Source organism: Syngnathoides biaculeatus, chromosome 7 (assembly GCF_019802595.1).
Source record: "Syngnathoides biaculeatus isolate LvHL_M chromosome 7, ASM1980259v1, whole genome shotgun sequence".
NCBI lineage: Eukaryota > Metazoa > Chordata > Actinopteri > Syngnathiformes > Syngnathidae > Syngnathoides > Syngnathoides biaculeatus.
Window position 1 is genome coordinate 20,117,511 of NC_084646.1, and position 121,896 is coordinate 20,239,406.

Genomic DNA, 121,896 nt, shown 5'->3' on the forward strand with positions numbered 1-121,896 from the left:
CTTCTTGTAGGCTGAAATGCTAACGTTCTTAAGCGGACAGATGGATGCGCCTGGCTCAGCCAATCTTTTTCTGCAGTCTAATCGGTAAACAGATTGAATATTGTTTCTCTTCTAACTATGAGTCGCACGCTTTTGTTTCCTTCATTGTTTCTGGCATGCTTCACATACAGAAGAGTTTGCTTTTGAAAATTTGACTTCTGAATTGGGCCGCGGAGACTTCGTGTGCGGTCATGTGACTGTGTGCCTCCGTCTGATTGGTGAAATGAAGTGAAACGAGATAACGTTGGATAGGTAAGAAGAGTGGTGACAGCGGCATGAGTGAAATTTGTCCCAAAAGTTCCAGCAAATTGTAAATGGAGTAAATGTAACATGCTGCGTCTAACTTCTGCTCACATAGTTAACATTTACGATTGTCGTGCCTGACAATTTTCCGAGCAGATAGGAAAGGTGAAAACAAAAAAACAAACAAAAAACATTACTCCTATCACACCGCACAGAAGACATCTGATAATTGGACCTTTGCTCGGAAGGGTGTGAAAATGCTCAAATTCAGCCCAACTGAGATATGCGTTAACCCCGGTTTAGTCAATGGAAGACGGTGAAGAATATTCTGTTTTTGTGGGAATGTTGGCTATTGCTCACACAACACACAACTCAAGTCGGCGGGCAAAAACCACCATGGGGCAAAGGCAGTGTGTTTTTCCAACACAAAGCGGACTGCTGCCTCAGCTCCTGTCACAACTCCGCCGGCCTGGGTGACGCTCCCTTTTCTGAGCACCGTGACCACTGTGGTAATTACGTGAAGAAGGAAAAAAAATAAAGGGAAGAGGGGGGCCAGCATTCTGGCAGTGTCACAGAGGCTGTGTTTGTGTGGGGTGCCCAATTCCCTGATTCCAGGGTGGATGTGAAGGGATTTAGCACTACGAAAATTCCCCCGTGCCTCATTCTCGCCTGTCACTCGTCCACGGCTCACCCCACCCACTCCTTGATCTGCCCTTGCCTCCCAACAGGGGAGGAGAAAGGGGGTGGAAGGGGAGCGACGTGCTGGAGGTCAACGCAAGTATGCGGCCAGGCCTCCCTGACTGGGAAAGGTCAGTAGGTCGGGGCGGGCGGATGTTGTCATGACTGCTGATGCTGTAACGACAGCAAAGTGGTACAGTTTGAGGTCACATTCAAAATCGAATCGTGTGTGTGTGCGAAGATTTCATTGTCTGCCAGTGGCGGAGCAGTAAGCTCCCTGGAGACGGCCAGTTTGCTGGCGTCATCGGCGCTAACGAGGAGCACGCTGTTGCTGTTTCCACAGGGCTTGCCAAAACAGCTCCCACACAGGGGCCCATTGCACATTTCGCTCAAGGTGTGGGACCCAGCATAGGCCCTGAGCAACAGAGAAAAATGATGTTTGGATTGTGTGTGTGGACAAGATGCGGCCGCATCTGTGAATCCCCATGCCCTTCTTCCTACTCCATCCAATCAGCCCGCCTGAAGGTGGGGGGCCACCAGCCCCGCCAGGCAGGGGGTTATGGGAGATGTGGTCTGACTACAGGAGTCGATGTGATTGAGGTCTCACTTGAAGCAAACACACAGCTATTTTGACAGATGCTCGGGCTGAGGTCTGCAATTACCCAGGACATAAACACAGTGAGCAGATGCCAGGCTGGAGCTCTGAAAGGCCCAGGGAAGACTAAACGGCACACGGCGACGTTGCGGAGGCCGCTGCGGGTTTGGCAGGGACCAAAGATGAGGGAGCCAAGATGACCAGAGCGGAACACTGAATGCGAGGGAGCGTCCGAGGAACACACCTACCATGACGTTTGACTGGATCGTCTTGTGCAAGAGTCTGAGGTCATCGCTTGGGTTATTTTAATTTGTTTCCAGAGCACTCATTTTGACACAGCAAAAAAAGAACAACAGTAGAGCAGTAGTACACATACAGTTAGCTGGATTGCCACACACACACTCACACAAAATAAAAAATTGAAGGAATGCTGCAATTTATTTTTCTAGATTTTACATCACTTTGATACCTGCAGACAGTGTGGCAACCATATTTAAAACTTAAAGACCACATTGATCAAATTAAAAACCTTTAAGGGCTCAAAAAACAGTACAATATTCACCCAAGACAGACAAATACTCATATTCACACCTATGGACGATTTAGAGTCTTCAATGAAACCAAGGCCTGCCCCACTGGCTCCATCTATCCATCCATTCATCAGCTGCCTGCCTTTGTGTGTGCACATGTATATGTGAGTACAGCACAAAGGTAGATGAGGACGTGCTAAAACAGTTGGAGAGGGAAGGGCCTAACATGCAAGTTTTTGGAATATAGTAGGAAGTATAGTAGAGAAATCGATGCAAGCAAAAGAAGAATAAAAACAATCTCCGAAAAGAGTTCACCGTGCTGCTTTCTGTCGTATCTACAGTCATGCATACTGTATTTTACATCTGCAGCCAATTCGTGAAATTAATTTTGATGTAATTGATATTTTATTGTTTTGCTATATTGTACATAACTGGCGAGCACCTTGTTATGATGCAGTCAGTTTCTGTTTCTGAGACTATCCATTCTGTGGTAGTGTCCAAAAAAAAAAAAAAAAAAAAAAGCCAATGAAAAAACAGTCTAATCTTTTAATTTTTTTGGACTTTTGAGTCATACTTCTCTCAGAAAATTCGGGTTGTTCAACAACATTTGATCCTTGCGACGTCCACATAAGTCGGAACAACATAATCTTGATCGATGCAAACAAAGCAACATGTTTCTTTTTTGTCCACAGGAGGACTTACCTTTCTCCCTCTTTAACACCCACCGTCTCACTCGCCCCCCTCCTCCTATCCTGGGAGAGGAAGCTGGACTGGCGCTAAAACAATTCCCCATTTCAAGCGTGCTGAATCAAAGCGCAACCATGGAGACAATGCGGCGGCTGCCACTGTTATTTACTGTAAAGAAGTGGGGGCCCCATTGTGAGCAAAGTGCTCTTTGGAGACCTCAAATTTAGCGTATTTGAATGGAACACGCTGTGAATGCACGTCCGACTACATAAAGCTTTTGGACCGGCAGCCACAGTGTCGCCCTTTGCACTAAAAGAGTGCAGAAGAGATCATATTTACCCACCATTCAGACTGCTTTATGTGCGCCCATCAGCCACATCCTATTCGGATAAATCAAGGACACGGGGAGCGGCCGGCACACTGGAGCGTATTTTCCACAGTCAATTAACAGCAGGGCCCGACCTAAGCCTGGGAAAGCAAATAACGCGGATTAGGCTTCTTCAAAGGACGGGCCATGAGAAAGATGGAAGCAGGAGGAGCAGACAAAGGTGGGGGTTAGCACCGCATACATAGCTTATCTGTTATGACACTAAGATACACAACGGAAAACGTGGATGATGCATTCAACAACCGCGCAAGTGAGGTGTGGGCCTCAGGTGGATCAGGAAGGAGGACGATAACATGTTGAGGCATTGACAGGATAACGCGTACCGTGCGCACGCACGTGGAAACAGCTTATCTGCAGTTTGAGTGCGCAAAAAGTTCAACTGAGGATGTCTGTGTCTCATTAAAACCGTCGGTGTCCCTCTGCAGCAGACAAACATGGATAACTGGCAAGCCTGGTTCCCCCCAAAATGTGAAGGAATCTGGATTGCAACACACATGTACAACACTGGGTCGGGCAGCACACGCCGCACGTGACCTCCAACCGCAACCATAATAACAGTCAATTGGGATAATTTCGAAGACATGAGGCAGTTTAGATTGTCATGAGAGATGCACCCCCACCCCTCCCCACACACATACATTATACAGTACATTGAGTGCAGTGCTTCACGACACACTGAGGGTGTTTGTGTTTGTTTAGCGTAGTATTTACAAATAGGCATGAGGAGTTGAGAGAGGCTGAATGCTGAAAATTGCCAGAAAGAATTGATAACTACAGTGGTAACTCTACTTATGAACGTCTCTAGTAATGAAAAGTTCAGGTTACCAAATGACTTCCGGAATGATTTAATTTTGCAAGTCGAGGTTCCACTGTATATTGCGTATATTCGGAAGAAAGCAGAGCATTGCAGTCCCATGGCAATGCAAAAAAAACGCTCTCCCACTCCCATAAATCTGTAAAATTTTATGAGGGATGAGATCAGATTGGATGCCAAACACAGTGGTGCCTCAACTTGTGAGGTTTCCAAAGTACAAGCTGTTGTTTGGACAACTTTTTGCTTTTGCTTTGACTTGTGAGTAAAAATTTAGATGTGACTGCTGTATGATGCCAGCGCTACTCACTTCATAAGAAGCAACAGCTTGGAAGATAGTTGGCAAATCTTCAAAAAAGATGGTTCAAGCCATGTAAGGCCACTCCCACTTGAAGTTTGCTAAGTAAAAAAAAAAAGACTCTAAAACAACCACAAAATGTAATGCCAAAACATCAGAAATGCCATAAATGGGCTAATGACTATTAGTGCCACCTACATATTATAACACCTTATCTGTCCCATGCCATTAATTTTTATAAATTTATTTTTCTAAATCTTTGATGTCCTTTTATCAGGTTTGCGACATCATTTATATCCTAAATGCCCAGGATGTCCTTTTTTGAAGCTATTCCAGGTGGTCTTTTCCATGTTTTTCATGAATAAGTGACATGTAAATAAGCTTTCCTCTGATCATCTTCATCTTCGCTAATTTAAATAAAAAAAACAACAAACAACTTGGCTCTGATTGGTCCATATCACGGTATCTACTAGCATCTAGAAGCTTGGAGCAGCTAAGCATTCATAGCGAATGTCGGGTTCTTCGATGTTTTACCATTAACGGGAAGTGCGATTCCCCAAGCATTGGACTGTTAGCCAATTTATAGTGGGTAGAATAAAATAAATAAATAAATAAATATATAAATAAAGGCAAAAACTTTTGAAGGCCGTTCATGACCTGAACGGCGACGTGGGTTAAAATAAAGGAGAGGAGAATATTTGGTCTTCATCCGCTCCTATTCATTGGAATTGAATCTGCTGTGACCATCTTCGCTGGCAACTGGTGAAAATGACAGCAAGCCATCTAGCACAGTTATTAACAATTAAAAATTACAAATATGGTAAAGCATATTTGTTATTTATCAACCATACATGTATGGTTGTAATCTACTTGCTTAAAACCTGGAAATCACATGTTGCTTTTTAGCCAAGTCGAGTGGGTGTGTCCCAACAACAAAGCAGGCAGGTACTTGAATATTAATTGGCGTACTTACATGTATGGCACATGGACGGCGATTTTAAACCTTGTCATCTACAAGCGTTTTTGGTCTGTTGCGGTCAACTGACAAACTGCAAAGGTTTTTCATTTGTGCTTGTGTGGCTAATGTAATTATACTGGCCAGAGTGGTCGCGTCGCACACACCAGAAGGAGCCGCAATGAAGTAATCATGATGCACTAGCTGTTTAAGTCTTTACAGTCTATATAATTACTTTATTATTGTTTTCAGAGTGTCAAATTTTTCAGTGACGTCTTCTTTATTTAAAAAGCATTACTTGTTTTTTTTTTTTTTTTTTAGGGGGGCGGTGTTACAGATTTATGGCCTTTGCATTCATTTCAATGGGGAAAGACGCTTTGCAATGTTTTAAGTTATGAGTGTAATCACAAAAGGAATAAAAACCCGCATCTGCACGTACCACTCGACATACTTTATGGTGACTTCCTGTGATGACCACAATAAATTCCATTTCTGGTTATCTTTTTGTCTTTGTCATCTGTGGGACAATAAATACAAAGGCTATAATACTTGGAGTTAATACTTTATTATTATTATTTTTTTAACATAACCTTCCTTTATTTTCAGAACTTTTTGTTTGAACTCACGCTCCTTCTTTTTTGTAGTGTTTCTCCTCATTAGGCAAGCTAACTGTTGCCTATCTCATCTGAAATTGTTCTATTTAAAAATTTTTTTTTTTGCTTTCCATTGTAGCCCAAACTCCTTTGAACAAGACCTTTCAACTGTGGGGCAGAAAACCACAAGGACGTTCTGTGCTGCCTTGAACACTTCAGAAGGGCAAATCGAGTCCAGTACACAGAGACACAACATTTTCTTCTGAAAACTGAGCTCATATAAATAATAACCCCCCAAAAAAAGAAAACATCTTGGGACACAAAACAACATTAGTGTGGACGCTTGTCTCTCAGCATTCATAAAATGACGTCCTCCGCTTTTCATCTTTCACAGCATTTCCCCTCTCTGCTTACCATCATTTCCCAAAAGCAGCCCTCCCCAAATTGGAGCGCACACGCATGAAAACAGCAGGCCTAAACACACACGCGCGAAAACACTTACACATGCAGGCACAGCGTACTTTTCCTAAGGTGGTTTTGGCTGTAAGATGATACCTCATCTTGGAGCATTTCACACATGCCTTCCCGGACAGTTCCCACACTCCCGGCTGCCTCAGCCTGTCTGACCTTTGTCAAGCCCGCCACCCCCTGCACCCCCCAGCCCACTCGTGTGCTGCCCTCCCTTCCCACTTCTCCCGGGGTCTGCGGTTTGGACAGCTGTGGCCAAGCTGGCTGATCAGCGTGAGGAAAACATCCGCCACACATGGCAGGCTGCGCTGGGATCTTCTCGGCTTGTACTCGCTGGCTGGCTGGCTCCGTCTCACCCTTTTGAACATTCATCATTCTTTTATTTGCGCATCCGCGTCTGATGCACTGCACCACAACACTTACAAGGAAACCAAACCAAATGTAATTAGTTGAAAAAGCAACACATTTTCCTGTGTCTGCATTACTTGACAAAAACACAAGACAATGTATCCTGGCAGGCGTACTGGAATTGTTTGAGATAAACTGTATAACAGACATGTATCTCCAAAGTAGTCAGCGTGATCAGGGTCTAATCATAAAGTTGTAAGCAGTTTTCAATATGTAGTTACGGCTCTTTTTTTTAGGATACGCTTCTGCTTGACTTTCAAACCACCATCAACGTGATGTTTGTCAAACAATTTCTGAATACTGTATATTTCCATGAATTGGAGACATGTCAACTTTTTCCTTTATGCTTGTGCCTGAACAATATTTGTTTTGTCCTGTTATGAATAAGATTTTGGCCACGAATTGTGAAAAATCAAAGCTTTGCTTGCGTCCCACTTGTACAAAGTGAAGGTCCACAATTGACGCTTGCTTTCATCTCCCAAATCATTTTTACTCATGTAAAGCCCTTCTCGCACCTTGACTAAAGTGATTGCTCCACTGACGTACATATGGAAGGTTTGGATTAAAATCACCAATTTTAGAATTTTTCCCTGGAGCCAGTTCACTGCGGTAGGGAAGCGATTAATAATGTCTTGCTCGACAGGATATCTCTGATGTTTTTGCTCCTTTCCAAAATTTTACTTGAGGCTGCTTTTGTATCCAGTGGAAGGATATGTATTTGACTACTTCAGTGACTGTGTAGTATTTATGATATTTGCACCTCCATCCCTCTCCAAAAGAAATAGCTGATTTAAAAATTAAATGGGGACATATGAATGGAGTTTGCAAGGATTTTCTTTATGTACTATGGCTTCCCAAGATCATTAAAAAATAAATTGTCAATAAACTGGTCATAAATTGTCATTAAATGATGAGACTAATCCAGTCCGCTTCAAATAATACCATACAAACAATTATGGTTTTATCTTTTTACTGGACACTCAGTGTGGAAAGTCACTTGGAATCCAATAAATGCGGTGAGATTGGAGGCATTTCTAAAAGCTGCCTTACTTTAGTAAAAGCCGCAACTGAGTTTTCTAATCTCAACAAGCATTGCTTCTCTTAGAACAAACACACACTTTCACAATAACTACTATTAATTAATTAATTAACATGGACCTGGAAAGGCTCACAAAAATATCACCAAAAGCCAGCCCATCGAAAAACAAAGACAAAGTTGTCTCCTGGGGAATGTTGAGCTCTGTTACTAACCTCCCTAGGAATGGACGTCCTGTAAAAATGACTCCAAGAGCACAGCGCAGAATGCTCAAAGAGGTGAAAAAAAAATCCTTGAATGCCAACTAAAAACAAATCTCTGGCACATGCTCATATCTCTTTTTACAAGCCTACAAGAGATTAAAAAAAAAAAGAAAAACATGAATGGATGCCTTTGGAGGACATCATAGAAAAAGATGCAGTTTTCAAAAAAACATTACAACAGGTTTGCAAAAGAGTGCCTGGATGACCCGTAGCACTACTGGGTCAACTATTTTGTGGAAACAGGGGAAAGATGAGTTGTTTGGAAGGAACACAGTGTTATTTGTGGAGAGAAAAAAAAAAGCCACAGCACACCGCCATCAAAAACTTCTCCCAACTGTGAAGGATGCTCGAGGGGCTTTCATGGTTTGGGACTGCTTTTCTTCCTCTTTCTTCCCCTGCACGCACTGCTATTATCCTCAAGAGAAAAAGAATTTCCCACATTTATCAAAATATTTTGTTGGAGAACTTAAGACTGATCAGCCAAAAGGACAAAAGCATATCGACTCAGAGTCCTAAATTAAATTTGATAAGATATGCTACAGGGTTAGGCTTACCCTAACCCTAACCCTACAGACTTCAAGGGGGCTCCAAGAGTATTGTTGGAATGAAAATGTTTTGGGGGATGCTCCAAAATTCTATTCGGTTTGGTAGAAACTACAAATTTAATCTCATATTATTATTATTATTATTATTATTATTGCATGTATTCCAGTGAAATGCACTTTTTTTCTTATATTATTTTCAATGTGGAGCTAACTTACCTGTACACGAGGACTGGTGAAAATGTGATTTATGCCCTTTCAGTATTTCTATTACTTTTTCTTTTATGTTATACTGATTATGAGGTTTTTGTTTCACACTGCACACAAGCAAAGCTCACAAATGCCCCTCGGTTCCAAAGCCCAAGTCCTCACAAGTGAGATACTGCCACCCTGAATTCTGATTCCCGAGTCCTGAAGACTCATGGCCTGGCAATAAAATAAGTTAAATTTCAGAGCAAAGGTCTTGCTATTTTTTTTTTTTTTTTTTTTTTTTGCAGCGCCGTCCTAATCGCCTGCAGCACAGCTCCAATTTAAGGTACATAAACAGGCCCGGTCACACCCAAGGAAACACACATCCACATAGTGCGCGCTCTTTACAGCCCCTTTATCAGCATCAGCACCACCAACATACTCGGCCTCCACACGTGAGATTGATTTGATTTTGGACTTTTTCCAAAGTTTATCTGCTTTTTCTTTTTTTTTCTTTTTTTACAGACTCAGACACACACATACACAATTATAGGATGTGAGCATGACCTAAGGCAGCGGACGACATGAGAGTGAGGAAACATCCAAATGCAGCCGCCAAGATGACTCACACAGTGCATCGAATGAATGTGTGTCTATATATGTTCAGGTCTCCAGCAGCAGGCATACAAAAGCAGACATGCCGTTTTTTTTTTTTTTTTTTTTTTTTATCCGAGTCCTCCTTTGAGTCCCCTCTGATTGTTTCTTCTCTTTCGGATATACAGTAAACACTATGATGTCTTTCCTTTAGTTTCCTCACCTTGGCTTCTTTACACCCTATGAAAAATGGAGTGTGATCAAAAGACAATAGAAAATGGAGGATTACCCCCCTGGATGGAGTGAAGAAAACTGTACTGTTAAACACACACACACACACACACACACACACACACACACACACACACACACACACACACACACACACACACAATCTTGATGGTGTTGCTGACATCTTGCATCACATTTCTATGCTGTATGAGACGGGATTATCTTAGGAAAGCAAAGTCTTGGCAGGGCAGTCACAGCCTCACCTGAGAATTGTAGGATTGTGTCTGTGTGTTTGAATTCAGCATTGTCTCAAGCACACAAACTGCAAGACAGCTCAACTACAAAAAGCTTTGGCAAATCCCGACAAAGCTGTAGATTTTGTCACTTGGATTCAAGTCTTCTGCTGCAGAGCACTTCAGTGTATCAGGACTTGACTTGGGGAACTGCAGACGACAACAATGCTACGACATTTGTTCTTCGTTTATCCCTTTGACTCGTCATGGGTGCACACATTTTTACAAGTGCAGCCCACAAGGGCAACATTTAAGTCTCCTACAATTCTTTTAGTAGTGATAATAGAGTTGTATTGCTCATGTGTGGTTCAGTTGGTTTGAGGAAGAGGGTTCTGGACCTGCCCCATATGTCTTGAGATAGCTTCAGTTAAGATTTGGCGCAATAAAAATAAATATGATTTGACTTGTTGTGTGGTTTCAAGTCTCACTACAGACGAGCTGTGATCAGTTTGTTGGTTGAGACCAAGTAAAAAAAAAAAAAAAAAGCTGCACACAATGCGAATTTGCTTGGTATTCAAAAATGCATTTTTTATGAGTCACACTGCATTCTGCAAAGTAAAAAAAAATGACATCTTAACTGAACTGCATTAGTAAATTACGAACATTTATTATATATTTTGCTTTCGTAGCATCAGAGATGGTGGCACCCATATTTATTGTAATTGATAAATAATCGGCGCTGCTCTATTTATATATTTTGTTGGGATTATTGAACATGTTTACACAGAGATTTCAGCAGACATCGGGCAACTTTTCGTTACATGCTCCTGTAATACATACCTCGATAAATAGTTAGATGCTCCACTTTGATTTAAGATAATTGTATTGTCACGTGTATGTATGGTTGTACAGTATTAGCATGCTATTATTAGCAGTAGCAAGGTTTGAATTAACTTCTTAACAGATGAAATTTACAAACAGACAGAAATACTAGATGGATAATCTATTAATCTTGTGAGGTTGCTTAAATAGCCACTAAAGTGTTGCTGTAAAAGAGGCCACTTCTCAAAACAAAATAATGTATTTGTGTCTGTGTGTGTGAAATGTAATGATACAGTGTCATCAAATTGCACTTTGAATACTCATCGACTGAAATTAAGACGCACGTACCGATCTGGAGCTTTCCGCTGGGATTTAAAGTATTCTTGAACATGTTTGGCCTACTTGAGCTCAATTGAAGCAAACATCACCAGAGTTCACCTTCAAGTGGACCAGGACCACCTTCAGAAGCAACTTAACTGAGCTCCTTTGTGTTTTGAACCAAATTAGGAGGAAAGTCACATCAGAGTTAGTTTTAACGCAACTGATTCCAAACATGTCCAAAAATATAATAATCATCATCATCATAATGCTGAATGAATAATGATGAGGATGAATGAAGATGAATTAATCATTAATCTCCAAGGGATCTTGCTTGTATTTCTATATACTGTAGATGAGGTGGTATATGAATAACTAGCGACCAGTCCAGGGTGTTCCTGGTCTTTTGGCCAAAGTCAGGGATGTGATCCTGGTACCTGTGACCCTAAAGTTGTCTTGAAAATGAACGGGGGGCTGTTACTCTCAGTGGGCTTTCTAAAACGAGGTGATCGACAAACTTTGCACAATGAGTCATATTAGCCACAGACAACCCAGGATCTCATGGGGTATAACAGTACGCTCTGTTGGGAGTGGACACCTTTTTAGTAAAAACCCATTTTTCCCAAGAAAACTTAAAAAAAAAATCCAATAAAATTCCTAAACAGCAGCACCCAAGTTGTCTTTGTACGACAAGTCGCTGAGTCTCTTGTTCATCTCACTGATTTCACCGGTTTAGTGAGATAAAGACATATGGGGAATGGTGGTGTTTGTTGACACAGTAATAACTCCCAAGTTTGTTACTTAAATGCATTAAGTTGATAAGAGCACCATGTGAACACAAAAATAATTCAATAAATGACTCATTTAGGGGATCGTTTGTCGTTTTGATATTTGGTTGTGTTGGGGTTGTCTTGTTTCTCTTTGAGCTGTTTGCTTTTTAGGGAGTTATTCCCCGTGTTTCTTTGCTACTTTGAACCTTGATTTTCTGGACTGGTTTTGATTCAATTACATACCTTGTTTGTTTAAAAAAAAAAAGCATCCTTGACGCGATTACAGCATGTGAGCAAACATCCTGACCTCTGATGTCACAAATGTTATTCAGGATGAAAATGGACACAGCAACCTACTGTAGAAAATCTTTGCAGAAGAGTGAAAGATGCAATAATTGATAGTGTACTTATACGCTTACCTCCTTTCCTCGTGTAGTATATCAGATATCCTCGACAAGGACACAAAGAATCGAATAATTCTATCACCAACTCTGTGGATGATGTGATGGTGTGATTACAATCAAGCATCATTAAAGAATGGATCCTTTTTTCTGTGCATATAAATCATTATACATTGTTTTGAGGGGAGAGGGGCATGGAAGAGTTGCTGATCTTAAGAAGTGCACACCCACGTTTGCGCTGCTTCCCCACCATACACACGTGCACACTCCTACACCAACTCTCAGTCGCCTCCTTTTCGGCCTCCTCCTCCTGCTCCTCTTCCTCCTCCACACTACTTCCAACTACTCGTCTCCCATGAGGAGCTCTTGCTCTGAGCCTCTGGTAAAATCTCGCAAAAAAAGACAAAATAAAGCAATTGCTCAGCCCAGTGATGGAAAAAGAACACACACACACACAAAGCACCCAAGAAGAAACACAGCAGGAAAAAAAGCGTTATGTTTAACAACGAGCGTTTTCTCTCTCGCTCTTGAGCTTTTGGTCCAGGCCCACAGTGTCCCTGGATGCCAGATTCTTTCATCACTTGGCAGCCTGGCTCTACTGTTCACTTCTACCTCCTGGCTTTAGGCAAGCGAAGCACCGCTTGCACTCCACATGGAAAACATGAAAAAACAAAGCAGAAAGGAGGGCTGAGACAAAGAGTGTGAGGTAGGCTTTCATGCAAAAACCACCTCTGGACTTGTCCGTGGTCTCTTCACTGTGCGCCCTCCTACTCCTCATGTTCTGGGTGTGCTTTAGCTCCACAAGTAAACCACTTGTTGTTATATAAGCTTCGGCTGTGGATGGCTTCCAGTGGTGATCTCTTTAACCAAAACAAGAGATCTGATCCAGAGAGAAAGAAACCTCTCATATTTTCTCATTTTTGTGTTAGTCTCTCTGATAACATACTCAAAATAGCAGAACAGCAACAACAACTAATAATAATAATATTAAGTTTCATGGCTTTTGGGCAATAGTCAGATTTGAAATGCTGAACGTCAGAAGGCTACCTGAAACCACGAATGTGAGGTTGAATGAATTACTGAGAGTACTCAGTTAATCTGGGAAGCATGTTTTTGGAATGTGGGACAAAGCCGGAGTACAAAGAAAACCGGGGCAAGCACGGGGACTACATGGAAAGTCGACAGATTAGCCCAGTGCTGGAAGTCAAACCCCAAACCTCAGAATTATGAGGTAAGTGTGGCAACCACAAGCCCGCAGTGTTGTAAACAAAGTTAAAACACCTCTATTCCATTTAGAATAACTTGTTTAAGTGTTCAGTAGCAATAAAAGAGTAAATTCGGTAGAAGGCAAATGAGATCACAACCTCCTGCAAGGCAAACAAACTGCACCAACTGTGCTGAACAATCTTTAATACTCACACTGCTGAGCTTGAACACAGGGTCCCACGGGGCTTTATAAAGGACCCCCACCATATGCATTCTTTTCCTGTGGATATGCCACTATGACCAAGACACTTGGGCATATCATACAGGGCTTGAGAGGAAGACTGATGCATCTCGTCATTAAAGGTTGGTTGATTTCTCGCATGGCGAGATCCATGTTCCTACTGTAAGGGCCCAGCAGGAATCCCCTGGCACCCATGCTACGACTTCTGGGAGCAAAGACATCTGGTGGATGACATCTTCCTCCCACTATCTGGCCAAGTAGTAAGACACACAGATGCCTGCCTATACAGGCATTCCGTCAAGTATTGTATGTGCTGAGAATGCAGTTATGGATCACACACTTAAACATCCAGACAAAAACAAAATTTTGAAGCAAAATGGCTGAAATGTGGTCCCATGGGAGCCTGCCCACTGCCCACAGCTCCTGCTGAGTCTGCCCAGTGGGCGCTCCGCTGTTAGCTGCTCAGCGGGGTGTCAAGGAGATGCAGTCCTCGAGACTATAGGCCAAAGGGGGGAGTGCCAACCATGAAGTCCTTGCACCTCGTACAGGCCAGAAAAAGTGAACATTTGTCAGGCCTGGGACATATGATCTTAGACATGCACGATTGTGTTCATCTCTTTGCAAAAATTGTTCCCATGGTCTCAAACCAAAAGGTCCTGAGAATTAGTTTCAGACAGCTTAATCATCGGCGGGATCGCTAAAGTGCCATGACTAAAAATTGACAGAGTAAATTTTATGTCGGCGAGTAATTGCTGACCCAAATGTGTCATTTGTGGTAGGAGTTACAGTTAATGCACTTGCACAAAATAGGCACCTGCTTCTCATACCTAAAGTTCCGAAACATTTTAGCACAACTAACTAAAAACGACAACTGACCAACCAGTGTGAGAACGATGGATACATTTGTCAAGGCCCACCTATCATTACCTCCGTAGAAGTCAACTGTACACACATACCTACAAAACAGTCAACAACTGTGATGATCAATGTAGGCAAAATGTCTTTGGTGTTAAAACCTTCTTGTTATCCATGATGCCGACACTGGAGCTGAGAACCGAGCAAAGATTGATGAGCCATCGCATTGTGGCTGCAGTTACCTGCCACAGCTCAGAGAGGACAAAAGCTCTGGGCCGACCCAGAACTAACTTAATTCTTGTCGTCCGCCCCTTTGCAAGGTATGGGAAACATGGCCTGGAGAGAACAGTTTGAGAGATGAGAGAAGTGGAATGTGAATAGAGCCCAATAGAGAAAAAGGGCTGAAAGGAAAAGGAAATCTGTCAATGGGAAGGGGGCAGGAGAGGCTGAATGCACCACTGCGTTGTCTACAGTGTTGATATTTGCCTCAATGGTTTCTTCTAAAGTGACCACTTTAAGCCGGCCCGACACACTAAATTTAGCCTTTGTGCGCGGGGAGGCCCCGAGCTATCGTGATACAAGGTGAGGAGGCACTGGGGGCAGATGGAACCTGCTTGTCACCTCAATGGTCTCCTTTTTACCCCCCTGCATGGCCTCCATGGCCTGATCCGCCCATCGCAACTATTCACGCAATGCTCCAGTGGGAACGTTCGGGGACCCCGCGCTTTGGGACGGCGCAATATAATGAGCCCTTCTGGATGCCTTGAATGTGCCACCATTGTTCTTTGCAGAGCCATTAAACCACCTCCTGGGCAAACAAGAGCGTCCCTCTTCCTTTATGAAGCCGAATAAGGCAACAAAGAGAGGAGTCAGTGAGACACAGAGGAGCCGCCCTTTGTTTGGTGTCCTTTTTGCTGCTCCTCAATGCCTGGGATGGAAAGGGGAGGATACTGTTGGTCTTTAGCTTTGCTCATATCGCCACAATCCCTTGTTTGGCCAAAGTGGAGATGTGAACTTAATTGACTTAAGTGGCCCCAGTGCACCGCATAACCAATAACCTGGATGAAACACAGAGAAGGTATTGTGCCCCTTCAAGGGTTTTTCCCTGTCGTGACCGAAGATGCTGAGGACCTGCACGGAAAAGGTCAACACCGGCTAATGAAAGCCAGAGGAATTTGAACAGTTATTGAAATAGCATCATTGGGTGACAGTGAACACAATTGTAGAAAGATAGGGCTCAGTGGATGATGAGTACACTCTTTGGCACTGAATGGGAACCACAGTGGTACCTTGATTTTGGACTTAGAAGTATGAGCGTCTGATACGCTGCTGCTCAAGTGAAATGAAAAAATAACAAAAACAAATGTGCTGCGGACAACACACTTGCTGATGCACTTTTGGCCATTTAATGAACGGGACAGTCAAACACCAATACAAAATAACACTTGCAAGGAGCTGCTCGAGACCACCACTCACACCGAGACTCTCACAGGCCTAATAACCGGGCAACTTGTTTCAAGTTCCCAAAATCACCCACTGGGCCACACCCCTTAAAGGCACACATCTGAAACAACTATTAATGGATGGACCACAAGCAGGAGCATCATTCTTAGCTAGACTTAGAACAGATAGACTGCAACATCAAATTCTCAAAATTAATTATTTTCCACAAGTCTTAAAACGCCTTGAATACTTCAAGAAGACAATAGTTACATTCACCTTCAAGGGTTGGTGGAGAAGTTTAGAAGTTACAGGATCTCAAGTAGTTCCCAGAATAGTCTCCCCAATCTGGTACAATCCGAATTTTGAAATTAACAACATAGCCCTTTATCTCAGCACATAGGAGCAACATGGAATCACAGAGCTAGCGCTGCTAGTAAGAAAGCTAAGCCCCCTTCATCACGAGCAATGTGTTTGGAGGAAAAAAAACAGCAGGAGGAAGAGTACGTCCGCAAAGTCACGCACCATGTGACACCCCCTGGTGACCCTAAACACCTTGCAAACCCCAGTGAGGACGGTTCGACAAAGAGACAAAAGAAGCAGAGAAAGGATTGCAGGATCTGGGACCGGGTTGTTGAGGATAGTCTGATGGAGTTTTCCCGCGAAAACGAACTGCTGCTTTCTAGATCTTCCATAGTAGGTGCTCTCTACTGTAGCTTAATTTTAAATGGACCTTGCTTTTACAAAGCATCGGTTTATATACCCATATGCATGGAAGTTCGGGAAATGCTCGGATGACGCTCAATGGACACCAAACGACGTTTGTTTCACTTTGGTTACACGCTGTGTGCGCTAGGGGATTGTTCAGTGGGCGTTGACAGGTTGCCAGTGAGTCGTTCACTGCAAAGCAAACGATTAAGTAACAACCAAGTCAAGCCAGAGTTACGACTGACTAACGATAGGCAAACGCGTGCAACGCTCGGCGAACCTGAGTAAAACGTTCCACGGATGTTCTTGAACATTCTGTAGCGTTTAAAATTAAACATTGATGAGCGCTGGCCATGCAAATAAGTCTAAAGTATGGGGAATAAAATACATAAATGAATGGGGTAGGGGTGAACAAAAAATAAAATCTGTATGTAATTTATTTCTGCTGATATTTTTAAACCAATATATACTATGATGAGATTTATCCAGATTGATATTAATAGATGTTTATTTTTACAGTTTAATATGATTTTCTTTGACCAGTAATGATTGTGAATATTTGGGAGGTCAATTCTGATTGGGTTCCCAAATATGCACAATCTCGGGGAAAGTGGAAACCCGCAGTCTAAAATATGAGTTTCTGTGCAACCGAAAACCAAAATCATTGGTGTACATTATGGTGGGGGTCAGTGGAACCCCCCTGTAACCCCTCGGCACTCCTTCCTCCTCTCTGTTCCTTGCATCCCGCCGCGGTTGCCTCCTCCTGTTCTCGTGGGGAGGCAAGTGTTCCCCTGTGGGCTATGCCTCCTGCTGTAGGGTTTCCTCCCTGCTTAGTATGGGGGTGGGAATCCACCTCCCACATTCTGGGGTGGGAGCCAGTGTAGGTTAAGGGGTGTGGGTGTCGGACAGGGTTTCAGTAAGTCAGTGCTGTTTCCCGGTACAGAAACCCCTGCCCCTCCACTTTGCCTGCCCCTCAAGATTTTAATGCATTACACACAGTCATGCCCTTACTTTTAATACACTGCATACACCCATCTCTGGAGGATGGGTGGTCTTGGGTGGAGTGGCGGCATGGTGGGGTTGGTTGCTGTCCCCCCCACCCCCAATGCTTACTGGTCTCTCTTGATTTTAATCTACCACACTACTGGGGGAGCGCTGATACACAGGGTAAAGCCTTAAAGCACCAGTGAGGAACTACCCTCATGGCAGTGCTGCTGTGGCTGGGTCCCTCAGGCTGGATGGCCTCTTGGTGTTGGGGCTCCCCTCTCATGGCCCATGGCTGCTCCCTGGGTTCCCCCTGGCCTTAATGTCCCTTGTCGGGTGCCACTGTCCCCCTCCTTTCTATCAAACATGGGACACTACCTCACCCTCGGGCTGGGAATGGCGCGGTGGGGTTGTCTTGCTCTCCTGGGTGTGGGGTTTGTGGCACGTGGGTTGATTATGGGGGGACGGGGGGAGTTGTTGGTTGTCTGGGTTAGGTTTATCTTGTCCTTCCCTCACAGAGTGTAGCACTACTTCCCCATACAACACTCATACCTAATGTATCATTTACTGTATATAATTATATATAATTTGCTTTCCTCATCTTGTTTACAGTCACTCACATTTGAAAAATGTACGGGTGTGGTCAGTCAGGCCTGCAGATATAAAGTTATGAGTATGGTCCACCAGTCATGCCCTCAGATATAAAGTTGCGGAAGTGTGTTCCGTTTGTAAATATGAGTGTACCCCTTTAAGAGCGGAGGGGGCCGGTATCAGGTAAACTAGGATGTAGAAGTAGGCTGAGCAGCAGCTCGTTGTTAGAGACCGTGTGCTTCCGTGGGAAAAAAAAAAAAAAAGACGTCAGGCTGTGGTTCAATGCGCTGGATCGTTTTCATGTGCGCTGAGAGTGTGCAACCAGTGTGCAGTGGTGCAGCTTAGAGGGAACATTGGTCAAGACTACACAAAATAAGCGACGTCTTTCATTGTCTATGTATTTCTAGTTGTAACAAATTTTACGCATGTGATTTTTCGTGCTTGACTGTGCAAATTTGCGAGTGTGATGGCGCGCGGGCGCTTATGCGCCCATCAAATCACGGTGACTGTGTTTAGCTAATGCCTTGCCTTTTGTTTTCCCTTTAGAAACCTTGTTCTGTTTGACTGATCGAGTCTGATTTTCAATAAATATCCATTCTAATACGGACTGAGAAACCACCGCGGCAGGTTAAAAATTCCACTGTGACATAGTAAAAGTGCTGTGGCAGAAAAAGGATACTTATTCTCCTTTCTATTCAACTTAACAGCAGAACAGGAATAAGAAATGAAAACATCAACAACAAAAAACCCGACTACATTTGGCACAGTTATTACACATGATTTATTGTCATCCATTTTCCCTACCGCTTATCCTCACTATAGATTCACAGTTGATCTTTATATTCTGTATTATGTTTTGCCGTCCAATGTTCCCTCATCATATTCCAGATTTTTTTGTCACCTATAATTCACCATATTGCACAATTTTAGGGTAGGCTGTAATTTTTGGGGTGATATAATAAACATTTTCTCACTTAACACAAAATTAAAAATAAAATAATTTGACAAGAAATAAAATCCACAGTGTACAAAAATATTTTGTTTTGCTGTATCTAAAATATCTGGCAGTAACTTTCCAGATTTTACTTATCGTGAGGGTGGCACAGAACCTAAAGTTTGCAACAAATGAAGGATTACAGTATTATGTTTTTGACAGTAGTGTTATTTTTCTCCATTGAAAACCTAAAAAAATTGAGGTGCTTTTCTGGAGGCTGGAATAAATACTTGGCAATTCAATTCATTTCAATGGGCAAATTCGATTTGCCATACAACTAAGTTACAATGTGCTCACAGAAGTAATTACTGGATTAAACTTGTAAGTCAAGGCAGTGTATGAACAATACAACATTTAAATTACTTCACTGAAACCGGCTGAGCAAATTCCATGAAAACCTTGTGGTTTTACATCAATTGAGAGGGAATTAAAAACACATTGACAGACGGTGACTAAAAGTTGTTTGGGTGCCTGGAGGCTGCAAAGCAAAAAGTCCTCAAATCTGCATCAAACAGGCATCAGGAGAGGCCAGGCCGATTGATTGAGGGGTTAGGGAGAGGAGTCATCACCTTCTTGTGCGCTGCCAATGGCCACCGTGTCATCCATCTTGTCATCTAATCAAGTTATCCTATCAACAAATCTCCCGGCGGGGCCACAGCGGCTGACACTGCCCAGAAAGAAACTCTGAGGGGGATAACAAATTTTTCAGCAGCAGGACACTGAGAGAAAGGCACTGGCCTGCCAGGCGCCAATGAAAGGTATTTGCAGCCTTCGGTCAAGCTCCCCTCTGGGGGTAACACTCACGCTGGGCACCACGCTGAGGGGCCTTATTCGTCTTGGCTTCCAGTTATGTGGGCAACGCTATTCTGCTACCCGGTGGCCTGACAAGCCACCCGCTGAGAAAAGCGCTGAAGAGAAAAAGCTGGAAACTATTGAACGTGGAGACTTGCTACAATATCTTGATGGGTTATAAAGTACTCTGGCTACAAAGTGTCATCAAAACGTCTTTAGTTCTTAAATGTTAATGCATACCTAGATTCGGCTACTTCACCCAAAAAAGACAAGGGGAGCAACACATCAAAATTAAAACAGTTATACATGCGACGCTATATTCTAAAAGTCCAATTGTATGCTAGTGGAGAATTCTCGCTCCCACGATGGTGAGTAGCGTGTGGAGAGCAAAACTCAGCAGGAGTGAGTGGGAGAAAAGGGGGCTTGCTGGCTTGGTCCAACAGTTGACCTGCCACTCCACCGCTACCTGCTGCTCGGCCACAAAGGGAGCCCCCCTTGGCGAGGCGCGTCGGCAAGAAAAGCCAGAATGACGGAGCTTCGGCTCAACAGAGCGCTGGACCCTCGCCTATCCTCCATGACCACTCTGTCAATCCATGAATACTTTTTGCGCCGCGGGAAGCCACTTTTCTTTTATCTCTCTAATAGCCCCCCTGTTCTCCCATCTTTGCCGCGCACCCTCGCCACATTCACAGGAAGCCTTCTTCTCCCTCCCTTCTTCTTTATTAGGCCAAATGATGAGCGAGGCTCCCCAAGCATTGCAAATTGATTATGGCCCTAAATATTTATTACGTGACAGCAGGAGGTCTGCGTGGCGGCGAAGTGAAAGAGAGTGAAGCGTGCTGAGGGGAGGAATGCGGGCTCATCCTCATCATTATGATCACACACTTGTGTCACGGCGACACGCAAACACACGTGTGAGCTAAAATTAGGACATGCCATGAAGATAACTCACTCGGGACTGGAAGGAATGGAGATTTGCTTCCATCACGGTGGCATTAACAACCAATTTGGTCATTTTCATGCTCAGACTTCAATGAGCATCACATGTGGCTTACAAATAAGAGCTGAGAGATTGTGTAACTAACTAAAGTTTTAAACTCACACAGCTGATTGATAGCTTTTGCTGTAAATACTTCAGTATATATTTTAATCATCTTTAAATCGCCACATTATGTTTCAAAGGCTCCATTGTAATTGTACTGTAAAAATGGAAAGTATGTATCAGTTTGTACTGCTGGCTCATAGAGACATAAAAATTAAGATTTCTTTTTATTTATTTTTACTGCGACTGTGTGTATGGATTGTACAGGTTATGTCTTCTGTTGTCTGTGTGGAGTACCCCAGGACCAAATCCAAACCTCTAACAGCCCAGAAACTGTTTTTGTAGGTCTAGGAGATTAACTTCTGTGCCTCCTTCATAAACTATGGCTGTTATTTTTTAGGACTTTGATCTGACGTACTGCATCCAGGTGAGGAAAAAAAAAAGCAAAACAAAAACAATGGATTCCGTGATGCTAGTTGACTTTCAGGTTGTTCTTATTTCAAAACAAATGCTCCCATTTACAAAAAAAAAATGCAAGCTAATTTGCTCCTGGTCCCAAAAATTGCCCGTTATAAAACATGTAGTAATAGTTCAGTTACTATTTTAACGTTAACGTTCGTAACTGCCATAAAGATGTAATGGGAACTTAAGCGTGGTCTGCTAAAAATCAAATTAAAATAAGAATAACTTGAGAAACAGCGCCTGCCTCTCTGTTCTTTCTCCATCTGTTCTCTCCTTTCCCTTGACAATTTGCTGAGGAAAGCAGATTCCTCACACATCCCAGAGGAGAGCGATGTAAAGTGACAAGATGCTGTTGGTGGTGGTGGGGTTGGGGACTTTCACCTAAGAGCTCAATCAAAGTTGGCATGAGCCAGACCTGGCCCAAGATGCTCTTGTTGCTCTGCTAATAGGCCGCATCAGCAGAAAGACAAAAGCAACTTGTTAATTATTAGACTCCAAAACAGGCTGCAGTGAATGGGGACGTCTAGAAGGAGTCATTGTACACTGATAGAGAAGTTACCCGTTAGTTGAGGTTCACATGCAGTCCAATGTCTGGCTACGGAATAATTAACCAGAGACAGCTATTTATCTTGACCCGAAGACAAAAGCGCCTGAGCCATCATTGATAGTAATGTCCACTCTGAGGACCAGGATCCACAGCTGTGGCACCGAACTCAACACGTGGTAGTTTAACCACAATGCATCAATTTTACTGGCTACACTGATGGATGAGGAAAGTGATTGAATGCCAAAACATCAAACTGGGCGGAAACTCTTTAACTTTTGCTAACAATGCCGTTTCTTCCTCTTAAAAAAGGACAAAATAGCATCTCCAAAAAGTCACTGATTGTGTATAGTGGTTTGCTCATGTGTAACGTACGTGTGCATGCTTGTTTGGATACTGTCTATACAATATGTGGCCTGGATTGCCTATTCAACTAACCCTTTTGCCTAAGGTCAGCTCGCATAAGGTTCTGCTCCCATCAACCTTGAACAGGATCAATTGTATCAAAAATGGATGAATGATATTGAATTTACGTGCAAATTCAAAGTGTCGTTCGGGTGCAAAATAAATCAATCTACAGGGTCTACAGTGGAGACTAATGAAGGAAAACTTTGATGTCATTAAATGATCCCAAGTGTACTGTTGAACTCTGCTTGAGTGATGTGGAAAACAGCAGTTGATGTTTTTTTAAATACAGTACTGTAGTTGGAGAAAGGCTTACTGCCACGCTACCCTGAGAACACCCGATCTCGGAAGCTAACCGGGTTTTGCCCTGGTCAGTACTTGGATCGGAGAACGCCGGGGAATACCAGATTCTGTAAGCTTCTCTGCCCGGCTAAAATGCAGAGGGGTTGCGTCAAGAAGGGCATCCAACGTAAAAACTGTCAAACAAATATGAGCGATCATCTGAGGTGACATTCTGTGGTGACCCCTAACCGGACAAGCCGAAAGGAGAAGAAGAAGAAGAAGAAGTACCGTTTCCATCTTTAATCTAACTTGTTAAAGACTTTTATCTATGTCGATTAAAAACCTCACCCAAAATTAAGTATATGATTAATGATTACTAAAAGGGCATGTTTTGGGGTTTGGTGAGACCCTGTATAAGACTTTAAACTTCATCATGTGAAGCGTTTAAAGGAAGCATGGCAGCATACATTCATATAAAATGTTTTTCATTGCAAAGAAAATGTACTAAGCGTAGGATTTTTGATAGCAAATGTAAGCTGAAAGGGGATGCAGGTAAAAATGGAGGCTGCAGACAGACACTTAAACATAATCAAAGTGTGACTTTCATTGCCCGCGCAGATTTTGGCGACCACAAGCTTGGCTATTTCGATGACGGTTACATTTGAAATTACACATGGATTTAATTATTGTAAAACAACATATGTATAGTTCCATCCATTTTCTTTGCCGTTTATCCTCACGAGGGTCGCGGGGAGTGCTGGAGCCTATCCCAGGTGTCAACGGGCAAGAGGCGGGGTACACCCTGAACTGGTTGTCGGCCAATCGCAGGACACATCGAGACAAACAGCCGCACTCACAATCCCACCTAGGGGCAATTTAGAGTGTCCAATTAATGTTGCATGTTTTTGGGATGTGGGAGGAAACCGGAGTGCCCGGAGGAAACCCATGCAGGCACGGGGAGAACATGCAAACTGCACACAGGTGGGGGCGGGATTGAATCAGGGACCTCAGAACTGCGAGGCCAACGCTTTACCAGCTGGATCACCGTGCCGCCCCATATGTATAGTTGGAAAGATTGAATGAAAGAAACCCTCAAAGTGTTTTTTTTTTTCGTTTTTCTTTGCATATTTGCGTCCCCAGATGCCAACACAGGATCATTCCAATCATGTTAAAAAAAATGTGATGATGACACTAGAATGTACAGAACTAGGAAAGTGACTTTCCGGCTGCTGAGCACAATTGTTAGAGTTCACAAAAAAGGAAAATATCCATCAAATTCAATAATGCTTGATCTTGTTAGGGTTACATGTGAGCTGGAACCCAGAGATGACTTGAGGTGAGAGGTGGGGGTACACCTTGGAATGGTCACCAGTCAATCACAGAGCCCTTACAGGCAATCAACGAGTCACATTAATATCCGTGCATTTTAGAGTCTTCAATAAACCTAATAATAACAAAATGATGAACCATCTCGTTATTATTTTGTTTTGAGAGCTAAAATTTGATTTATGAGGAAGCTTAAACAAGTGAAGTGAAAATGATGGCACGGGTAAGGTACGGCAATGACTTGGCATATGGGCAAGGAGAGCCACAGTTGCCGATGTACTTTCAGCTGTTTTTTCAACAGGACAAAAACTGAAACTCACTAATACAGAATGAGAACACTCGCTAGGAGCTGCTGTAAGCAAAAAAAATCTCGTGACTTGAATCAACTTCCTGACATCACTTATGAGGCCAAACCCCTTACAGGCACATTCAAAACAAATACTACAATGTGTTTCTTTCGGCTTGTCCCTTTCAGGGTGACCACAGATATGTTTGGCACAATTTTTTTTTATACCAGATGCCCTTCCGGACACAACCCTTCTCAGGGAGTGGAGGCCCCAGTGGGATGCAAACCCACAACCCCTGGTTTACAAAACCAGTGCTCTAACCACTGAGCTACGGGGCCTCTAAAACAAATACTACAATACATACACTAATTTATAAACCAGTTTTAAATTCTTTGCTTTGTCTTTTATTGTGTTTTATTCAAGTTAGGGCTATTCCTAACTAAAAATATGGGACAAAATATGAACTGATTAACAGCAGTTAAATTATTCCCATTTCCATATATATATATAGATATAGATACACACACACACACACACACACACAACTGTACTGCATTAGTAAATACAATATGGACGAATGGGATCAGCCTACAGCACAAAGGGTTTGAAAGTGTGAAGGTTAAAATCTGCAGGAGGCAGTTACAAGGGAAAGGCGCAAGGGGGCTGGGGGGGGGGGTAAGAGGTTAGGTGGCGGGGGGGCTGTCATTATGTGGCAAACCCCTGGCACACACGCCACCTCCACTTTCCACGCCACTCACTCCCAAGGCTGGGCTCCCCCCAATGCCGCTGCCCTCCTCCCTGTGCCGCTTTGTGTGCCCGCATAATCTCCCGGCAAAGGAGGCGACGCAGGTGGTCCCATCACCCCCCGCCCCAACCCTCCTCCCAGGAATCCATCATCTTTCTTTTCTTTCCCTGCCTGCAACCTCTCCCTCCTCAACACAAAAAAAGACACCTCCCTGGCAGAGATAAACCTATTTTAGGCATGATGGAGGGGAAACCTTAACCCCGCCAACCCTTTACTTCTTGCCTCATCTTTCCTCGGCTCCTCCATCCTCTCTTGGGAAGGGATGTGCTGGCTTTCTAGCATCATCACTGTCTGAGAATGTCCGTGTGTGTGTGTGTGTATGTGCTTGTGTGTGCTGACAGATTTGAGCAGGTTCTACCTCTTGAGTTCTCCAGTGAACCCTATCGACCTTTTCCTCAAGGGACACTGGGGGTCAAAGGTGACATTAAGGGACGGTTTAAGTGGTGGTAATGTTGTTAACCCCAGAAAATGGGAGATGCAAGATTCTTCCAAGCAGGTGAAACCAGGTCAGAATACGCATTACTATAAAAGTACTGTAACTTTGAACAGCCTAAGGAAATCCTGCCCTATTTTATTCCTAAATATAAAAAGGTGGTTTTGGTGGTGTCTGTGATTGGCAAGCAACCTCTTCAGTGTATCCCGCATCCTGAGATAGATATTTCAAATGTAATGACATTGGCGTAGGAGTTTATATTTTTAAAATTCATTTTAACAATGCCAGCAGACATTGGGCAAAAGATAGGAACAAACACACACTAACTCAACAGCAGCAGATACCACAAACAATGTCTGACATCTCATCATGGTCTCCAGCCAAGAGCAAGACACATACAGACCAACTATTTAGGCTCACATTCACACCAACGTGCTAAACCAGGGGTGCTCAATGCGTCGATCGCGAGGCAGTTTCGGCCGAGGAAAAAAAAAAAAAAGACATCAGCCGTATTTTTTTTTTTAACTTTAGCTCAAACAACAACAGGACAGGAAAACACGCTGTCATTGAGTTCCCCCCTATTTTAAGCTCTCGATTAAGAAATCTTAACAAACATGAGTACGGATGCTCCAGTAAAGAGACAAAAATGAATCACTTTCATACAGAATGGGAGGCGGAGAACTTTTTAACAATCTCATTTTCGAAGTGCGTTTGCCTCATCTACCAGTAGAGTGAAATGTGTCGCACCATTTTCGAACTGTTATTGGAAAATATGACCCCGGCATTCCGCCGAAAAGCAAGCTGAGAATGAGAAAAGTGAACGAACTAAAATCCCAATTTGCCGCACAGCAGTCACTTTTCACAATACAGTTCAGCAGGGAAAGCCGCCACCAAAGCATCGTTCCACATTCGTCACATCGCTAATAACAAGAAGTCCTTCCAAGACGAGAAAAGAGCCATAGCTGACTCCTTGTTCCGATTTTTTAAAAATTAAGCGGAAATATTATCTTCAATAAAATCTCTGTAGCTGTAACGGCGCTGTGAAGCCATGTCTTATGTCTGGACGGACATCAGAGATTATTTCTCAGTGCAGTTGGACGAATCCACTGACGTGAGTGACACAACCAAGGTGTGCATTTTCATTTGTATCGTGTTTAGTGATCATCAACGTGAACTCAGATAGTTACAAAAATGTGAATTATGTCGCGTAATATTGGCTCATGCAGTAATCCAAGGCACACAGACATACATTTACACATAAAGAATCCTCAATCTACTTTAAAAGAAACATGTTTTGCATTTTTGTCGTGGGTAGATCTTTGTGATCAGGTCATTCTATTTCATCATTGGTCATTCTAAAAAAAAAAGAAAACCTCACCCCCCACTAGTCAATCGCGAGATGCTGGATGCTTGAGAAGTAGATCTTGGGGTAAAAAAAAGTCTGGCACCCCTGTGCTAAACAATAAATGAGATGGTGACGCTGCCACTTGTTGATTGCATTGAAAACTGATTGGTTTGAGAACCAAAGTTGTAAACAAGTTATTAGTGAGTGTACAAAAAGTACAAGTATACAAGAGAAAGCCCATTTCCCATGCAGGGCAACAGTGAGCTCTACAAGATGTAGATGCAGCAAGAGAAAACAGGAAAACAGAAGAGAGAAGAATTGACAAGACAAGTAAAGAAAAGAAGGAATGAATAAAAGAAAAAAGTAAAGCAAAAACAGATAAGGCTTCCTCCAAAGCCCATAAAGCAGAGAGAATATTCCTGCAATGTTGTACTTTTGTGAACATTTTGTTGTTTAAATATACATTTAATAGGCTTTTGTGTTCATTTTACAGCAAACCGACTGGGAGTGACAAGTAAACAGCTTGAAGCTTGAGTACGCTCAGCCTCTTATTTGGAGATCTCCGCCAGTCTGTTCTACGAGCGTCTCCCTCCCATCTCTTGAGAGTGAGCGTGGGAATGCTGGACTTTGAAAGTCCAATCTTATTATGTTTTAATACATTCACAATGAGTTTAAATTGTGTGGGGGGTGTAAAACTACATATAAAAACCCATTTAGTATGGTCTTAAAAAAACACAAGTGGATCAGTATCATATATGAATTGTGTATAGTTTTACATTGAAAGTTTCCAGGATAAAGTTGCAATTATAAATTTTGTGAAAAATTTTAATTTTATGAGCTTCTGTCAGGAATATGAGGCAGGAACCCTTATCACTCAATGGGAACAAACTAAAATACTGTAATTCCCACATGCAGCCCCCTCCGCTACAAAGCAATTACATCGGGAAAATTGCTGGGTATTCCCGCCAAGCCGTTGGCATCAAAGGTGTGATGTGAGGCCAGGGGCAAAATGGAAGTCATTATGGCTAATTAGCTGCTGCCCTTTAAAGCGGCAGGACCTGCCTGCTGCCGGGGGTCTCGGTACGTGTCGGTGAATTGCCACTGATGGCTGTAATGCAAAAGCAGGAGCTGGTAAAGAGGAGGTGGAGGTGAATTTCAAATCAACTGGAAAGTGTGTGTCCACTTTCTTTGAAAGAATGCTTCCTGCAAATAATGGAGGAAGTGAGTCAGGGGAATAAATTGGAAGGTGGGGGTCCTCGGAAGATGGGAGTGATGGGGGCTGCACGTCATGAAAGGGGTTCTGTCTTCTACCGCCACATGGGCATTCTTCAAGCTCGCCCAAGTAGAACCCTGACACGCACACACACACACACACACACACACACACACATACACAAACGCTGTTGAATAACCTTCACTCAGACATGCGTACAGCCCACATCGGCAGCATCAGCAAACATCTGAATGCCTGCTTATTGCAGGATTTGCTAACCTCATCTCCCCCTCACTCGTCTGTCATCGCTCTCCTCTGGTTACGACATACCTACGACACGTACGCATGGGCAGATGCATGCGCGGACGCACACACAAAAAGACACACAAAAAGATAAGGATATGACACACACACACACTCACTGAGTTTAACACTTTGAACCCAGCATGTTAGTCTGCAGATATTGTGGTTGAATCATCTCCATGCACTTTCTCTTACCATCCCACCATTGTTCATTTTCTGTCTGCAGCTTGCAGTGACGCACTGAAGCAACATTTCCAGTAAACTCCATTAACAAATTTGGCATGTGTCACCGTGATGACGCAGCAACAATGAAAACCAAGTAAACCTAAGAAAGAAACCATCAAAGGAGGGCATCTGAGCACTGATGTTGTCAAATCCAGTCAACAAGCTGCTTTGCACTCATTTTATTTACATCATAGCCAAAGTCACGAGCAGTCTGAAAGCCTTTGACAACTCAGGTTTCTTAATCAATGTTATCCAAAATGAATAAGTCCCTGAATATCCCCCCGCTGTTGGGAAGGCAACACGAGCATTCAGCCAGTGGCCATGGTGGTATCTTTCCATTTAAGCTATGGTGTCACCAATAACCTGGTTTATAAAACACCCAGTCTCTCTCTCTCCATCTATCCAACCATCCATCGATTTTCTTTGCTGCTTATCCCCACGCGTGTCGCGGGGAGTGCTCGAGCCTATCCCAGCTGTCAACGGGCAGGAGGCGGGTTACACCCTGAATCTGTTGCCAGCCCATCGCAGGGCACATAGAGACAAACAGCCACTCTCACAATCACACCTAGGGGCAACTTAGAGTGTCCAATTAATGGTGCATGTTTTTAGGATGTGGGAGATAACCGGAATGCCCAGAGAAAACCCACGCAGGCACAGGGAGAACATGCAAACTCCACACAGGCAAGGCTGGGATCGAACCTGGGTCTTCAGAACTGTGAGGCCAACGGTTTACCAGGTGAGGCAGTGTGCCCATCCGTCTCCCCACAGTAAAAATGTAATGAAATCTAAATTTTTCATGAATGACCCTGTAATTTGATGACTTTTTTCAGTAACTATACCAGACTACAGTTACATGAAAAAAAAAATCAGAATAAGTACTGCTATGCCAGTACATGTATGTGTACCGCTGGTTGGGAAACACTGGCATAAAGCAAGGGCCAAGACAAAATACTTGAATGAGTTGCTGTCAAAGAATCCGAGCGCCCTGATCTCAAGCCCACAGAACACCTTCAGGCTGAGAGATTATAATCTTGCCAGAAGAGTGCAACCTATTACACCAGAAAAAACGGGACCAAATCCAATTTTTTTCCTCTTCATGCTGTGGAATGCCTGGATGTTCCAATATTTTGTCAGTACAGGGGATCCTCGGTAAACAACAGTTTACAGCAATTGTAACCCAAACCTCTATGTACAGTCAGTTGGAATGTGACTTGGTTAATCACTGACCAACGCAATTGCAATCATAAAGTCACAACTGCAGTAATCAAAATACTAGTAGCCCATAAATATGAACCAACCCAATGAAAAGCAGTAAGCATGTATTGTTTAATATAGGGACAGATGGTTAATGGATCACATCGGTCCAAGTTTGGTGGTACTGCCTTGCACACTAGCCCTGCATTGTCATCTCCCATTGTCTCTCATTTCTTACTTGTGTGGCCCTTCTGCACAGTTCAAAAGTACTGTTGATAAAATCCAACAATTCGTGTAGTCACGTGTGCCGTTGCTATACTGTGATTGTTTTCTGCTGGTGTTTGCTCAGCTTATCCCAACAGACTTTGGCCAAAAGGTGGACTGTCATTAAAAAAAATAATAATCATTTGAGAAAGTAGAAAAACACATACCCTATTAGTTTGGTGTTCCCAGACAAATAATTTCTGTGTGCTTGATTTGCTGGGCTGGAGTTTGACTTGGGGAGGGGGATGGAGGTCGGGCATCTTTTCCCACATCTTGCAGATAAACAGAGCAAACAAACCTCTGGTCTCTATCAGTGAAATCTAAAACCCTCTGTCTGATTTCCCGTCTGGGAGTGAGGCAATGCAGCAACGCAGCAAAGACCACCTGTTCTTGTTTTCTACTTGTGCTCGCTTTTGTCATGGCTGTCTTTCAAACCATTACAGGCCGGGGGCAAAACCTTATCTTTTCTAATTTCACTCTTGGTGCCCGGTACATTTTTCTTTTTCACAGGGTGACTGATGTGTCTCTCTTTGTGTGAGGGAATTTCAAGTACTATGGTAAAGGTCATCAAGGTCTTGCAGTTGCACGGCGTTCTGCTGCATCTGAACGATATTGGGAGAGTATTTTTCAGAAAACAAAAGCAGAGTTTCACGAGGGGCTCCTCATTCAAATGATCTGGCTGATAGAGACCGTTAGCGAAGAATTTGGGGGTTTTAATGAGACAGTGAAAGAGACTCCTTATACATATAGAACCCACAAACAGCCATAAAAAGTCTTCTCCTTTATGAAGTAACATGGTTACGTTTTATTACTCTGCGGTGCTAAGGCAACGAGGGAGTGAGGACGCATCTTTTGTTGGGGCGACGGCTGCAGCAGACAATGATGGAGGCATGAGGGGAACGGGAAGGGCCTTACAGTAGAAGCTCTCGGAAGTCGAGGTTGAGTGTGCGTCTGTCTGACGCTTTGTCCTTGCGTCAGAGTGTGTCCATTTTGGTGACAGACAGGACTGTGGGAAAAGTGCCTTTACAAACGGCGCCTATTGTCTTGCCTCCATTGATTTGCGGTGTGGCTCATTCCCTGGTAGGTGATGGAAAGAAGCATAGATGAAACAAATTCAATTCTCTGCAGCATTGTAACTCACCGACATGAATCACTTCTGATTAGCCTCAAGCGCGCAAGGCCAAGCCGTCAAAAAAGCTGCACGGTCGCGCACAAGCGAAACCGGCACCGGCCTCAGCTTTTCCCTCTCGGGTCTCACGACAAGAGGCGTTCATACACCTCTGCCGGGCCATAATGATTTCTGACTATAATTCAAGCAGGGAGCGAAACCCTCACGCTATCCGAGGGCTTTCCATAAAATATTTTAATCAAATCGGGCCCCTGGGGCTCCTCAAAGGGAGCTTTAACACAAATTGAATATCACTGATGGCTTCGGAGGAAGGGTCATTCGAAAAGAGGGAGGCCCTAACCCTGTTAGTCACACAGGTTGCCACTCAATGACGCCGCATATTTCCAGTCACTGTCAATTACTGTGACGTCGTGTGTGGAGGGTCAGCCACAGGCACGGCTTTGGGAGGGGTGAGACCGTTCTACAACTGCTAGTGTGTAAAAATAAAAGATGCCACACGTTCGTCACAATCACGCCTACTGGATGACTTAAAGACACAGTTTCATGTCCATTTACACATGATTGTTTTCACTGCAAACTGTTGAAAATAGCCTCATTTGGGTGTTCCGGAAAGTTTGAGAGAGCAAAAGAGTTAAGGTTTCCATCCAATCATTTAAAGCAGTAGTATGTAAACGCAGTGGACAGCCGGATGCTGTTGAAATGTTTAATTTCGACATGCATGTGTGGGTCCCAGTCAAAACAGCTTCATGTACATGTTATCATTAAGCTTATAGACATTTGCTTAGCATATAGTTTGATTGAACATTTTGGTGCTTACACGAAACTTAAATTATCCTTTGTTTTATGTCACTTCATCCAGGAGTGGCAAACTGCTTGACACAAGCACACTTCGCCCCTTATTTGGAAGATTGTGCATGCAAGAGAGAGAGAAAACAGGCGTTAAGGTTTTAAGTGTTTAAGGTGTCTTTCAATACATGTACATTTGCTTAACCATCCAACCAATAATAATCATAATATAATTATAATAACGATGGTCATCATGAAGCAATCTGAATCACGGCAGACATAAATTGATATACTTGGAGTAATTTTGCTTGAAGGATGGAATTAAAGATTCCATTGTTACTGATGGCCCAAAAAAAAAAAAAAGAAAGAAAAAGAAAAAAGTGAAATAATTGACCACACAGGAGAGAAGTGTTGTTCTGCGTTCTCTACCCACACTTGCTGGCTTGCTTAAAGCCTTGGAGCTAATTTTATTGGGCCCATATCTCAGGAAAACAAGACACTTGCCTATTGGCTCGCAAGCACAAAATGCACAAACACGTTTCTGACGCAAACCGCAGCTGCAACAAGAGGGTTTTGTGGGAGTGTATGCGAACACAGACCACAAAGGTGAGGCAACAGAGAGCCATGAGGTGGGAGGCATAAAACAGAAACAGGATGGTGCGAAGCCACACTCGAGCTTTTGGTGAATGCTAAATGAGATGGACAGAGTACATTGTATAGTTTGCAGCTTGCTTTTTTTACACAGTGGTTGTATCTCTGCGACCAGATCCACTGTGGCTGTAAGACCTTAAAGAGGATTAAGCGCAGGTCTACGCCACATTTGAGAATGCTTTTGCTCAAATGGACCCGAGGGAGGTGCGATAATTTCGTTTGGAGTCTCGAGTGATGCAACAAATGTTGGCTGTCAACCGCAAAGCCACCAAAGTAAAACAAAGTATGCACACGAACGGGAGGATTTTTGAATGAAACTGACCATTGGGGTACAATGGTACTATTGAGAAGTCTTTCAAAACAACATTCACCGCAGGGAAAAATGTATATTTGGAATATTTGTTCCATGGCTGAAAGCGTTGCCATCATTAAACCTTGTTTTAATCGCCAGACAATGTTTGAAGAACATTAATATTAACATTTTACTATCATGTTTGAGCAGAAGTAACAGTGCTTGTACTCTTCATGAGTACAAGGCTGACATCACGCATCACAAGAGTTCAATGTTAAAGTGCCACTGACACCTAACACATGATATTTAGCATGTTGTTAACCCGACCAATAAATAAATCGGCCAGAATGGAATCATCTGTTGGTTCACAGCACGTCAGAAGTCTGCGTATATTGATTTTTTCATCTATCGACTGTTTTGGGTTGAAGAAGAAGCCGGAAGTGCCATATTTTGTCAGCTGCGGAGTCGAGTGCATTTACCTCTTGTACAGGCAAGAAAGTAGCTGTTTTTTCTGAGTGTTAGCCAAAATGCCGGCACGTCGTGTTGGTGGATTTTGCTCGAATACTCGGGAGGATGGATTCACTCTTCACACGTTTCCAAAAGACCCGATTCGTCGTAAAAAATGTATTGCACAGGTGCAAAGAATGAGAGCTTTGTGTTTTCCAAATGACAGGTGGGTGTGTATAGAGCTATTTAAAAAAAATAGTTGGGGGTTATTAATTTGTCTCACAGTTTATAGCATATGTTACATGTGAATTTAGGCTATATCCCCTTGGTCAAACCGGAAACATATAACTGGTGTCTGGGCACCCCTGGAGTACTTACTTCGCCCACCATGGGTCCTCCTGAATACGCTATATACACGAGACTTGTAAAAGAGTTGGGAAATTGATTATAGGCCTGTCATTTTGAATATTTCATCAGGGTCCTCGTCAGTATGTCGGGGAATCTGTTGTTAGTTAGAAGTGATCCGAATATCATCAAAATATGGCTTGAAAGGATAGGGTAATATGGCCCCGGTCACTTCACTCGATTATGAAATGTTCTCTTCTTCGAAAAGAGCTTCCGTGTCAAAAGGGGCATTGGAAAAAAACTGAAAATCTCTCTTGTTCGTCTCCCATAGCAGGTGGCACAGCGTCTTCTCAATGGAGACTGTCCCAGTGTGAGATCTGGTGATAACGTTGCAGGCAATATGGCTGCCACTGGGATGTCGAGGGAGACTTCCGCAACTTTGTGCATGAATAACACCCTCTACGCTCATCTTTTCCCCCTCGTATAGACATTGAAGTGAATAATACTATATGTAGTTTTATAACAATATCTATTTTAAAATGTATATCGGGATGTCAGTGGCACTTTAAATATAAAGTATAAGTTCCACTCCTGATAAAATGCAAGCATGTCAGTCTTTGTATGTACTGGAACCAAGCAAAGTGTCTGTCTCGTATTGTAATGCAATATGTGTTCCTTGTGCAGGGGGCAATATCGAGTCACTGAAGACTTCAACAGGATAAGAGTCATACTGTAACTCAAAAAAGATTAGCATTTTTTGTCACTTATCTTCAAACTATCTTTATGGCCTGACAGTAGAATACCATTAAAATGCTGTTTTGTAAAACTCTAACGAGTGTGGCACCATCTCAAGGATCCAAATACCTTTTTGTTTTTAAGGAGCACCTTTCTAATTTTGAGCAACAACTGTTTGCAAGGTTAATCCCATAGAGGGTTTTATGGGGTTCAGAGTGGGCAGACCCCAGCTGCCAGGACCCTCCTTTGCTTTAGGTCTCTGTGATTAATCCATGTAAAACGAACCAAATGAAAGCGTCAATTTTCACACGTAGTTGTTTTCATTCATCAACTGTGAATGAAATCATGACGCTTGTGGTCATTGTTGTGGAAATGTGCGTGAGTGAGCAATCGATTATGTTTGACTGGACCATCTGAAAAAAATCCCATCATTTTTTACTTTCACCCCTGCCCCCTTTCACGTTCACGTTCCCTATATATAGCTTAGCGGGTGTCACAAGAACCTATTGTGCACTAGCCCACCTCCCAACAAAAATATTTTTCTTTAGATGATATTGACTAAAATGTTATATACAATAAAGTCTTACCTGTTTCAGCGGCATATAAGAGTGTGCACAGGCCCCAGCAACAAGGTGTATTGCTAAAAAAAAAAATCATGGCATGTCTTGGTATGTATCCAGTTAATAGCAATCATAGTAAATTTCTAGAAAACATACAGCTCAAAATATCACATGCAAAACAAAAGGGTGTCAGAATAGCATGTTTATTCTTCTTGTCCAACCATAATCTGTATCACCCTATCCTGGCAAGATTGATCCTGATTGTGTGTTTTTGACCAACTAGAACAAACATCTTCCAAAATTTAATAAAATGAGACTTCTTTTTTTTTTTTTTTTTTAAGTAAAAGGAGAGTATAGTACAGATATTCGCTTGAAACTTGAATTCATAAAATAATCATCTTGATTCAAATACTGTACTGTACTTCTTATGCTGTTTGTGTGTGTGGTCGACATTACACCTTTAAACGCCACTATTGTGATTTTACAAATCAGTTGTTGATTTACTGACATCACTGGCTACTTTCCAGCTCATTTCAAAAAGATGAATGCCAAACATCAAATCCTTGTGATCTATTCATGAGTTAAAAAAAAAAAAAAATCCCTTCCCTTTCCCTTCCCTTCCCTTCATCTCTGAGGGGCCCGTGGAGGAAAATAAAAGCAGCCACGCGAGAGCAGGCCTCGTAGATCATACATCCAAACACGCTATGTTGAATGTGTTGCTCCCCTAGGCCAGGATAATTGATCTCAGCCCTGCGTGTATGTGCAAACAAACACGCTGGAAATAAAATTACTGTCAAGGAAGCCAGGAGAGTACATGTGACCTCTGCAGACCCAACACATATGTGCAAGGGTCCACATTCACCACACACTGGAAAAATAGCATCCATCTATCCATTCATTTTCTTTACCACTTATCCTCATAAGGGTCACGGGCGTGCTGGAGGCTAGCCCAGCGAGAGGCAGGGTACACCCTGAACTGGTCGCCATCCAGCTGCATGTTACCACGAAACGAACAACCATTCACACCTTTGGGCAATTTAGTGACTTCAAAAATCCTACCGTATGTTTTTTTTGAGAGCAGTACAAAACAGTACTTTGCTCTACACCACAATGAGTGTTTAATTGTTTGACAGTGGTTAACTTCCTTGTGACAGAAGGTTAACAAATTAGTCAGACACATCTGCAACATAGTTCACCCAACCAAAATGTTACTTAAACAGTGCTGTGAGCAAACATGTTACGATGATAACGGTTAGAACCTGGAACATCTTAGATTATTTCTATTTCCAATACTTCCATTGAGAAGATTCAGAATTTCCAACCAGCCTGAGATCAATTCCAGACAATTACTGTAAATAAAAATTTATACTTGGGGGTAAGATGCAGCGTACACCCTTGGGTTGTCGCAAGTCAACCAGAGGTGGGTTTGTTTCAAATAATTTATACAGTTGTACAAAAAGAGACAGAATACCCTTGACAAATGGCATAAAGCTTGTTTGAAAAGCTACATTCTGGTTGCCTTGTGTCGTTTGATACATTGAACTTTAACACCTGTAAACTAATTCGATAAATGTAGTCACGTTTCCCAATTAATACAAGATGTACTAGCTGATCAACTCTTGTCACTGAAGTTATATGTGCTTCGCTGTTCCACTGGGAACACAACCAGGGTGATGACCCGCAGCACCTCATCGGGAAAATACAAAACACCAGTGCAACAAATACGAAGAGGGTTTATCTGATGAGCAAAAATGCTGCTTAAACGTAAGAGTAGTAATAGAGGATGTTCGCTCCTGAGGTGGGAAGAGAAGCCAAACATTGTACTCAAGAAAGAATACTGTTATTTGAATATGATACGACTCAAGTAAAAGTAAAAAAAAAAAAAAAAAAAAATCCTCCTAAAAATTACAGTACAGTATAAATACAAAGTACAATAATTAATTACTGAGTTAATTGTAATGAACTAGCTTGAACAATCAAATACACAAAATAAAATGCTAATTCTGCGTGCTTGTGTATGCACATTTAAAACTATGACGGAAAAAAAATCTGCAAACAAGTGTTTCCTCTAGTTATAAGTGAGCTGAAACATCCATGTTCGGGCAGACAATGCCAGACAAACACCACAACATATGAAATCCGTTGTTTTTGTTCATCTCAATATAAATGACTGCCTTCATGGTTTCGGAGGATCTTCCCAACATGGCCGCATCCTAGGCACGACGATCAGCCGATCATCTTCTTCTTCTTTTAGCTTGTCCTGTCTTATCTAATGTTAATACCTGTGAGGTCATGTGACTTTCTTGTGTGATTAATGAGCAAACATCGTGAAAGTGGAAGTCTAAATCATCTTGTCTCGCTCACAAAATACAGCAGTTGATAAACAGTTGTGGGTTTTTTTTTTTTTTTGGTGAATTGTCATGGAGTAAAAGTGCCGTTACATCTTAACAGCAGAAGTGTCGGCTATGTTTTTCCTGGTGTGAAGTCCTGTGATTTGTCCAGGGCGCACGAGCGGAACAGAACATATCAATTCGCCTCAGAGTAATATTGACAATTACATGTGTGAATGTGTGTGTGTGTGTGTGTGTATGGGTTGGGGGGGGGGGGGGTTAGTATGTAAGTTGTATGGAAGTACATGATGACGGCGAACACCGCTGCCCTGCAGGATTCCTCGGATTGGTACACGTCACGGAAATGGCCTACGGTATTTTGAGTCCAAAGAACGCCGATTTTCGCCCAATGGCTACTGATTTGGATGTATGTAAATCAGTGCATGAACATAAAATCAAATAAAAATAATATACGGGAGTTGACACACACCTCCCACCATTTCAAATTATAACTGCCCAGAGCGACACCTTAAGGGGTAGTGTTGATTTTTCCGCATCCACTGCAAAAAAAAAAAAAAAAAACATCTGTAGCTGTCTTAACAGCTGGATGACAACGTTTTCTGGGGAGGGGGGTCCTGTAAAGTAACATTTGGACTCATTCTGATTGGCTCGCAAGGCCTACTTGCGCGGTCATCTGGTTGCCTTGTGTCGTTTAATTGGTGAATTGGAGTCAAGTGACAGCAGTGATCTGTTTGATTGGCGCAACGCCGTCCTATGCAAAAGTGGAGGATGGAATCTAAAAATAGACCAGCACCTAAAAGAATGACTGAATAAAATTAGCGAACAGCATGTCGATCATTGGAACGGATTAATATTATTGCTCCTTCTTCAAGCTCCATTTAAATTCAAAGGTACACTGCAATTAAAGTACTGTGACAAGTTTTTTTGTGGCAAATGTTACGTGCGTAAATGTAACTGAGTAAATGTAGCGTATTACTACCTACTTCTGGTTGACGGTGGATTGGGCAAAAAAGACCTTTAAAAAGAAGAACGAGAGTCTGATTCACAAGTGAGCGCTTTGTGCCATGAAAACGGGCCCAACTCTTTGGATGCTAGGGTGGTGAGAACTTCATTTATTTGTTGTGAAGGTCTAGGAGGGGAGGTGACCCTCCCACTCAATTGGCCCTGGGTTGCAGGCTAACTGGGGGACAGGTCATACAAAGGCGTTGTGTGATGGGATCATCACTGTCACAACTCAGAGTTGGGGGTTATGCCAACTGGTAAATGACAGCTTGGTATTATTGCCATGTCCTGATCTGCTCAAGTTGGCACGACTCCATCAACATGTTTACGTACCGCTAACCTGGGGGGGTAGCATTTTGCAGACTTCTTGTTTAGGCGCCTGACTATAAAGACAACAATCTGTGGATGTCACATGACCACCTACGCCCAAGTACTTGAATGTGAGGGGCTGTGCTGGTGAGAAAAGCAGTGGATTTACATAGCCGTGTGCGACTTCAAACGAGGTGGCTGACATTTGAATGGGCTTCTGGCGGTGGGAGCCTCTGCTGGGGTTTTTGTCGCCTTGCAGGGTGAGCCAAGGAAAGTGGGCAAGCCGACTTGTGGGATTGGAGTAGAGACAGCTTGGCCTGTTTACTGGCTCTACAGGTTACCATAGGAGCGTCGCACAAACAGTGCATGAGCGCGGTTGTGAGACAAAGGAAGAGTGCGTGTGTGTGTGTGTGTGTGTCTGCGTGTGTGTGTGTATGTGAGACGGAGTAGTGGGAAAAAGACACATATGGCCAATGAGTCACTGGGACCGCTGCTAAGAGAGGAAGGACAGTATTCTTAGCGTCATTAATGAACTTTTTGTGGAACCCAGCATTTATCTCAAAGGCACTATGGCACGATACTTGTTATGTAAATTGTGATCAATCCATTGATCTGGACAATTTTGGACATCGTTGTGGCAACAGTTTGGGGAAGGCCATTTTTGTTCCAGCACGATTTAGTCCAAGTCCTGATCGCAAGGCCCGTCAAGGTACAACTTGGTTGAGGGAGGTGTGGAGGAATGTGGGAATACAGTACTTCCCTCAAACCCTTCATACACCTTTGGGATGAAGTAGGCCCACGATTGTAAGCCAGCAGGCCCTCTCACCCAACCAATACACACAAATTCCAAACTCCAGAATCACAACAGAAAGTCTTCTCACACGACGTGATAAACCTAATTGTCCATAATTTTGAAAAACTAAAACCTACATACTGTGGAAGAGTACATAATAAAGGGGCAGACATTGTGGAAGTGTGGTTGAGATTGTAGTGTGTGGCTGCGCCCTGGGTTCAAGTCCATTGATTTACAAAGGCTCATGATATCGGGACTGGGTTATATCAATCAGTTTCGTATAGCCCTGCTAGGGATGTGTCCACCCTGTACTGCTCTCCAGGTGATCGCAAGGCACATATACAGCCGACCGAGCACATTCATACTAAATACCTGGATAGACGTCCAAAATAGTTTTGAGAATGTGGGAGGAAGCATAAGAAAATACACAAAAGCACAAGGAAATTATGCAAACGGGTAGATGTAAGATCTGAACCCAGAACCTCAGAATTGTGAGGCATGCAATTAAGGTGCCATGGGTTTGGTATGGCTCATAATGAAAACTAATGCATTTCAGAACCACAGTTCTAAAGAACACGCTCATAACTTTAAAGCTGTGACCAAAGTTAGCCTGTAATAACTAATTGCCGAATCTATAACTTTGAGACAAATTTGGGCCCATTTGATAAAGGTCTCGAAATAAAATGTCACTGACTTTGTAATTAGTTTACCTGTACATGTCAAGCTAAAGCTAAAAAAAATAAATACCCATAAGAATTCCTCGACGGCTGAGGCTAAACATCGTAGCACATCCAAGCATAACAGTGTCAACATGACTAGGAATAAATGTTAGTGTAGCACGCGAGGAGGTTGAAGGGGAAAACCCTTTGCTCCTGAGAAGGAACACCTGCATGAGTGACTTTGTGTTTGCTCTGGGGAGGGGGGCTTTTGCAAGCGACCGTGTAAGCGCGCATGCGGGGGTCAGACGTGACGCTAATGTAAACTCGGCTCACGCTCCTAACTTTCCGCTGCTTGACGGACGTGGGCCCGGATCGAAAGCGTACACGCACGCTGATCCACCTCCGCCCACGCGGCTCTGGTTCCTCTCTCCCTATTCCCTCCGCTCCTCGTGCCGGCCGGCTGGCCGGCGAGCCGCGTCGGCGGCCTCGGTGGCGCTCGCCCTCCCCTTGAGTCTATTCTGGGCTCAGGGCCCGGCGCGGAGGCAGCCAGTCAGTCAGGCGGTGCGGTGGACGGCTGAGGGGTTGATGCGTGTGTCAGAGAGGCGCTCTCCCACATTCCCCTGGCGGCTGGCAGCAGGCCGGGCCTTGCGGATGGGGTGGGGGGGGTTCGCCTCTTTCTCACGACCTCTCAGGTTCCTGCGCTCATCTGGGAGCTATTCATTTCCTGCCAGAAAACAGCCTTCCTCTGCAACTGCACGAGGAGGGAGGGGGTGAAGGGGGGAGGGGGCTTGTCTTCGAAATGAGTCCAGGGCTTGGTACAGCAAGCCCAGGGCTTAAATCATAAAGCTCTCGCTTGTCTGGGCCGCAATCAAAGACAGCCGCGATGACGGGCCAATAGAGAGAGGGAGCGAGAGAGGGAGTCTAGCCATGATTTAGAGAGAGCGAGAGGGCGAGAGAGAGGGACGACCATATGGTAGCACTTAGCAGCCAAAGAGGAAGTAGAGGAGTTTTCTTCCCCTCTCCCTTCCCTCCCTTGCACGCACGCGGAGTGTGGGAAAAGTTAATGGACACGCATGGTGGCTAACACTCCCCCCCACACACCCGGTCGTGTTGTGACATGTGTGCGGTCAGCGCGGCAGCTCGGCCACCGCGCCGGGTAATTGGAGAGGCTCGTAAAGCTGTTCTGCGGAGGGGAAGGAATCATGAAGATGTTGGGAGAGGCGGGCGGGAGGGTTCAGCAGCTGGGTGTTGTCCGGGTCACACCACGTGCCTCCCAGACGTCCTGTTTCCAGCTGTGACCCCGAGGCTCATGGGGCAGGAAGCCCGACGCTGCGTTCAAGCGCAGCTGTGCTGCTGTGGGAACGCTTTGGGATGCGTGTGTGCGTGTCAGTGTTTGTGCGGCGATGGTCTCGCGCAAGCGAGGCCCCCCGCCCGTGTGCTAGGCCTTTCCTTGAACTCCCCTCTGATCCCTCACACACACAGTTAACTCCCCACTGCCTTCCTCATTGTGCCCTTTGGCCAGGCACGTCCTCGAATGCAGCACAAGACACCAGCGCACACACAGATGGCTACAATCAAACAGGGATGCATGCACCCCCCCCCCCCCCCGCGCGCCAAAGGTGTGATGGAAATTCAAAATGATGGCACTCATCCACACTTTGTGCCTCGTAGCACGTTGATAATTGCAAACACCTGCACGTTTCACACACACAGCCTTCAAAGGAGAAGGGCCACACTGGTGATAGTTGGTGGTGGGGGGGGCACACCTGGGCAAAGAAGAGCGCTACCACATGCCTCAGTGGCTGGATGTTAAACATGAACCCCCCTGGCATCACACAGCATCCACACGCTGCACTACGCCAAGAACGGCTTGCTCAGAGGATATCCGTAGTAATGTAATATAATTCTTCTGTCTGCCTTCACATTTGTGTGAATTACAGTGGAGCTTCCCAAAAATTGCTACAATTTGGCATTTCGTCTTTTCTACAGCAATGCACCACTTAAGTTCGTGATTCACTTAATAAAGCATCAAAAGTATCGGGACACATCTCTCTCTCTCTCTCAACCACCCACTTGGGGGACATTGTTGCGATTTCAGAGTCCCAGGACCTTTGACCATTGTGGCTCACTGCAGACGGGCTTGATTGGGTTCTTCCACGCCAAAGTGATCCAAGTACGCCCTCGTGTACCTTTCCTTTGAGCACTTTCTGGAACAGAAAAGAAAGGACCTTCCCTAAACGTTTCCCACAAATTTGGAAGCATACGACTGTCCAAAATCATTAATAACGTTCAACAAGGAATAATGAGTTTAGCCCAGCTCATAATGGACAAATTGATGACAAGTATTTTTTCTCCATATAGTCTATTCAGTGGAGATTTGAAAAGTCTTGGAACACGATGAGCTCTTTCTGTGTTACTTTGAAAAATTTCCGCAAATATTTAGACTCACTTACATGATTAGCTAATAAAACTCCATCAATGAAATGAAAATAATGATGTCATGACAGCAAAATGTTTGCATATCAGGCCACAGGCCAAACTTTTCAGCCTTTACATTAAGCATGCTTTAACCACTGAAAAGCCATTTATTTCTTTTCTGTTTTCATGTCTTCATTAGGATTGCGGATAACCTGGAGCCTATCCCAGCTGACTGGGCCGTAGGCGGGCCACACCCTGGACGGGTCGCCAGCCAGTCCAGCACATTTAGGCATACAACCATTCCCAGTCACATTCAGACTTATGGACAGACGATGTATTCCCCGAACTTAAGATGCCTAACATGCATGTTTTTGGAATGTTGGAGGCAGCCAGCGTACCCGGAGAAAACCCACACAAGCACAGGAAGAAATTGCCACCTCCAATTTATGTGCTAGAGCCGAGATTCAAACCCCGAACCTCAGAACTGTGAGGCATGTGATCAGCACTAAACAACGTTCTGCTGCTCTTTTAACAACACTGCAATTAAATGATACAAATTTGCCATTCATGGAAGTTACAGCACACCCTAATTACAACGAATACAACGTTTACGGGCAGACACATGAAGCTCACAGAGAACGTGAATCCACCGCACCATGAGCTTGTTGCAATGCGCCGTTACGTTGCTAGATGGCGTGCGCGACCACTGAAAGACACTTCAGGAGTGAAACTGGCCGACAGTCAACAGTCACAAAAATGCTCTGATGTGCTCAAAACACTTCTTTGGATGCCCCAAAAAGTTGATCTACTGCAGGATATTATTTTTGTGTCAACATCCGTTAGGTTCGTAAGCAAAATGTCACTCCATGAGTGCTTAAATTGTTTGTCATGAAACATGTTCTTTTATTTCAGGTCCACTTTTCTCAGGTATCTAACCCATATCCGTCGGTTACAAATGAGCTATTATTATGATTGTTGAAGTGTGAATAAAAACCAAGTTTCCAAAACAAATGCGTGTCTTCATGTAGTAACAAATTTATTTGTCTTCCAAAACGAAGAACGGCATAAGCGCAATAAACATCTTTGGTTTCAAAAAGTAGGAAAGACAACTGAAGTTGTTTTTCTTTTTTTTTTTTTTAAATGCAGTGAACGGACTTCCACAATACAAATCTCATTTCAATATGAACTTTACTCGCTTTGTTAGCTGTACAAATATAGTGCATACTCTTTTCCGTTTGACAATTAAAAAAAAAACCAAAACTTTTCTATCATGGAGAAACAAAGAGAAGACGTGTGAGAGTCTTTCTGCTCCTTGGCGGCGTTCACCATGGCCGCCACACCGAGTCTGTGTTTCCCGACGGGGCTCCGGGAGAGACGGCAGCCGGCACCGGAACCGGCGTCCCGGGGCTGTTGGCGTACACGGGAATGACGGGGCCGTTGGAGGCGAACGCCGCGTTGGGGATGAGGAAGGCAAACTGTCCGTCCGTGGCAGGCACAATCTGGAAGCCGCCGTACACTTTGGTGGCGTCCGAGCTGGGTAAAGTGGCCGGAGAGGGGGCTCCCTTGCACGGTACGCCGCTCATGGGCAGCACCTGCGGGGACGAGCCGGGTATTTGCACCATGGGCTGGGCGAACGACGGATGCGTCGGCCCGGGCGCGGGGGGCATCGGGTGCTGGCTCGGGTAGTTCATAGCGTTGATCTGCGTCATGCAGCTGGCGAGGTGTCCGAGGAGCCGCGTTCGGACCTCCGTGTTGACGCCCTCGCAGGTGGACAGGAAACGGGTCACTTCGTTCATGCACTCGCTGAAGCCGGCGCGGTACTTGCCCAGCACGGTGGGGTCGGTGTTGAGGGCGGCTGCGCAGGAAAAAAAAAAAAAAAAAAAGAAAAAGAAGGCGGCGGTGGCGGCCATTCATATGAGCATTCCGACGCAGACGATTTGCGTTCCCGCATCCGCCCGGAAAGGCCACTCACCGGTCATCTGCGCTCTCTGGAGGTTCCGCAGATGTTTCACTGTCATTTCCAGGATGTCTGCCTTCTCCAGCTTGGAGTGTCTGGAGCTCTGCACGGGAGAGAAACGCACAGCATCGCAGGGTGAGGAGGCAAAAAAAAAAAAACACCGCCAGATTTTTTTGGGGGGACTTCCAGGCGAGAGGAGAGCACTTACATCTTTCTTGAGGGCATCCAAGATGAGAGTTTTAAGCTGGCCCAAGCTCTCGTTGATTCGGGCTCTTCTCCGCTTCTCCATAATTGGCTTGGAAGACTGATCAAGGAAATAGCGCGTGAGGTGTTACGCAACATCAAAGTGTGCGTAAAAGGCGCACTAAATCTAGACGTGGGTCCGATTGATGAACTCACCTTTCTGTGCTCCGAGGCTGTTTTGGGCTTATCGGGAGTCGAGTTCATGCTTGCCGGGGTGGCAGCGACCGGGGAGGAGGACGATTTTTCCATCATGTCGGCAGGCATCTTAAAGGCGAGCTCAATTATCCCCAAAAGCGCTGCAAAATACGGTCCGCCGGTGCGAGGAAGAAGTGGTGTCAGGAAGGGAAAAAAGAAAAAAAAAAAACAAGTCCCGCGTCACAGCACCAAGTTAGAATCCGAGAAGGCGACGTGCGGCTGCAAGTGTGGGTCTGCGTGTGTCGGCGCGTCTGCGTGTGGCGTGTATTTATATCTTGCCCCGCACGCGAACGGCTCGTGTGAAACTTCCCAAACTTTCTTTCCCACACTAACTTCCCACCAATCAGGGCGAGGCGCACGCGGCCCGGGGGAGGACGGCTCGTGGTCGGCGCCCTCCCATTGGCTGCGTGGCGGCCCGCAGCTGGCGGCCAATGGCGCGCCGCCCGGACTGAGGGCGCAGCCGGGAAGCTGCCTTCCAGTCTTCAATCATCACACGGCGGGCGGGCGGCGGGCACCCGCACCGGGAGCAGGCGCGATCGAGCCACCCTTTAGCTCCCGGAGCGGCAGGATAAACAATTACGGCGTGCGCACACACGCGCACGTACACGAGGAACAAACCCGCTGCGCGTGACATTACAACACACGGTAAACTTGAGGTTGAGTTCATTTTTAAAAATGTTCAATGAGAGGTTATCAAATATTACATGACATTGCAACACAGTAAACTTGAGGTTGGGTTCATTTTTAAAAATGTTGAATCAGGGGTTATCAAATATTTCACATCGACGTTGTTCCCACCAACATTTAAAAGTAGCCATTTGTCCGGTTTACCCAAACTCAACACGACCAAATAATTGAAACAGCAACCGTCACAAGTGATCGCACTAACTATGCAAAAATTCAAGACGCCAGTGAAAACTGTGTGCCCCCCAATACACACACACACACATATATATATATATATATATATATATATATATATATATATATAAATATAGTTACCATAACAACAATAACATATCGTTTAGCCAAATCAAATTGGGCAAGAAATGTGGTCTATGCTTGATGGTCAATAAAATAACTTAGAACAGAGTGACCGTCTGTGACCTGTGGGGGGTGTCTGTTCATTTTGTGCTCGTGCACGAGACGGTGACCCAAACAGAAAGATGTGTCGCTGCTGGACAAACAACAATCTGAAAACTCCCAAAATGAAAGTGATGCTTCATTCGGTTGCGGAAGTCAACTGGCAAACACGTGAGATAAAAGTAAAATCAGCAGGTCTGCACAAGCTCGTCTTTCTTCTTCCGAGCACGAGTGGAATGCAATCAATTGTCTGCGCGCCGTACAGATGTTTGACATTTAATCATGCGTGGAGTCGTGCATGTGGAGCACGTGCCAGGCTGTTTTTACGAGCACTGTGCGTGGAGATTTGGCCGCCGGGCTGTCGACGACGAGGTGAAGGGAGGAGGGGGAACAAGGTGGGAGGGGAACGGGGGGGGGGATGTGCGGTGCCTGGCTGAGGCAGCGGCGGCGGCGGTGGTTTACATTAGAGGGGAAGGTAAATAGCAGCTGCTGTTTTAAAAGCCTGGGAAAACCACGCCTCCCGAGCGAGCTGGACCCGGGCTTCCTTATCGGAATGCGAGCCAGAGCAAGCCGAGAGATTTGTTGCTCGCAGATGCCGCCTTCCTCCCCGCCTGTGGCCGCCACACAGCCAGCCGTCAACGCCGCCCAATAATTCTCATCGCTTATCTTTATGGCGGCTGGAAGAAGCCGAGCGCTCCTAATCGCCCCGCGTACGTCTCCGATGAAAAGAAAAAATGAGAAAAAAAAAAAAACAACACAAAGTAAGACTGCTCTCCGCACTCCCTTCCTCCGCACACCTCCAGCCGCCGCAAAGACCGCGACGCGTGGCGCGCCTCTTGCCGGCTTGCCGCCTCCGTCCGCTGGGCGTCGCCGACGGCCTCTCGAGTTGATCGGCAGGCGCTCACGGCTGCTGCTGCTGCTGCTGCGGCTGCTTCTCCCAAAAGGGGGGAGGGAGAGACAAACGACAGCGTCGCCCCTCCGCAGACATTCACAGAGCTAATTATCTCTGCTTGTTCTGCCACCGCAAATATTTCACGAGCAAGGAGTCGAGACCTTTAAAAGCAGGAGTCGCGCTATTCCTCTTGCGTGACTTTTGATTCCGGGACACTGAACAAAGTTATCGAATGGACACTTGAATGTGATTCGAACATGTTCGTGGACACCAGTTCCCCAAACTTGCGTTCTTACTCAAAGTGTCCGTCCTAAAGTGTCTTTAAAACCGACATCACAGTCGAGGTGGTAGTTGACAATCTTCTCCTGTGTAGGATTTACGCCCCCCCCCCCCAAAAAAAAAACGAATCTTGGTGGGTTTATTCAAAACTCCAATATAATAATTGTCCATATAGATGCAAGTGTGAATGCTTCCCATCTATAAGGTCCTGCAAAACATTCACTGGGCTGGGCTCCAACTCCCCCCAAACCTTAAAATATAAAATGGAAAAATAGTTCTGCCCATCCCAAACGCTTTAAACACATTTTACCTTATTAAAACACACTTTAAAGTATTCGTTTGTGCTTATCTAATTGTCAAGAAATGGTAGACAATCGTACAACAACATTTTGAGGGAGCGTGAAAAAAAAAAAATTCTCCCTCACATAGTCGTCCAAAAAAGAGAGAAAGCATGTTTGGTTCAAAGTGTTTGTCACTCCCAGTTGAAGTTTACTGAAAAACTGATACAGTAAACAAAAGAAAATTAAACATTGTATATTTGAACACCAAAATGTTCAACCAAACCATGTAAATTAATCCAAGGGAAGTCCACTATCTTAATGTTAATAAACAATGCGAAAGAACTAAAATGGTCGAACAGAAGTTAGCATAGATGTTACACATGCTATACTTTACCACACACACAGAACAGAAATTGATACAAATAGTGGATACCAAAATTCTAAACTCAAATGTTTATAACGAGAAACTTTGCAAATAATATTCCATGACAGAGTGGGTGTGCTGCTAATCAAGTGGAATCTAATTGGTTAACACTGGGTTGACTTCTTGGAACATCCTCTCGTCCCTCTTCTAGAATAGGGGAACCATTAGCCCTGTCTACCAATTCAGAGGCATTGTCGTCCTGAATGTCCATGCGATGTTGCAGAGGCGTGTCGACCATGACAATCCCACAACATCCAGAGCCTTTAGAAACTCTCGGAGAATCTCATCAACCCCAGGGGGCTTGCCACGGAGGAGCTATTTAACCACCTCGGTGACCTCAACCTTAGAATTTGGAGATCCCAGACCCTGGTTCCTCATGAGATTCTAGGAGGTCTTCGAAGTATTCTCCCCACCAATTCACATCATCGCCCCATCTCCAATATTGATGGTGATACGCCAGATGGTGGACCAGAATTTCCTCAAAGCCATCCGAAAGTCATTCTCCATACCCTCACCGAACTCCCCCTATGGTCGAGTTTTTGCCTCAGCAATAGAGGTGCAGAAAACGGTCTACTCAGACTCAATGTCCCCTGCTTCCTCCAGGACATGAATAAAATTCTGAGTTGAAACTCCGGCAGACAGGGGACCTTCACAAGATATTTAGGCCTGCCACATCGGATCAGCATCTTCCTTTACTATCGATTTCCACCTTACCAAAAACAACACCTTCCCATTAACATGCCACCAGGTGGGGATCAGTTGACAGCTCCACGGTTTTCTTCATATAAGTGTCCAAGACGTGGTCGCAAGTTCGATGACACGACTACATACTCAATCGTCGAACTGCGGCCAATGGTGTCCCGGTGCCAAGTGCACGTAAGGACACCCTTATGATCCAGCACGGCGTTAAGGAAAATTCGTGATGATCACAGAAGTCCAACAACAGAACACAGTTTGGGTTCTGATCAGGCGGGTTGTTCCTCCCAGTCAAGCCTTTCTAGATCTCATTGTCAAGATCCATGTGTGCATTGAAGTCCCCCAACGGAATGATCGAGTCCCCGGTGGAGCTCTCACCAGCACGCCCTCCAGGTTCTCCAAAATGCGTGGGAACTCTGGACCGTTTTACAGTGCATAGGTCCAAACAACAGTCAGGACGCACACCCCCACCCGAATGTAGAGGGAGGCTACATTCTTGTCCATCGAGGTGAACCCCAATGTATAGGCGCCGAGCCGTGGGTTAGTAAGTATACACACTCCTGCTTGGTGTCTCTCAGCATGGGCAACAGAGTGGAAAAGAGTCCAACCTCTCTTGCGAGAACTAGTACCAGAGACCAAGCTGTGTGTGTAGAGTTGAGCCCTAGACTGTGAGCTTTTGTTGCTGGGGACCAGACTGCCAAGGTCCATGCAGTCAGGCGCTGCCCAACTTACACTGCACCAGACCCCTATGGCCCCTCCCACACAGATAGTGATCCCATGGGAAGGGGGACCCACGTTACCCTTCCGGGCTGTGCCCGGCCTGGTCCATTTCACACTTTGTATAGCTTAAAGGGAAACTAAACCCACCGTCAAAATGTTGTTTGAACATTTTCTTTACCAGCTGTGGTTTCTCTGGTGTTTACTCCCAAAAACGTTTTAAACACTGCTGTTGTGTTGTGGGGTCATCTTTTTTTTTTTCTTGCAAAAGTGCAAATTAGTGAGGATGTGATGTGTTCATGAATTCCACCCTGCTTTATTTACTAAGAAATCCATAGTACATATTTTGCAATGAATAAATACTTTTTCAATTTCATTCCACAGACAAAAGCTACATAATACACCATGATCATAAATGTCATGATGGACATTTATTTACCAAGCAGTGAGCTTGGTCTGTATTCCTTTTCGTGGATCATTTTCATGTCAATAATTTGAAGTATGTTTTAATCTAAGTTTCCTCTGAAGACGACTGCATGTGATTCATCTCAGGCTTGATTGAGTAAATCCAATCACGCTCTATTATCTGTCAGCTGATCCAGGGAGATGGCAAGCTGTATTACACGGCAGCTTGCTACTGTAGCCATCTTCATCTGCAGCTGATAATGATTTCACACAACATGGAGATCCTCTTAAATTGATTAATGATTCTGTTTGATGTGAATGCAACATTAATGAGATTATTGTGTTTTGACTAGTCCGGGGACATGCGATGCATTTTTACTTGGAAAAAAATGTCAGTGTTTAGGTTGGGTTCAAATCCTGGCCCCGCCTGTGTAGAGTTTGCATGTTCTCCCCGTGCCTGTGCGGGTTTTCTCTGGCCACTCCGGTTTCCTCCCACATCCCCCCAAAACATGGATTCATTGGCGACTCTAAATTGCCCTCAAGTGTGATTGTGATGTGACTGTTGTTCTGGCAACCAGGTCATGGTGAAACCCGCCTCCTGCCCGATGACAGCTGGGATAAGCACCGGCACTCTTGCGATCCTTCTGAGGATAAGCAGCTCAGAAAATGGATGGATTTGTGTCACTGCCCGAAATGCATATTTTTGCTATGGTACTTGAGCGATTCCAACTATAGGAGACAAACATTTCTGCTAATAAAGATGATTCTGTACAAATGTGGGCCACGCCATGAGGGAAATTCGCTATCTACTGGGGCACCGACTACTCCCATTTTGTTTGGTTAAAAGCAATTGTCCCTATCTGACATGTAGTTTATACTTGAAAGGAGACATTATCTGATTGCGGGATGTTGTGTCATTGTGTGAAAGTATGCATCAGTATCCCCAGGGTTCTGTTGGATTCTGTGTAAAAGGTAATGGCAAATAAATCTTAGGTCTTCTGCTATAAATTTGATGCCATCATTTTATGGAATTTTTGTGAAAAAAGAGGCTCCTGAAAAGACCACATGCCACGCACGTCTCATACAGAAGTCTTACGTACAGGTGTCCGGAGCAGCTGTAAATCCAACATATCTTTCATGCACAACAATGCTGTCTCTGTCAAACAGATCACCAGCAGGTCTCATTGTTCGGAGACTGCACACCTGCACAAAGGCTGAGCAAGGCCCCCAAAACAAGTGAAGCCATGTGGATCAGACAGAGCGTGCGTTCTGGGACACTCTCTGCCTGAATGAGTTTCTCACGCTCATGTTGCAAAAAAGGTCTCTGGCGGTGAACTACGTCAGCCCCGCCCCCTTCTGAGGTTTTTCAGCCTGCACCTGGCTGCTGTCTGTCCCTTAAAGTGTTACCTGTTACCACCGGATGACTCCTCCATCATATGAAAACTGTGGGAACCACACGTGCTATTAGAAGACACCTGTCAGTAGAGAGGGCAAGGAAATGTGTTAACTAAACTAGATCACTTATCACTGTTTGCATTAATGACAAAAAAATGAACCAAATTCTATATAGTCTATTCTCAGATGGGTGCATAGACAGGAAATATTCAAAACTTGTTGACAAGGCCGAGCCTCCCGCTGGCTTGTCGCAGCAGTGTGACTCATGTCCGCCGCGAAAGTGGGCGTCTATCACCGCTGCGCGGAGGTGGATAAGGCGGGGAGGTGGTTTGGCCATGATTCGCATGTCATCTATATATGGTTCGAAACAATAGAAACAATACAACAATATTGCCCCGGACACTTCATTCGTTGTGAGATGTTTTCTTAGAAAAGAGCTTCCGTGTACTACAGTAGGTGGCACAGCGTGTTTTCAATGGCGAATGTCCGGGGTGACGTCACAGACAGTAGATGCAGCCAATATGGCGACCACTTGGATGTCGAATGAAACTTCCGCAACTTTGTGCATGGATTATGTGCTCTCCGCTCATATTTATCTTTTCATGTGGACATTCAAGTGAATAATCTTATATGTATTTTTAATTTTGATATCTATTTTAGAATGTTTATAGGGATGACAATAGACCTTTTAAAGTGCTACTGATGGCCAAATATACATAAAAAAAAAACTACATATAATATTCACTTCAATGTCTATATGGAAAAAAAAATGAGCGGAGAGCATGTCATAATTGTGCAAAGTTGCTTAAGTCTCACTCGACATCCCAGTGACGGCCATATTGTCTGTAAAATCATTTGCAGATGTCACACGAGGACAGTCGCTATTGAAAATAAGCTGTCCACCCTGCTATGGGAGACGAACAAGAGAGATTTTCTGATTTCTCCGATGCCCCTTCTGTTTGTCTCATTGTTTTGTGTTGTATTGTGCGTGACTAAATTGCCTTAAATGCAATATAAGTGCTTTGTTATATGTTGCCGGTTTAACCAAGGGGATTTATTCTAAATTATCACATAACATGCTATAAACTGTGAGACAAATTAGTCTCCCACAACTATTATTTTTTTAATAGCTCTATACACACCTACCTGTCATTTAGAACCCACAAAGCTCTCGTCCTTTTCCTTCTCCTTTTGGCTAACACGCTGAAAAAACTGGTAATTTCTCGCCAGTAGAATAGGTATAAACCAATATAAACACTCGACCCCGCTACTGCAAAAAACATTACTTCCTTGTTTCTTTCTTCTGGTGGGAGATAGAAAAAAACGATACACGGCAACATTGTGACTTGCTGTGAAAAAATTTATTATTAAAATTATTTTTGGTTAAAAAAAATACTACATTTTATGTTTTAGGTGTCAGTGGCGCTTTAAAATGTAGTTTTTAAATCGTGTCTTTATTAAAGGGAAAAGAAAACAAAGATACATGGCACTGTGTGAAAACATAATTGTCCCCTTATTAAATCATTAACTGTGGCTAAACAATCTTTATTCTGAAAGCTGAGTTCACTTCCACTGAACACACGCCAAGCATATTATCTCTAGAACCTTTCAATCAAAAAAATCACTTAAATAGAAACTGTCTCACAAAATGAATTTCGAGAAAAGATCTTAAAAACCTGTAACAAAATGCCAAAAACCAAAGCAATTGAAGATATGATGAAAAATAAATTAATTAGCATCTCTCTACAAAGGGCTAGAATGCCATTGCTAAAGGTTTAGGACTCAAACAAACGACAGCGAGAGTCATTATCCCCAAATAGAGAAAACATGGTACAGTGGGGTACTCTCCCAAGAGTAGCTGGCTAACAAAAACTACCTCAAGAGCACAGCGACGACTCAAAGAGGTCAGAAAAGACCCCACAGTAATACCCAAAGAAGTGCAAGGCCACCCTTGGTTCAGTTAAGGTCAGTGTTCATGACTCAACAATAGAAGAGAAACTAGGCAAAGACATCACCCATGGCAGAGTTCAAAGGGGAAACCCACTGCCGAGCCAAAAGAACATGGGCTTTTTTTACTTTGGCAAAACAAATAAAAATAAACAACACCCCCTCCCCCCATCTATAATTCCCAAGACTTTTGAGGTCATATTTATGGACTGAGGAAACGGAGTTAAACTTTTTGGAATGTGTGCATCTTTTCACATCTGGCGTAATTGTAACAGCATTTGAGAACACATAACACCATACAACCAAACAGCACGATAAAAAAGTGTGATTGTTTGGGGCTGGTTTGCAAAATTCACCACCTGGACAACTTGCTGTATGAATGTAACCATGAATTCTGCTCTTTAGCGAACAATCCTGACGGCGCATGAGTATGCCCGACCAATGCTTTGTGATCTCAAGATGACGCACACCCGGGTTCTACAAATGGACAACGATTCCAAACACAAAAGTAAATCTACTTCTGAATGGCTTTATAAAAAAAAAAAAAAAAAAAGTTTTGGAGTGGCCTTGTCAAGTTAAGACTCCGAAAGAAATGTTGTGGCATGACCTTAAAAATGTTGTTCATTCTCGAAAACCCTGCAGTGATGCTAAACTCAAAGAATCCTGCAAGGAAGAGTGGAGCAGAATAATTCTACCAAGATGTGAAAGAATCATTTCCTGTTATTGAAAACGTTTGATTGTAGTTGTTGCGGCTGAGGGTGGCACAACCAGTTATTATGTGTAGGGAGCAACTGCTGGTGCTTTTCCAAACAGGGCTTGGTCCTTTGAATAGTCCCCCCCCCCCCCCAATAAATAACAGCAGCATTTAAAAACTTCATTCTGTATTTACTTGGATTATCTTTGTGCGATTTATTTATTTTTTGTTTACATTATTTTAAAACAAAGTGGGTAATTTATGCCCAAAATAAGAATTTGAGATAGGGCATTTTTTTATCTTGTTGTGTAACCTGTCCTCAATCTTAATGGCAAAGCAAGTGGTTAGACATGTATATCTCAGTGCTAAATAAAATTAGGATTGTTTGGCAGGGGCAGAGGTTTACTCCATCGATTACTCTCTCTACCTGTGATCAAAACTCATCCCTCTTCATTTTACCATGAACCCCCTCTCTTTCTTTTCATAATCCCCTATCAAGCTTTATACTCTCCTCCTTTTTCAAATACTCCTTGGTGGAACAATATTGATAAGGTCCTCTCGACCACGCACCTCCACACAATGCAACACTCCAATTAGAGGAATCATGGCATGTGTAAGATACTGGGCTCTCAAAGCAATTTGGCATATCCACTCCCGTCCATTGCTCATTCCCTAATATGTAAACCAGCAGTGACCAGGTTTTGCTGCCAAAAGGTGCCACTGGTGCTACTACAGTGACACGACTGCACGACTCCACAGATTAATACACTAGGATTTAAGCCTCATTAAGGTTGACAGGTGGACTGGGTGTGTGTGTGGGTGGTTGTCACAGACAGACGAGCAGCACATGAAAGCTAACGTTAGTCGTGCGGCTGCCGCTGCCCAACTGAGGGTGGCACTGTGTTGACACCATCTGCCTTCAAAGGGAGGCTTTTCCAGCTCACAAGTAATTAGCATGTTCAAATTGTCACAAGAGGTTCATATTTTTAAGAGTTGATTCGTATGAGAAAGACAAAAAAACTACTTCGGAGTAGTGAATCAGTATTCATCACAGTCTAAACATTCTCAGAGTTGTATTTATGGGTCAATGATCAATGAGGACAAAGTTTCAGTTTGACTGGTGCAGCTTGAAGGGAGCCTTATGTTGGAAAATGTGGATTGTAATTTTCATGCAAGGTTTTACCATTAGCAACATTATTATTATTATTATTATTAACATTATTAATTTAAGCATTTCATTTTTAAGAAAACAGTTGATCAACATTGCTGGTCCACAGAATTCCATGCTAAATTATAAAAAAACAGAGATTGACTACAAATTTTGGGCTGTAGAGAAAATAGTGTGCGTTGGAGTGCAGCAACTGTGATCAGTGTGCATGTTCACACACAACAATCCGGCGCAGCTTGATTGTGTGTTATTAGTGGGAGTGGAGTACGACCTGTGCTCGGCTGCTGTTAGCGAGGCCAGCCAAGGCTTGGAGAGCAGGATGAAAGCAGCGACAAACAGATAGACAAGAGGGGAACTGACAGATCCTCTGAGCAGAGAGAACAGAAGGAAGAGAAAGAAAATGGGGGGGGGTATTGGAAACTCTCCAGATACAGCTGCACACATCGCTTACCTCTCCTTGTGCACACACAAACAAAGGTGCCTGGAGGAGCCTGGAAGCAAAGAAAACAAAAAGTATAGTGAACACACTCATGATCGCTTTCTCTCAGTCAACCACAAAGCGAGATCAGCCAGGGTCAGTGTACGTCTCGCAGCCAGTGGATCTGGGGTCTGCTTGGCTGGCTAAATCAGAGAAAAATGTTTTAAGGCCTCAACGCTGGGCTGTAGGCCGGAGGCTCCCCAAGCGGCTGCCGCTGATGCTCGTTCTTCCTTTAGGAGTCTCTCTCCTCTTTGCTTTGTTTTCCTCTTGTTCAGAGCCCACAACACCTCACTCCGCTTCCCTCCATCCATGTCACTCCTACATCTCTCTTCCTTCCCGCGAGCTCTGTCAGAGGCTCACCTTTTCTCTGATGCCTCACGGAGGAGACAAGCAGCATTTGCATGTGTGGGGGAGGCAGCGTAACACTGGCGGTCAGGGGTCACGGTGAGTCAAACCCTACAGCAGTGGAGAGAAAGCGGTCGGGGAGAGGACCCGCGAGCTGGCCTGGGTCTGTGGTTAGGATGCCTGAGGCTGGAGTACGCTGGGAATACAGCTGGAGTTGGTGCTGCAGGTAGTGAGTGGGCGGGTGGGTGGGGGTAAGGGCCACTCATGCAAATGCAGTCTAACTACCGCTTACTAGATCTTCTGCTAGTGGACAGATTTGGATACAGAGTTCAAACTGCCTAGCCCCCGAAGATGAAAGGCTAACGGTGATACATTTGGGCCAAATTACCTTTGATTCTCCCTGAAATATATTCCTTATTACAGCGAATACTCTCTCAAGTCTAATACCTCTGAGGTCATGTAATTCTGAATGTAACTAGCATTTTCCAGAGTTTGGTATTTTAATCATGCCACCCAAGAACTCAACATGTCTCACAGGAAGTCAGTTCATGACGCATCAATGAATTAACTCTGCACATTTACTTGTGTGTTTAGTAATAGATGCTATAGTTGAGTTGAGTAAACTTGTGTGACGAGAATGTTGAAATGGCATTCAAGTTAAGATGGCAACTTTTATCGGTGTTACATTTTGTTTTCAACTGTGGTTAACGTCTTGCCTGGACAACAGTGCTTTAACAGTTGATAATGTTCACAAGGTTTTATGATGGTAACAGTTTGACCCTGATATAGATTATTTCCTAGGAGGGAGAAAAAAAAAAATCTGTTTTGAGTTTTAAAGTCCAAACGATGCCGAACTTTGTAAATTGTGCTGAACCTCGGAGGTTCCAAAGTTCGTATTTGTTAAATGAGGCAATTATGGGCATAATATGGCTTCACAATCCACGACAGAGCTTGTTTTAAAACAAGCATTGTTTTAAAACCCATTTCCAGATTACAAAAACTAAAAGACTCCAGTTCTAGGGGTTTTGTGTTTGGTAACCATCACGTCAGAATTTACAACAGTCTGAAAATCTCAGTGTGGCTTGTAGCATACACTCTCAGTGAGCACTGGGACATTTGAATTACAGGTGCACATGCTCACTGACAACCTGATGCTATGAATTATTATTTCTAAGGCTCGTTTAGTGTCAACAAATATTCATAGCATCAATGTAGCGCTAACTATTCATCATACACAGCTAAAACATCTCACAATATGGGAAACATTTGCATAAAGGTGAGGATTCTGAATACATGGCTGGTAAAGACTTGTATTTCTTTTCCATGTTACTCAGAGTCGCAGCAATGGATCCTGTATGGTGACCTTGATGACTTACAATTTTGAGTACAACCAGAAGTTTGTGGAAAAATATAGCCCAAAGTTCAAAATACTGATTGATTTGAAGTGTGGCATCCTTTGTGAGCTATCAATGCCTCTCAGTAAACCTGGGCTGTGCATTCTAAGTTTAAGAGCTGATGTCTACGTGTTGCACCTTTCATTAATTTCAATTAGGATAGTCGAGATACTGTAGTCTAATTTTAGCCAACACTAAAGGACTTAAGTGGGAGTTTGGGGAAAAAAACCTCTTAAAAGTAGTCGTGCATTAATAAAAATGATTTACGCCCTCTCTGGCCCTATCTTGCACCGCAAACTAAATTTTTAAGAAACTACCACGCCCAAAGAAAAACAACAAATCAGAGGTAGAAGGCGTGACTGGCAAGATGTCAATCATTCTGATGCACTTGCAGGCACACGCAATGATCAAATCCCTGTAGCCTCACAGCAATTCGGTGTTACCTGTTACGTTGGGCTTGAGGAGCTTCGTTGAATCTATTGCAGCATATCCACCTTTAGTTATCAACAAAATTAAAAAAAAAAAAATGAATTGGACATGTTGAAAAAGAACAAGGCTAATCATAAATTGAAAAGGAACAAGGCTGATCATAAGAACTGCCTTTCAGAGGTAGCCACCGGTAGCAGAGAGAATTCAGAACCAACACGGATTACTGTTCGACAGGGAGATCACCTCTGTGGATTGTTAATTGATTTTACATTTCAAAAAATAAAACACCAAAAAGATATTTAGTTTTATAGTAATGCTCTATTAAGAAGTCATGGTACCAACTAGCGGCTGTGGCTGCCGTCAGCTTGTTTACACTACATGTCTAGTGTAAATCAGTGAGGGACTGTCGGAATAGTTGTGATCATAATTATCATACATATGCTTCCAATAAAGAAATACTTTGCTCTGCTGTAGATAATGTGGCAGCCTCCTAGCAGGAGATAGCAAGAACAAAAACGGCTAATCATCAGAAATGTTAGAACTGCTGCCTGTTAGAGAAATGATGACCACACATGTATTCAGCAATCTTCCACACATGCACACGCACATGAACAAACATGTACACCTTGTTTCCAACTGTTTTGCTTGCCGTCTCCTTTTTGTAACATCCATGTAAATACGGGGCGTCTTAAAACTAAATAAATAGAGGATGATCAGAGAGTGCAGTGTTGAATTGTACGAGACAGTTCCTCTCCTCTCTCCTCGCGAGACCTGAACTGGTGTCATTGCTTCCTTTTTTGTCCTGTTTAATGAATGTCTGATTGGTGAACCTGACAGGGACGCTTCTTTCGGGGAGGAGGGGTAGGGAATTAGTTAAGTGAGGTTAAATTCTAATCTTGCTAGCAGTTTCAAAACCACAAACATCTTTAACTGTGTGTGTTTTGTTTTTTTCCCCTTGGGCTCTTTGGAACACTTACTCTGAAGGACCATGCAGTGGTAAGGTCAAAGAAGAACATCCTCTGGATATTGCTGCTAGATAATGCCTAGATCAGATTCCAGCATTTTAGTTTTATCTCCAATACTGGCGTTATTAGCTGTGGTGGAAGATTTCCTTGATCGGGCCTAACATACTTTGTTGCGAACGAGAAAACTTTTTGTGGTGTGATATCATCCACCATCAACGATTTGGCTCTACAATAATCCTGTGATGCCAAAAATGAAAAGTCTAGCATGTTTGACTTTTTGGAGGTCCTTAGTGTCACACCAGCGTGACGCAAAGTATACTGGGAGCTTATCAATAGCGTATAAACTGCATGTTTTGTGTCAGTTGAACTTGAAAACTTGGAGACTCAAATCTGGGAATATGCGAGGCCACGAACCGTGAACCACGAATGGGTAAGGGCACACTGTACACAAGAAGGAAAGTCTTCGCTTCCACAGATGCCCGAATTTTGACACCCTTCATAAATAAATCAACACGCCAACATGTAATTAGCCTTGAAATGTGTCCTTAAGCAAGATGTGGAAGTCTAAGTTGATCAAGAGCAGCTGGTCTGTAAAGCAACTGGCCCTGACCTCTGACCTCCCTGAAGGGAAGAATGCTTCAAAACATAAGTCAACATGGGAATCCGTGAGGCATTACTGTTATCACTCAAGTGTGATCCAACTAATTGCTTGAACAATAATTCACAGAGTCGTCCTCCTGTGCTAAGCTGGCACAGGACGGCGCAGACTGCAAGGAAGCCCTGAGAGGCCCCGGAGCCTTTTTTCCTCCTCCTACCTGGGCCAAGGCCAACCTTATCAGACGAGAGGGCCCGAGGATTACCCTCCCTCTGAGCATTAGCTTCTTTCCTGGAGATCTCTCCCTCCTCTCTTTCACCTCGAGCCCTCATCACTGTGCCCCCCCCCCCCCCCCCCGATTGTGGCCCTCAGCACTCCACCTTTCCCGTGGGAGTTTGCAAAGCCAGGATAACCTTGAGACCTCAGCTGGTCGGCTGCCAGAAACATTAAAGAAATTCCCTCTTTCCCTCCTTTTGTCTTTCTATCCTCACCTCTCTGGTGGACCCCCCATTCCACCACCCTCAAGGCCTCCTACTGATCACTGGGACATTACTTTTTTATTTATTTTTTTATTTCTTGTTGCACTAGCCCCACTCCCCCCTTCAATTTTAGAGCTTTTTTTTTTTGCCTTCTCAGTCTTCTCCGATTGTCACAAAGATTAGCCCTTTTTCTCTCTTTCCCTCCCTCATTTCCTTCTTTCCCGTCTTCGACAGGAGCAAAAAGGTGGGGGCTCAAGTAAAGTGAAAGAAGGGGCTGTTCACATGATCTCCAGCAAAGATGACTATTATTTGTAGAATGTCGAGCTGCCAATTTCAATTTGGCCTGCCCTGTTATCAGGCCAAAAATAGACGCCTTATTTGAAAAGTAGAAATCAAACTGTCCCGAAAGGGGGAGATGACTGACATTGATTGCAAACTAACTGTTTTAGTGGCAGCCTGCACTTTGCGTGGCTTTTGTCTTCAGCCTCTCACACCCCTCCGTTTGCCCTCTCGCTATTCTCTCAGTCGCTTTCACGGCTGTCATATTCCTTTAGCGCTGCAAAGGTCAAGTGCTGCTCACTGCCTGTGAGATCTGAGGGAGCTCAGGAATATTCAGCTGCCCGCTTTATGGCAACAAAGCTCCTCGCTGCGAGCTCCCCTGCACTGCCACCAGCCAGCAGGGGTGGCAGCAGCAGCAGTAGCAGGAATGCGTTTATCCCCGGGTAGTTAGCGCCCTCCTTTCATGCTCCCCCGCTTCCCAAGTTGATCTGTTTTCAGCGTGCCGCAACGAGGGGCCCCGTTTTGGTGCGGGATAGCAGCAGGGATCAACTCTCAATGTTTATGGTTAAGAGTGATGATAAGTAATGAAGACGAGCAGGAGGCCGAGAGGAATGGATGGAAAGAACATCAAAGCATAGTAATGATTTACATCTTGTCCAAGCGGCAGTACATTTTTCAGCCAGTACTTTGACTGCAGTAATATCACAGCGAACTGCCTTCAGAGATACTTTATTTTCAAACCACATTTCAAAACTGGGGCTTTTATGTGATGCTTAGACTCGGACAAGGAAAGTAAGAATGTCTGCACGCAACCGGGATGGTCTTTGTTACCCTTTCCCATGACATCACTATACTGATGCTGCCACAAGGGACTGTGAACCCAATCCCCACACAGGTATGACCTCATCCCCAGTGCATTTTAGGTTTCACCTTGCTAACACCCCCAACCAACCATAGTCAGTGTAAGTCCCTGTCAAACCCTTCGCTTCCCCACAGCCACACCTATCTCAGATTCCATTGTTCGCCATCAGAGTCACCTTTCAACCAGGAGAAGCGTGCACTAACACTGCCAGATTGACGAGACCTGTATGCCTTCTAAATCTCGGCCTCACACGGTTTCAGCAATCAGTTTCGCTTCCCCACCCTCAATCCTCAAAATAGTGATTTGGGTTTATGAGAGACTCCATTCGCACATAAAGGTTGTAAGATCATGTGTGTCCATGTACAGCCCCAATGCCTTCCTTTTTTAAAGGGAACACGTTCGAAGCTGGGGTAGTAGTGATCATTGTCACGACCGAACCATGAATTTACAAACTATTTGGTACCAATTGTAGGATCACCTGGCTGTTTCAATTTGGAAACAATGATTCCATTGACCATTTATAGTATGTTCAGCATCACACTGTTTTTCTCCTATTAGAGTTACTGCATTAATAGTTACCAAAAGAATGGCCACTATTCACAAGCAGTTACTTTGGCTTGAAGTGGGAAGAGCAAAAATGGTGTCAAAGAACATGCTCAGAATATTAAATAATTCGTATGGACTAAGGCACCTGTCCTTGCTCTCTACAGCACTGCTCTTGTTTATATTCTGTTATTCTGCCAATGGCACATGTAACAGAATTGTGGGCGGTAAATGGTCTTCAGCTCTTTCGCCACTGTCTTGAAAAACCTCAATTTCAAAAGGTTATGTAAATATACAGCTGCACACAAGTAGCCTACACTTCCTAAAACACACCCACAGTCCAAAGGTTTATAGTGCAGCCATGAATGCAGATAAAATACATATGGAACATATGGAACTCCGCTCGCTGGCAGCATTGAGGGGTTGAAGGTTCAAATAGAGGGCGGCATTTAGGAAGTTGCTCTCATGTCCTGGAGCAAGGTGACTTAACAGGATTGAACAATGGCCTATCAGATGGAGTTGGGATAACAGCATCTGTCAAATGAGCCACTTAACTGCTTTGCCTGATAATCATCGAGCCTCCATTTATCAAGAAATCAACCTCCTTGTTAAAAAGATATCGGTAGCAACTTGAAAGGATTTGCCTTTAGCTCAGTGGGAAGCTGAAGCAGAGACATCTTGAGGGTATGCGTGAGGCAAAAGGCAAGGCTGGAAGAGAGTTTTCACGGCCCAGCCAAGCTGTAAAAACATGGGAATTTTCAAGTTTCTATCAACCTTGCTTCTGGTTGTAGGCACACAACATAACAAGAGCCCATCGTAAAGCGTGTCATGCTTCAGTTGGAAAAAATTTAGTGATTGAGGGCCATATTAAAGGTCAGCAAGCAGTGGGAGACATGGGAAGTCAATAACTGCATGCAGGGAGTAGTATGCAGCTCAGTTAGAACAAACTTCTATTTTTATCATGTTGCTTTTCCACTACAAACTCAACTGTACTTTCTTTCTAAGTTTTGAGTGGTTGCTTTTGACTTAGAAACAGAACTACCAAAAACTATGAAAGCCACATCATCTTGTATGCACCAGTTGCGACAAAACAAGAGGTACACAAGGTCCCTCATTTATTTCTTGGCTGTTGAAGGCAACACGAGAACAACAAGTGTGGCAACAAAATTGGAGACAGCAGAGTACAATATAATACTCCACCATCCAAATATTAGGTACAGGTAATGTTAAATGTGTGTATTTTATTTTTTCATTTCTAACCCGGCATCCTCACGTGATACAATGATGCATCTGCTAAACCAATGATAAACCAGCAGAGGTTTACGTCATCCACATCGTATTTATTTAGCATGCTTTGAACATGAGCAGACCAGGGACCAGAAATCATTTGTCTAATAGAAAAGGATGTGTACTGTCGGTACTAAGTTGTGGAAAAGGTGCTTAAAAAGATTGATTCCCATATTCCTCTTGAACATATAGCTATAGTGCACAACTCAACCCACTTGCTCCCTGTCACTTAATTTTTGAGGATTCCGTGGTGGTCAAACCAGTGATGACTGACCCGCCTCCCATTCTTTTCTACCAAATGTACCCTTCTTTTCCTGAGTAGTGCTAATTGTCCTGGGAAAGGCAAATTTGGCACACGAAGCGCCAGTTTATAATTCATGTTTGAGAGGAGCGTTTAGAGGAAGCTCTGAGCGGCCTGATCTGAGAGACTGAGACAGATCCGATCTTCTGAACAATCAGAACAATCGGGTTTCTACCACCCTTGTATAGGTTAATTCATGTCTTTGTCACCTCCAGCAGCTGCATGAGACTCGCTGGTGATACACCCCCTTTCTAAATGACACCGGGATCTGGGTAACAGGTTTTACTCAAACCTCTGAGTACTATTCATGTGCAAAGCCCAAAAGTAGTGTTGACTATCTCCCCTGTTAAAAGGAAACTCAACCCTGGATGTCAAAACTTCCTGTTATGTGACACTGTTTACTTAAATGACTTGGTCTTTATTTTTTTTTAAAAAGTGAAACAGCATCTATTTGCCTACGGGATGGGGGAGGCACCATCATTACATCATTAAAGTGTCCAAAAGTCACGCTGTGATGTGAATCATCCATTCTTTCTGTTGGAGGAGGAAGTGACACCTCGGTACATTTGAAGAAGCTGAGATTTGTTTAAATGGATCAGTTGGATTTACAACTAGCTACTATCTCATTGGCTTACATTTGAGCTAGCTGTGTTTGTTAAAAATGGATTGTTAACAGCAAATGTGTCATGCGGTCAGCATCGAAGTGTGCAGATTTATGTTTACCTATGAAATTGGAACGTAGTCTGCTGGCTGTCGCAAGCCCACAGTGCACTCGTCTAGCAGCTAACTGCTAGTTGCCAATGCCCGCAACCTTGTGGCGTATTCTACCATTTAATCATCTATCCATCCATTTTCCCAGCCGCTTTTCCTCACAAGGATATCCCAGCTACCGTCGGCGGAAAGGCAGTCATGACAGCATAATAAATTAGCGTTTTATTGATTTTTACCATTAAATTAGGGATTGAACATGATTCTGACATGGTGTTGTGTTGATTGTGGTTGCAACAACATATGATGGTAATAAAAACTGCAGGCAGCGCAGCCTCTGGTCAACAAGTCAAGCTAGCTGCCACAACGATTGTCAATTCTCATGTTCTGCTCTCCCGGGAAAGCTCTTTGGATAGAGGCACTGCGATCTAATTTCGCGTTGCGTCATGGGTAATTGTCACCATATATACTTCCGGTTTCGACTGCACATGTTTCTGTTCACCGATCTTAGGCACGTTTTTACAGTGTAAAATCATATTTTACCTTCTTTACGATGGGCTTCAGGTGTGCTGCAGCTCAATTCACCTCTGATAGTTGTAAGAGTGTCAAAAGATATCCATGGATGTCAGCTGTGCGTTGGCTCAAGTGGCCTAAACATCCCAGAGACGTAGCTTGATGGAAGCGCCTTGTGAAAAGGGGTGGGAAAGATTCCACTGGCTATGTCGACGTGTTCAATGTTGACAGGCGTACCCACTTCTGCTCAAGACACTTTGATCCACAATCTATAAGAGATGACAACATTTTGTCTGCCATTTTGTGGGTTGCTATCGAAAAGCGGAAGTGTTGATGGTGACACTCGGTGCAAAAATCGACCACAGCGCCTCTAGCGAATTAGCTTTTTTGGAGAGCAGAATGTGAGAATTACGACCACTACGGTAACATGCTGGACACTGCCGATAAACCAGTACCAACTTTAAAATGGAAGTCATTCACAATGCAAATGTAAGGGGAGTTGTGATGTTGATTTCCGTCGGCAGCTAAGGCCGACATTGCCTCACATGGCCGCCCCCTGAGATTAGTGAAAAGTGATGAATTTATATTGAATTTTTACTACGCAAATTCAATATTAGTACTATACTAATACTACTACACTACTAGTAGGAGGGCATAGGTACATATTCCTGCCCCCCACCCCCTTTGTAATTCCTTTCCCTTGAATGAGTTTTAGGAGAAAGGGACACATGGTGAGGTGGGGGTCTTGAATGGAGGAACCAAAAGAAGAAGGGTGGGACCAAAAGTCCTGCCAGCCCAGGTGTGAGGCTGGGGGCTATGCAGGTAAAAACATGAGCACATGAGCAATAGAGAACAACTTCCTACTTGTCTCCACGCAAAGTGCTCAAATTGTCAACACTGATTGGTGATTTCAACTAAATCATTGAAAGAACAATCATGCAGCAACAAAAACTAGTGATGAAATTCTAATGACTCACAATTATGAAGAAAATGGAGGAGGGGGGATAATGAATCAATGCGCTTCTATAAGGTGCTAACCCTCTGGCATTGAGACAGGAGTCTGGCTGCCTGTCTTTCATCATCAGCATGCAGGATCAGAGCGTGTCTTACACATCAGCTCCTCTGTGGAAATGTGTGAGTGCGTGTGTGCAAAGCGAGGGCACGTAAGGGCCCAGACTGCCTGCAGGCCCCCCCACGCAGATGAACGGGGGCACAGGAGGGTTTAGCAGAAAGCTGCGAGGAGCGTGCTCATGGGTGTGTATGTACATGTTTGTGTGCATTCAGGGGAAAGAGAGAGAGCAACTATCTGTCTCCTGAGGAAGGGAGGAAAGTTGAAGAGAGAGTGAGTCAGCCAGCCTGTGCCTATTTTGTCTCCTATCAGTGCTCCCTTTGCTACGCGCTCATTCCTTCCATTCTTCTATGCACGCTCCTGACTGCACTCGCATCCTCCTGCTGCTCATTCTCAGACAGTAGCAGCTGGGGCTAGGAGCCTGCTGGTGGAGGATGCATCGATCTTTTTCCAGCTGTGGGGGCGGCTGCAACACATGAACACACACCAGATGTATGACTCCCTAAAATCTGACTTTGTTTTTTTTTTTTTTTAGCTACAGTGGAAATAGTCCATTTTGGAATTATACGATACATTTATTGGTCTTAACGTCTTTAAAAGTGTCCCACAAATTAACAACAATTGGAAAAATGTGAGTCTAAGGTGACAACACTTGAGAATCATTGCCTTGGATGTTCGTTGAGCTGATGTTTTGTATGATATCAAACATGGTCACTGTTTAATTTTTTATTGGGCCGTTTCAAGGAAATTCGACCTTGGATGTTCTGCTCTACTACTGAAGCAACTTTATCCTTAATTCAATCATTGAGTACAGGCACATCCAGCTATTTTCAGGTGAGAGGCAGGACTGAACTCGTAAAATAATAGCCAATCAGATAGCTGCATTGTCTTAAGTACCTGGCTTGACTTGCCCCTCTGGTCGTCATGTCCCACAACCAATGCTGGTTATCAGTCGCATTCGCTTTGAAAAGTTAATGTTACAATCAAAATGGTCCTCAGAAGCACTTGGGGAACGTGCAATTCTGATGAAAGATATCCTGATAGGTTACAAGGGGCTCGGTTGATTCATTTTCCAAAGCCTAAAACACAGTTGACGAAGTGTCTAAAGATAGATGAAGGCTCACAAAGAGCGCACGTACAACTAAATGTGGACAATATCAACAAACACAAGGCTGTATGCTCAAAAGGTAAGTGAGGGAGAAATATCTTCTGAGTTTCATTGAACTATTATCAGTGCTTTATACATTGCAGGAGAACAACTTTGTTAGCGTATCACTGACCTGCTGAATGAAGTGTGTAATGTTTTATGCCAAAGAGTCGGGTTAGGGAAATGTGAATGCACCACGCCAAGCAAGGGAAATGTCTATTTGCCAATTTGTATCACATGGGACTTTTAAGACAGAGCACTGGGTTCCATTCCGAGCCAAGTCAAATGAATACACCCACTCACTTATAAAGACTACAACGATATGACTCGTGATCAATCCAAGTAAAAAGTACTCACCCTGCTTTACATGCGCGGTATGTAACGATTTCAATATGAAGTTTGTGAGGCATCAAACGTTTGTGTATCGATTGCCAACGTTTTGCTATCACTCTGACATTGCCTCCTGCTCCGTTCAAAATCTTAATTCCGTGTACATATCCTTGAGTGAAATACTTGAGTTCTCTTTGTAGAACTTTCTTGGACACGTCTGGCGGATTTGGCAAAAAACATACCGCAATGTTACCGGGAATACGTGATAGAGAATCCACTTCAAACGTGTTCTGTTCAGTCGCCATTTTGGAAGACTGGGGGAGATGAGAACTGTCGCTAAGGGCGCTGAGCTGAAGATCGCCAGTCGGAAAGTTCCATTGTAGGCCACATACAAACAAACAACCAATCACACTCATATTCACACCTTTGGGCAATTTAGAGTCACCATTTAACCTACCATACATGTTTTGGGGCTGTGGGAAGAAACTGGAGTACCTGGAAAAAACACAAACACGCAGGGATGGGGAGAACATGCAAACTCCACACAGGAGGGGCTGGGATTTGAACCCCTGTCCTGAGAACTGTGAGGCAGCTCTGCTAACCAGTCATTCACAGTGCTGCTCATTGAGTCTTATCAGAAGTTATCTTTCAGCATGGCATTTGAATTTTTTTTTCTTCTTTCCAAACGTAGCTTTGTATCACTGAGTCACTTTATGGTTACTCACAAAAGCTAGATATTTAAACATGGGGTGTTCGTGTTATAGACTGTAGACTGATTGCATAAATGTGTTCAATATGCAGGTATGAATGTGAAGTACCTAAATCAATCTAAACTTGAATTAGTCAGGGAATGAATATACAAAAAATAGTTTATCCTCAAGTCTTTCTTTAAAGAAATGTTATAATAATATGCATTTTAAATTTGTCAACAAATTGCACCTTGCAACATGTAAAAGCAGAGGGGCTTTGACAGAAAAATTTAACTCTTAAGCTAAGCTAGAAAAATTTGAGCACTCAACATTTAGTGTCTATTTTTACTTCTAAAGAGGCATCGGTATTAACAGACAGACAGTATGAGTGTGACAGATGGTCTTTGTGTGTCCCAATCAATGCTCCACTGAACCAGACAAGGACAAGGCCATCATTTAATCAATGCAATTTGTGCTGTAAGGATGATTCCACCACTTCTATTTCATGAGAAAAGGCAGGCTAAGGTTCTAATAGTAGGAGATTTAGGGACAGGAAGGGACAAAATCAAAGTGGAAAACAAAGCCGAAAGGGAGAGTTTGGACCTTTTTTAAAGCAAAAGAGGGGGGAAGCACTGATGAAAAGCCAAATATGCCACATTCACAGAAAAGGGGGCCCTTGTTGCTGTGCGGAACCTTTGAAGAAGGGGGAAAAAAAACTGAAAGCAAGAGAGTGTTTGTGTGTGAGAATGTGGAGGTACGGGGGGAGGGGGGTCACTGTATTGAAGCACATTATGTCATGGCAGTCAAAACAGCGTTAAGTTGACAGGACAGGACCCATAATCATAAGTCTCCCCTCCCTCCTACCTCGCCCCCCTTTCGGCAGTGAAGCATGCAGAGTGTGGGAAAGAGCGGCACAGGCACGCGCCAGACAAGATCTAGCCTCTTTGGGCCTCTCCACAGATGCATACAGGACCCCACTGGCACGCAGTAGCCCTCCCCTCCTCTCTCCCATCCATCCCCATAAACATAAACATACACACGCAAACATCATCCTCTGGGACCAGCGCCACCCCCGCTGTGCCTGCACGGCCATGGATGTCATCTACTTCCAGTCTTGACTTTGTTTATGACATCACCCATCCCATAGAATGCGCCTTTCGGCCATCTGGGCCACCCACTCAATCCAACAATGAACTCAACTGGGCTACATTATTGAGGGTTTTTTCTTCTTGTAATCCATTTACCTTTGTAAAAATAACCTCCCTCTGACATAGCTATTAAAGTATTTATGGTAGATTGTCAAAGTTCCAACTAGCACAGTTGAAATGTTATAATAGCATGGTCACCATCTGAGAAAACTAAATTTTTGCACAATTGCAGATTTCAAATCAACTCATGATAATGATATTTAAAGATAGCAAGATTAAAATGTGGTCAACAACGGATTTGTCATATACAGTTGAACTTTATTCAAGGTTAAACACAAAACACTGTCTCTTGAATCCACTGCAAAAGGTAAAAATTATACAACTCTACATGTGATAAGTGACATACATATTAGCTAGCCAGTTGGTGGCTATCAAGCTAGTGGCTAGAGCAAGCAACTCAGATGAGTGATTGACTGCACTCCTTGGACTTATGTTTCTACATTTTTCCCTCACTGCTTTTTCTGCTGGTTTGGTTATCTACGACACCCTTCAAATTGTCGCGCGGTTCTGTGGGCTTTCCCTTACACAAAAACTCTGAAAAAGCATGGACACAGACTGCACTTGCTTTTCACAGAATTTGCTGCAGGTATGAAGGTGGCGTGGCAGAGGCTTGCTGATAGTTGGTGCTAGTTGTGGAGCCACTGAGTGAGAAGTAGTCTAGTTCCCTTTCTTGCTCGCTACCCTCCATGAAGACCATTGCGAGGTGTACCTCTATTTTGACCTCCATGATGCTTCCACTCTACAATTGCACCAAAAACTAGTTTGACTCTGAAATCACTCCACCGCTATCTCTTCTATTGTCTCTGCTGAGATGTCACAGTGGTGGTGTGCCCAGGTTTAAATAAATAAATAACTAAATAAATTAGTAGACAGAGCAGCACGGTGGTGCCGCTGGTTCGACCATTGGCATCACAGTCCTTAAAAATATGTACAGTACACGACTGATCAAGAAAAAGGGACAGAACATTACAGTTGGATATCAGTCCACGAGTGGGAAATGGTAAAAAATTCTGTGCATTTTTTTCCAATCTTATGTTAACGATTGGCAAATTTTATAGACACAAAATGAGATTCTACAAATCCCATGTAAATATACATATTTAATTTACACTGAGATACTTTGAAAACAAACCCAAAAAGTATTTGCACATTAGAATATCTTGAAAAGTCATCATTAATAGACATTTATTTCAAATCTGATGTGCATTATTTTTCCATTCTTATTTGTATTACACTTGAAAACTCTTCTAATGACCAAATGTTTCCATAAGTTTATTTAGAGGTTAATAAGAATTTCAATCAACACCATCTTCATACGCCGTCAGCAGAGTCAGCATGGGCACCGTGCCTACACGAGAGCTGGGTTGGTGAACACCGAACTGCGTTGTGCTAAATGCAGTTTGAAAGGACCTTAACTCTGAATTTGTAATATTCAGCCTGCGAATCTAATTTTGCTAATCACCATGAAATTTGGTAAGCATATCTATCATAAATAGAACCACTGTAAATTCTCAAGAACACACCGCTAAAAAGGAAGTGTAGCATTAGAAATTGACGCAGCACTTTAGAGTCGTTTAGGTACAACCCAGGTGTCCTCCTGAGAAGAAAATGTCCTAGAGATTGTCAAATCAAACACTAAATTGTTAAGAATTAATAAATGATTACATATAAAATAACTGAACTCCACATTGGACTGTGTGTGATAACAGTATAGCAATAAGTACACCATCCAACACATCTCCAAATTCCAGGAAACTTCATGCTGGCATGGCACTCAAAATTGAGATATTGCGACATGACACTTTCAACGTGAGTCCGCTTCACTTTTTACTTCTCTATTCGACTTCTTTTTTGCTGACATCAGTGTCTGGTGCGACTTTACTTTACTTGTTAGAACGTAAAATTGTTCACAACACAAAGAGGCAAGAGAGTTGAGTGTTGGACTTCACACCCCTGACCCATCATTCCCTGACACATGAATGCCATCGCACCAATATTACGGCTAAGCTTCCTTGGAAGGTGGAAAATTTTGATCAACTTCTTCCCATCTCATGAAGTAATGTTTATACTAGTGCTGTCGAAATGAACACATTAATAACATGTAACACAAATTCCCTTTAACGCCACATTTTGGTGTAATTAGCACACGGCACTTAATTAGCCATTTTACTCCCTATGCTGTGTGTGCCTTTTTTTAGTGTTTTGTTACTGTTGTGCACTACTTGGTCTCTTAGAGGCACAAATGCAGAAAAAACACATACAGACCCAATTCCAATGAAGTTGGGACATTGTGTTGAACAAATAAAAACAGAATACAATCATTTACATATCATGTTCAACCTGTATTTAATTGAATGCACTACAAATACAAAATATTTAATGTTCAAACTTTATGGCTGCAACACATTCCAAAAAAGCTGGGACAGGGAGGTGTGTATTCTGTTTGCATTTGTTTAACACATTTTTTCCTCAGGCATTTGTGTGCAAATGTTCAGTATTTAAAGTTGCATGACTTTGATGCAAATTTTTGTAAGTACGACAGTGGCCTTTTCTATTGTGTTTTAGTTTCAAGCTGGTAATTTAAAAAAAGAGATATTTGTTGGTAAAAGAAAGTAATGTGGCACCTCGAGATAACTCAATTCTTTCTGGAACCCCATTTGTAACCCGAAACATTTAAAAACCAAGGTAATATTTTCCATTGAAATGAATGCTAATGCAATTAATCCATTCCATTTGGAGAATGACTTTATATTTACCTTATGTCGATCATTGTGTAGATAGTATTCAATAGAATACTAACAGGAGAGAAGATGCCAGAAGAATGGAGGAAAAGTGTGCTAGTCCCCATTTTTAAGAACAAGGGCAATGTTAAGAACTGTGAAAACTACAGAGGAATAAAGAGGATTAGCCACACAATGAAGTTATGGGAAAGAGTAGTGGAGGCTCAACTCAGGACAGAAGTAAGTATCTGCGAGCAACAGTATGGTTTCATGCCTAGAAAGAGTATCACAGATGCATTATATGCCTTGAGGATGCTTGTGAAAAAGTACAGAGAAGGTCAGAAGGAGCCACATTGTGTCTTTGTAGACCTATAGAAAGCCTATGACAGACTACCAAGAGAGGAACTGTGGTACTGCATGCGTAAGTCTGGTGTGGCAGAGAAGTATGTTAAAATAGTACAGGACATGTATGATGGCAGCAGAACTGCGGCGAGGTGTGCCATTAGTGTGTCAGAAGAATTTAAGGTGGAGGTGGGACTGCATCAGGGATTCGCGCTGAGCCCCTTCCTGTTTGGGGTAGTAATGGATAGGCTGACAAATGAGGTTAGACTGGAATCCGCTTGGACTATGATGTCCGCAGATATTGTGATCTGCATTGAAAGGAGGGAGGAGGCGGAGGAACAATTAGAAAAATGGAGGCACGCACTGGAAAGGAGAGGAATGAAGATTAGCCGAAGTAAAACAGTGAGTGAAACAAAGAGTAAAACTTCAGGGAGAAGAGATAGCGAGGCTGGATGACTTCAATTATTTGGGGTCAAAAATAGAGAGCAATGGGGAGTGTGGTAAAGAAGTGAAGAAGGGTGAACTTACTTGGGGTCAACAATACAGAGCAATGGAGAGTGTGGTAAAGAAGTGAAGAAGTGAATCCAAGCGGGGTGGAAAAATTGGCAGAGGGTGTCTGGTGTTCAATGCAACAGAAAAGTCTCCGCTAGGATGAAAAGGCAAAGTTTATAAAACAGTGGTGAGGCCAGCCACGATGTACGGATTAGAGATGGTGGCTCTGAAGAAACACGGGAAGCAGAACTTGAGGTAGCAGAACTGAAGATGCTGAGGTTTTCGCTTGGAGTGAACAGGTTGGACAGGATTAGAAATGAGCTCATTAGAGGGAACAGCCAAAGTTGGATGTTTTGGAGACAAGGTTAGAGAGAGCAGACTTCGATGGTTTGGACATGTCCAGAGGTGAGAGAGTGAGTATATTGGTAGAAGGGTGCTGAGGATGGAGCTGCCAGGCAAAAGAGTGAGAGGAAGATCAAAGAAAAGGTTGATGGATGTTCTGAGGGAGGACATGAAGACAGTGGGTGCTAGAGAAGAAGATGCACGAGATAGGTTTAGATGGAAAAAGATGACACGCTGTGACCCTAACGAGACAAGCCAAAAGGAAAAGAAGAAGTTGATCAGTGTGTGGGTAAATATGAACTATGTAAAATACAGAAATAAGTCAAAATACAATTTAAGGAGATCAGATAACTGGGTTTGTGGGCAAATCACTGTACAGCGTCTTTGTCTTTTTGGTACAGTGATGCTTATAATTACTGTGGTTACAGCTATCCTTTAATTGCATTGTGGGAAGCAGCAGCCATTTTCAGGAAAAAACAAGGATACCTGAAGCATGGAGGCAAAGATATATATGCAGTGTAAGAAACATGAGAAAGTTCTGATCCTTCTGTGACCGTGCCAAGACTCTTCGAATACTCAAAGTAGTCTGTAACCAGAGGTAAAAATTTCCTTGAAAAAAATTGCTCACAAACCATAAGAGGTTCCACTGTATGTTGCATTTCACAGTAAAATGTGTATAACTTTTTTATTGTATGTCTAGTTTTAAAGTCACAGTAGAGTAATAGTAGCACAGTAACAGCTCGTAAAATTAAAATTCCATATTCACACAGAAACATACCATATGCTAACATGTTCTACATGTTTACTTACTGCAATCAGCATGTGCATGAAGTAAATCTATATGCATTCCCTATACCAACACATCCAACCTGTTCCCTGCCCACAGGCTAAATGTTTACTCATGTTAAGCTACGAGCCTGCATGACGGAAATGTTCCAGTAGTGTCTTCCTGCCCTTCATCTCTTTGATTCTCACACAATTAAAATTTGGCTCGCGGACTGTGCTTCAAGGCATGTTCTGACTGACATTAACAGCACCAAAAACGCAACCTCCTCAGTCATTTCAAGCGGAGCACAGCAGGCTCTGTCGATAAAATCCAGTGTTGACAAGATGAGGGGAGCGAAGTCTGATGAAACCTTGCTCAACTCAAGTCAGTAAATGTGGTGCAAACGTGCAATACTGAAACATTTGTTATTGTACCTGTATTCCAATGTTTATCTATTTTGAGCAATATAAAATTGACACCAGGAATTCACGTAGTCTATATAAAAAGACACCTTTACACCCCCTCAGTCTGACATGAAATCAGAATGAACTTTTTCTGGTTTCAATCCATTAGAATCAACAAATTTATTTTATTTGCTAAATGCAAGAATGATGAGATCAGGATTTTTAAAAGAGAAATTTTCACAGTGTTCTTTAAAGTCAGAAGTTTGCATAAACTATACTATGTGACAGTATATGACATTTCGGTAGTTGGGAGGCATTTAGCCTGATCCCTCCTGACAAAACTGGTGTAACTCAGGCAGGTTTGTAGGCCACCTTGCTCATAGCCTGGCTATTCAGGTCTGACCATACAATTTCAATGGGATTTGGATCAGGAATTTAAGATGGCCACTCTAAAACCCTGACGTTATCCTCCAGCCACTTTGTAACCAGTAACGTATTATGCTTCAGGTCAATGTCCATTTGGAATTTTCTGGCTGACATCTTGAGTCTTCTTCTTTTCTCTCGGCTTGTCCCGTCAGGGGTCGCCACAGCGTGTCATCTTTTTCCATCTAAGCCTATCTCGTGCATCCTCCTCTCTAACACCCACTGTCCTCATGTTTCCCCGCACAACATCCATCAACATTTTCTCTGGTCTTCCTCTTGCTCTTTTGCCTGGCAGCTCCATCCTCAGCACACTTCTACCAACATACTCAATCTCTCGCCTCTGAACATGTCCAAACCATCGAAGTCTGCTCTCTCTAACCTTGTCTCCAAAACATCCAACTTTGGCTGTCCCTCTAATGAGCTCATTTCTAATCCTATCCAACCTGTTCACACCAAGCGAGAACCCCAGAACATGACATCTTGAGTATTTCCACATGGGTTCCTTCTCCTCACGATGCCATCTATTTTGTGAAGTATACCAGTCTCTCCTGGAGCAAAACAACAGCACAACAAAATCCTATCACCCTATTTCAAAATTTTGATGCTGTTTTCAGACTTCCAAGCTTCCCCCTTTTCCCTTGCGTAATGATGCTCACTATGACCAAACAGTTCTGTTTTAGTTTAGTCAGACCACAGGACATACCTAAAGAAAAATTTTTGATGTGACTTTTGGAGTAATGGTTACTTCCCATCTTATTCCTTTTAGCTCATCTCAGTGTTGTCAGTTCATTTCACCGAGAATAATGACACTCATACCAGCTTCCAAAAGTGTCTTCATGAGGTCTTTTGGTTTTGTTCCTGGGTTACTATGCACTTTTCCTACTGAGCCATATAACGCCTGGTGATTCCCATGGTGTTTGTACTTGTGTATAATTGTTTGAAAAGATGAATGTAGAAACTATGGGCATGAATTTAGTACTTTCAAGGCATCTGGAAATTGCACCCAAGGATGATTAATAATTTCTCGTGATTCAGTGAGAAAAAGTCTTTTTTATATAATGTAAATGTAAACGTCTGGTTTCAACTGTGAGTTATCATAAATTCAGTTGCTGAATTGAGTTGGATACTTTACAACTTTCAAAAAACAAACTTTACAAACACTGAAGGGAGACAATCATATCATTAGTCAACTAGGGAATGGAGTAATATGGAGTCAAGGGATGAATTGCGAGGTCATCTCAGCTGTCCCACTAGATGGGCTCTGAGTATGTATACCAAACATGAAAGCACTCTCCCCACTGTGACCACCTCCTTATCGAGGCCCCCGTACCATAATTGGGACCCTTACATAAAAATAAAGCTTTGTTAGAAAGCCTCTAATCCGTTGCCTTCAAATACAAGCTCACTCAATGCTTTTGTAGTGCTCGCTGTCTGCCATGCTTAACAAAAAGTCTTGAGGAAACATCAAAGCACTCATGCATGTCCTCAAACTCAGACTTGTATGTATGTCTGTGTGTGTTTGTGTAGTACGGCATGGCTATTTGCTCATGGAGAGTGGAATGAACTTCTTTTTTTTGGTACTAAGCCTCCTGAAACAAAATATCATCTTGCCTTCCATGTCATCCATTCTTGGGAAACACTCACAGCTTTGGTACTATAAGCAGAGGTGGATTGAGTTGTAAAAATGTACTTTTACTTCAGAATACCATGCCTCAAGAAAAAGTAGTCTTCCAAATAATTACTTGTGTAAGCCTGGTTAATCGGTGGGGGAAAAAAACAGCGACGTACTGAGTAACTGTTAATTTCCGATTTATTTATTTATTTATTTTTAATCACAGCATAAACCATGAATAGGCAAATGCAAAACGGGAATGTGCAAATTCAGATGTTGCCCAACAGCATCACATCAACTGAAACTATAAATTAAATCTTTTAAAACTACATATGAAAATAAAGGGGGCGCACTGTGGTGCAGCTGTAAAAGGGTTGGCCTCACAGTTCTGAGGATGGGTTCAATCCCTGCACTGCCTGTGGGGAGTTTGCATGTTCTCTTCATGCCCGCGTGGGTTTTCTCCGGGTACTCCAGTTCCCTCCCACATCCCAAAAATATGCAACATTAATTGGACACTCTAAATTGCCCCGAGGTGTGATTGTGAGTGTGGCTGTTCTTTCTTCTTGTGCCCTGTGATTGGCTGGTGACCAGTTCTGGGTCTGTACCCTAACTCCTGCCCCATGACAGCTGGGATTGGCTCCAGCACTCCCGTGACCCTAGTGAGGATAAGCAGCTAAGAAAATGGATAAATGGATGGATATAAATAAAGGCTAATTTAGATTCAAGAAGTGGTCTTAAATTATTTTTTTTTCTGTGGCATTCTTGTCGTGTGAAATGTGGACACTTTTTGGAAGACAGTAAACAGCACACGCCATGGCTGTTCTTTTTCACAGTCTGACAAGTAAACAACGTGAACGTGAGATGGGTTCTGCCTCTTCTGACTGAGTTTCACACCCTTGAAACCCTTTATTGTTTCTACTATACTATGCTTCACATGACTGAGTAACTTTGACAACTTTGCTTCCGTGTTCCAAAATGTGGTTAGTAAAGCGCTAGATTTACTGTTACATTTACTCAAGTAACATTTTGGATAAATTGCACTTGTGAACATGAGTTTGAATGTGACCTGTTACTTCTGAACACAGCCACGTGCCAGAGTTTTAAGAGGGAGTGCATCCTCATCCGACCAGATTTATTATATTTTTTTAACTTTATTCAACCATGTACTTTGTAAAAGACCAGTTAAAAGATAACAATGGTGCAATGGTGACCTGGCCAAGAAGCCAGCAATCAAGTTCAAGTCAATCAGATTCAAGTATATTTTGTATTTGTTTCCACCTCCCCTCTCAAAAAGATACAAAAATAAATCAGTTTAGCTTTTCAAATTCTAAGTTACATTAATTGTGGAAAATGTTTGAAAATTATTCTTGGTCAAAATTAAACAATAACAAAAAGAAATGGCATTTCAGGAGTAAGTAGATTGCTTATATCCACTACAGACGAGTTCCTGTTTTTGTAATCTTCCTGGGGAACCTACAGCAACAACTAGAAAAAAATACAGTGGTATTGTACCTCTACTTATGAACGTCTCTAGTAAAAGTCAGTTTACAAAAGGCCTCCTCGGAAAATTAGTCTCTAGTTCCGATGGAAAATTCAGGATACGAAAGGTAAAATAATGGGTGCTGGATTCACAGTCCCTAAATTCCACCGAATGTAAACACCCTGTATCTTGGTTTGTGGCGCGATGGAACTGCTCTCCCATTGGTTTTCGCCATATCTTCCTGGGATCCCATTGGCTAGGAAGGAGGTCAATCTTTACCCATGATGCTTTACGTTTCCCGTGGACACTCCATTGAATCACGCTAGCACACATTGGTAAAGTGCAACTTTTTCGTGAGATTTTTGTTCGTTTTTTTTGCAAGTTTATTCATCTTTCTTCACCGTGGTCCCCAAAAAACTTTAGTGGAATTAAGGTGTGTGCGTGGGTACATTTGTACTTGTTTTCTCTCTGCTTTCAAACGTTTGCCTCCCCCTCGTCTCCCACAATGCCTTTTGCTTGTCACGCACACTTCTCTCCGGATAGTCGCCCAACGCCAAAGGTAAATGGACATAATTTTTTTATGATTCATTACATTATGTACTTTGAATGTTTATTTTCTTAGCAGGAGGCTTGGAATGGATTAGGCTATTTACAGGTAAAAAGTGCTTCTATTTACAAAAAATTAACATTATGAAACGACTTCTGGAACGGATTAATTTCGTAAGTAGAGATACCACCGTATAGTATGAAACCATTTCTGGGAGTTGAATTTACTATAATTTATTACAAAAATACGTTATTTCATAAAATGTTTTTAGATTGCGATATTGTTCAGCAATATCCTGAATCCATCCATTTTCTGAGCCACTTATCCTCACGGGAGTGCTGGAGTCCCTCAGAATTTTTACATTCACATTTTATTTAGTTATACAGTATTTCATTTTCCCTGATGTTCAAACTGATAGAAAAAAATACAGAGTACGTTCTTACTCAAGTAATTATTTAGAGGACTATTTATTTCTATTTGAGTCATACTACTCAAAAGAAAATGTACTCTTACTTGAGTACAATATTTGGACACTCTTTCCACCTCTGTCGTTTTGTGTGCGGTCATGTGATTGGGTCCATTTGATTGGTCAAACGGAGTCAAATCTCCGGAGTGGGTACATTGGATTGGTGAAGAAGAGTTGTGATAGTGCCTGGGACACAGGTCTCTCACAAGTCAAAACAAATCAATTGCACAATCAGTAATAAAGTAGCAAGTGGAATTTAGCGCAATGTAATGGAGTAAAAATAGTACTTTTTTTCTACCCTAAAAAAACAAGTACAAGTTAAAAGTACATTGGATTACAATGACTCAGAAAAATTTACTTAAGTAAATGTATGCTGCTGTAGAACATCTGTTGAATATTGCACCAATAATTAGGTGTCTGAGATAGAGACCCTGACATGTGTACTTCAAAGGGCACGGATTTTGCCAAACCCCCTTGTAGTATTTTGGATGTAATATTGTCTCTATGGTGCCTTAGTAAACATTAAATATGAATTAAAATTGGCCATGCATCACTGACTTCCAAATGTTTTTCTGCACAGACCGTAAAACCAGGTCATTCAAATTTCTCGATCTTATCTAGGTCACTAACGAAGAGCTCTGTCTACCTCGCCACTTCTGAGCCACCGCTGTCAACTTAACGAGTGGGATCTCACATGTGGTTTTTCTTCAAGGAGGCAACCAAACAGAGGAAAGGGGGCTGTCTTAACCAAATATGGCCCAAGACCAAGACCATGACCCAGAACAGGGTCAAACAGAAGTACTGCAGTTGTCACAGGGGCCTTTCCGGACATTCATGTGACCAAACCATGTTGTATTTATTTATTTGTTAATGTCATTTACATTTTTCACTCAGGCTATGTTCGAACTCTATAGAGCACTAGGTAGGCAAAATATGGGACCTTCAATGACAAATGTCCATGCACCAATTCTTAATTGTCTCCATAAATATTAGCACACTAAGATTTTCAGCAGTTGCCTTCCTGGAGCCCTCATTAACAGCAACAAAACAACTGGCAGAAGATAAGAGGATGAACCACACCTATGACTACCACAGCATCGCACACAAACATCTTGTTCATTTCCACCCATCCCTTCCTATTTCTACTGACCTGGCTTAAAAGTACAACTGACCTCTTGGGCCACCATACATGCATCCACACACGGATGTCACACACACACGAGGATGTGCTGACAAGGAAATGACCGCTGATTCTTAATTAGCAGGAATTGCAGTGTCAAGGTGTCACAGGAATACAGACTAGAATTACAGCACAGTTCTGTCCCAGTATTGATTCCATTCTGAAAAGCTTTGATGTTTTGTTTTATTTTATTTTATTTTTTTTACCAACATGGTTCATATTTTTTTACCTCTCCGTTTGGTGACCTTGTAAATTAAGAACACCATGGAAATGTTCAAAATTTCACATTTGAAAATGGCAAGAAAAGTTGGGAAGAAGGAGAAGGGACATTTTAATTGGCAATTTAGTAACCTCCACAGTGGTTCGGAGCTCAAGTATTTAAAAAAAAAAAAAGACTGGGCCTGCTTACTTTTTTTATCTCGACTGCAAGCCTTTCCTTGGTCTTGTCAGGTCTTTAGCGTGGGTGCTTGTGAACTAACAGTCGTAAGTGTGTATGGGTGGTCTGGGGGGTGCGTTACGTGCTAACTGTCAAGGAGGGCTTGACCTTGGCTTCCTTTTAAAATGCTGCCAAGCAGAACATTTATTTAAGGAAGCACTGAGGGTGAAGAGCGACAAGACATACCCACAGGTTAAACATCAAAGAGCCGGGCGACAATGAACAGTGACACACAGAACCACAAGATCACATTCTGGATTTCTTTTTGTTCTGGATTATTCTACATTTCACGAAGATGAAAGTAGCCTGACTTGTTTCGATAACATTAATAACATGGTTCTTCTTGGACATAATGTGCGCAAATAAACTGACAGAAACCCAAGAGAAAAGGATCAAGTTGTGTGAATGTTATATCTCTGCTTCTCATCAACATGCTAAGGTGGATAAGGTGGTGGGAAAAAAATATTTCCTAGTTCCCCAGTAGCGAGAGAAAAGTGTTAAGCGTGAGGCAGGAATTTGACATCCCTCGTTTGGTGAAATAATTAGCTTGCACATGCATTACAAAGTAATCTACTGTGATTTGGATTCCACCAATTCAAATGTAATATATAATCAAACCTACGCAGTGTATAGATATGATTAATATATTGTAACACAGACCACCAGTATGAATAACGTAGCATGTTTTTATTTATGTGTGCTCCCGTAATGTTCACATTTTTGTTCAGTCTCTGTGTACCTCTGTGTGACAGGCAGCGCACCCTGACTTCTGCCAAAACAAAATGCATGCAATTTCAAGTAATAACAGTCATACTTAGCAAATCCAACTTCATCTTAATTTATAATCCCTGTAAAAGAACCAAAATATTTCTTAAATATGACAGAACACAGAGACAAGTGTGTGTGGTCATGTCCGCCGAATGCTCCCCTCCAGTTGTCAATCACATACAGTACGTGATTGTGGCTCTTTGCAGCTCACACAGCCAATGACTGACATTGCTGCGTCTTTCATACAGTTAATTTTCCCCGATGTGCCACTGTTATGTGGACACACACGACACAAACCGAGTGTGGCGGATGAGTCGGCGGGGTACTGGCGAGCTTGCTGCCTCGTGAGCCTGCTAGCCAATTAGTTCAATGCCTTGCCAGCTAGCTCGCGCAATCGTTTTCTTTCACTGAAGTTTCACCGTTGCGAGTGTCTACGCTGGGTGCGGCTGTAGCGAGTCAGACGGCCCCTGACGGCATTTTGCTGGACGGCCATCGGCTACTGTCTAATGGTCAGCTGGGGAGTGGTGGCGGAGCTGTCCGGTTTGAGTGGGGGCACACGGCAGAGACGCTGTAGCCCAGACTTTTGGGAAGATTCATTTGTCAGGTTGCTAGCTAACTGTAGTATTAGAAACAGGCCAAGTTGTGATCACTAAGGAAGCGGCAACTACACTGAATACCCACTGAAGGCACTCTGTAATTACGGTATACAGTGGGGGAGAGCCGACTCATGGCAGAAGCACAAGTGCATACCTGGACCCCATTGTAGCCCTACTCAAAAAAATCCGAGCAACTGAAATGGTGAAATTTTTTTTAACGCTATAGTGTATCTTAAGAATTTAGAATTTACTTGTATTGTTTTAACGGCAAGGCACGGCATTCCCTCCTGCCATACTTAGGAAGCCCAAAAGAACCTATGAAATACAGTATGTACTGTAATGACATGAATCTTTGTTTGTGTGACTATTAAATGAATATTGCAAGCCACAGCAGATAAAACCACATTTTGCAACTTTGGAACTATAAAATGTGTATGAGCTACTGATATGCTTCTCATGTTTTTAAATGAAAATGCAAATAAGCCACAAATCTTGTGGAGTCTTGTATCTGGCTGATCCTCTGCTGTCCACTTGCAGTTGTCACTGATTCTCATTGACGGCATAAATAACTTCAATTAATGTGCGCACGATATATATATCTCCATATTGTTTTCAAGTGCCAATGTTGAAACTGTCCTCCTCCTCCTGTTTTTCCCTCTCTCCCTCCCTCCCCCCTTCCTTGAGAGCCTCTGCTTGGTCGGCCGCAGGGCTGAGGAATGTGTGAGAGCCATGTGTCAAATCCCTCGACTGTGGGAAAGTGCTGCTCTCTGCTGAACTCCCTCCTCCCTCGCTCTCTCATTCCGTTTGACCGCTCTCCAGGCGAGCGTCCAGCCCTGCTCCAAACTTGTGTGTGTGTGCGTATGTGTGCGTGTGCCTGCCTGCCTGCCTCACAGCACACAGGAAGCGAGCAGAGAGCGTCTGCCAGCGAAGCGCCGCCTGAACTGCTGTTTCCTGCAGACAGTTTCTATGCCAACAGCAGACTCTTAACATCACACACACACAGCAAAACTACACAAAGCACTTGTCAGAAACAGCCTTAAGAGACATGGAGGCGGCCTATTCCTGCTTTCCACCACAAACATTGACACCATCTCTTTGTGTAAAGGCTGCTTGCTTGACTTCCATGAAATGTTTGGCCGTTTCCAGGTGAATCACCCCCCCACACACACACAACAATGGTCATTTAATAAAACTGCTGTCCACTTCCTAATGCATTTTAGGCTGTTAAGCGCATAAATTGCCATAATATAGACATTATTGGTACATTCATTTTAGCCAACCAGAAGCCTGAAGAAAGTCCTTTCTGGAAAAGGCATAGAAAATACTTGAATATCAGCGCTGAATATGAAATACTGCATGTATACTTTAAATTTTAAAAACTTGTTTCCATTTGGTGAAAAGGGTCAAATATGTGGGTGAAAAGGTCATATCCATAAAAAAATAAATAAATTGCGATACAGCATGCTATAGACAAAAAGTTTGGTTGCTTTGTTTTTACATGCACCTATAAGATTAGCTTTTCATTTTTTTGCCAGGTTTTGCAAAAGACTGACAACACTTTCAATCACCTCCCTATTGCTACATGACAACAGTCTAAAAATACATTTACACCTGCCACACGTCTGCCGGCCTACCCATGTCATAAACCATGTCTGCAGAGACACGTTCACTTTTTTGCTCTCTCTTGCTCACACTGGTAATGATATAAGCAGTTCTCTCCATCTGTCTTCCAGCTGGTAGGGAACGATTAAGTCTGCTGTGTCTCGTCAAAGATGTCCGTGTCCAAAACAAAACTGACCTCTGCTAAGAGCCGACCTCATCTTGAGATGTATCCGCCCTGTGAGATCGGCCTCCTCATCGCCTTGCTGACCCCAACGCCGCTCTCCAGTTTCTGCTTCTTATTAAAATGCATCGATTGTAACGTGGTTGGATTTTCCAACAGTAGTACAACTTTTAGGACAAAAAGAGAATACAACTCTTATCAAATAATTCTGTCAAGAATACAACAAAACATTTAGGAAACAAAAACATTTAGATTTGTTGAAAGATGCGGTTCCCTCACCTCCTCTGAGCACAAACTCACTCCATCACATGCTGAGACACACACACACACACACACACACACACACACACACACACACACCACACACACACACACACACACACACACACACACACACTCAGCTATCCCCAGTGAGAGCCAGGCGCCAAGAGCAGATCCACAGTTCATGCAGATCGACCGTTTCCACGTCCCCTTACAGACAGAGCCAAATACCCCCACAGATATGGAATCATCATGTAGAAACAATCCCAGCCAGTCCAAGGATTGTCTCAATTCGATTGATCTAGTGTTAAGTGTAAGTCGTGTTTTTTTTTTTTTTTTTTTTTTTTTTAAATTAACACACAGGCACGCACATACAATCATGACTTTCTGTGCCATATACATAGTATGCTTGGGCCTTTTGTATAAACCTTGTCAGGCTGCCCGCATTTCGTCTCTTCCCCCACCCACTCAGTCTCTGGTGCTGGGGTTCTCCCCAATACACACACACATACCCCATTGCAAAATACTGGGGGTGATCATTTCCATTGCATATGAGCCTTCTCTTTCACCAGTAATTACTACAATCATCATGCTCGACAGTCCCGTAACAGAGGCTCCACTGTAAGGCCGCATTCCCGTTAGACAGATCATAACACGACTGAGATAATGTAGCTCCAGTGTGTGAGTGAGATAGCACCAAGTTATTGTAAAAACACGAGATAGTGCAAGTTTTCAGTGAGTTGTCCTTCTTTCAAACAGCATATCTGTGATGGAGAGGGTCTTTCTACACATTGACTATATAGCATGTTCCTGGTAAATTGGGCTCTTGCTCAAGGACACAAGAATCACAGTAAACCAATTGAGTTTCAGATGAGCTATTTCAAGTCTAAGGTTGGTCTTAATGTGTACTGACATGAACACCTTTGCTGATTTGCTTATATTTGTGAATATCATATTTCCTTGTTTTATTTGACTTTCGGTACATCCATAACGAAGAGAATGAAATGAAGAGAATAGCATTAGCGGAGTTATCATTGATGGTGGTTGGGTGTTCAAAAAGCCAAATCCTGCCTTGTCTGTTCACATTGCAGGGAGTATGATTTATTTTTTTTTTTACATTGTAGATACTTACAACAATCATCTACACTTTGAAGGTAAACCTTCAGAGTGCCATTAAAACCCACTTAATGGTCCTGTCGAGGAAGATTTTTTTTATGGCACAATGAGGTTCAAGAGAGGTTAGATGATTTACCCTTGGCTAAAGGCTGGAGATACCCGCACACCAATAAATATTTAGAAGAGTACAGCTTTAAGTATCTCAGTTTCATGTGCTTCCTTTTAATTAGACAGTAAATCATGACATCATAGAAATAGCAAAGATATTTCAACTTATCTATGTGGGGGAGGCAGGTTAGGTCCTTAAAGCTTAAATGGCAGTGAAGTCAAGGAGAAAGGAGATGAGCAGCGAGGCTCTATTTTATACTACGGTATTTAAATTAGTTTGCTTCAAATGTGTTGTCAAACTCAAAGACAATTTGGTGTGATTTTGAAAAGTTGTCTCTCCCCCCCATTGTAGACTGATGGAAATATAACAATGACTCAAAAGGGCAATGTAGAGCTGCATGAGGAAGTAGGAGGTGCTTGTGAGGGTTAAGAAAGGCACCACGGTCATCTTATCAGGCGCGCAAGCCGTGAGCGATCTAAGTGGGCTGAGAGACAAGAGGAGTGCCTCTGTTGTGCCCTGTGATCCAAGACGGCATTTTATGGCATACTCCAGATCGCTATCAGTGTGGGAAAAGACTGCAAGGCCACAGGAACTATGCTTAAGCATGAGTGTGTTTGTGCACATGTTTGTTTGGTTTGTGTGCAGTTTCTCCCACTAAAGCAATCAAGAGGCCAGAGGATTGGATGTTTAGACAAGAGTGTGTGCGTGCGTGCGTGCGTGTGTGTGCGTACGCATGGCTGCTGTGGAGCCTGATAAGGACTATAAACACCATCCAACAGCAGGCGGGCAGGTTCACCCAGACGGAACGATAAAACAGAGCTTTGACTCTAACCGACCACTTTATTCTCATGTTGTGTTGATATGACACCGTAAAAGACACTTCTGTGTGTGCCGCAATTAAATCTAACGTCACTGCCATTCCATCGCTTTAAACAACGCTTTTCACTTGGCGCTCGAGATGTCAATGTCTTACCCCAGGTTGTTGTCAAGCGGGCCCGTTAGGGCTGCTCGGTGCTTTGGGTTCAAGGATTCATTAAATCCGCTGTCAAAGCTGGACAACTTAACACAACTTCATTGTTTCTTAAACTCAAATCTACGTGAGCACGAGAAAACCAAAAGTCTAATTCCAAGACCTAGAGGTGCTGTCCTTTAAAATGCAAATGTCCATAAATACTAACTTGCTCTTTAGAGTCTAAACTACAAACCCCCAATTCCAGTGAAATTGTGATGTATTAAAAAAAAAAAAAAAAAAAAAAACAATATGATGAGTTGCAATTTTTTATTCAACTGATTCCAAAATGATGAACATTGCTTTTTTTTTTGTAAATATTGTCTTATTTGTCATTTGATTCCAAAAAAATATGGGATCAGGACAATAAAAGACCTGGAATGTTGAGGAAAAAAAGGTTTGGCACATTTAACAAGTGAACAGATTAATTAGAAATACGTGAGTGGCATGATTGGTTATAAAAGAAGCGTCCCAAAAAGGCTCGTTGGTACATGCTGGGAGGTCTTTCTGTGAAGTCCCTGTTTATTTTAGCTAGACAATGTTGAGCATCTTTCTTTATTTGCTCCAACACCATGGCTTCATAGTAAGAGTGCAACTATTAGACTACTCCGCCAGCAGGCCAAACATGTCTCTGAAATGTGTGGCATGTTATGAAGAGCAAACCCTGACAACAGAGAATCTGAATCAGCTTTATTGGCCAAATGTGTAAAAACACAAGGAATTTTGAGCAACTGTTGTACATCAAGCAAGAATGGAGAAGCTTTTCACCTACAATGCTTCAACAATTAGTATGCTCAGTTCCCAAATGCATTATTGCTAAGTGATGTAACACAATGGCAAACATGCCTCTATCCCAGCATTTTTAGAATGTGTTACAGGCATCAAATTCAAAATGAGAACACAAGTATTAAAGATCATGTCTCTGTCGTGTCTTCAGTTGAATATATTGTAGGTTGAAAATAATTTTAAAATCATTATATTCTCTAAGTTTGAAACAACATCATGACTTCATAGGAATTGGGGTTTGAAAAAATTATTAAAAAAACAATATGAGGTCGCTCAGCTTTGGAGGTCCCTAACCCTTGTGAATAGTGAGGATTTACTGCTTGCATGTACATTTACTTGCCACATGATAAACTAAATAATCTGATCACACTTTCTTGAACCTCTCCTGTTTACCCTGTATATGCTACCCTTTAGTCAAATTCTTCAAAACCTTAATTTTGACGACCATAGCTATGCAGATGACACACAGTTATATTTAGCAGTGTATCCAGATGACTACAGTTCAATTGAGGTTTTGTGCCACATCAGATTAATAACTGGATGAGCCAAAAGTTTCTTCAACTAAATCACAACAAAACTGAGACAATTGTCTTTGGCAATAAAGAAAAGAGAATTGCTGTTGGTAAACACCTGGACTCTCTACCTTTAAAAACCAAAGCCCAAGTCCGAAACCTTGGTGTTCTGATTCATTCAGACCTGACTTTCAACAATCCTATGAAATCAATCACAAAAACTGCCTTCTACCATCTGAAATACACATCTCGAGTGAAGTCTTGTATCTGTCAAGCAGACCACGAAAAGCTCATCCATGCTTTTATCTCAGACTTGACGACTGTAATGGTCTTCTGACTCGACTCCCCAAAAAGAGTATTAAACAGCTGCAGCTCATTCAGAATGCTGCAGCTCATATTTTGACCAAAACAAAGCGGTCAGAGCATTTAACTCCAATCCTAAAGTCCTTTCACTGGCTTCCAGTCATCTTTAGAATAGATTATACAGTTCTGTTACTAGTCTATAAATCACTAAATAATTTGGGTCCTGAATACATGAAAGAAATGCTTACGGAATACAAACGCAGCAGAGCTCTGAGATCGACTGACTCAGGTCAAATAGTGGACCGCAGAGTCCAAAGCAAACATGGTGAAGCAGCATTTAGCTATTATGCTGCTCAGAAATGGAATAAGTTGCCAACAGAGGTGAGGTCAGCCCCGAGTGTGAATGTTTTTAAATCCAGGTTTAAAACTCTTCGTTTTTCTCATGCTTTTTAGAATATATCCACTTTTGATCATATTACTTGCACTGTATGCAGTTTTAACTGTCTTTATATATATATATATATATATATATGTGTTTGTCATTTTATTGTTTTTATCCCGTTTTAAATGTCTTATCTCTTTGTTTTCAAGTGCCTTTAGTCATATAAAGCACATTGAGTTAACTCGTGTATGAAATGCGCTATACAAATAAATTTGCTTTGCTTTGTATATCACATGTTGTAATTTGACATATGGACTCCAGCAAAATAGTTTTCCCAAACCAAAAATATTTTCCAGTGAGACAAAACCAAGTTTTTTGTGACCTATGTGAGAGCACAACTCACTGGACCAGGTCTGGACCTGCTCCTACAGTGATGAGGAGAGAAAAAAACGAAAGACGTTATTGTACATGTCCACTTATTCCCGGCGGAGTGATACAGACTGTGACGTCCATAAAGGTGTGGTGCGACTGCGAGGTGATGAGGTCACAGCCAAATCGGTGGCAGGTTTGGCTATTAGTTGAGTCACAGATGAGTTCATAAGAGGCGCACTCCGGGGGGTCAGTGGCTAAATCACGGTCCATTTCGACAATACTCTCCTGCGCTCATAAACGCACACACTGACGCCCCTCACAGGCAGACACTTGAGATGACATACTCCAGAGGGGCCACCGTGAGTCACCTGTGCAGGCTGAGGCGAGCCACCAAGATTTGTGCGCGTCTGTGTGTACTCGCCTTGTCTGGCTCCAGTGATATCATCATTAGGAGACAGCCAGGGCAAGGCCAGCTGATAGATGGCACAATTCCGTGCATCTTTGCAATAAGAGCCCCTCACACCCAAAGCTACTATCATAGCACATCTTCACTGAATAAAGTGGGATCAGGATAATGACAGCGGATATGTATCAAGAGCTGTTTGGTATCAAGCTGGAAGATGTTCAATATGTCTGTGAAGTCAACATGTAGCCTGTAATCAGACACTTAACCAAGAGCAAATTCAGATATTAAACAGTCATTACACATCAGTAGTATGGATTGAGTGCACCTTAGAGGCATACTTATCTGCTTTATGACCAACCATAACCACAGCAGCTCTAGATCAATTTTACTTCCCCGCTCCAGGCAAACACAGAAATAGAACATAGTTAAGAGCATAGCAAGTGCTTAACACATTTATTAGACCACCTGTCATAAAAACAAAACGAGACCATCCAGCATCGTGAGGTGCTTTCATGTGGACTCTTGAAATTTCTGTGAGCTCTTCACATTTAGAAGAGGCATGAAACACTTCAAACTGAATTCAGCTTGGAATACCTGAATTTAAGCATGGTATACTAGACTAATATAGTAGATTAATAAAATTAATAATCATAATAATAATAATTAGAAACGATCTCATTAGAGGGACAGCCAAAGCTGGATGTTTACGAGACAAGGTTAGAGAGAGCAGACTTTGATGGTTTGGACATGTTCAGAGACAAGAGAGTGAGTATACTGGTAGAAGGGTGCTGAGGATGGAGCTGCCAGTCAAAAGAGCGAGAAGAAGACCAAAGAAAAGGTTGATGGATGTTGTGAGGGAGGACATGAGGACAGTGGATGTTAAAGAAGAAGATGCATTAGATAGGCTGAGATGGAAAAAGATGACACGCTGTGGCGACCCCTAACGGGACAAGCCAAAAGGAAAAGAAGAACATACTTGGCCTCATAAAAAGATCAAGAAATATTTATTATTTTTGGTTGTAGGGGGGAAAATAATGTATTTATCTATTTAAAAATTCATGGATAATTTTCTGGGGTGAAATAATTAATTTAAAAAAATTGATTTTTTTTTTGCATATTTTTGCAAAGATTTGTTAAAGTTAAAAAGCTTCTACGTACTGATGTGTAAAACATTTCAAAAAGCGAACTTTTCAATGCTCTTGGGGCAGCTATGGCATAAAGATTACATTATATATGCAACAAATGATCTCAGGACTATATATCTGTATGTCGCTTATTGGCAAGATAAAGTCTACTCTCGAAAAGGTAGGCTACATACAAAATGCCGTAAATGTCATGGAATCATAGACAAAGCATTTACTCAAGTACAGATAAGACGTGCAGGCAAAGAAATTGTCCAAATTGTGATGCTCAAGGCTCCGTCACACCATGACGTTCTGGCCAACGTCCTCTGAACATTCCAATCGTTCTATTTTTCAGCGTTCTCAAAGGCGGATGACACATGTGGCGTGTGATTAACGTGTGTCTAACGCATGACTTAAAGTGTGTCTAATGCACGAAAAGCGTGTCTAACACACGAAAAGCGTGTAACAGCGACCAAATAAGATACCCCTAAAAACCACTATTGTGTGCAAACGCGTCACTGGGGCGCGACGAGCGATTTGTCAACATAAGATGAGTGTGTTGAGCATGTGACCAATGGGTGAATAACGACAGAAAAGTGTTTTGCTAGCGTGTTATTTTTCCAGTGGAATCGGCACTAAAACGTTGGAAAGATCATAGTCACTTCAGTTGTTGTCGTGAGTTAGAACAGTGAGCATCATGCCGCTGAGAACAAAAAAAGTTTGGGCGCGGACTTCAGCAACTAGCGCTGCTAGTAAGAAAGCTAAGCCTCTTTCATCACGAGCAATGTGTTTGGAGTAAAAACAACAGCAGGAGGAAGAGCACGTCTGCGAAGTCACGCACCATGTGACACCCCCTGGGGACCCTAAACACCTTGCAAACCCCAGTGAGGACGGTCCGACAAAGAGACAAAAGAAGCAGAGAAAGGATTGCAGGATCCTGGACCGGGCTGTTGAGGATAGTCTGGTGGAGTTTTTCCGCAAAAATGAACTGCTGCTTTCTGGATCTTCCATAGTAGGTGCTCTCTACTGTAGCTTAATTTTAAATGGACCTTGCTTTTACAAAGCATCGGTTTATATACCCATATGCATGGAAGTTCGGGAAATGCTCGGATGACGCTCAATGGACACCAAACGACGTTTGTTTCACTTTGGTTACATGCTGTGTGCGCTAGGGGATTGTTCAGTGGGCATTGACAGGTTGCCAGTGAATCGTTCACTGCAAAGCAAACGATTAAGTAACAACCAAGTCAAGCCAGAGTTACGACTGACTAACGATAGGCAAACGCGTGCAACGCTCAGCGAACCTTAGTAAAACGTTCCATGGATGTTCTTGAACATTCTGCAGCGTTTAAAATTAAATGTTGATGAACGCTGGTCTCGGTGAGAACTTTTGTGCATGTTCAAAACTTTTTTTCACGACCGGCGTTCTCCGCCGATTCCCAGCGATCATTGACGTTCCCTGGCGTGGAAACAACACTACTCTGGGGCTATCCCGGCGACCATGGGCGACTACCAACGTTTCCTCAAACGCTATAGGACGGTGGCCAGAACGTCCTGGTGTGACGGGGCCATAACCCTCAAAGAACTTTCTCAAAACACAAATCCACAGGATTGGAATGTATGCTTTTGGTACCACCCCCAGTGAACTAAACCATCAAATGGAACAGTCACAGGACTGGAGTAATCATCTTTCTTGCACACAAACCACAACTTGTCACATCATCTTATAATGTAGGTCAGCTGATGCATCGTCATCCCATGAATGTCCCACATGTCTACTTTGTGTTGCTTCCATAGCCATAATCAAGTGTTAATGTGCTTTACACTTGCAGGTTATGAGCACATGCATGAGTCACAGATTCCTTTTCCGAACAGTAGTATCCATCGACTCGTACAAAAGCTCAGCCATCTCAATAAGGCCATTGTGTTACCTCGCATAAGATGGCAAGATTTTGACTCTTCACAATCAGGCCAACAGTCATCATTTCAGCTAACAAGCAAAAACAGAATGTAGCCTAACAACATTTCACATTCAATTCAGTCAAAATTTATTCTGGCAATATCTTTTTTTACATGCAAATGAACGGTATAAAAAAATACGTCACAATTTCCAGAACAAAACATACACCTCGCAAAACAGGGAGGCCCGAAAGTGCTGCTGAAACAAGTCATCTTAAACTAATTTAAATTCAATAAATTGGACCAGAGATTGAATATACAGAGTCCTCGGTCTACAACTGAGATCTGTTCCTACAGTAGCGACTTAACTCGAACTTTGACTTAAGTCGGATTTAACCATTGATCAAAAATTTACGATGACCACTGGGATTAGCTTCAGCATTCCCGTGACCCTCGTGAGGATAAGCGGCTCAGAAAATCGATGGGTGTGGTACGTCACATAAAAGAAACAAACACTAAAATTAAAAAATACAAGATGCTTCACTGACCATTACTGCAGGAAGTGGATGGCAAAGAATGATGGGAGGCTGGGATGGCGAAGAATGCTGTGCTAAGCTATTGCTAAGGAAGCAAATGCAGGTAGCCCTTGCTAGCAGTAAATTCTTCTTCAAGTGTCCTTCCCTTTTCTGGTCTTTCAAAGTTAGGAAAATACGCTGTGCCTTTTCCCTTAATGAACATTAGGCTGATATACAGTATATATATAAAAGGCATTAGAAATCAGCTGACTAAAGAAATTAATATTGCAAAGAGAGACTATGCAGTTAACGACTCCAAATCAGTTTGGCGCAGTCTACAATCGCTCACTAACTACAAGCCATGTTCACCCCCGGTAGAAAACAAGAGCCCATGACCTAAATAGCTTTTACTGCAGATTCGAAATAGACACTTCCACAATGGGCACCCATAAAGCTGCACCACAAGCTGCACCACCATGCTTCAAACGCTCCACCATTATACCGCTCCCCAAAAAAGCAGCAGTCTCAGGTCTGAATGACTACAGGTCTGTTGGCTTGACATCTGTGGTCATGAAGTCCTTTGAACGCCTTGTGCTGGACCACCTCAAGAGCGCCACAGGTCCTCAAATGGACCCACTGCAGTTTCCCTACCAAGCTAACAGGTCTGCGGATGATGCCGTCAACATGGGTCTCCACTTCATCCTTGAATATCTTGACAGCTAGGGTACCTATGTGATGATCCTGTTCGTAGACTTCAGCTCTGTGTTCAACACCATGATCCCTGAACTCCTCTCCTCCAAACTTCTCCAGCTCAGCGTCTCACCTGCCATCTCCCAGTGGATCTACAACTTCCTGATGGGCAGGACACAGCAGGTGAGGCTGGGGGACATCACCTCATCCACCCGCACAACCAGCACCAGAGCATCCTAAGGTTGTGTCCTCTCCCTTCTGCTCTTCTCGCTCTACACGAACAACTGGACCATGTGACAGACTGTCTAACTCCCGAAGTTCGCAGATGACACTATGGTCATTGGCCTCATCAAAGACGGCTATGAGTCTGCGTATCGACAGGAAGTGGCGAGACTGGAGCTTTGGTGTGGTCAACACAACCTGGCGTTGACAACTCAAAAGACTGGAGATGAATGTGGACTTCAAGGGGCATCCTTCACCACAGCTGCCCCTGACGCTGTCCAACTGTCTTGTGTCAACTGACGAGACCTTCAAGTTCTTGGGAATTACAGTCTCAGAGGACTTGAAGTGGGGAACGCACATCACCTCCATCCTCAAAAAAGCCCAGCAAAGATGTACTTCTTGCGGCTTCTGAGGAAGCACGGCCCGTCACAAGAGCTGCTGAGACAGTTCCACACAGCGGTTATCCAATCAATACTGAGTACCTCCATCACAGTCGGTTTTGGGGCCACCACAAAAAAGGACAGACTGCAACGCTGAATGGATTGTCGGCACCACGCTACCCACAATCGAGGACTTGTATGCAACACGAACTAGGTCAAGAGCAGGCAGGATCCTTTCGGACCGTCCAAATCCTGGCCACCAGCCTTTCCAGCTCCTTCCGCCGGGAAAGCGTTACTGCCGGAGAAAAATTCCTTGTGTGTTTTAACACACTTGGCTATTAAAGATTATTCTGATTCTGATATTAAGCCTACGTTGACGCTGATCCTCGATCCATAATTTAAGTAATCTTTCCATCTCGGCAACGATCAAAGAACGTTGCTTCAGGTTTTTTTTTCCTGAAAAAAAGTTGATTCGTGATCACTGTATCCCTCACAGGGGCGAAACCCTTCACGTGCACTAAAATGTGGGGTTTGTTCTTAATAATAATTGCCACGCTCGTCAGCCTGAAGCAAAGTCTTTATCTCCATCATGTTAATCCTTTCTCCAATTTTTTGTTTATTTTTATGATATTAAGCTTCGTTTCCATGGTCATTGCTTTTCTTTCGGCTGGACCAGCATTGCTTAAAAAAACAAAAAAAAAAAAAAACCACAGCTTTCTTCTTTAGGGCCATAATGTGTAAAAAGGTGGGTGAAAAAGCCAAATATACTCAGAGAGCACAAACACAGATAAGAAATATGACTTAGTTAAACAGAAACACTATGGTGCTGGGTCCACAATGACGGATAAGACTCGGGCTTCATAAAGTCGAAAGGTTTTCGCCTTAACCCGAGAACTCCCTGTATTATTAAAGCAAGAGATGTAGTAAGCTATTTTCCTCACTATGGATGCAATATTTCCATCATCAAATTTTGCATCTCCTTTTCTCAATTCGGCTTTTATCATGACCAATGGAAATACTTCAACTCAGTTGAATTTGGTCTGAAATGTCTGACTGAAAATGGTTTTCTGTCTGCATCAGTGTTGCAAATAATTTTTGGGGATCATGATAAGCGAGACATTAAGTCCCACAAGGATGATGCTTTCCCATGACCAATTTTACATCAGTCAAAATCTACAGTTTCAACTGTCCAAAGCATCAGTCAAAGTTAATGTGAAAATAGGAAAAACAATTTTTCATTGAAGTCCATTTAGTGGCTGGTAGAATTGAGACCAGCACAGCCCATCTTTAAAGCAGAAATGGCAATAGCCGATCAAGATCAAACAACCTCCTTTCCCATGTTCCAACCTCACTCTATGTAGGACAGTTTTTTCCTCACCATCTAAACAAATCTTAAACACAAGAGCTCAGCCTCTTATTGTCAGACGCAGAGGGGAAGAAAGCGACGTGTTGATTTGGGAGGATGGAGCAGGGCAGGCTCATGTCCCACATCTGCCCATCGTGCTGTGGCTGCCAATGTAGCAGATTGAATGAGCGAACGGGGTCGTCCTCAAGTGGGTTCAGGAGAAGCTTTAGTCTGTATGACCTCTAATCAGTGGATGATTAAAGCCTGGAATTAAGGGAGCAGCGACAAACATGGAAAGAAACGTAGACATCTGTGGAAGGCAGGGAGGCAAGATTAGGTGTGTCCTGAAACTGTTCATGTTGCATTTACAGCAGTCAAAAGACCCCCATGAAAAGGGACACTGAAGCCTTTTTAAAAAGGTAGGAGTTTAACTGATTCTATTTCTCTTCTCCAAGCCAGAATGAACGACAGACATTAACATGCAAATACCTAAACTAATCTAAGCTCTGTCCAAGGCCTTTCACAACCCAAAGAAATAGCGGAACAGTGTTGGGTGGGCTGATGTCCACAAAGCCACAAACACCACAATAGTATGCAATAATTACAGTACTTTAGATTATTTTTACAGTAAAATACCAGATAAGTAGGATTATGAAGTCCTTTTGAAATTAATCACTGATTTTGTTTTAGATGGTGTGGTTTTATTGTCATATTGTTCTTATTCATGCACTTCTCCCAACGATTTGTCACGTCCTGTACAACATTATTTACGCTCTGTTCATCTGTTGAGGCTGAATGTGCACTTGGACCAGGAAACTGGAAACAAACTGCACTAGGATCAGTCAAGGTGTCTGAGTATGAATCTGAACAACATTTTCAATTTCTCGTCATCATTTTGTGTTTCCTTTAGGTTCTTCACGAAACAGTCGACACTAGAAATTGCCACCACAAAGCGTTCACACTGACGCTAACAAAAAGAAAAAAAAATTGCACAGCTCATGTGTTGAATCAACTCTAACCTTATGTAAGGTGGACACAAGGGTTTCCACGCCAACTCATCTAAATGGCTAACCATTCACATGAGTTAGAGTAGGCACAATATATAACATATAACATAGCCACAATGGTTAGTCCATACTTTACAATCTCTCAGGCTTGACCAGTGGGGCTGCCACTTCTCCTAAAAACGCAGCCCTTAACATTTCTATGGAGCAAGTCATTAGCTAAGTAGAATTCCCTCTTTCTTACCACATCTTGGCTCTTTGTCCAAAGACATGTCTTTGTCTCTCCTAAATGATCCCATACAAGGCCCATTTTCTGGTTAATACATATTTACAGCCACGTAACTTTTTTGTGAAGATCCTGTAGTTTTATTTTGCAGGCCATCATTCTAGACACCGTAAAACCATTACCAAGTTGTTCAGGGTAATTGTTTGACTGTATATGAGCTCAATTTGTGGCGCTCAATGAGTCAGCGTATTTAGAGTTAGCAGATGGCTAGACAACACATGCAGGGGATTGCCTGGAACGACCTCGTACATTTGGAAACCTCACCAATTTCTTTGTTTAAAGTTTGATTGATTCATGTGGTACATTATAGAAAATAAACATTTTAAAATTATTTTATTTAAATAAAAAAAATGTCATGTCTGAATTGGGGCTGCACAATTAATCAAATTTTGATCGTGATCGCGATTTTGGTCACCGTGACTAAATGAGCCTGATCATCTGCATTTTTTTCCCCCAATTTAAAAGATGGGCACTAGTGCATATTAAAAGTGTTTCATTTGCAGCAGTGCCCGCAACCTAGTCAGCCAGTCACCAGGTTGCAAACTAATGGTTACAGCTTCATTAAGTTCCAGTGCAGCGTTCCGGTCCAACGTCAAAATGAAAGCATAAAATACCATTGATGTCCAATATAGTAAAATAAGAAGCGTTTATTTTAAAGTTGGAAGTCCAAGAACATTGCCGGAGAGGGAGCATGTCACAGTAAGACACTATTAATCTTTGTAGTAGGGGCCTTGACTTTCACTTTTCAGCTGTCCTTTCAGTCATCCTTAAGAATTCACTAAATTGAAGATGGAAATTTCCAAATGGAAAGTCTGTAAAAATTCCATGCTTGCAGCCTAATGTTAATGCCTTCTATGCATGAACAGTATTTGCTTCCATTAAGTTGCTATCCATGATTAATATATATATTGATTAAAATAAGCACGATTATGATTTTGCTCATCATCATGCAGCCTAGTCTGAAGTCAAAGTTTCACATGATATACCAACCATTTTTAATTTATTATTGTTATTTTTAAATGACAAAATTCTCAAACGCTCCTTGTTGTAGTATTTCTGTGTGTGGGTGGGTGTGTTTACAGTAACCTCCTGGGGGGTAGGGTCACCCAGAGTCTTTAGTGAATTAAAGGGGCCAGCTGTGATACAGCCTGAAAGGAACATGAGCACAGACAAAGGCGGAGATCCCTGCGCTCCCCTCCAAAACAAAAGAACCAGAGACAAGAGGCTGAAACCATACAATCATCTCAGCGTCTACAATGGCCAAGCTCCTGTAACAAGCAGGATCAGGAGGATCGGCAAGGGTTAAGCCACCATTGGCAACAGGTTTCAGTAGACGCTATTAATTCCGCTCTTCTTAGCATACAATTAATTTCTCTCTCATCCAGGACCTCAAACCCTCCCAATAAGAGGAGGACCAATTCCAAAACAGAGATTAAAAGGTGAGGCAGCAAAGGTTCTCCAACAGATGGCCACTGACCAAAGCACTGAGTGCATAATGATGAGTAGATGTAAACACGAGCAAGACTGGAGTCAAACAGTCTCCCTTTCCATCATTATTATATCAAGTGTGTAGAACTCCTCTAAGGATTCACAACTGGCAGATTGGCCATGTGGTGAAGCCATTTGTCAGCGCACGTGTGAGCCAGTCTTTTAATTGACATTGTATGAAAAGATCCTTGGGAGTAAGTCCGGATTTGGTTGTTATTAGCATCCCAAAAACTAAATTGAAACAATAAAGTTAACTAACCTGAAAAAGAAAATCCCTGCTGATTTTTCCATTTGAGTTCATGTGAACAGAGGTAATGCTCCTATGGGCTTAGTTTGGCTAAAGCATGAAGTTCACTAATTGCTAGTTGACACAACCACCTGCTAGAACCCAAGGGAGCTCAGGAAAAGCAGCATTGTTATTTTTTTGTGCAAGGCAAATACCAAAGTACTGGATTAGATCCCTGGAGTGCAGACATCCTCCCAGGCCGCCTCATCCCATGGCCCAGAGACTACCATACAGTATATGATGATTGTCTACAACACCCAAGCCTGAATGCTGGAGAGACACAGATTGATTTATTTTTTGCTTATAAAAGAAAACAAAACCTTTTAAAATAATGATCTGTCATCTAAACTCAGCATAGGTGTCTCATACTGAATTAGGAGTTGTGTATCGCAGCTACCATTCGTCCATCTCTATATGGTGGTACATGCATGAGGGCTGACCATAAAATAGAGGAAGCCTAAGAATATTTGGTGACTAACAGCCCACAACCAATCAATTGACCAGTAAGGAGCACAGATAGATTCTTACCACTGGCCAGTTGAAAACTGTGACCTCCACCCATTCATCTCTGACCACATCTGGCCCTGTTCAGAGTTTGGTGCTCCGTTCTCTATTAAGTTCTCTTATGTTGACAAAGCAGACAGATGCCGCAATCAGATTGTCTGTCCAGTTTCGCCTATTACGGGGACGATATCACGCCCACCTCTCCTCTGTGTTCATCTCACTGGGCAGCGAGAAGATTTAGGAGGCAGAATTTCCACAATCCCTTTCATAGTGTCAGGACCCCAAACTAAACTTCTCTGGAGATGAGTAATGGGATCTACTGGCCCTTATTGAAAATGCTTTGAAGACAACTCTCGGCCTTTTTCTCAATAGCACAAAGGATAATTTCAAAGTGTGGTCAAGCAGTAGGAATTGATTAGATTTCACGCCCTTTCCTTTGGAGAGAAATGTGCCCTTATTGTCAATAAAAAACTGATTTCATACAGTTTTGAATCGAGGAGCTCTTGCCAATTGCTGTGTTAAGCAAAAGGTAAAGCCACATCTGTGGATTTGGCTGGAGTAACAAACATTAAGAAATCAGAACAGTAGTAAAAATGTCAGTAACTTAAAAAAAAACACAGAAAACATTCCTCACTGGAATGGAGGTCAAATTCACAAAAATATGTCCAGAAAGAATGAGGGACCATCATTATGTCAATTAGGCAAATGTCTAGGTTACAATGAAAAGTGACAGTAATTATATGGATTTTTGGTAATAAAAGCTTCAACATCAGCTTGTGGTAAGCACACATAAAAAGTTAATAATGTGATAACTTCACTGACTGCCATCTGCTGCTGTTATTTAAAAATTGACACAGATCAAATGTAGCAGATCCACACCATATTTGTCTACGCTTTTGCCAGATTTAAGATTTAGTTTAGTTTTTTTTTTTTTAATGCGTTTGGGTTTGTTTAAGAAGACACTTGTATAAGGGGTACACGTCAGTGATCTTTGCATTGCATATCTCTCTGGTGCTGGGCTAAAACTTCTCAGATTAAAATCTGGTCAATACAAATACATACATACAAATCAATATTATTAGTTAATCCCCATGTAGTTAGGTTTTTTTTTTTTTAAATCATTGACCAATATAAAGTGTCGAAAATGGTCCGCTGTCTGTGACTATGCAATGTTAATGGTTGAACTGGTTCAACAATAGCATTTTTTTTTTGGGAGGTGAGGGGAGGGGGGTGCTGAAAAGTTCTAATTTTGTTGATAAGAGGTTTCCTTGAGACACCACCAATATATACAGTATATGCATATACTGTACACATGAATATAAGTGGCCTTTTTCCAATCTGAGGTTATCTGATTTAACATTTTTTTCTCTCTTCGCTAACATGATGCATATCAAATTATGCCACTCGAGTCAACAAATGAGAAGTGTGCTACTTGAATCATGCAGTGTAAATCCAGCCAAACTAAAGTTTATGTGGAGAAATCGAACGGCTTATTAATAACACAAACATGAGATGAGCCAAAGCCACAATGAAGCCAACAAATAATGAATTCACTTTCAAATTTAACACTAAGAAAAGAATGCAACAGCCACTACCAAGGAACGGAACTAAAGGTCCACAAATTAGACAATCATATTGGAATATTTCTATAGGCTATTTGTTTTTGTAAATACAACAACTGTCACTTGTTGAGCTTCACGGAATAGTTGAGTTGCATGTTAAATCCAATGTATCTGCCGCGTTAAAACAAAGCAATAAACAATGAAGTATAAACAGAAGATACATTAATTTAGTTTTATACAGATAATTAATCCCATCTGAGGGCTGCCACATTGCTGATGCACTGGAAGAAGTGCAACACCCATGTATACTACTGCATCTACATACAGCACATTTTACCTATCTATGTTGCATCAACATTAAACAGCGGACACAATTAATGCCATTCTCAACCAGATATCCGCTGACAATTCAATTGAGTTCCATTCAGGTGGTTCTTTCTCACATGGGTCTGTTATGCAAATGTCCCAAGCTGAAATTCACACAGCCTTTCTAATAATCCAAAAAGACTCAACCCACTCCCCAAACAAGCTATTTGCCTAAGATGCCTGTCGGTTTAGTGTATTTGTTTGCAGTGAGCGTTTAACTCGGCAGGGCATGGAGGATGACAATAGTGTCGCTATGGAGGGGGTAACTCAGGTGTGTGTTTTAGATGGAGGTGTGTGGAGGAGGGCGCCTGTGACAATATCCAGCCATTCCCTGAGTTTACACAGAGCCAAGCAGTCAACCACTGGCACACCTTTCCTCTTGATGGGAAAACAGCAGGTCAGGACTTCATGGTGTTAGCATCCTGCAGAGTTTTTCTTACTTTGAGTTAATGTTGGGAATTATGGTACCAGTGTGAACTTTGTCATTAACATAATGGGTGAAGACAGAGGGAAGAAATGTCAGCAGGATGTTGAAGTTTTAGCTTATCTCCCACCTGACATGGCAGTGTAACTGAAAAGCCAACCCCACTGGCAAAAAAAAACTACATTTAAATGTAAATAAAGTGATAAATGGCAAAGGTTTGAAAGTAAATGTTGATGTCCTTTACACTTTCTTGTAAATCTATTACAAAACTGAAAAAACTTAAAGTCGACCTCTCCTGAAAAAGGCCAACACCAGCTACTGCATCTTCGACGCTATTTCATTCACACAGAAAAGCCCGTAATATTTTTCACAAGCCTTTTTTCATTGTAGAATGGCTGAACTAATGTTAGCGGCAGTGGTCAGCAGCCATAGAAGTGGTCAGCGTGGAGAATTCCCTGTGCTCCATCATTCTGATAGCTGTGTCCAATTGCATTATACTGAAGCAGCAGGTAGCCCTGGCTGCTGGGGTTGCAGTTCTGATGGCCTCGCCCAAATGGCCCAAGGGCTCCGACCAAGGTTCACGGGTCAGGGCCTTGTTCAGACACAGGCTTGGCTCATGGCCAATGGATCAAGCTGTGGAGTGGTGGGCTGACATATGATTTATGGAGGTGCCGGATGAAAATGTAAAGAGGCTGCCCTTAAATCTGGCTGAGTTTATGTTAAAGTTTCTTTCATCTAGAAACGTGTTTGAAAATATGCCATCTGTTGGTAAAAGTGAAAGAATGAGATGTGATCTCTTAGAAAAGTGATTATCACCTGAGATTCCGGTCCAATGGGACTTTTAAGAACCTTAAAAGTTTTATTGCTATGTAAAGGAAATGTCTCACTGCTCATTACAAAAGTTGAATCTGAGCTAATTCAATACCAAAACAAAGGTGGCTATTGGCTGATTTCAGGCACAGGCCCAGATTAAAATAAAGTGTCTTCAATATGAATTTAAAGACATGTGACTTAACCAAGAGTAAAGGAACTAAAACGCTCAAAATCAATATATTAAAACTAAAACAATGAGTACAGATTCACTCGTGAATAATCATGCAAAGTAAACATTTGGCAAGCTCATTATCTACAGCCAGCTGCTTAATATTGTCAAAGATGTAAATCACGGAACAAAGACGACAAGCTTCAAAATTGACATGACGAAAAACAATGAACTGATGTTTCCTGAAAAAAGAAAAAGTCCTAAGCAATGTCATGAACAGAGGAATGGCCTACCTAGCATGTAGTTGATTTTGGGAGGACACACTTTGAAGGCATGTGGTAATCTATGAGAGTCTGTGATCGTATTCTCCTGCCACAATCACCAGCTGCCATTGGCGTGTGGGTGGACTGTTTGTCTCCCTTCCTCTGCATAGCGGATGCCTATGGCCATGAAACTACGTTGCCCTTTCAGCTAATTGTTTGTGGGTTGCTTTTAAATTTATTGACAGTCTTGGTGATATAGTGCTTCTATTGTGTCCTTTGCCTATTGTGAAGAGCATTAACTATGGCTCCTGCTTGCCTGGTCTTGTGCTCCATGGCTGACCAGGGGCCAGAGAGCAATGTGATGCCCAGCGGGAGTGCCTTGTCAGTGGGCAGAAGAGGAGACCTTTACAGGTGCCTCAGCTCTCCACTTATCCATGCCCTGCTGTTGAAAATTTGTTGTCCCCTGTGGATGTCTTTTTCAAACTGTCAGCTGTGGTGCCCCTGATGGGAGATTTGTTGATATGATAACTCGATTAGGGCACAGAATGGATGGCGTGGTGGCAAAGACCAAGTCTGTAGCTCCCGGGGAGCCACTGACTCCTCTCCTTAACCTCTCCTTGGGAGACCAACGTTCTGCACAAGCTGTGCATGTGGCTTTGAAAAGCCCTTGCTGAGCCACTGGTAATCAGTCTTCTTGCCACAGTGGACCAGTTCCCTAACCAAGTAAAGAATCACTATCCTTTACATAATTGAACTATAGTCACAGGAACACTTCACAGCAAAGAGAAATGACTAATTAAGAGCACTGAATGTGAAAGTCTTAATTACATGGATTTTATTTGAGGATTTATTAGCCAACCTGGCCCCTCTATCTTGTAGTTATTTTCCCTAATTGGCCATGCACCATTTTCCGCTTACCTAAAAAACTAGTTGATTATCCACTCAACTGACAGTGGATCGCAGTATACAGCTTACACCAGAGTTGAATAAAAAGTTATAGACTCTGTAAATTGGTAATTAATTACAAGCCATCAAAGCCTGGCTATTCTGGTTGCCGTTATAGGGATATATGGATGAATCCCAGATAGTCCGCCTGGTATTATCAAGTAAGACTCTAAGGAACTCTAATGTGTTCTTCACACCGCTCCACTTCCGTGGTAAGCTCACGGGTGTCAGCCAGGGTAGCGGTGTAAGCTCTAATATTGGATTTAAATCAAAGGCACTATATATTTTGGGGTTTTTTTCCCACAAGATCTGGCACATCTGCTCAGGTGCAACAGTCAATCATGTACCACTGGAGAGTCAATTAAAGTGAACTTGAATAGAGGGGCATACCTTTGTTTACATTATTTCTTCCTTTCTTTCTTTCATGTATTTATTTCGTCCTGTTCGGCTGTGAGGTCAATCAGAATTGAGGATCTGTATCCCTTTTATCCTGGAACAGTTTTACTGTGTCACAGAGGAGTTTTCAAGCTCCCACTGTGGTTTCTTAGTATGATAATTGATGTTTATTGAGTGCCTTTCATTCAGGACTTAAGGTCCAATAGTTAGGGGAAGATGGATGAAGAACAAAACTCAAGGTGGTTGAGGTCCAGTGTGAAACACGTATCCATAGTCAAGTCATGATTTGCAGTGCAATGTCCAGTGCAGTTGTTGGTAAACTTTGCCTTCTTAAATCCATCGTCAGCGGAACAGTCCACCAGAATGTTTTAGAGGATTTCACGATTCCTTCTATGATGCAAATTTCCCTTTCAGCAGTACCTGCACCCTGCCCCACTGCCAGAAACGTCACAATCTAGTTTGAACCCCTTGCCATTACATTGTTGTCTGGCCAGTTAAAAAGCTTCAAAAAGTTCATGCTTCTGATGTATGAGAGTGTCTACATTTGTGTGAGCAGGACTGCATGAAAAAAAATCATATACTTTGTAAAAATATTGTGGACTAAAAACAATCATCTAATGAATGTTTCACTCCTTTCCCAAGATGCATCGAAATCATAACATTTCCCAATTTAATTTAATTTCATTTCCAATGCTTTACAAGAGTCTTAAATTCACAGATTACTTTTTTCAGCAATGCTAGAATAACCATTGATGTCACGACCCATCGATACGGAGGGAGGATCCAAATGCAGGACTGGGGAGACGCAGAGGTAATTCGGGAAAAATGTTTATTGTTCCAAGGTTGGGGATCAGGCAGGCAGTCAGGTCGTCGGGCGTAGAGAGCAGGTCCGCGGGCAGGCAGGAGTCGGTACACGGGAGATCGATCAAAGATGGCAGGAGTGTCAAAAGAGTCAGGCTTACGGGGTCGGACAGAGAACAGGCGGAGGTCGGTGCACACGGGTTCACGATCAGAGATATGGGAGTTCAGGAACGGGGCATGAGTTGCAACGATCTGGCGAAGACCAGTCGTCCCCTGGGTCCTATATCTACCGGAGTCAATCAGCCAGCATGAGGCGCAAGTGTGCGCCTCCTAATCAGTAAGCCTGTGCGGGAACCCGCACAGCCAGGGCTGGACCGGCAGGACCATGACAATTGATGAGTGAAACAAAATCAGAATAGCGTGTGTTTTTATTTATGTCATTTCATTATCCAAGCTGCTTATCCTCACTAGGGTTGCAGGAAAGCTGGAGCCTATCCTAGCTAGCTTTGGACAAAAGGTAGACTACACCCTGAACTGGTTTCCAGTCAGTCACAGGGCAGATATCGACACCATCACTGAGCTAATTGATCCCACGCTGCCCGCACCAAAGGCAGGCGTGTGTACCACTACACCATCAGTGACTCCCAGTTTTTATCTATCTATTAATTTATCAAATATTTGGTTGGTTAGTCACCACGCTACTTGTTCATGTAGATTAAAAACAGATGGGAGGTACCGTTATGATTCTGGAGGTGGGCACTTTCAATGGTAACCCAGTACATAAAAGGTAAAACAACATTTCTGGACTTGAATGCAAATACACACCTGACAATTTCATTCATCCTTATTTTCATGCATCATCACTCTTAACCTTTTCTGAAAACTGGAATTGTATATTTTTGTATACTATATGCATGCACACACACACAAAATAATTATATAAAATTAGATTTCTACACCGCTTATTCTTATGAGGGTCACGTATGTGCTGCAGCCTATTCCAGCTGACTTTGGGCAACAACCAGTCAACTGACTCGTCACCAGCCAATTGCATAACTAGCCACATAAACTATCCACCTCCAAATTAACAAAAAAGGAACATTTTGACTCTTAAATTAGCCTAACACGCATTTTAGGAATGTGGGAAGAAGCCCAAGTAGGTGGAAAGAACATGAAATCTTCACACAGGAAGGCTGGAGCTCAGATTCAAACCACCAACCTCAGAACTGGGAGAAACATGTGCCACCTCGTACTAAACATTTATAGAATAATAACATTAATGGTAAGTTATGCGTGAAAACTGGAAATCCCCCAAACACACTTTCATACATGGAGACTATTCTAGTTCTGTTGTGGTTTCACACAATGTATTTTAAGTCAAAAATCAAATCTATGACAAAATAATACACTAGGACTAACTTACTTTATAAATAAACCCAATATAAAACATTTCAGTTGACTTTAAATAGACATCCCTTTGCATGCACCTCAATGGAGCCAGACAGGATGTAACACATATGTCTCAGATTAGATGGGCCTATCTATCCAGCACAGCTACAGGAAATATTCCATCTACACCTGTGAGCCTTCTCTGATATTTCACACATCCCACCACCCGTTTCACAGCTCAAGTCACAGGTAGGAATGCCTTCACACAGACCAACAACAAGAGAGCCTGTTGTAATGAGAAATCGTTTTTTTTCTCCCGATGGAGGCACCACGGAGAGGGGAGCTATTCAGTGTGGACCTCCAGGTCACATGAAAGATGCAGAGGGGCTGACCCAACGTGGCATGTTTCAAAGCCCCGATAGACACAAACTAGGGCCAGGGAGTTCAGGTGATGTTTCCTTTTTTTTTTTTTAAATTATTTCCAGTAAAAAACAGCAGCTATGTTTGTCCATGGAAGAGAAAAGGCAGATGATGTCACTAGTTATCCCTATGTGCCTATAGGAAATAGCAGCTTGATGCTTACCATCTGCCCACATCGATGATGATCAGGGGTCCAGTCTATCATTAAGAACAGGAGAGGAACTTATGAGATACACAAATTCCAAACTGTTATCTCACAGGCAAGCTTGAAATACTAGACTTCCCTGCTGGACATTTGTCAGCTAACAGACAGGATTAACTCTAAGTGTACAAACATGCACACAATAGCTCCTTTAATACACCTACACAAGTAGTCTGATATTCTTATAAAAGCAATCAAAATTTTAAAAAAATGGAATCAATTATGAATTCACACTTGGTCGTTCTTGAGGAAGGACAAGTTGTGAATTAGTATCACTAGATCATCATAGAAACCTCCAGGATTACATGGGCCATTCTGGTTGTAGAGATAGTGACCAAGCGACAAAAAATATTGATTTTTTTTTTCTCATTTAATGACCCTGGTCTCTAAATTCAGGACAGTCTCAGACAATGACCACTTAATGTGTTCTACTCATCATGGGGTCGGAGATGGAGAAGTGCAGGGAACAGTGGCTTAATGAGTGAGAGCCTCGATGCCTCAGAGGTCAAGAGTCAGAAATTAGTAAGGAATTTCCATTAACCCATCCTTTTCCTGCACTGCTTATCCTCACTAGGGTCACGGGTGTGCTGTGGTCACATTGACACCTATGATAATCAATCAATCAAACTACCTCAAATATTTTTCGGATGTGACACGCACACGCAGCCACGGAAGAACATGCAAACTCCACATAGGTGAGGCAAGGATTTGACCACGGTCCTCAGGACTGTGAAGCAAATGTGCTAACAAGTCAATCAGCACCGCAAGCACTTTCCCTCACACATTTTTCCCCCCTAGCCTGGAGATGCACAAACTGGACAGGGAAGTCACCAAAAATTAAGTTTTTAAATGCATAAAGACAGTAATATGTTTTATGTATAACGTCATTATATGTGTGCCCACATACAAACTTGTTTTCAACAGACATTTGTATCGGCTGAAGAATTACATTCATCACTGTGAAGGGCACTATCACTGCCTCCTACTATGTGCTCAAACACTTACTGTTGTTTTCACACACGCTCACCACCACCTCAGCACATCGTGTCATGATTTGTGAGTGACGCAAGAAGGCATGTCATCAAATAACAGTGACATCTTGAAAGAAACAGAGGATGTTACAAAACATTTACCCCAAACTCACACTAAATGTCCACTCATCGAATGTGCTTTGCTACTGATACTGGTCAAGAATGTGATACGAATATGGGCATAATAGCTTATACCACATCCGTTATTGGAATGGCACCGTTTTTTTGCAACTATTCTTACTAACTGCAGGCAGCAGTTATAAATTATGTAATAAAATATCCTGAAGCATTTGAATTTGCTGGAGATTAGTGGTAGAGTGAACTGAATGAAGGTGGCGCATTCTCTCCACAAAGTCCCTGTGTCAGTCTGAGGTTAAAGTATAGTATTCACCTTTAAAAGGAGACCTTCAATTAATGGGTCTCTCTTAACAACTACTTCTCATGGACAACATTGAACAGTAGGACTAGCCTGAAGTCAACTATCAAAAGCATGTGAAGGACATCACACAATTATAAAAGTCAAAACAAAAAAAAAAGTGAGGGATGCACCAAAGGGTGTGTGTGCGTGCATGTGTGTGTTGAGAGGGAGCATTGAGTGGTTGTTATGGATGGACGAGTTGAGGCTTGTCCTCTAACAGCCACATGTTCTCTATTGTTAAGTCGACTCCTTTCCTGCCCAGAGATCAGTGTGACCTGTCTAAAGTCACCCACTTGCTGTCAGACTTCAGAATGACAAGTCAGGAGGGACTGCATTGGGGGAGGCAGAGGCCAGCAAATAACATTGTGGCATTTCATGGAGCAGAGTGCAAATATTTGCATGTTTATTTCAGAGTGGGGGTCCGTGGTAATGCTTAAGAATCAAGAGTCCTCTGGAGGTGCCTTAGAAAATCCAGCATTTAGCCAGCAGACAGAGTACGCCTGCATCTCTTACTTGTACTGACATTACAAACTAACAGCGCCAACAGGATTCAACAGCACAAGAGTTGACTCTGCACCACTAACTGAAGCCATCAATCAGCCAGAAGTTGACATGAGGTTCGTATGTGGTGGTGGTGAATGTTTGGGTGGAGTCGGCGTGATGGACAACTGCCCCTCCTTTAACCCCAGCAACAGCACCTGCTTTGTCTGTGGAAGCCACTGACACATGTCCTCTCCTGTGGGTTGCATATTCAGAGCCGTGAGACGCCAAACACTTGGATGACTTTTACCTAAGGTGCTGATTGACTGACGGAAGGAGGGGTGAAGACTAGAAAGGAACCAAAGTGGAGAGCATTAACTCTTACAGGGCTCCAGAGAAGAAGGTATTACAGGTATCACCTCGACCACAAATATGTGCATGAGTATAGGCAATAAAAAGAAAAAGCAAACTCCTGATTTTCTCAGCACGGTAGGAGGGGCTAGGATGTTTGCGGCAAATAACATACTAATACTAATATGTGCTAAGCAGAAGAACTAGCCAGCTGTCAACTTTACAGCTGCAACAGACGAGCAGAGAAGAAGTCGCCAGGGCAAGGCGGCTTGACAGACCATGGGCGGGCAGCTGTCAATCACGCAGCTGATGAAGGCCTCGGGCACACCTGTTAGCCTTTGAGTCTGGTGACCTTTTAAATTGGGGAAACAGCAGTGGTGTAATCACTACAGCTGGAAGGGGATATTGTTATTCTGCATTTCAAAAGGACCCTTGGTCCCCCAATATAGATCGCCAGAGCGATAGTAGGGCAGGTGGGTAACTCAAAGACTTGGTTGTTATTCTATTTTATGGGCCTTCCAAATAGGCCTCGAGGCTCACCAACCCTAGAAATCTCAATGAGAGGCTACACCTCTCATTAACATCATGAGACAAAGGTCTGTAAATACCCCAGAGGTTGTAGAAATTAAACTCAAACCTTTTCTGAAAAAATGTGAATCTAAATTTGCACTAAACCATGCAGCACGTCTTGTAGGACTTCAACTCGGTAAGTATCAAACTCCTCAAATGATGAAATTCATGATTGATTCTCACTGTCTTGCTTTTTGCCTTTTTTTTTTTTTTTTTTAAACACAAACGATGACGTGCCTTTAGGGATGAAGTCATACGAAAAATAAACATCCAAAGTAGGAAAACTATACTTATTCTCTTCGTTGAGTAGACATTTTTGCACTTGTTGAAGGAATTTGGGAATTTCATCATCGACAGTCCATAATATCATCAAAAAGTTGAGAGAATCTGGAGAAATCACTGCATGTAAACAGAAAGGGTAACAAACCAACACTGAATGCCTGTGATCTTCGATCTCTTATGTAGCATTGCATCAAAAACAAATAGTGTGTAAAGGATATCACCACATGGGCTCAGGAACAGATCAGAAAACCAATGTCATTAAATGTAATTTGGCGGTGCAACTTAAAACTCTACTATGTAAAGCAAAAGCTATTTATCGAAATTTCGTCGGCTTCTCTGGGCCCGAGCTCATCTAAGATGGACTAATTCAAAGTGGAAAAGTATTCTACGATCTGACGATTCCACATTTCAAATTGGTTTTGAAAATTCTGAATGTCGTGTCCACCGGGCCAGAGGAAAAGAACCATCCGGAATGTTATGGACGCAAAGTTCAAAAGTCAGCATCTGTGATGGTGTGGGGCTCTGTTAGTGCCAATGACATGGCACTTACTTACACATCTGTGAAGGCACCATTAATGCTGAAAGGTACATACAGGTTTTGAAGAAACCTATGAATTCTGCAATCCAAACAACATCTTTTTCATGGATGCCACTGCTTATGGCACAGCATTTAATGAAAAGAACATTTAGCCAACAGTAAAGCATGGTGGTGGCAGTGTGATGGTCCGGGGCTGCTTTGCTGCCTCAGGACCAGGACAACTTGCTGTGATTGATATAAGAATGAATTCTGCTGTGTACTGGAAAATCCCAGAGGAGAATGTCCCGCCATCAATTTGTGCCCTCAAACTAAATTGCTCGTGGATCATGCAGCAGGATAATGATCCGAAACACAACAGCGGGTCCATTTCTGAATGGAAAAATGGAAAATGGAAAAAAAAAAAAAAGTGGCCAAGTCAAAGTCCGGACTTAAATTCATTTGAGATAATGTGGTGTGCAGTTCACTCTATAAAACGCTCCAGTATGGCGGAGTTCAAACAATTCTCCAAAGAAGAGCATGACAGAATTCCTTCAGAGAGATGTGAAAAACTCATCGCCAATTATTGCAAACGCTTGATTTCAGTTATTGCTGCCAAGGGCGGCACAACCCTTGATTAGGTTATGGGGTGCAATTACTTTTTCAGAGGGTCAGAAAGGTTTGGATTTGTGTTGTGCCTTGATGAATTGAATTGTCATTTGAAAACTGCCTCTTACATTTCCTTGGGTTGACTTTGAGTGACATTTAAAATTTGGTTTGATGATGTCAAACGTGACTGCGATATGAAAGAAAAATCAGAAAGGGGGCAAATACTTTTTCACAGCATTATATGTGTTAATGATTGTTTGTCTAAAATGGCCCCTGCAATTGGCTCGCAAAGTTCCGAGTGTAGAGTCATCTGAGACAAGTGGCAACACACCCACAACCCATGTCAGGATAAGCGGTACGGAAAATGGATGCATGAATGCAGTCTTTTTGCTTATAAGAAAAATATCACTGAAAACAGTTATTCTGAAAGTGTGGTACGAGTATCACTCGTTGAACAGTCTGCAGGCACTCTCTTTCCTGGTACATGACAGTGTCACTGGCCACATACTGTAAAGGTCAGTTGCATTTACATTCAAATTTCATTGAACACAATATTTAAACAGTTTTTTTAAAATGTATTTATTGAGCTTTTATGTGCAATTCATCTTAAATGAATCATTATTTATCCCTGCTGTAGTGTAGTTAAGTCAATGGTGGTACTCGGGTTGGTAAATGCAGGAAAATGTGTTAGAACCAGTGATTTAAAACATTGCCTGTACAGGTTCATGTTGACCAAAGTTCTACACTAAGACAGCACTTTCCTTTTGCATTATTTTGTCGGAAAAAATGTTTGTTTGAAAGAGTCCCAGAACATTTTTGCGACAGCGCCATTCTGCTCCGTGCCATCAAGTATTAAAATTGGATAATCTGTAGTATTTTTGTTTATTATTAAAATGGAAACATGTTTCTGGATCTTCCTTCCAATGGCATTTGCATTTGGTAGGCCAACATTGTCACGTTAAACAAAGGAACTCTTTCAATGATCACTGAGCACTAGTGAAGAACTGCACGACGAGTGTAGGTGTGGGACTATGAACCATTCGTCCCGTCCACATCTGCACTTCACTTCCTCCTCCACACATGAGGCAGCTGTTACACTTTGTGAACTTTGATATGCAGCATCCACAATCAGAACCTTTTCCCTGTCACTGGAGTGAAAAATGCTGAAGTGGCCCGAGTCCTCAGGAGCAACGCTTAGCTGGAGCTTATTTTGATTTGGCTTGGCCAAATAAACAAACTAGGACCTCATGGCTGCAGCTGTGGGCCTCTCCCTGGCTAACCTCCTCTCCCCTGAATCCTCCACTCGCACGGGGAGAATGAAGGAAAACAAGTAGGTGGGGGGAACAACCAACCCGGCGCCAAAGCCTGCAGAGGTTAGAAGCGGACCAAATGCTTCTTATAATCTGTCGGGTCTTTCCCACGCCTGTAGGCCTCGTGTGTGTGCGCGTGCGGCATGCCTGCTTGCCACAAAATGTTCACATCTACAGTCATCCTCCCACTTAGGGAGAGGAGGGGATGAAATTTAGCTTCCCGCTTTCAGGGTTATTCTGCAGATTTCTGTGCAAAGACTAAGGTTTAAAAGCAGGAGGGAGAGAGGAATCCATCAGGTCTTCTTTAAACCCACAGCTCTCCAAATGGTTTAGATTTAGTGCGTTTGGGGTTTGACAGCTGATTAAATTGGACTAATGGGCCGAGCACGATGGGATGAAGGTCACAATGTGGCTGTTCCTAGAGAGCCACTTATGGGAATAACCTACGACCTTACAGCAAGAAATGAGGCCATGTTGGAAGAACAAACAAACAATTTAGCATTAAATATTTATGTTCGGATCATCTTAGATCAAAATATCTCTCGCATACAACCTCAGATACAGACGTTGCATGAATCAAATACCTTATCTTTTGGACACAAATCTTTACTGAGAACTAAAAATTGGTGAAAAATTCACATTTGTAAATCAATATCTATACTGTTTTTCTAGAAATACACAAAAATAAAGGAACCATCTCCACTTAAATACAGTACTCCATTGGGATAATTACTAGAGCCAATGGTATAATTTATAAATTTACAGTGTCAAATGGGTAAAATTAGCGTATGTTTAAGTAGATGTGAACGTATAGTGTCAATGATGATTTTTAAACAATGTACAGTATAGAAAAATTCTATATTAACCAGTCCAGTCATGTACACCAAAGCTCTCAGCCGCCGACTGAATTGCTCCTACACACACACACGCACGCACGCACATGCACACAAACAAACACATCCTCCACCTCCTACACTTCTGATTACACACACACACACATCCATCACTCTTAATGACTGCTCAATCACCACCGACTGCCTCCCGCACACACTAGCAGATGCAACAAATACAATAAGGAGCATCCTACCAACCTCCTACACACAGCAACATACTCTCACACACCCACACCCACACACACACACCCTGCCTTGCTCCGCTTGCACTCTCAGCCTAATGCAGAGCTGCGTCAGCAATCAGCTCGTGGCGTGTGTCTGTGTTCGGGCCTGCAACATTTCCAGGACCACAGTGGAGAGGGGAGAGAGGGAGGGAGGGAGGGAGTCTCCTTTAGCCTGAAGAGGAGACAGATGGGCTGAGAGGCAGCTCCTGGGCAGGTAGTCATCCCCAGAATGAGGGGGGCGTCTTTTGGGGGGGGGGGGGGTCTTGCCAGGGTGTGCATGCCCTTTAAATTCCTCCCCGTAACACTCACAGAGAAGGTCCAGAGGGGGGCTATTGTCACTAAAGACCGGGCCTCCCTCCTCCCCTGACTCTTAATGCAGAGTTGGTCAATCACAGGCAGATTGCTGCCTACAAACACACCTGCAGGAATGCACTGTAATGAATATGTAATGTGTCTTCAAATGGAGAAGCATCTGCCATGTGAACACACGCAGCCTTCCTCTGTGAATATGGATGATCACTCCAAATTTGCAGATAAATTCACAGAATCTCTGCTAAATCTGATCAGCAGGAACAGCCGCAGCTAATGTTCTGTCTGTCAGATGACAAGAGTTTGATTTATTGCATGCAAAGATGCATTTGAAATCAACAGATGCCCCGGGGGGAAAAAAGATTTTGAGACAGAACAAGGAAAGAGCTCTGACAGAGTTGGGAAGGAAATCTCCACCTGAAACATGAATTCAGTCAGATTTAGCCCCACTTTTTAAAAGTCGACCCAATTAAGTTCCTCATTGATGTTGCTTGTGTCAGGAAATTCTGCAATGCCAGGACAGGCCTGTATGAAACTACCATTTAAAAACTTTGATCCTGCTTGCTGGGCGATTTTCAAAAAATATTCAAGGACCATCTTTTATCAAAGCATACATTTACAACACACATGCATGCTCTCATATAAATATATTGAATTTACCCCCAGGAGTCCTTGGGACCCTTTAAAGGGGTCAAAGTAATCCCCCACTATTTGTCCTGTATTAATAGTTGAAACCATAGATAGCTCTAGCACAAAATATGCTCCTAAAAGAGTTAGTTTCAAACATTTGACCTTACCCTTGTGTTTTCTACGACAAGCCAGGCTAAATTTTGCTCCTCTCATACATAGAAAAAGCTTGACTCACTGAGATGCATCAGTTCAAGACATTTCCTTGACACCATACATTATACTGTACTACATTCCTACTTAGACGGTGTTTTGGCAGAATCTTGTGGCATTACAGAAAGAGCACGAAGCATAAGGTCGGCAACAGTGGCGGTGTCGCTCATTGGTGTGACCGTACACGCTATTGTATAGTTATCCAGTGTTGCTAATTTCAGTGTAATGAGAAAATGTGGATTATCCGTAGTCAGACCTCTGATAAAGGAATTTGGAGGAATCTCTGTGTAGTAGATTATAATCAGGTTTTCCAGTGGCCCCTGTTTGGGAATAGCAACAGAGTTCTGTTTCAAATCTCCATGAGTCGATGCACCCCTGAGAATCCTCTCTTTTTTTTTGTTTTAATCGGAATTACATAAAATGTGTTCATTCTGGTCCACGCTGCCAGTTAGTGGCTATGCTCGTGCTCCTGATAAATGATAGAGTTAGAGTATGCAACAGGACAACTGCGAGATGGTGCAAAAGCGTTGTGAAGCAGAGATGAGATGTGCTGTGCTTGCCAGGGACTCCGTCTGGGCTCAGTGATGAGCCTGATGGCTCCGTGTCAGTGTCATTATGTGGGTGCGTGTTCGGGAGCTCTTTCAGCCCAGACGGACGTGACACACACATTGAAGCGTGTGTCAGGATGCCACCCACGCCCGACGGCAGGAGAGTGCCAGGCCGTGACACACGGAGCGTGGTGAAGTGACAAATTCGACAAGAGATGGATTGGTGCCTTCCCGCCACATGTCAGTCACGTCTCACTCTTTTCTCTCAACTTGGCCGCCCACTCTTCCTCCAGCTCCGGATAGGAAAAACATTGGCGTTTCACATAAACACAACGTAACTTGACCTCCTCGGAGTATCATTTTCCATCCCTAAACGTAAATGTCATTTTTCACATTTAGTGCCTTTGGATGTAAAAACAGCCTAGCAGTAACAGCAGTAAAAACTGCCGCAACGCCAGGAATGGTTGATTTGTTCCTCCCTAGCTCCCTCCAACTGTGGATTGACAAGCTTCACTTCAGGTCTTCTTTCTTGTCATCCTTGGGGTGTTCCAAGACCTTGTGTAAACCCTTAATCACCTTAATGAACTGTTTAGTCCAGGTGGGAAAGTCAACACGAGGCACACTCAAGCAACTCTCCAGAAATAAATCACAGCAGGCAGTAAAAATCAAGAGGAGAGTGAAGGAGGTCAAGTGTGCCAAATTTCAAAATAGACACCCAATAAAAAGAGCAAATCTGGTTTACACATTTCAGCTGAAAAAAAAAATACTAGCTTTTCCTGGGGGACAGAGCAATCACCAGAGCTCACTGGAATCTGATCTCTCTTCATGCATGGGGATTTAGTGCTACTAAATCTACAGAAGCTATTAAGTCAGTCGATTTTTTTTTTTTATTGAAAGTATGTATGTGATTTATTGGGTCACCTGTCTAAGACATTGTTTCTCCTCTAGGACATCATATGACTTCTTTTTCAAACAGCATTCTTTTAAACAGCCATTGCTGAAAAGGTGATAACACTGCAGCACCAAAGCGAGTCATTAACCCAACTATGAAATTTCCCATTATGACAGCATTAAGCTAGAGAACTTTAAGACAAAGTTACATGGTTGTTTTAAATAACATAATATTCTTTGTTTTATGTTTAGTTCTAGAGTAATGTTCAACTGGGAGTGGTATTAAACAGCTTGAAGCCTCCTTTTTAAAGAATAGTTCACCAAGTTCCAAAATGCTGCCGTTTATGAAATTAATTGAACTCACCGCCACCATACGACACTAGAATCTCAAGATTTTGCTCGCCGGTATAAGTTAAGAAACTGTGGACAAAGGAACTCCGCGACTTAGCAAGGAACACAAGGAAATTGGGTCCGTTGTATCTCAAAGCACAACGGTACTTCAAATTAACTGATAAAGTTTTGTCGTGGAATGTAATTCCTTTTAACATCCTGTATACATTTATTACACGGTAACTTCAACGAGGGTCCGGAAGGTTCCTCCAGGATCATTTCATTCCTCCCGGCAGGTAGAGTCTTCCTAGAGCTACATAGAAATCTTTGAGGGGGTAGGATCTGTTGCCAAACCTTGAATAGTTGGCAAACCTATGCAGGTGTTTAGTTAGTCACAGAGCCGCCATTATGCAGCGATACACCGCGCCGCCAGTAAGGTCTAGAACTGGCCAACTGGGTCGCCGCGTTTGCCATATGAGTTGTAAAGTCATGTTTTGCAGAATACATTACAAAACAATCTTGTCTATTTACGATTTACCTGATGTAAACAAAAGCAAAAACCGGGAGAAGAGGGAGAGGAGCACGAAGGGACAGTTGTCACGGTGCTTTTTGGAAGCCCCGCAGCTAGCTATTGTAACCCACTTGGTAATATCCTGGGATAAGCCACACAATTGCTTGCATAGGTTTAAAATCCACTGGAAGATCTTGGCATGCGGCTACCTTTTGTGAAAGATTTTTGAATTAAATTAAAAAGATGTGTTTTGTGTTTGTGAGTGTTGGGAAGCAGCATCTTTTCTGGTCGCCCACCTCTTCTACAGTCAATTAAGGTAGATTCTTCTTCTACGGCCAATTGAGGTTGAATCTTCTTTTTCTATGCTTGCTGAAAGTAAAGTCTCCTTCTTCTTCTTCTACACATTTGAAGCCTCTGCGCATGCCCAAACACGAGACCATCGTCAGGAATGGAAATTACAACAAATTTTTGTAGTGTAAAAATAAATAAATAAACAAACAAACAAACAAACAAACATCAGAAAACAGATCGCAAGGTTTACGGTGCCCAAACAAAGTCGTGGGTTGTTGTCCAGAAAATACAGTATATTTACAGTTCAGTTTTAAAAAAGCAATGTATTTTGTATTAACTGTTATTTCAATAGCAATCGACATAATTGACATGGATATTTTTCCACAATTGCACAGGCCGAGGGGAAAGCTGATCCAACACAGTGTGGTAGATGACGAGAGCTAGCTGGCTAGCTAGATATCTAGCTGGGAGTTTCCAGTCAGTGATTATTTGCTGCAGTGACGGGCACAAAACTAACCTCTTTGGCCACATTACCGTGAAGGATTCTGTTTAAAGTAAAACATTTTAAATAGACTACAAACAAAAACTTTTCCAGAGGATGAAGCTGAAGCCAAAATGTGACAGTCCACTTTGTTGGCAGTCGAGTCGACATTTTTCAAATATCAAAATGGAATTTTTCATTTGGTGAACATATCATTATTTGGAAAGTAAGAGGAGTCAGGATTTAATTCTGTGAAGTAATTTGTTCCTGAAAACACAAATAGCATATTGGGATTTGGATGGCGAACCCAAACCTTACCAACAACATCTTGTATAGATGAATAACTTCACTTGGCTGAAATGAAAACCTTTACACCACACGCTTGCTCTATATTAACCCAAATATGAATCAGACCTCAGCACCAAGACAATCCCTCGTAAATGTGTCCCAATCTATGATTGGACTTCCCCTTCACTCTACTCTGCCCCCTGCCCTTGAATCTCTCCTTCCTTCATCAGAAAGTCTACTGAGTCTACATGGGCCATGAAAAAGCCCTAATCCATTACCTTCCATCAGAGAAGAAAGCACTATAATACCCCCTCATGGGCCACCATTAGCCTAATCCATTGGGGTCCGGCTCCATATGAATGGAAGGCCCACGCAGCTTCACCCCAGTTTGGTGTGGTTGTTCCATCTGAGTCGACACACTCCCACAGAAGGATGAACAACGTGGAAAAGACTAGCATACCAAGGCGTCCCTCAACCAATTCCACCACCACTTGGGTGGTGATGCAGGCCTTCTGTAGGCCTGTCTGGTAGAGCTTGGTGTGGTAATGTGATCCCTGAAACAAACAAGACTTCCTGCTGTAACCCTAAACCACCTTCAAGGGGTTCATATCTGCAAATTAACGCAAATGGGAGAGGCATGCGTGCTAACGTATGAAAATGGCCAAAACAATTCAAACTTCTGCAGAGCAGTCTTTCCCAGACCTTTATTGAGCCAAGCCACATATTTTATATTGGAAAAAAAATCTCACGACACGCCACAAACCTAAATAATAGTTTGAAAAAAAACACTGTGGCCCTTCAGGGCATAGGGCCCTCAATCAATTTGTAACCACCAAACAGGTATTCCTTCTCTGTGTGCTTGGTTCGGTCAGCTTGGGTATACACTACAGGCACTTGTCTCTTATGTTAATAATGACACACAGGCAGCCTGTAGAAGAGGCCTCAAAGTCATTGATTGTGAGGCAAAATGTGCCTCTAAAATTTAGCTTCCTCAACATTTATTACTTTTGTCTCTGGGGATGATGCAGTCAACATGGGGCTTGACAGAACAGGGGCATACACAAGGATCCAGTTCATGGACTTCAGCTCTGCGTTCAACATAACCATTCCCGAACTCCTCTCCTCCACACTTCTCAACTCAGCACCTCATCTGCCATCTGACACACCAGGTGAGGCTGAGGTATGTGATTTGACTGAATGGGGGAAAAAAAAAAAAAAAAAAAAATAGCAGAGGGTCTGGGGGTTGCAAGCATGATCAAAGAATGATCACCAATTTTAAACGTGCAAGTTTTATCAATTGTATTGTGAATGAAATACACCTAGTACATCTATAAATAAATGCTATTCTGTTTTCAAAATGTAGACAATATGATCATTCATTATTTAGGTGCATATCTTTACCCACAAAAATTACAAATTAAACTAAGTAAACTACTAGCAGTGAAAGTGAATTGAATTCAGATTTGCGTCATGGCATGCAAGCGTGCTTTCATAGCATGTTTATCGTATCCATTCAAAAACGTTTTAATTCTTGTTTTTGTAAATGATTGAAACGCATGAATTTGACAAAAATGATTGTCATGTTTCATTATCAGTAAATAATACAGACATTTTTACAAGTAACGGCTTCCGAACTCTCACCTCATGTCTGAGCAAACACAATAAGCCCGTGAGCGCCCCCTTTGACCACTGTGAGCAACATCAGACGTATGCACTGTGGTCAAATCAGTGTCATCCATTGATGCTAGATGGCTCAATAAAGATTCAGATTACATCTTTTACATTCCCATCAGAATATTTTTAAAAACAAGTTTGTGTTTTTGCAAACTTACAATGAAAATGTCAACAAACAAAAAAATACATCGCTAACTCAAGCAAGCCAACTATGAACTATAAATTTGAAAGGTTGCTTGCAACTGTGTTTCATTTTTTTTAACCCACATTGATATCCCTGTCTGTTTTTCTTGGTGTAAAACTGAATTATTGCTTGCAGAAAGGCGGCACGGTGGATCACATGGTAAGCATTGGCGTCACAGTTCTGAGGACCCGGGTTCAATACAGGCCTCGCCTGTGTCGAGGTTGCATGTTCTCCCCGTGCCTGCGTGGGTTTTCTCTGGGCACTCTGGTTTCCTCCCACATCTCAAAAACATGCACCATTAATGAGAATGTGCGACAAGTCCGCAGTTGCATTGGTCTGGATTTTTTTTTTTTTTTATCCATCCAGAATTCCGCCAATAAATGGAAAAATCACGTCTGGGGACATCACTTCATCCACATGCACAATCGGCATCGGTATGTCGTCTCGTCGCTGCACTTCTATTGCTACAGAAATGACTGCGCCAAATTCTGTCGAACTGCTGAGGTTTGCACACGATAAGTCATTGGCCTAATCAAAGACGATGCTGAATCTGCGTATCAACAGGAAGTAAAACAGCTAAAGCTTTGATGCAGCCGACACAACCTGGAACTGAACATGCTCAAGATGATAGAGATAATCGTGGCAGGAGACATCCATGGCCACAGCTTCCCTTCATGCTGTCCAACTGTTCTGTGTCTACCATTGAAACATTCAAGTTCCTGGAAATTACAGTCTTTCAGGAATTGAAGTGGGAGCCCACCATCCTTTAAAAGTCCCAGCAGAGGATGTACCTCCAGCAGCTTCTGAGGACGGACGTATGGCCTGTACAGTCACTGCTGAGGCAGTTCTACACAGCAGTCACGGAATCAGTCCCGTGTTCATCCATCACAGTCTGGCTTGGTGCTTCCATCAAAAAGGACAAACTTCAACTGTAATGGCTAAAATGGACTTCTGGAAAAATTGTCAGTATGCCAACAACCCTTGAGGACTTCTACGCAACCAGAACTAAGACGAGAGCATGCAAAATCCTCTTGGACACTTCACATCCTGGTCACTGCCTCTTCCAGCTCCTTCCCTCAGGTACTGTAGGTGCTATCGATGAATGAAAATTAAAACCATCAGACTTTCCAAGCGCTTTAACTTTCCAACACCATTAAAATGCTTAAGGTAAACTGAATCTCTGTAATATGTTTTTGTTTTTAATGTCTCAAAAGGAGACAGAGGCAGATGTGCTAATCAGTCATCCACAGTGTCTTTTGACATACACTACTTTGCATATAAAGAGGATTTTTATTCCAATATATTCTCTACAACAGGGCTGCCCAGACTTTTTTCCCCCAAGATCTACTTCTCTAGCATCCAGCCTCTCGCGATCGACGGGTGGGGGGGGGGGGTTGACTTTTTATTGTGTGTCACTACAAAAATGCTAAACATATTTATTTTAAAGTAGATTGAGGATTCTTTATGTGTATATGTATCTTTGTGTGTGATGATTTTTTTTAATCTTCTTTTCTGGAGCATCCATACTCATGTTTGTTAAGTTTTCTTAACTCACTGACAGCGCGTTTCCCTATACTGTCGTTGTTTGCACATGCACGGTGAGCTAAAGTAAAAAAACAAAAAATACGGCTGATGTCTTTTTTTTTTTTTTCTCGGCACGCCTTCGCGATCGACGCATTGAGCACCCCTGCTCTACAATAACTAACACACAACACCTCTTTGATCAGCTTAGTAAAATACCTTTTGTTCTCTACATTTGTTCGTTTTCGAGCAGTCGCAACGTCATTTGGAGCTTTATATTGTAACTGAATCCAAACCTCAAGTGCAATATGACGTTTCAGCATCACGGCACTGGACTTACTAGATTCTCTGGAATGCAGAGGATGGAATACAGAAATGTATTTCCATTTCTTTCTTTGATGAACCTCTTTGCATATATGTTTAAAAATAAAAGTCATTGAACACCTTCTGATACATAGGTTTTGCAGTTATGATAGAGGTCATGCTTATTAAACTATTCATTTCAATTGATTTGATGCCCATGACTTTTTTTTTTCCCTTTGGTGATTGTTAGAATGCATGTTGTTTAAATAAAATACTTTGTGTATATTACAGGATGAGCAGGTGGCCTGAATGACCTCAATAAATGGACCTTAGATTTTCTGAAAAATGTATTGTGGCCATTTAAAATTTGTATTTGAGTACGACATACCTGCTGTTTGTACTAATTAATGACAAGTCTAGAGAAAGAGCATTTAATTTTTCTGCCTGTCACACTGATAATTTAGCTGTAAGAACAAAAGGACATTATTCGTACTAAATAATAACTATAGTGGACAAATTAAATGAAGGTAGAAAATTTCTCAGAGCACTCAGATTTGGAACTATTGTGTTTCAAAATATTTAGCAATTTCCTCCATGTTTAGAATGTGGGAGGAAATGATTACCAAATAATTTTATATTTATAAAATAACAAAATAACTACAGAAGGCTTTGGGACTTATTTCTCGGGAGAAATAAAGCACTAGGAACAATGACATAAAGTGGCTAATGACACTATGGAACTTATTGTAAAATGCCGAATATTCCATCCACTATTGCAGTGCGGTGAAGAAAAGAAACTCGTCAATTTCTCCGAAGTTGAAGTTAAGCTAAAGTGTAACCACCTAAGGCTAGAAAATTAACTATTTACCTGACCAGCTAACCAGGTGGGGGACATGAGAGTTACGTCATCCCTCTGATGTGTTGTGAATGTGCGTCACAATATGGAACATCTATATGAAGGAAAACCAATAACCTTTGTCAGTACACATGCATGAGTACAAGAATGACAACGTGCGTGATGAAAATTGTCACCTGAAGAAGTCCAAACATGCGTGAACTGGCTTTCCTCCATTGTTGCGTCTGCTTCTCTTGTCTTCTCACTGCCTCGCGCTGAGCATTAACAAACAACACCGACCTCTAGCGGCGGATATAACAACTGCACCTATTGAGCAACTCAATATGAGGGTTGTGATGGAGACTAAATCAGCATCTGTTCCAATTTACTATTTGTATTTATTTTTCAGTTCATGCACTGACGCAGGAGAGCTCTTCAATTTATTTGAACAGTTTCGTATGATGGCAATCAAGTTCATACATCTCTGCTCATTTTTATTGTACGTTTTTGTAAATATCTGCAGAAGTAAATTATTCATGGTTACGTCCAACAGCCTTCCTAATGGAAAAAAAAAAAAACGAAAACAAAATTCAGT

General features: G+C 42.7%; 1 protein-coding gene and 1 non-coding gene across 2 annotated transcripts; both read right to left on the bottom strand.

Annotated features, from left to right (window-relative positions):
- Positions 1-24,516: 24,516 nt before the first annotated feature.
- trnat-ugu (transfer RNA threonine (anticodon UGU)) lies at positions 24,517-24,589 on the bottom strand. The gene has a single exon. It is a non-coding gene; the product is annotated as a tRNA-Thr (tRNA).
- An 18,932-nt stretch (positions 24,590-43,521) lies between these two features.
- On the bottom strand, positions 43,522-121,620 carry her6 (hairy-related 6). The gene is made up of 7 exons (XM_061825155.1): positions 121,499-121,620; positions 121,335-121,416; positions 55,338-55,377; positions 44,867-45,006; positions 44,676-44,771; positions 44,483-44,570; positions 43,522-44,365 (listed from the first exon to the last, which is right to left on the bottom strand). The coding sequence occupies exons 2-7, from the start codon at positions 121,359-121,361 to the stop codon at positions 43,833-43,835; spliced, it is 924 nt and encodes a 307-aa protein (XP_061681139.1). The 5' UTR covers positions 121,362-121,416; positions 121,499-121,620; the 3' UTR covers positions 43,522-43,832.
- Positions 121,621-121,896: the final 276 nt, after the last annotated feature.

Excerpts from the sequence above, each read along its gene's own strand:
- her6 (XM_061825155.1), bottom strand. The coding sequence starts at position 121,361 with ATGTCCCCCACCTGGTTAGCTGGTCAG. Across the intron at positions 55,378-121,334 it reads CCACCTGGTTAGCTGGTCAG|GCTCCTCCAGGCACCTTTGT; the intron begins GTAAATAGTTAA and ends CTTTGCTTCCAG. Across the intron at positions 45,007-55,337 it reads TTGTGTGTGCACAAGGAGAG|CGCTTTTGGGGATAATTGAG; the intron begins GTAAGCGATGTG and ends CGTATTTTGCAG.